Source organism: Vanellus vanellus (genome assembly GCF_965231255.1).
Source record: "Vanellus vanellus genome assembly, chromosome: 2".
NCBI classification, from domain to species: domain Eukaryota; kingdom Metazoa; phylum Chordata; class Aves; order Charadriiformes; family Charadriidae; genus Vanellus; species Vanellus vanellus.
The window spans coordinates 1,591,744-1,713,729 of NC_138906.1; the positions used below are offsets into that span (position 1 = coordinate 1,591,744).

Genomic DNA, 121,986 nt, shown 5'->3' on the forward strand with positions numbered 1-121,986 from the left:
GAAAGTCTTCATGGAATCATTTAGGTTGGAAAAGACCCTTCAGATCATGGAGTCCAATGTTCGTGTTGGGTCTTGGCTGCACTAGACCTCCGTACCGTTCTCACCCCTTGTAAACGCTTTTAACACTCAAAATACGTGACTGTCAACAGCGTTGGTGTTCTGGAAGTCTAAAACTCCACTTTCTGTGATCCTAAAGATGAAACCTCCTTTTAGGCACTAATTTGTGTCAAAGTGCTGTTCTTGGAGGGCTTCTTTGCAGCGGCGCTATGTTGAATTCATGGCTCTCTTAACCCCGTTAAATCACATACGTGCCCTCGTGTACTCCCACAGCTTGCTTAAACTCAACGGCTCCGGTTTCCTCAATGAAAACAAACCCCGTTCTTGCTGCTGTAAGAATAATTTATAGCCTATTAATAAGCTTTTATCAGTTGGATGCAAGCCGTGGTAGAGGCAGTAGTATATTCCCGCTGGTGGTAGGTCTTTCTAGCAGGTTGCTCCTAATTCTCTGTTGTTGATGGTTTGAATGGGGAAATAGGCGGTTAATGCCGCGCCATCACCGCGTCGCGTCCCTGCCTGGGTCACGCAGAAACCGAGAGCTTTGGCTTGCTTTTCCAGAAACTGATACTTCTCGGTTAGCTGACGTTTGAAGTGAAATCTGTGAACCTTTTCTGTGAGAAGTCTTTCGCCGTGTCGCCACGACAGCGCCGAATTATGGTTCGAAGGCTGATAAAGTTTAGTAAAAATTTAGCCAGGGCTGCAGATCCATAGCAGGTCATACAGCAAGAAAGCATTTTTAAGTATCTTCAGTTTCTGGCGATGAGAAAGGCAGATGCTTTCACTGTTTCTGGGCTACTAAGGAAAATACTAAAATCAAAAGAGAACCGAATTCAGCTTCCTACATCTCATTTTCAAAATTCTTATATCTGCGTTACGTCTGCGGCGTCCGTTGAAATAAGGCTCCGGGTGGTTTGCAGACCCTCAGAAGACAACACCGAGACAGCAGTTTGCTCGAAAAAGGTTTGCTCTGTCAAAAGTCCATGCAGAATTTTCAGTGTTGAAATAATTGAGCTTCAAAACTGTGCCGTGCTCCCCTTCAGAGGTAGTTGGCGTGTCTGCTTGACCGTTGGGTGACGTTAGGAGGGACATCTCTTGCAGCAGGATTATTCGTAGGGTTGGTGTTACCCTCGCTCTGTGTCCCCGGGTCCGTCCCCTTTGCAGTGCCAGAGATCGAATGTTACGTTTCTTGTTTCTGCCTGATGTTTACACCTTCTTTTTATGTTTTCTTTTGCATGTTTTCTCGGCTGGATTGCAATAGAGAAGAAGAAAATGAGGTGAGTAAAAACCGATTCCTTTCTCGATGTGGCTCCTGAAACATGCCTTGGCCCAACCTGCTTCGTTTGACCTGTAAATTTCTGGAGTGGTGAGAGGTTTAGGCTCCAGGTAAAGCAAACTGCAAGACTAAACCTCGCTTGCTTGGGCAGTTTTGCCAGGCATCTCCACGTGCGAGTCTGGTGTTATCCCGGGGTGCCTCTCGTTCAGCGGTTAAATCCAGGAAAGAAGGGGACCACGTTCAGTACCACTTCTGCCGTCTACACACAGGGATGCGGTAGCAGAGCGCGACGATACCCTTGAGTCATTCCGCGTAGGTAGATGCCGCGTTCTGCACCGTGAGTGGATGATTATTTAAGGACTTAATCTGTGAAAAAAAAAAAAAAAAATTAGTTTTGCTGTATACAGCTCAATGAATTTAAGGGAAAAGGAGAAAACTTGGAGGGAGTGGAACGGTTTATAATATCCCGACATAGGAACGCCCACTGCGAATCGGTTTTGGTGCTGTAGGACTGTATCTGCCCTGGTTGAGCTGGTGAGTGTACTGTGTGTCCCGCCCGTGTTCCCAGCGAACCGAGAGCTGCAGGAGCACCGCTGCTTCGGTAGTCCTGTATCTCGCTGAATACGCGGAGCGAGCTTCTATCGCCTTTTTCTTTCTGCAAAATACCCACAGCAACGTTTCGGGGAAAGTTCCCTTTCTGTAAAACATTAAAGGGAGGAGAACTCCTACTAGAGAGCTTTTGCCAGTAATTGCTGCCCATTACCTGGGGAGTATGTTTAAAATTCCATAAGTCATGGGGTTTTTTTTTAAACTTATTTAAGAAAAAAAAAATCCCTGGAATGAGGGAATACATGAAGGTGAAACATTTGTTCTGAAATGTATCATCTCTGAAGAACAGACTGAAAAGAGGAGGAATGGAAGCTTAGCAGCTCCTCTTTTGCCTTCAGGTCCTGTGTTTTGTGTAAAGGTGAATGTATCCAAACCCCGTTATTCACGGGTGAACTGGGATTTCAGATCTATTGCGCTTGAAGTTAGAAAGATTTTTATCAAAACATTGGCATGTTTCCGTAACTCTGAATTTTGCACATAAAATAATTTCACAGAAGTTCTAGCAAGAAAGAAAACTCTTGAACCCTGATGCATCGTATTTACTATATTTTTAAATACATATTTAGTTTTTTTATATATGTAATTGATATAATAGGTGAATCCAGTCTCTGGTAAGAATTTGGATTCAGATATGTGGAGACATCCTTCCATTAGACATCAGGGTATGGTTGAAGATAGGAACCTGCTCCTTTACTCTTCCACTGTTCCAAGACACGTACACAGGTTGGGGTAAAAATAGGTGGATTTTTGCTCTTATAGGGATAATAATTGACCCAACAAACCCCCAAACTGTTGTTCCCTTGTTCTTCAGGAGGCTGAGTCCAGCATCCTACGGGAGAGTGGTCTCAGTGGCATTCCGGTGTGTAGAAACTCGTACCGAACGGTCTGGACACTTGATTTTGTCCTTTATTCTCCCATGAATGACTTTATATACATTTCTGTATTAGTCTCTGGGTCACTTCTGATGTGTGGATTCTTTTAAAAATGGGGATAGTATTTTCAGCAGGACTTCCCCCCAACATAAGAAAGACATGGAGGTGGTGGAGCGGGGCCAGAGGAGGCCCCGGAGATGCTGCGAGGGCTGCAGCCCCTCTGCTGGGAAGACAGGCTGGGAGAGGTGGGGGGGTCAGCCTGGAGAAGAGAAGGCTCCGGGGAGACCTGAGAGCCCCTTCCAGTGCCTAAAGGGGCTCCAGGAGAGGTGGGGAGGGAATTTTTACAAGGGCATGGAGTGATAGGACAAGGGGGAATGGCTTCCAACTGGAAGAGGGGAGATTTAGATGAGATCTAAGGAGGAAATTCTTGGTTGTGAGGGTGGTGAGCCCCTGGCGCAGGTTGCCCCGAGAAGCTGTGGCTGCCCCATCCCTGGAGGTGGTCAAGGCCAGGTTGGACGGGGCTTGGAGCAAGCTGGGCTGGTGGGAGGTGTCCCTGCCCAGGGCAGTGGGGGTTGGAACTGGATGATCTTCAAGGTCCCTTCCAACCCAAACCATTCTGTGGTTCTAGAAATGGTTGTGAGGCAGTTGTGGAGAGAGGAACGTGTTTCAGAGCTGGGCGAGCGTGTGGACAAGGGCACTGTTTGGGTGCCCATTTAGCTGTGGCACTTACTTAAAAGCACCCATGAAATGCCACCCGTATAAATAACACCCATTTAAAAGGAGTGCTTTTTAATTTTTGCACCCATTTTTTTTCCCAGAATGCAGCTGATCATCTGCTGGTGAAGATCAAATGTGTGAGTGGTGCTGGGTTGCGTAGCCAAGACCAGTCACGCGGAGACCGTGACACGGTTTTCACAACTGCAATAAAACCCCATGGGTTTCATCAAAAATGAAGATATTTTTGTATATGTGATGTCCAAGGGTGGAAACAGAATGGGATGGGGTTTCCATTCCACCAGCGTCTTATTTAATAATTTACTATGGCGCCTTTAGCCTGAGCAGCCATGCATTGTTTTACAAAAGTTAAAGGATAACAAAGTACGTAATAATTCACAGTGGGTTGTAGGAGACCGCCACTGCTGCCAAAGATGTGTTCATGCAGCAGTTATGGGAGTAAAACCCAGCTCCGTACGGTTTTTATACTGCTCCAACTGTTTCCGTCGGAGTTACGCTTCTCACCCAAAACGTAATTACGCTCATGCAATTTGGATTTTTGGACTATTGAGAATAACACCTTTTTTAGCACGGTGTGGCAATCTTCATCTTTAGGGATTGCGCTCCCGTGACGCAGCTTTTTGCGCAGCTGAGCCCTAAGCTTTAAAATAGTTGGCGAAATGCTAAGATGGGTAAACACGTGGTGCTTTACGCTCCAAAAATTGCTGATCTCGGGCTTGGATAAATGCATCCTGTAAGGTAAGAGGTTCCCAGGTTGAGGAGCTCTCTTGCTCTAGACTTGCTCCGTTTCCAAAGGCAGGGTTCAGTTGCGAGTGCCGTCACAGCAGCTTTCTCGATGGTCATCCTGAGCTCTTGGATGTCCTAGAGAAGATGAGTTTCAGCTCATTAGCGTGGAAAACGAATGGACTTGCTGTAGCACGGTCCTCATGGGAAGGTGGTGAGTGGGATCCTGGGCAGGAGACAGCGGAGGGCTGCTGGTGAGGTGCACGCGGAGTGTATTACAGGCAGTTGGCCTGGAGGTGACAGAGTCATCACACACCACTGAACCCTGATGGGAATTCTTGGACGTTGTTATGTTAATACGGGTCTACGCCTGAGCCTGGAAACTTCTTAGGAATTAAGGAAGTATGGGCTAGATGAGGTGACAGCGAGGTGGATTGAGAGTTGGCTGCGGGACGGAACTCAGAGGGTTGTGATCAGCGGCACAGAGTCTGGTTGGGGGCCTGTAACCAGTGGTGTCCCCCGGGGGTCAATACTCAGTCCAATTTTGTGTAATATATTCATTAATGACCTGGATGAGGGGACAGAGTGTATCCTCAGCAAGTTCGCTGATGATACCAAACTGGGTGGGGTGGCTGACACCCCAGAGGGCCGCGCTGCCATCCAGCATGACCTGGACAGGCTGGAGAGCTGGGCAGAGAAGAACCTAATGAGGTTCAACAAAAGCAAGTGCAAAGTCCTGCACCTGGGGAGGAAGAATGCAAAGCACCAGCACAGGTTAGGGGCGGACCTGCTGGGAAGTAGCTCTGAGGAGAAGGATCTGGGGGTCGTGGTAGACAGTAAATTATCCATGGCCCAGCAATGTGCCCTTGTCGCCAAAAAGGCCAATGGAATCCTGGGTTGCATAGGGAAGAGTGTGGCCAGTAGGTCGAAGGAGGTCATTCTCCCCCTCTACTCTGCACTGGTGAGGCCACAACTGGAATACCGTGTCCAGTTTTGGGCTCCCCAGTTCAAGAGGGACAGGGAACTGCTGGAGCGAGTCCAGCGAAGGGCAACTAAGATGATGAAGGGATTGGAGCATCTCCCGTATGAGGAAAGGCTGAGAGAGCTGGGACTCTTTAGCCTGGAGAAGAGAAGGCTGAGGGGAGACCTTATTATGGCGTACAAGTATCTAAAGGGTGGGTTGGAGGAGGATGGAGCCAGGCTCTTTTCAATGGTTCCCAGTGACAGGACGAGGGGCAATGGGCACAAGTTGGAACATAGGAAGTTCCATTCAAACACACGGAAACACTTCTTTACGATTTGAGTGGCAGAGCACTGGCACAGGCTGCCCAGGGAGGTGGGGGAGTCCCCTTCTCCGGAGATTTTCGAGAAGATCCTGGATGCAGTCCTGAGGGATGTGCTCTGGGTGATCCTGCTTTGGCAGGGGAGTGGGGCTGGATGGTCTCTAGAGGTCCCTTCCAACTCTGAAAACTCCGTGATTCCGTGATTACTAATGACTGAGAGAAGGCGGGAGGCAGGAAAGGACGGGGTTTAAAATTGTGGCTGTAATTCTCGATAGTCTGATTTATGCTGAAACCAAATGCATCCAGGTGGCGCCTCCCGGGATGTGAAAACAAACGCACTTGAAGCTTAAAAATGCGGGATGTTTCGTAGCCTGTGACTGCAGAAACAGCACAAATAAAGCCATACTCTCTCTTCAGTTAACTTTATACGTTGAACTCTTATGTCTTTTTTTAAAAAATAAGAATTAAGTGAAAAAAGAACTTTCAGTTTGGTCATTAATAAGTCAGTTAAAAAGCCGCAGCCCAAACCCCAAAGGAGGTTTTGCTCCAAACTGGAAATCACTGGGTAATTGATTCTGTTCAAGAGACAGCCAGGCGCAGACGGGAGCGCGGCTGTGCTATCCCAGACTCCAGCCCAGGGTATCAATTTCTATTTTATTCTCGTGAAAAGTTCACCGGGTAAAAGAAAATGATTCGGTGTGCCTGTAGAACAGAGTTTAAAAACCCCAAACCTAATTCTTCTAACTGTATCTTCTTGTTTTCTTTCGCAGGGCAAGCCTGAAACCGTGCAGAAAGCTGGCTTTATCAAAGGCCCGGTGTTCAAAGGCGTTGCTTCCAGTCGCTTTTTGCCCAAAGGCACCAAAACAAAGGTTAATCTTGAGGAGCAAGGAAGACAAAAGGTGTCTTTCAGCTTTAGTTTAACCAAGAAAACCTTACCGAATAGATTTCTGACTGGTCTCGGAAACGAGAAACAAAATGAAACTCAGAACTCCCCAGCAGTACCCCTTCAGACTGACTTTAACCCCAAAAGTAAAATGGACCTGGGGGATGCCGCTGGTTCAGCTGAGGAATCTTCACCTCCAAAACCGAAGGTAGAATTAGGCAAGATCCATTTTAAAAAACATTTACTTAGTGTCACGGCAAAACCGCCGCCAGCTACAGCAGCAACGCTACCGCCACCGCTGCCGGCTGTGGCACCGGTGACTGAACTGGTGGCATTGGCCACAGACTTTCCCTCAACGCCACCTCCTCCCCCGCCTCCCCCTCCGCCGACGGTGTCGCCAGCACCATCGATGCCAGTTCCTGCAGCCGCAGCCTTGCCACAACTGCCGGTAACGCTGATGTCGACGCTGTTGCTGTCGCCGCCCGTGGAAGCTGAAGTCCCCGCTTTGAAGGAGCCGTGCCATGCGGTACGTAAGGAGGCTTTGGAGCTGGACGTCAAGCAGGATGCGGTATCCCGTGGTTCTGAAGAACATGTAGCTCAAAACACGCCTGAGCAGACGGAAATAACTCCGCAGAAGGAAGATTCCCATATTGGGAAAGAGGAGGAGGTTTCTGACGGCTCAAAAGGTGCTCCCCTCTGCTCCCGGAGGCAGGGGTCGAAGAGGAAGTTCTCCCAGTCTGATGGCACGCTGCTGGGCTCCGAGTCTGACGAAGATTCGGTGAGGACCTCCTCCAGCCAGCGGTCACACGAGCTGAAGGTATCCAGTACGGAAAAGGAGAGAGATCCCAGAAGAAGCTCCGCATCCCTAAGAGGTGACGACCTGGGGAAGTCCTCCTCGCGCTCCAAGTCGGACAGGGATGAGAAGTACTCGAGCTATTCAAAATCGGAAAGAGATTCGCGGTATGCATCCTCCCGCTCTCGATCAGACAGAGAGAGAAGGAGAAGCCGGTCTCATTCCCGTTCCCGATCCGATCGGGGCTCCCGAACCAGCTCTTCCTACTCGAGGTCAGAGCGTTCGCATTACTACGAATCCGACCGCAGATACCATCGGAGCTCACCGTACAGGGAAAGGTCGAGATATTCCCGTTCGTATGCGGACAGCAGGGCACGAGAGAGCTCGGACTCGGAGGACGAGTACAGGAGGACACATTCCAGATTGAGCGACTCGAGGCGTACGTCGTCCCACTCCTCCTCCTCCTACAGAGACTCGAGGACTTCTTACTCTAAGTCGGACAGGGACAGCAAAGTAGAGTCGTCTCATGCTGACATGGAGAGGAGAGGAAGGTCTTCTTCAAAAGCAGATAGAGATTCAAAAAGGACTTCAGAAAGTGAAGTAACCAAAAGGTGCTCTCCCCTTGATGAGCTAGGCTATCGAAAGGGGACATCCCATTCTAAGCCTGACAGTAATGTGAATTCCTCCCGTTATAAGTCCACCCCTTCAAAGACCCCCGCACCAAAGCCTGATAAATTTAAGAGTTCTTTCTGTTGTACAGAATCGATTGAAGAAATAAAACAGCAGTCTAATTCTCTAGATTTAGAGACCTCTTGTCTAAAAAGCAATGAGATCAGGGTGTCCGTTGCGAAAAAATTTGAAAGGGAAAAGACGCTTTCTCCGTTAAATCAGTTAAACGATTTGCCCGCTTTTAAAAAGGCAGACGAATCGAAAGTGGGTTTTGCTAACTCAAAATCTGAGGAGCTTACAGGAAATGAATGCCACGACAGTGTTAAGGAACAAGAAACTTTATTAAAGATAAAGCACGATCAGTTAAGAACGTGTTTCCCCATGGAGCTGAGTGTAAATGGGTCCCCGGAGGGTAGGGCTGATGGTTTGGCAACTTCCAGTGCCTCCAAAACAGAGGATGTCGCCGCGTCTTCTGACGATAGCCTGTGTCGGTCAGAAGCATCGCCTGTTGTGAAGACGAGTCCGTCATATCCGTTGCCATCTAATGGGTTTGAGAGCGTGTACACGTCTCGAGAGCCGGACGATTCTGGGGTCCAGTCCAGCGAGTGCAACAGTCTGTTTAGGCAGGCGGAGGCTCCGGTCCCACAGCAGCAAGCAGAAGCCATCCCCTTGCCTGTCGTGAATGTAGATCACACTAAAACTGTACTTAAGAACTTGGATGATGAGGTGACTCCGTGCGACAAAACCAAAGAACCAATTTTTTGCTACGTTTCAGACGATGCCACCCCGGCTTTGTATCATTCGGAAGTTGAAATCGAAGCGGAACCAGCAGATTTAAAAGTTACGTCCGAGACTTTCCTGGACATGCAGGTGGAGCCGCAGACTGTTACGTGCGATTATGAGAGCACGGAGGATCACCACTCAAAGTCTGCCTGTGACGATGAGCACGGTCATCCTTCCCATAAAATCAGCCTGGAAGTGGAGAGCTCGAGTAAGGATCCCTCCCAGGATGGCTGTTCCCCGAGGCTCAGGTCGGACCATCCTGTGCCGGAGCAAAGCGTCTCTTCCAAATGGGATGTGCCACCGCCGGATGGATGTCAGGAGCTACTGCAGCATTCGGAAGCCGAAGAGGTGCTCAAGTTGGATACTCAGCGTGTTGATCTTGGTTTGGCAAAAGGCAAAGCATCGTTCCAAGATGAACATTCGTACTATTCGGAAGTGCCACTAGAGCACCGTGACAGAGAGGTTGTGGAAGAAAGTGCTGTTTCCACCGAGGGAGTTGGGCCGGATGATTTGAGAGTTCAGTGTCCCGGTTTATTGGCCGAGAAGGACGAGGGAAACGAGCCCTTGGTGGCTTCCGCTTTTCCAGACGCCTTGTTTCCCTCTTGCGATGTGATTGTCACTACAGAAGAAATGGAGACGGTAACTCAAGCCCCAACGTGTGACAGCAGCGGCAACGCTGCTGAATTTGTTCCTGCTGGTCACGACGATTACTCCGACACGGGGGAGAGTGACAGCGAGAGGGGCAGTGAAGACAGTGACACAGAGGACTCGGATTCCGATGATGGCGCACCACGGAAACGGCTCCAGTCTGTTGTGGTTGTACCAAAGAACTCGACCATAGCGATGGAGGAGAGCAGCCCTGGCTCCTCGCGCAGCAGCCAGGGCAACCGGCGCTTCTCCGACCACTGGGACGATGAGCGACCCGAGTCCAGTAGACCCTGTTATGAAGAGAGGATGGAGAACACGGCGAGTAAAAGTGGTCCACAAGTAGAGAGCAGATGTTCTCCTAGAGGGATGGAGAAGAGTCCGGCAACTTCTACCGAGGTCAGCAGGAAGGAGATGGAGGAGCTGCGGCCGGATCCGTGCCAGCCTCAGAGCGACGGTGTTGACAGTACGAGTCAGGCAGACCTGATGGCGGACTCCCACGGCAAACCTAACCCGGACGAGAGAATGATGTTGAAGGAGCTGATGTCCATCGGTAGACCGATTGGCCGACAAGACGAGCAGCCGTTTTGTCTGCCGGAGAGTTTCGAAAGTGCCGATAAATCCCGACACCAAATGAGCTCTTCCAAGCCAGACAGTAGGCAAGGGAAAGGTGGGCTTAACCAGTCTGGCCTCGGGGACTTCTCCAGGCTGGATGGTTTTCATACAACGGAGGATCTGGGTGGTTTGGGCTGGGACTTTTCCCAGCCGGAGAAGCCAAGTAGCACCTACCAGCAACCGGATAGCAGCTTCGGGGTCTACTCGGGCTACGTTTACCAGCCGGGCTCGGGAGCGTACAGCGGCTCTCAGAGTTACTGGCAAGGCAACGGTTATTGGGATGTGAGGTCCGCTAGCAGACCTTCTGCCGTTAATTACGAACGAATTCAAGGGCAAGTACCAGATTCTCTAACGGAGGATCACGAGGAGTATGAAGAAGATGACCGTTGGGATGATGACTGCAAACCACGTTTTCCCAGCCCCTCGAGTAAATGCCAGGGGCCCGGGCAGAAGGAACAAGGCTCGGTGCAGGCACACGAGATCAGCAGCAATTCCACCAAGGAGCCGGTGCCTGGTGGGGAGAAGAAGGAGGAGGTGAAGGTTTTGGAAAAAAACGACGTGAAAGAGCGAGGTCCGCCAAAAAAAAGACGCCCGGAGTTGGAGAGCGACTCTGAGAGCGACGTGGACTCGAGGGAGAAGAAGAAGGTGAAACTGGAGGGAGAGCAAGTGGAGTCGGCGCCGCAGGACTCCTCCATGGTGGGTCGGTTGTGTATCATGGATGACTTCAGAGACCCCCAGCGCTGGAAGGAGTTCGCCAAGCAAGGAAAGATGCCCTGTTACTTTGACCTTATTGAGGAGAATGTGTACTTGACAGAAAGGTAACTTGTCTTTTTTACCCTTCTTTTTTCCCTTACCTGTAGCAATTTTAGATTTTAACTTCTGTTTGGTTCTGTGATAGCTTTTTTTTTTTTTTTTTTTTTTAATGGCCAAATTGGCATAGTGTGGAGGGAGGAGGAGGGATGTCGCGTTCCCTACATCTGGCAAATCTGCTTGAAGAGGAGACGATGGTGCGCGGGTGTTTAACCACCCCCACACTGGGTCTCTTCTCCGAAACAGAAAACCCCGAATGGGCCCAGACGGGCCCCAGTGATAAGAAGAGATGGAAGAACATAGACTCATAAAATGGTTTAGGTTGGAAGGGACCTTAAAGGTCATCAAGTTCCACTCCCCCTGCCCTGGGCAGGGACACCTCCCACATAGAATCATAGTGGGAAGGTGAATTATTTATACTCTCATCTCAGTCGTCTTGCAGCATTCCCTTTGTTGAGTGTTGATTTGGGTATCAAGGAGGACTTGCACATGTGGGATTACTGGTATCAGCACCACAGAATCCCAGAATCCCAGACTGGTGAGGGTTGGGAGAGCCCTCTGGAGCTCCCCCAGTCCCACCCCCTGCCAGAGCAGGGGCACCTCCAGCAGTGGCACAGGACACCTCCAGGCGGGTTTGGAATGGCTCCAGAGTGGGAGACTCCCCCCCCTCTCTGGGCAGCTGTGCCAGTGCTCTGCCGCCCCCACAGCAAAGAAGTTCCTCCTCAGGTTGAGATGGAACATCCTATGGTCAAGTTTGTGCCCGTTCCCTCTTGTCCTGTCACTGGGCACCACTGGAAAAAGACTGTTCCCATCCCCCTGGCACCCTCCCTTTAAGGAGTTATGAGCGTTGAGAAGATCCCCCCTCGGTCTTCTCTTCTCCAGACTGAACAGCCCCACGTCCCTCAGCCTTTCCTCATCAGAGAGATGCTCCAGTCCCCTCATCATCTCCGTAGCCCTTTGCTGGACCCTCTCCAGCAGTTCCCTGTCCTTCTTGACCCGGGGAGCCCCGAACTGGACACGGTACTCCAGATGTGGCCTCCCAAGGGCAGAGCAGAGGGGGAGGATGACCTCCCTCCACCTGCTGGCCACACTCTGCTTGATGCCCCCCAGGATGTTGTTGGCCTTCTTGGCCACCAGGGCACATTGCTGGCTCATGGGCATCCTGTTGGCCACCAGGACTCCCAGGTCCCTTTCCACAGAGCTGCTCTCCAGCAGGTCAGCCCCCAACCTGTGCTGATGCGTGGGGTTATTCCTCCCCAGATGCAGGACCCTACACCTGCCCTTGAGGTTCCTCTCTGCCCAAGTCTCTGCTCAGCAAGTAAATGCATTACTCTTCTACCCCCGGTAATTTGTATGAGTAATTAAATTTTTCCCAAGCTTTTTCCCTTCTTCTGTATTGTCCACCGTTCATCTGAACTTGGTGCGGCTGCGTTAAAGCCCAGAACCATCACCTCTGGGCTTGCCGGTTCTTGTCTGTTTAGTGTCCCCAAACGCCAGCCCGCTCCCTCTCCGGAGACACAGGGAAATCTGTCTGGGTGTCGGAAAGGTTTTGGACAAATAATATGTGTTTCCCACGGCTTTGGTTACTTGCATGTAATGATTTGTCATCTGAGATGAGTTATTTTAGATCTAACAGACTGTAATTTGAAATATCAGAGCGTAGCCCTTGCCTGCGGATTATCCTTTTCCCTTTTGCATGGGAATGTTGCAGATAGATACGATCCCTGGAAAATAAAATCGTCTGTTTCTGAGCTGTAGGGATGATTAGTAAGCGTATTGCTTTAGGGCTCAACTACCTTTGTCCTTGCCAAAAAAGTCCTCGCCCTGACTTTTAACGCGTAGGTGAGAGCTCCTTGCGAGCTTGGAAGCAATTCTTACTCCTGGCGCAGCCTATGCTAAGGCCGTCTGATCTGTGCCTATTTAAAATCCTGCCATTTCCTTTAACTTCACGGTCCTTTTCCTTCTTGTCGTTCCTCTTCTCGTAGCCTGAGAGAGAAGAAAGGATGGTTGAGTAACTGTATTCACCCCAACATAAGAAGGACATGGACCTGTTGGAGCGGGTCCAGAAGAGGGCCACAAGGGTGCTGGGAGGGCTGGAGCCCCTCTGCTGGGAGGACGGGCTGGGAGAGGTGGGGGGGTTCAGCCTGGAGAAGAGAAGGCTCCGCGGAGACTTCAGAGCCCCTTCCAGTGCCTAAAGGGGCTCCAGGAGAGCTGGGGAGGGACTCTGGATGAGGGACGGGAGCCATGGGATGAGGGGGAATGGCTTCCAACTGGAAGAGGGGAGATTTAGATGAGATATTAGGAGGAAATTTTTCCCTGTGCGGGTGGTGAGCCCCTGGCGCAGGGTGCCCCGAGAAGCTGTGGCTGCCCCATCCCTGGAGGTGGTCAAGGCCAGGTTGGACGGGGCTTGGAGCACCCTGGGCTGGGGGGAGGTGTCCCTGCCCAGGGCAGGGGGTGGGAACTTGATGATCTTCAAGGTCCCTTCCAACCTAAACCATCTGTGATTCTATGAAATGCCTTTTTTATTTAATATGAAGGTGCTTTAAAAGATATTCTTGATTCAGAGTCTGAATACCAGCCACTTATCTGCACATAAAACCTACTATTTATTTGAATCCAAGTTTTTTTTTTTTCTTACGCCTTTTTTTGCCTTGCTGGGTTCCACCCTCCAAAGCATTTCCCTAATCATCTCGTGGCAACTGAAGTATCCGTAGCCGCCTTTGATACCCTGCCTTTTCTGTAACTGCCATTTTCTTGTTTTCTCTTTCATCATCTTATTTGACAGTAAAGCGGAGGTTTGCTTTACCTTTTGCTTCATTATAAGAAAACTGTTTTAAAACGGTACGTGCGCTCAACTAATGGTTCATGTGTTAATATTTTAGGTTATAGGTTTTTTCCTGGCGTTTGGATGAGTGAAACCACATGGATATTCCAGAATAGCTGAGGTTGGAAAGGGATCTCTGGAGATTGTCTCCGTATTTTTATATAGGATTAGAAGAACCTATAGAGAACCTATAGAACTGGTAGTATGTAGTGAGAAAGCCTCTGTCTAGAAAAAAAAGGGACCGAGTTTTCTGTAAATTGGCTTCTTTATTTATATGACAAAGGTAATCAATCAATCCATATGCCCTGTTTCTAGGGAATAAATTAATGTCCTCCAGTAACAAGTGACAAAGACTGAGGAGTAATTTCTCTGCCCAGACACTGTCTAACCCGTATTCTGATGACTTGACTTCGATAGGAAGAAGAACAAATCTCACCGGGATATTAAGCGAATGCTGTGTGAGTGCCCTCCTCTCTCCAAAGAAGAGCGAGCTCAGGGGGAGGTTGCTTGTGGAGAAGACTGTCTCAATCGCCTGCTCATGATAGAGTGGTAAGTGGCTTTTCATGAGTTCTCAGAGTTGGGCGGTGTTGTCCATGAGATGACTTACAGAATCAGAGAATCATAGAACTGTCTGGGTTGGAAGGGACCTTTAAGATCATCAAGTCCAACCATCAACCTAACGCTGCCGAAACCACCACTGAACCATGTCGCTAAAGACTTGAGGGCTCCTAAATGAATTCAGATGTTCCTGGGCAGTGACCATGAGCTGTCTGATCTTCAGAGCATACTTACCACCATCTGACCTTAGATCTTCTGCAGGAGGTTTGGCGTTAGCAACCTCCTCTTAAAACCTGCCACAAATGCCTGGAGTCTTCTGCTCCTCAGCCTAAACTCTAGTCCATTGTAAGCGTGGTTGAAGGGAGTCATAAATGCAAATGTAGCTCTGCCGGAGACCCTTATTTCCTCTCATTTCTCCTTTTGCATCTCTCTCCTCTCCTCAGAGCCTCACCAGGCCACGGCCGTTGTCTCCTTTTTCCCTCCTGGAAGAAGCCAAGAGAAAGGGGAGCTCTGTTGTGAGTGAGAGACAGGGGATATGGCATTTAGTGGGATTGTGACGAGGATTGCCACCAGCTGGGGTGGAAGGAGAGGAATTACCTGGCAGAAGCCCTTTGGTTTTAATTTAATAGCCCAGGCAGTAGGTGTAGGTGAAGGGGTTATCTTGGGGGAAGAACCCATAAAAACATGGGGAGAAGAGACCAGTTCATCCCATTTTGATTGTACGACATGAAAGTACAGCGGTATTTGCATTCCAAATGTTTTTATCTTCCTTCCAGAAATAAATTGTCTGCATTTGCATGTTGACAGTCAGATGGTTAGGCTTTTTATAGCAAAACACGTTTGAAGGTTTTACACTGAATTTATTATGGTTCCTTGGTATCCATTTCCCATCTGAGCCGTTTCTGTTATCGCTGTTGTCTTGCTGGGAATTGATTTGTTCTGTTCCCTTCCCTTAGTTCTTCCAGGTGCCCAAACGGCGACTACTGCTCCAACAGGCGCTTCCAGAAGAAACAGCACGCGGATGTTGAGGTGATCCTCACCGAGAAGAAAGGCTGGGGGCTGAGAGCTGCCAAAGATCTGCCATCGTAAGCCTTTGCTCTTCGAATGACGTCCTCGTGCTATTTTGCTCCCTTGTGAAGGCAAAATAAGTTGCTTGCATTTTCTTAGTTTCCCTGACATGAGTAGATTTGCTGAAGTTCTTTCAGCTTGATATATTGTCCTTGTCCTCTGTCAGGTGTCCCTCGTAGTTGTCAGCACGTGCGTATCCACTTAGTGCATGGGAGATCTCCCACTCTGGTTTTGCTCTCTTCTCGGTAGGGTTTCTGACAGTCTTGCCGTAGCTTCATCTCGTGTGTGATCTGTCTTCCCTCCTGTTCCGTCCCGGCTACTCGGTGTCAGAGGAGCACACGCTCTGTCTGTGTCTCTTCTCTTCCCACCTCTGCAAGACTTACCCTCTTCTTGAGTCCTCCTCCCCTTCAGACTACACGGAGATCCCGTGGGGATGTCTCCTCCCTCGTTAGCCTGTTGTTAGTTAACGGCTGTATTTCTTGGTGCTGGTTTGTCATCAGCCGCGCTTACAGATCCCAGTCTGTGTTTGCCTCGTCTCTGTTTTGCTCACACCAGATGATATTTACCCGTTGTGCCTGGATCACTGCCTTTATCGACACTGTCTGGCACAAAGGAGCTGGTGGGACTGGAACGTCGGTCCCCTCCTAGGTCGGCAGCGGGGATGGATGCCGATATTTTTTGGAATTACGGTCCTGTTTGGAAACCGTTGCACATCAGCAAGTTTGCTGATGATACCAAACTGGGTGGGGTGGCTGACACCCCAGAGGGCCGCGCTGCCATCCAGCGTGACCTGGACAGACTGGAGAGCTGGGCAGAGAAGAACTTAATGAGGTTCAACAAAAGCAAGTGCAAGGTCCTGCTCCTGGGGAGGAAGAATGCAAAGCACCAGTACAGGTTAGGGGCGGACCTGCTGGGAAGTAGCTCTGAGGAGAAGGATCTGGGGGTCGTGGTAGACAGTAAATTATCCATGTGCCAGCAATGTGCCCTTGTCGCCAAAAAGGCCAATGGAATCCTGGGCTGCATAGGGAAGAGTGTGGCCAGTAGGTCGAGGGAGGTCATTCTCCCCCTCTACTCTGCACTGGTGAGGCCACAACTGGAATACTGTGTCCAGTTTTGGGCTCCCCAGTTCAAGAGGGACAGGGAACTGCTGGAGCGAGTCCAGCGAAGGGCAACTAAGATGATGAAGGGATTGGAGCATCTCCCGTATGAGGAAAGGCTGAGGGCACTGGGACTCTTTAGCCTGGAGAAGAGAAGGCTGAGGGGAGACCTTATTATGGCGTACAAGTATCTAAAGGGTGGGCTGAAGGAGGATGGAGCCAGGCTCTTTTCAGTGGTTCCAAGTGACAGGACAAGGGGCAATGGGCACAAGGTAGAACACAGGAAGTTCCGTTCAAATACACGGAAACAGTTCTTTACGGTGAGGGTGACAGAGCACTGGCACAGGCTGCCCAGGGAGGTTGTGGAGTCCCCTTCCCTGGAGATTTTCAAGACCCACCTGGATGCAGTCCTGAGTAATGTGCTCTGGGCAATCCTGCTTTGGCAGGGGAGTGGGGCTGGGTGATCTCTAGAGGTCCCTTCCATCTCTGATGATTCTGTGATTCTGTGAAAAAGTGACCGTGGCTGGGAAGAAGAATAGTGCCGGGGTACATTTTGCTCTACAGGTGTGTGTGCAAGGAGCAGGTCTGAGATGGGAACGCCTTCTCACCAGCCAGGGCAGGTCAAGGGTTTGCCTTCTGCCTCGCCGAGACGGCGCTTTCTCATACTCCCGGTAGTAAAAAAAGCCTTAAGCGAGGCTGTGGGAGAAGAGAGAGGAGCGAGGCCATTCAAAGACCTGCCTGGGGGCTCGTCCCACTCTTCCCCAAGGTGCAGTGGGGAGGAGTGGGACGAACAGGAGGCAAAGACGGGGTTTGCTGGGAGAAGGAAGCAAGGCAGGAGGTGTCTCCAGGTGAACTGCCACGCTCCTACGGCTAGCAAAGACCTGGGTGGATTTTTCTCCCCTATGTTCAGACCTCACCCTTTGTGTGGTCTGTGTGGGTCGTGTGGGTGTGGGGTCTCCTCAGCAGAAGTTGGTTGTGCGGCTCTGCGGATGAACAACAGACTCTGTAGAAGAAATTGCTGGAGCGTCTTGCGGTGGGGAAGCGGTGCTGTGCGCTCAGAGTTTCGCCAGGCTCTGATTTCCATCTCAAAAGGCTGTGGGATGGGCATGGTGAGTCTGTTCGGCCTCAAGCGCTCCAGAGACTCTGCTTCAAGACAATCTGCCTAAAACTTCACTGTGCAAAGATTTTCTGTGACTCTGGATATTTTAGTGAGTTTCCGTGGAAACTCTGATTTCTTCTTTTTTCATCTGTTGAAGACAAAGAGCACTGAGGAATCCAGCAATGATTCTGACACTTAAGCAAGCTATAGGTCTTACAGCAGAATTTTTTACTGCTATATCGAATATCTGAGATGAATTCACAGGAAGATGCGGGGAAGAGTTTTGATTGCTTTAGAGAGGTATGCCAAGTTATCTAAAATGCAGTGAAAACAAATCTGCACTTTCAACCCAATATGTTTAACCGAGAGCGCCTTCACACTGTGTTTATGTAAAAGATAACAGCGTTAAGTGGTTGTTAAAACGAGCGAGTGCTCTCCATCACTGTTCTGTTGCACAGCAACTGTATCGAAGAAGAGTGTGACGATCCTGGCATTTTCTGGTTCCCAATTTTCCAGATTTCATAGAATCACAGAATGATTGGAGTTGAAAGGGACCTTGAAGATCATCCAGTTCCACCCCCTGCCCTGGGCAGGGACACCTCCCCCCAGCCCAGGGTGCTCCCAGCCCCGTCCAACCCGGCCTTGACCACCTCCAGGGATGGGGCAGCCACAGCTTCTCGGGGCAACCTGCACCGGGGGCTCACCGCCCTCAGAGTGAAAAATTTCTTCCTCATATCTCATCTAAATCTCCCCTCTTCCAGTTGGAAGCCATTCCCCCTCCTCCTATCACTCCATGCCCTTGGAAAAAGTCCCTCCCCAGCTCTCCTGGAGCCATTTTAGGCACTGGAAGGGGCTCTGAAGTCTCCCCGGAGCCTTCTCTTCTCCAGGCTGAACCCCCCCACCTCTCCCAGCCTGTCCTCCCAGCAGAGGGGCTCCAGCCCTCCCAGCATCTCCGGGGCCTCCCCTGGCCCCGCTCCACCAGCTCCGTGTCTCTCCTGCGCTGAGGCCCCCGAGCTGGAGGCAGCACTGCGGGGGGGTCTCCCCAGAGCAGAGCAGAGCACAGCAGAGGGGCACAATCCCCCCCCTCGCCCTGCTGGCCACGCTGTGGGGGATGCAGCCCGGGATGCTGGGGGGTTGCTGGGCTGTGATCGCACATTGCTGTCTCACGGACAGCTTTCCCCCCCCGGCACCCCCAAGTCCTTCTCGGCAGGGCTGCTCTCCATCCCTCCATGCCCCGCCTGGATGGACACCAGGGGTTGCCCCAACCCGGGTGCAGGACAGTGCGCTTGGCCTCGTTGAATTTCATGGAGTCCCTAGCGCTGCTGGACCTGACCTTTGCGAGAGCAGCGTCCTGTTGTTTTTGGAATAACGCATGCCCAGGGAAGTGGTGGTGATGGGGAACAAAGCAGTGCTGCTGCCCCACAGAGAAATATCAGGTCCAGTTTTATTTTAAGTTTTAGGAATTGCTCTGGGAAGACGAGATCTGGAGGATGTAGTGAAGATAAGGCTGATAGTGAACAGCTCATCGTAGCAAGCGTCGTGTCAGCTAGGTGAGCTAGGATCAGGAACGTTGAGAAAGATGGGAAGGAGATAACTGTGTGAAGACCGCCTTGGGTAAGAGAGTAAATAAATCAACAAGAGCAGCAAAAGTGTCTACTGCGATTCAGAAGTGTCTACTGTGATTGGCCGGTGTGGGTCAAGAACTTTGGATATGGTTCCTCAATACTTGATCCGGCGACTTAAGCCTGAGGCTGGCTGGAAAATGGCTTTTGTTTCTGTGTGAGCTGTTCTGAAAAGCTGTCGTGTGGAGAGGGATTTGCAGACTGGCAGAACATTGCCGCCGAGCTAAAGCTTGTCTTGGGAGAAGACAACCTTCTCTTGGTAGTCAGCCCACCAGAAGACAGTCTGTGGACTGTCCCAAATCCAGCGAAGGGTGGAGAAGATGTACACCCAGAAGATGACCCATCCTACCTGATGTAGGTTTCTTCGAAGATATTTTGCCTCATCTCTCCTCGCTGTCCTGCCTCTGCGCCCCTGTTGCCTGGGCTTGGAGTTTTGTGGTCGGGACTTTGAGGGGAGCTAACCCAACTGAGCAGCAGGTTGTCAGAAGACCATTGCTGACACCCTCGTGTTGGTATCTGTGGGCTGGGGAGGCATCTAGGAGAAAGATACAGCTGAGTTAGGAGCTGAAGGAGCAGATTAGTGTATCAGAACCCTTTTTTGGGTGGACATGGAACTGGGGGAAGATGGGTATCGTTTGTACACGTGGGTTGGAAGGCCACCACGGTGCTGTGCGAGGGAAGGAAATGGGGGTGAGTGATACCTGCCCAGAACATTGAATGCTCGGTCCAGGCGGAGCTGGGCGGGAGCTTTCGCTTTCCTGGTCCTCTCCTGGTTAAGCACAAGGAAAGCGTTGAATGGTTCAGGGTGATGTTAAGCAAGGGAGAACTTAGGACGGATACCAAGAAAGCTGTTTCACAACGCGTCGTAGTGGACCGGAGGGTTTAAAGCCCGGCTGCGCTGCCGAAGGCAATCTGGGAGGTTTGTGTCTGAGCGTAGGGGTCACCAGTTGTTCTCTTCCATCTCTACTTAATTTCACCTTTCCTATGGCTAAAAAGGATATTTTACTGACCCTTCATTTCACCCAGCAGGCCAGGAAGGTGCAGACAGCCTTTCCCTTTCCATTGAGGAAACCCACCTGCCAGCGCCTTCTCTTAATACTCCTTATTTTCCTCTTCACGTCGCCCACGAGGTCTTGTTCTTTTACAGAATAAACCCCGCTCGAAGAGGAGCTTTATTCTCGCGTCTGGGTTTTTTGCTGTGATATACCTACCCATGTGATAGCGTAAAAAAAAAAATAAATTAATCAGAATTGCCTCAGATTAAGGCGTCTGATAATCGTAACTACGCCACCAGGAGGACCGGGCTGCCGGTGGTGTTCAGAGAGCCCATCTCGGCAGCGGTTATTTTCTGTTCCTCGGTGTTTCTTGCTTGCGGCTGAGCGGAGCGATGGTTTTTTGTTTTTTTTTCTCTCCCTCTTTTGCAGCAACACTTTTGTCTTGGAGTACTGCGGAGAAGTGTTGGATCACAAAGAATTCAAGGCTCGCGTGAAGGAATATGCCCGGAACAAGAACATTCACTATTATTTCATGGCCCTGAAGAACGACGAGGTAAGCGGCGGGATTGCTGGGCTCAGCCCTCGTTGCGTACAGCACCGACTCCCTGTGAACCCTCTAAGCAATGTCCCGAATCTGTTAGAAAAGTTTTCCTAAGGAGAGGAAACTTTGCCCGGCTTTGTGTTGTCATGCTTTACGTTTTGTTTTGTTTTTTTTTAACCCATTGCCCAGTTTCAACCTGGTGTAACGGAAGTCTGGTAGCGTAACTGCATCCCGGTGTCCTTGGAGAGGAGAAATTGTCCTCCCAAGGGAAAGGAGGGAGCGTGGTCTGTCCCCTCCACACGAGAAAACCTCTGTTGAAGAGAAACCACATCTCTGTCCCAACTCCAGGAAATGCTTCAACCCAAACTCAGTGTTCTTGGATGCCCGAGTAAACCAGTCTAGAAAACGGAGCAACAAACCGCGTTTCCTCACTTCGGTGCTCACAGAGCTACGTTAAATTGGGCCCCTTTTAGCTGGTGAAGTCCCTAAACGCAGGATTGCTGCCGTTTGAAATAGTTATATACCAGAAATTCTTAATTATTTCTCTTTGCTTCAGCTCCGTGGGACCGCGCAGCTGCGATGCGGCGCGCAGCCTTGCTCACCTTGGGCGCTGCGCCCTCCCCTGCTGAGAACAAAGTGTATAAATAGAAATCTAATATCGTCTTCTGCTTGTCTCATCTGTCAAGACTTTTTGGGTCTGGAGAGCTTTACAGTAAATGAGCTAAAAATACTCCCAAGTGCTTTTTTTTGTTGTTTTTTTTTCCCCTCTTTTTTTTTTTTTTTTTTCCTCCCTCAAAGTCAGCAATTTTTGTAGCTGCCGTGGGATTGTTACGTGATCACAAGGGGGCACAGGGGAGTGTTCCCAGGACGCAGTGATCCAGGAGACGACCTGTTTATTTGAGTACGCTGCGTGTGGCAGAGACGTTGGGCTTCCCCAGCCCTCGTGGTCATTGTACCGTGTGTCAGAGGGTCAGAAACCGATAGTAAAAATTCAGGATCCCCGCCCAAACTGAAGAACTCTGTATTAACCTGCAATGAAAACTAAGGACCGCGTACCAGTTGCTTAGCGCTCTTCATTTTTGGGGGGCACTTAATATCATTATCAAAGCCGTTCTCCAAATAAAGTTGACAGCTGGGGCAGGAAAGGGTGATGATTTCTGCACGGGTTGCGGTTATACGCGCGGTGTTTGTAGCCGTACTGCTTCGTATTTCTGCCTGGTGCAGAGAGAGGGAGGCCGTTTCCCTCTATTTGGTGCTTTTTTTTTTTTTTTTCTCTTTTTCAGATAATCGATGCTACCCAGAAAGGAAACTGCTCTCGTTTTATGAACCACAGCTGTGAACCAAACTGCGAGACACAAAAGGTAAACTGCTGGATCAAAGCCGCTGGCTTCTCGCTTCCACTGCCTTGCCACTTAGCGAGCTCAGGGTGAAAAGCGTTTTTTCCTTTATCTTTATGACTCTTTATTCTTGGATTGTTTGTTGTGGTTTTGTTTGTTTGTTGTAACTTCGTGAAATGGAACCGGCTACCTTTGAAACCGGCAAGTACCGCCGAGCCCGTTAGCATATTTTCAATTTATCAGTGATGCTGTTTGAAGGATTACTCTTACTAATTTAAAGCAAAAGCAGAGTCAAGCCCGGCTTTTGGTATAACTTGTCATCTTGGTTTTTTTCTTGCTTTAGTGGACTGTGAATGGGCAGCTCAGAGTTGGATTTTTCACCACCAAACTAGTCCCATCGGGCTCGGAGCTGACGTTTGATTACCAGTTCCAGAGATACGGGTACGTTTCGGCTTTTTCAGTTTAAGCTGCTGGAAATGGGGTTTTGTGAGTGTTGGTGCGATGAAAAAATCCTGCTCGGAGACAAACCACTGCAAAGCCTCGTCTGACAGACCGGTTGTAAACGAACTGGAATTTTACAATGTAAAAAGCTACCGGGATAAAGTTTCTTCCATTTCTGACACAAGAGATCGGGAGAGGAATTTCCCGTTGATTTAATGTGTCTTTTCCAATGTCGCTTTTTGTTCCGCTTCATATCGTCCCTCCCCAGTGGAAATTTCCCAGCTAATTATCTTGACTGTTTCTTTCCTCTGTCTAATTATTAATTACCCAAGCTCCAGGCTTCGCAATACTCTCGCGTAATGCCTCTTCTTCCCCACCCACCCCCGGTTTATGACTTTGCAAATACTTGCAGAGCTGTAAAACCCCGGCGGACGGCACGGTCCCTCTTCCTGCCCAAATCCAGAAGTGCAGATGTGCGAGCTCCGGCGTGGGCTCTAAACCTGAGCCTGATAGTTTTATGTTTTTATATTACTGCTTGTCCAGGTCTATGGCAAAATATTTCACTCTCTTTATTATGATGAGCACAAAATGCCGTCCAACAGGCTCGGAGCGATGTGTGTAATTATGAGATTAATTGTAGATCCATTTTATAATCCCTAGGTTTTTTACTGCATACAGTTGTTTAAGGAGCGTCTCTTCTTTTTCCTTTCGGATTCTGCCTTCTGCAACGCTGTGGCTCTTTCTATAAGCAGAAATGAGTTTTTGATCGTGTTATAAAATTGTGCTGAAGTCTCAGATGTTCCTGGTGCAAACTTAACCTCGGCCCGTCTGGTTGCTCTTGCGGAGAGGCCTGTTTGGTTTCTGGGCACGTGGAAATACCTCGAAAGCTGGGGAACGTCACGTAATATGCAGTCTGTACACCCAGAATTTTATTTTTATCTGTATATGGCTCAGTCAAAATTATTAGGGTTTCGTATTATGGCTCTGTTGGGGCCTCTCTGCTGGAGAATCATTTTGCTCTATCGGTTCATTTTGATATCTTGCATATTTGAGCTCAGTGAGTCTAATCTCGTCCCGCTGGAGTTTTCCAGCTCTGATCTCTCGGGCATCATTCCTGGGCTCAGGTTCTGCTTCCCAGAAGATCCTGCAGTTGAACTTCCCTGGTTTTTACTGCTGGTACTGGAGAACCGCATTCCTCCAGTGGATTATGCACATTTCCAAAAAAAAAAAAAAAAAAAAACCCTACCCATTCTCCCAAGCAATTTTGGCATGTCGTTTAAAATTTGTGGTATGTGAAGTGGAAAATACAGAGGCTTTGTAGAAATACTGCCTGAATATAAGAGAATTTATATGTCTTCTGCTCTTCATTGCTGTATATCTGTGCGAAAAACCGTCTTCCACCTGAGTTTTGCTACTTCCGTGAATCCTCAGCCCGTTCTTTATTCTGTTTTGAGCTATAAAGCGCAAGCCTTTTTTCCTAATGGGTATGGAATCCTGATTATGTATTCATTAGGAAAATGAATATATTGATTGCAGTGTGTGGTTAGGAGTTAGCAGATCCGACAGCCGAAACCTTTTCCTTTCTGGTTCTCGATTCTTGAACTTCAAAGAGCCTGGAAGCGAAGCAGGCTTTGGTTTCCAGCTGAGACAACATGGGATCACGGTAGCAATGTAAGAAATAAAGACTTTGAATTTTCAGTGCGGAGAAGTTCCCGTCCTTTTCTTCTGAGGGTGCAGAAGTAGCTTACTTCTTACCCTTACTTAAAAGTAAGGTAAAATAACTCGCTGGAGATGCGGCGGATGTGTTATTAAACTGCTCTGTTGCTTATGTCCACTGACAGCAAAGAGGCTCAGAAATGTTTCTGCGGCTCGGCCAACTGCCGGGGTTACCTGGGCGGAGAGAACCGGGTCAGCATCCGAGCCGCCGGAGGGAAAATGAAAAAGGAGCGCTCCCGTAAGAAGGACTCGGTGAGTCTGATTCTCCCTTGTAGGTGTGTTTTTATTTCTTTCCAAGAGTAGCAGCAACCAAGGGTTGACCCTGGGCTTGATCCTCTCTGTGGGAGTCTTCAGGTCACCTCTGTAGTCATCAATGACTCATAGTGACCTCAAAGTCCAGTCTTTTCCGTGGATCTGTTTATATCATTTTATTTCATATGGGCCCTCCACACTTGTGTTTTCTTAGAATCACAGAATGGTTTAGGTTAGAAGGGACCTTTAAAGGCCATCTAGTCCAACCCCCTGCCATGGGCAGGGACATCTTCAACCAGATCAGGTTACTCAGAGCCCTGTCCAACCTGGCCTGGAATGTTTCCAGGGATGGGGCATCTCCCACCTCTCTGGGCAACCTGGGCCAGGGTTTCGTAAAAAATTCTTTATTTCTAGTCTAAATCTTCCCTCTTTTAGTTTAAAGCCGTTACCCGTTCTTGGAGCTTTATTTAAACGTGTGTTTCCTTTCTCTGGGTAACTTAGCACAACGTCTCACCAGAGAGGGGCTTTCGGCGGTACGGTATCTGGTCATCAGTACTGCGTGCTACTGAAAAGCACGCTAAATTCTACGTGGTTTTAAAAATTTGGTTTGCGTTGCGCGATTTTTAAACGTCGGTGAAAGACGGGCAATACCGGCTTCACCGTTTAGGACGTTACCTGAAATTTGACAGCTGAAAGGGTGCAGATGTTTGCCAGCTCCGGGCTGGGATGTGAAATTTGAATCTCTCAATTGCTTTGGCTTAGAGGCAAGTCAGCTTCCAGCAGGAACTTGCGTGAACATGTGTCGTATTTGTGCCGACTTCGGTTACAGTTGTGTTTGCAGATGGACGTGAACGAAACATGTAACTTAAATCCAGACTTTTTTTTTTAGCCTTTTTATAGCTTTTTGTGCACGTAATCCTCCTCAAGGGGTTCTATGAACCTACTCCCCAAGTTGAGTCGCAGGGCTGGATTCCCGTGGTAGATGTAGGAACCTGCAGAGACGTCTGAGCAAAGCGGTGGGAAGGAGTTTCTCCTGGGTGCAGGCTGCTGCAAGAAACCGCGCGGGCTCTTTTTGTTCCCTACAAGACGTAATTGTTCTGTCCTTGAAGATATCAACCTCTAAGATATAAATCTTAAGATATAAAGATATAAATCTAAGATAGGATTTGTTACCTGCTCTTTTGGGAGAAGCTACCTTTTGAAAACGCCAGTTTCGTTTTTATTTACTGTATGGGAGAGTCAGGAGACCGAGAAATTACTTATAAGTCATTTACAAGCGGTTTTAAAACGCTAATTGGTGGCACTGAGCGGTAGGCTGAATTATGAACGTTGATATTTCGGTGTCCTCATGGAGAGGAATGCGCCTCTGGTAGTAAAGATTATAAATACCGGTGAAGAAGTAAAATCTATCTGCAATTAAAGATAAACACTTAGCGCGCAGCTGTTTTCCTACGTGAAAAGATAAACTTGCGACCGGCAGTATTTTGGTGCGCGCACCTGGCATTCCCTCCAGGCAGCGTTAGATGCGTATGTTTAAATCCTGCCATTCCTCGGGAGAGACGAATGGTGGAGTTGGGGGATTCCTGCCCTTCTCCGTGTGTTCCAGCCAGGAGTGCAACTGGCTGCCCTCTGTCCCCATTATAAACTGGTTGGAACAGCGCGGTCTTCTATGGGACCTGCTGGAGAGCAGCTCTGCGGAGAGGGACCCAGGAGTCCTGGTGGCCAACAGGATGCCCATGAGCCAGCAATGTGCCCTGGTGGCCAAGAAGGCCAACAGCATCCTGGGGGGCATCAAGCAGAGTGTGGCCAGCAGGTGGAGGGAGGTCATCCTCCCCCTCTGCTCTGCCCTGGGGAGGCCACATCTGGAGCACTGTGTCCAGTTCTGGGCTCCCCGGGTCAAGAAGGACAGGGAACTGCTGGAGAGGGTCCAGCAAAGGGCTACAGAGATGATGAGGGGACTGGAGCATCTCTCTGATGAGGAAAGGCTGAGGGACGTGGGGCTGTTCAGTCTGGAGAAGAGAAGACTGAGGGGGGATCTTCTCAACGCTCATAACTCCTTAAAGGGAGGGTGCCGGGGGGATGGGAACAGTCTTTTTCCAGTGGTGCCCAGTGACAGGACAAGAGGGAACGGGCACAAACTTGACCATAGGAAGTTCCATCTCAACCTGAGGAGGGACTTCTCTCCTGTGGGGGCGGCAGAGCACTGGCACAGCTGCCCAGAGAGGGGGGGGAGTCTCCCACTCTGGAGCCATTCCAAACCCACCTGGACGTGTCCTGTGCCACTGCTGGAGGTGCCCCTGCTCTGGCGGGGGGTGGGACTGGGGGAGCTCCAGAGGGCCCCTCCAACCCTCACCAGTCTGGGATTTTGTGATTTAAGGTCTAAACAAACCCCCATAATAGGTCAGATAAAAGAAACCCAACCATGTTGAGTGAAATGAAGGCCAGGCTTCTTATCCTCATGGGCACATTGCTCAGGAGAAGCTTCTGGCTCTCAAAGCCCGGGAACAGATTATCTCTGCCATCACGTCAGGTGGCATGAATTTAGCGTGACCTGAGAGTTGTTTTTCTTTGGCCGTGGTAGGTGGACGGGGAGCTGGAAGCGCTGCTGGAGAACGGAGAGGGTCTCTCTGATAAGAACCAAGTTCTCAGCTTATCCCGACTGATGGTTCGGATCGAAACGCTGGAGCAGAAGCTCACCTGCCTCAAACTCATCCAGGTGAGGAGGACTCAGCTGAAGGGGAGGAACCCGCGGACCCCTTGGAGCTCTCGTTAGAGCAAGAGGAGGAATGGGGGTGGGGTGTCTCGCCCTTGTGCCAGCATCCCAAGCGCCAGCCAGGCGGTTCTGCTTGGGTTCCGGATCCCATGGAATCTCCACCCTTTGCTTGTTTCCTATTTGGGGGAACTCGGCCTGGGGGGTGATGCAAAATGCCTATTTCTAGAAGCAAATAAATTCCTTGTACCTAGGGCTTTAGAGAGTAAACGAGTAGTTTGTCAGCTTAAAATAACTGTCTTATCTCCAAGATTATCCTGCGTTTTCACCTCTCCCTGATTGCAGATGAGTTGCGGTCAGTTTTCTCTGCAATCCATTCTCGTTAAGTTTTCTTCCCGTATCCAAGCTGTCCGCCAGGTAACGGTTATAACGGTTCTGCTGCCCGTGTTACTGCTCCGAACCCGGCAGTTACGGCCACTTAAATTACTCTAAACGTGTGCCGATCTTGGCAGGTGCCTACTTTTGGCTTCTGCGATGGGTTTGACAGGTCACGTAAGCCCAGTCGAGCGGTTCGCCACGTTAGCCTGCGGAAATCAAAGCTTTTTTTCTTTGCCTGTAAGTCTCTGACGGTTCTCGCCGACTCTCTCTAACTTTGGCTCAATCCAGAACACGCACTCGCAGTCCTGTCTGAAGTCCTTCCTGGAGTGTCACGGCTTATCCCTCCTCTGGATTTGGATGACGGAGCTGGGCGATGGGAGAGGGAGCACCGCTAACAACCTGAAGTTGCAGCTGGAGGTCGGTAATTCCCTCGGGTTTGGAGCTTTCCTAGCAGCGTGTGAATTACTCAGAAGTGTGATGATTTTCTTTTTCTTTTTTTTTTTTTTAAATATACATATTATATGCCAAGCGTTCCTGAAAACAAACTGCAGGTATCCTCAAAACTACAGCCTAAATCTTCTGCTTGAAGGGAAATCCTTAATATATGGAAAGAATTTGCTCTTGTGGTTTTTCTCAGATTTCTGAGTTGGTGACATGAGCCAGACTTAAGTAAAGATCGTTGCCGTTGCTGTTTATTCCCTACTGAACCGCACAGGGAATTTGAGGTATTGACGGTCTAAAGTGGAACTTGAGTATTTCTGTTTTCTATATGCACGTCAGCATTGCATGCAAAAAGACATCTGGAAGTTCCTTTATTAAAAGACGCTTCTGCAAGGAGCTGGTCCTGCATCTCGAGTAAGAAAGCAGAAGCCACGTGAGCTGTAGAGCTCAGGGCGCCTCTTCTGCTGCGCACCTCTCCTTTGTTTTTCATAGAATGGTTTACGTTGGAAGGGACCTTGAAGATCATCCGGTTCCACCCCCCTGCCTTGGGCAGGGACACCTCCCACCAGCCCAGGTTGCTCTAAGCCCTGTCCAACCTGGCCTTGAACACCTCCAGGGATGGGGCAGCCACAGCTTCTCAGGGCAACCTGCGCCAGGGGCTGACCACCCTCACAGGGAAAAATTTCTTCCTCATATCTCATCTAAATCTCCCCTCTTCCAGTTTGAAGCCATTCCCCCTCGTCCTATCACTCCATGCCCTTGGAAAAAGTCCCTCCCCAGCTCTCCTGGAGCCCCTTTAGGCACTGGAAGGGGCTCTGAGGTCTCCGCGGAGCCTTCTCTTCTCCAGGCTGAACCCCCTCAACTCTCCCAGCCTGTCCTCCCAGCAGAGGGGCTCCAGCCCTCCCAGCATCTTTGTGGCCCTCCTCTGGACCCGCTCCAATAGGTCCTTGTGTTTCCTATGTCAGGGGCTCCAGAGTGGACGCACTACTCCAGGTGAGGTCTTTTTCAGGAGCAGTGACAAATCCTGCCCAACCCTGCTTCCTTAGCTCAGCAAGGTTTTTTTTTTCCAAGCTGATACTTAGCATTTTGGAATGAGCCGTGTCCTTCTCGTGCCTTTCTCCTCTTTAATGCTGTGGTTCAGGTGTTCCCTCTGAGGAACGGGTGCTGTTGGTATCAGAAGATGAAGAACTGCCTACGTGTGCTATTGTGAGCCATCAGCTCTTGGCGTGGGATGAGATTTTTGGTACCCAGCTCGATATCAGGCCTAGTAAGATGTCTTCTGTGCTTCTCTCAAAGCGGCTCTGCTGCTGGTGGCAAGAGGGACAGCAGATCTGTCCGCTCTGCAGCGTGTCATGGAATCATAGAATGGTTTAGGGTTGGAAAGGACCTTGAAGATCATCGAGTTCCAACCCCCCTGCCATAGGCAGGGACACCTCCCACCAGACCAGGTTGCCCAAGGCCACATCCACCCTGGCCTTGAACACCTCCAGGGGTAGGACCTCAACAACCTCTCTGGGCAACCTGTGCCAGTGCCTCACCACCCTCAAAGTGAAAAACTTCTTCCTAATGTTCAATCTGAACCTGCCCTCTTCCAGTTTAAAGCCATTCCCCCTCGTCCTATCACTCCATGCCCCAGTAAAAAGTCCTTCCCCAGCTCTCCTTTGTCCTACAGGAAGACCACCGTTTCCACCGCCTCGTTCTCATCCGTCCTTACTCAAAAGTTTTGGCTGTAAATACCTGAAAAACTCGAGGGCTGTTGGGTCAGAGCTCTTTGATGTTGCGTTAGAGCTTGCTGACTTGTAGGGTTTGAGTAGACCTACCCATACTTCCTCAGCCTCGTGCTGTGTGGAGCGGGCTGTTGCTGATGAGCGTGCGTGCGTGCGTTGCGTGCAAGGCGTGGATTCGGCGGGTGCCTACAGTTTTCTCTCCTGCTGATGTGATGTGGCTTTTCAGTACTTTTAGCCGAAGCAGAAGTGCTTGACAGGTGCCGAGTCACTCTTCCTCTCGCTGCGCTGCGTCACCCCCGTGTTGCTGTACGGGGAGACGCTGCTCACGAGGCTGCAGAAACATCTTTTGGGACCGAATCTAAAGGGACTGAGTTAATCTGTTGTAGTGACTGCTCTTAGGAGGGAGGTGAGCTATTCCCCTTTGGGACTGCGGTATTTTCTTCTTTGGGGTAGGTAGGATCCATCCCACTTTATACATCTTGAAGCCGGTGCTCCGAGGGAGTCTCAAGTCTGGATTTTTGTACACGCAGCACCTACGCTCCTTGCTCCCACCTGACTTTCAGGTGCTATGGCATGGCAGAGCTGCTAGGTAGCTCACCTCCAACTCATCTTTGACCTCTGGCTTTGGAGAAATCAATAGTCCGGTTAAGATTAGACTCTGTTTTTCCCCTGGAATAGATTCAGCTACTCAGCATCGTTGATCTCAAACTCAGAGCTGCTCCTCCGAGCTTTTAGAGGGAAACCGAATGGATGCTGTAGCAGTGGTTTCGTCTCCACTCTCCGTGCATCTGGTCACAACACACTCAGCTTTGGTGGGGTTTTGTGGATTGGATCTATTCTTTTAAAATCCAGGTAATTCTTTACTGAGTTACAAGTGGGGCTTGAGACAGGGGCCAGAGCATACTTTGCTCTTTTTTGTCCCCCCCCTTTTTTTTAAGAAAACTGTCATTCTTTTAAGAGAAATGGGCTTTTGGCCATCAGATGCCCATGGCCGAAATTAGCGGAATACCATCAACCATCTTCTGTCTTTCACTCCTGGAGGGCTGGTTTTGAAAGTGAACAAGTTGAAAAGTCCTGCAGAAGGGCTGACTCTCTTTTGCTTCAAAAATGAGGATTTGAGGTCTGATCTTGGGAGAGAAGTCGCTGAAGTCTCTTGCTGGATCCTGGAAAGGTTGTGCATTTAACGTCTGGTGCTTCTTTCTCTGCCCGTGATCCCTGTTCCCACTGACAGGTTTTGTTTAAGGATTTTGAAGATCTTCTCGATAACTCGTTTCTCATCTCGGACTTGGGACACGACCCTCTTGAGGCCAAGCTTTTTGGCTGGTCTCCAGGGGGAAAGCATCATAGCATGAGCTGTGCTGTGGTCTCTGGCACCGTGTTGGCTTCATCACCTGGTGCCTCTGGGTGTTTCCCGGTGTCTAAAGGAGGATACCTGTTCCTGGCACCGCCTTGGATGCTGGAAGCGTGTTGTGGGACTGGGAGCGCAGGTGCTAGTGGCGGCCTCGTTTTCCAGTGGGATTAAATGGTTTTATTTTTTTAATTTTATTTTTTTTTGGCTGGAAGTGCCATCAGTGTCAGAGATGCTCACCTTGTCTTGTGGTTTGGAGCTCCCCAGTTGTCCATATCTCTTTGTGCTTCAGGTTTAGCTCCATAAGCAGCGGACTGCTGATGCTGGTAATGCTCCAGCTTCTGCTGCAGCACACGGCGCCTCTGTCAAGCGAGGAAAAAGCTTTCCCAGTATTAGTTTGCAAACTTTTTTGGGTCAGTCTCTTCTGTTGTGACTGCTGATACATCTTGACATTCCTGATCAGGTTTTCTTTCATGTAACATACCTATCTGCTCTGTTGTTGTAATGATTGTCCTAGGAAGGCGTATGGCCAGCCATAAGCATCTGAGCTCTTTGAAATCAGTTAAATTGCAACTAATTGCTCAATTAGTTTAATTGCTAAATACTTATGCTCACTGCGCTCATGCTTTGTTTGCTCTCAGCAGAAGTTCACTGCTGCAGTTCAGCCTTGAGAAGGGACGCCGCTATCCCTCACCCATGACCTGTCACCATCGTCTCGATATTTCAGAGTTACCTCTTGTTGAGAAGAGGAAATTGTTCCAGGTTGGAGATGGCTTTACATTCTGATGGCTCTAACGATGTCATTTTTGTCTTTGTGATTAGATTATGAAGACACTGGAGCTCCTGCCTATACCTACCAAGAACATGCTGGAGGAGAGCAAAGTGCTTCCCATTATTCAGCGCTGGGCTCAGACCAAGACTGCTGTCCCGCAGCTCAGCGAAGGGGACGGCTACTCCAGCGAGAACACCTCGCGGGCTCACACGCCGCTCAACACCCCAGATCTTTCCACCAAGCAGAGCGCAGAAGGTGACACGGACACCCCTAAGAAGCTGGTGTTTCGAAGGCTGAAAATCATAAGTGAAAACAGCATGGACAGTGCCATCTCGGATACGACCAGTGAGCTGGAAGGGAAGGAGGGCAAAGAGGACCTGGACCAGCTGGAGGGTGCCCCGATGGAGGTGTCGGAGGAGCAGCAGCAGCAGCAGCAGGAGATCAAAGCTGCTGTTGATGTGCCGGTGGAGAGCAGCAAACCTCCAGCTGCGGAGCTGGAGGCTGAGCCTGAAGCGGAGGTCAAAGAGAGCAACAGCGCGAAGCTGGAAGAGCCCATTACGATGGAAACGCCATCTCAAGACGAAGAGGAAGGCGTATCCGATGTTGAGAGCGAGAGAAGCCAAGAACAAACGGACAAAATTGTGGACGTGAGCGATTTGGCTACCAGGCTGCTCGACAGCTGGAAGGAGCTGAAGGTAAGAGGCATCTGCAGCTACACCGCCTCTGCTTTTGCTAAGGAAAATGCAGAGTTGTTTATGGTTCAGTACAAACAGGGCCAAGTTATTGTCCTGTTGGTAAATGTTTGACACCTAAGATTGTCTTTTCTATGCAAAAGGCCTTCTCCATGTGCTTTCTATATATCTGCTTTCGTTGCAAACTGCCCTGTACGTGACTTACAGTAGATTTCCAGGCGGTGGTGCGTTGCACACTGAAAACAGCAGATAATTCAGTTTGGGCACCGCAAAGACACCTTAATCATCTGGTTATTTTTTAGGCTGTTCAGGGGGAGGGCAACTCTAAGGGGTTGAGATTCCCTTCTCAGCCGATGAGAGAAGAGAGGCTAGCGACAGCGCCACGGGCATTTTTGCTTGAAGTGGCCCAGTATCCGTCAATGCTGAGACAAATTGATGGACCATCTACTCCTAAATTCAGTTGTCACGTTGTCGGTGTTTCCCATCCTGTTAACATCTGCTTTTCATCTGCAACGTATAGAGCCTCCAGAAACCGGTCTGTTGGCCATATCTCATTCTCTCGATAGTAGTAGTTCTGTGTTAACCTCTGGGTGTTTGCAGTTGGTGTTCAGATCAGGTAAACACTCAGATTTGTGGGTGTTATTTGAGCCTTTAAAGACCGCTAGAGTTTGCAGCTGCTCACGGTTTCGCTCCCATCAAGGTCTTCCTCATTAGATAAGCTCTTTGAGAGAAGGGTTTGGTGGCTGCAGGCTGCCTTCTCTGCCCCAGAGCCAAGCCCCTGTCCCCGCACAGTGTAGGTGGCCAACTTGGCTGCTTGATCTTCAGCCGACGGCTTTTTTTGATGGGACATAGGATGACGTTCCAGTAACTCGCCTCTCAATGCTTCAGGCGTTTCCTGGGCTTTCTTTAGGTCTTTGGAAACTCCTCACTCATCTGCTGCATCTGTGGGATTATATTCCTTGTATTATATTCCTTATATTATATTCGAGAGCGAGAGGGGTGGAAGCCTTTACGTTTAAGCATTCGCTGAGGATCCAGCAAAGGGATCGAAGGCGCTGCTGTTCTTCTGGCATGGTGTGGGCTTGGAGAAGAAGGTCATGGAGGGTCTTCTGCCCTTCTCTTAAGAGTCAGCCAGTTTTAATTATTGGAAGTAGTCTTTAAGCCAATTTATGTTTTATGATGCATCATACAGTAAAAGAGTTGATTTACCCATTGAATTTGATAATGAGTAGTGATTTAGAAGAGGTTAATAAAAATAATGGGTGTTACGCACACTGCAGTGCCACACGCACGTGGAGGAGATGGCAGCAAGCTTTGAGTCCACGAACCTTTGCTCGTACCACCGTTTAGCACCCGTAGCGACAAACATTAACATTTATAAACATATCTAGAGATTATATAAATCTCAAAGAGAAATCTTACCTTAATCTCTGAATTTTTTAGAAGAATCAGATACTCTTGAATATTTGCAGAATTGGAGCGTAATCATTTGTGCCATAATTATTAGTGGGAGAAGAGGTGAGACTTCACCGTACAAACAGCTAAAATACGGTTCTGTAGAGAAGTTAGCTTGTGTTTCTCCCCCTCCCCTCCCCTCTTTACCAAGTGGATCTGTGGTACATCGTTTATTAGATGTTAATTTGCAGACTCTTCAAATCTGCGTGGGTCTCACGATGTTCTTTATTGAAGCGACACTGTCAGGTTGAATTTATGGCTCAATTGAAACAAAGTCCGTTTCCATCCTTTGCTGATACCTGGGATTGTTTTAACTGAAAGTTGTCAGTTCTTAGTCCTACACCGCTTTGGAGATAGACTTGCTTTGGGCTACCCAGACTCCCTTTTCCGGTTGCAACCAGACGTGTTCGCCTCCAGCCTCACGTGCTGCGGTGTTCAAACTTGAAACAGCACAGAAAAAAAAAAAAACCGTTGAAAAACACTTAAAGTGTGAAGTTTCACAAAACGAGTGACTTCTCCGAAACGTTGGGTTTAGACCAAATTTGATCTGACAACGTCGTTTGATCACCAAGGCTTGTGTCTTCTTTGGAGCTTGGAGGAGCTCAGCCTTGGGTATCTAGAGACCTTTGCTGAAGCCCTTGGTCAGGCTGTGGGGTCACGACCCGTCACTGTTGCTTTTTAAGATGTGGATTCACATCCTACCCGTGTTATAGTGTACTTATTAATTAACCTCCTGTCTTTGCAAATATGCTAATGGCCTGATGCAGCGTGCGTTGCTGGTCGTGGGGATGGGGGTGTATCTCACAAGCCTTAGCTTTGTAGTAATCCCAGCAAATCCAACCCCCAAAAAAGTAGAATCGTCCCGTGGGTCTGCGAAAACTCATTTCTCTCCTGTAAAGCATTCGTGGGGAAATGGTGACCTGGGGATTCATTCTGTCCTGGGCTTTATCGTGGCACTAAGAGTTAACTGCTTCTGTCCGACTCTCACCTGTTAAGATGCCACCGTAGTCCAGCCCGGAGGTGGCTGATGTCTAAAAGCAAAGACTAAGCCGGCAGGGAGCTGCTTTAGGTGGAAGGGGGATGAATGGTCACCTTGGAAAACCCGGTCACCCCGGTGGCAGGAGAGCCAGGTGCCTTTTCCAACACGTCCAAGCTTTTTTTAAAAGCTGGTTGTGTTTTGAGTGGTGGAACATCTACGATAACTGGCATTGGATGGGAGGGCGGGAGGGGTCTGAAACCTCGTAACTTAAGCTATGTCCTCTCCAGTCTTGCTGATGACCCCCTTTGTAATTTCAACCATTTCCATCTAGCTTCTCAGGGCAGCAAGGAGCTGACCATGTGTCTCCTTTTCTCAACTCCATTTTCAACTCCGTGCTGAAGAAGGGAGAGGACATAGCGTGCATACGGTGAAGAAACGGGAAGATGGTTGGGAAGCTGGATGATGCATGAGCAATATAATAGGTGAAAAGAGGACAGAGGTGGTTAACTCATTGATGCCGACGTTATTTTGGTGCGTCCATTGCCGGCAATGGACGTCGCTCCGGGAAAATCCCAACTCCTGGCATGAAAGGATTAAGTGAGCTATCTTTTTCTATACCTCTATACACAGGACTTGTAAGTCCTCGGCTTACAGGGCTCGTACACTCCGACTCCTTAACCCGCGAGGAGTGTTGGCCACCGCTACATACCTATCGCAACACACACACTCCCCAGTGGGGTAAGTTTTCAGCCTGGGCTTGTGCACGCCGTTCCCGCTCTCCGAGGAAGCGGTGCATACCTTACCCCATGCTGAAAACTCACTCCGGGTGGCAAAAGGCTGGTTGGTGGACACCCAGCAAGGGCGCACGCAGGTGGTGGTTCAACGTGGTTCTTCCAGGCGCCTTAGCCCGCTCCAGCTGGAGGATTGCGCTCAGGTAAGGCTCCGTGGACTGATCCATACAGCCAAACCCACGATGGAGGTGACTTGCGGCGTGATGGCCAACAACCCTAGTGCTCTACCCTCTTGGCATCTCAGGAACAAGCAATCAGCACCGCCAAGCATTGTGAGCTTTTCTCAACGTCCTTTTGATGGCTTATGTTTCTGTAGCTAAGGCTGAGGGCCAGGAGAGCGCGTTTGGCTTCGTGTAGCATGTGCTTTCATAGTGTTGGTGTTTTAGGATGGTGTGGCCATTGGGGTTTCCTCCCATTTACCCCAGAGCAGGGTCTTGAGGTCTTGCCGCTCCACTAGGCGAGCCGTAGGCTCCTTGTGATAACCTATTACACGTCTAAAATCTGTCCTGTAGCGAACCTGTGTGCTCTGCCGAGTGACTAATGCCACGTGAACACCACCGGCACAGCAACGCTGGCTGCTGCAGAATGTCCTACCATGCTCATATGGTTTGGGCACCGCTCTGCTTGCAGGTGGGACTGAGCTTTTGGCATCTTCCTCCACCCCTGGGTGGGTAGATAATGCTCTCACCTTCTGGGGAGGGGGCAGATAGGAGTTGTAGCTGTGAGGATCTTGCCGTTGTGGGTTGGAGATCTTTTTTTTAAGAAGAACCTCTTGAAAGAGCCAAATGTCTTGGGTTTAAAAGGTTTTAGTTGGACACTTCTAGCTGCACAAGTATTTAGCAGTGGCTTGGACTTCAAGGCTGAGGTGTTACCCAGCTTTGGCCAAGGTGGACTTATTCTTTTGCGATAAAGAAACCCGTTCTGTGAGCTTAATTATCAGCCTGAACAGGGGTAGCGGAGCCAGTGATCCAGGCAAACTGAGCTTTAGTCTTTCCAAATCACATCTGATACGTCTTGATAGGACAGCCCTGTGAAGCTGCTCTTGCCTGTCCTGTTCCCAGACGAGCCGTCCTGGAGCGACTGGCTCTTGTTCCGGCACGCACATCGCATGCTTTCATTAGGAGGCATATAATTTGTTATAACTTAGAGCAAGAAATAGTTTGTGAAAACAATAGGCACTGGTGAACGGCCAGGCTGTTGTTTGTGGTGGTTTTTTTTTTTTTTTTTTGGGCCTTCAGGCAGGGATGTCATGGCATTAGTCCTTTTTCTTGCTCTCCTCCATCCCTTGGCATCGTGCCGGAGCTTCATGCTCGTGCAGAGGGGATGGGGAGCTCTAGAGGGAAGGAGTATTGTAGGAGGAAGGCAAGGAAGAGGAGATCCAGCCCTGGCTGGTGGAGCGTTGGGTATCCAGCCTGGTAGGGGACGGATTCGGTTGCGTGGTGTTTCATCAACAAATCAACGATGCAAGTTCAGAGTATTCCAGAGCAGAGTTAGGTGAGACAACATGGTCTCCAGGTCATCTTGGCTTGGAGCGCGTAAGCCCTGCCAAGCGCTGTGAGCTCTGGAGGGCTGCAGGTGGCTTTCCAGCTCTACGTTCAGGCATGGGATTCATCCCCTCGGCCCCAGGAGAACCCTACCAGACCCCCGGTTGGGTGACAGAGGTTTTGAAGCATGGATGCGCGGCTGGGTTGGCACAGGTTGACGTAGAAGAGCAGTTGCCCCTTTGCCCGCTCTGCTTGCGTCGGCACGAACATGAGACCCGGTTGTGCTGCTGTTTCCCTACGCCCGTCGTTGGTGTCCATCGGTCTTCTCCAGTTTAGCCCCATTAAATCAGAAATAAGCGGCAGCTAAGGGACAGATTCCTGGAGAGAGTCTTTAGGCATAATCTTCCTTTTCTACTGCTGCATCCTTTGAATCTTGAGACCGCTCTGCAGCTCTCTTGCCTCTCCCAAGCCAAGGATGGTTTCTGTCTGCAGCTGGACAGCCTAAATCTTGGTGTTTTTTTTTTTTTTTCATTTCTTTTGTTTGTAACAGCCTTGTATCACTTTTCTTTCTGCGTTTAATTTTCTGTGCAACTCATTAAAAATGGTTCTGGAAGGTAGAGAGCCATTTGGACTCTGTTAGCGGCGGCTGCATTGATTTAGCAGTTATGCACGCTCAGAGCCAGCAGCTTCCGTTTCCAAAAATAAAATAGGCTTTTCTTCGGAGTTTCCCCTGGCTTGCGTCTGCTTTGACCACCATCTGGTTTTCATGGAGCGATTTTGACATACTCCTCCGTTTGTTGCTGGTTCAAAGGCTCGGCTGCCTCTGTCTTCACCAGACCGATGCTGGTGGCTCTGCAGCCGGTTGGGTAGATCTGTAGCCGCTCTCCGGCAAGACGTAGCTCGCTCCCCGGTCCATCGTTATCTTATATTTTGAGCCGCCTGAACCTTCGTTAGGGTGATCTGATTTGATGGGATGGATCCTGATTTGATGAGGATGGCAACAGTCTTTTTCCAGTGGTGCCCAGTGACAGGACAAGAAGGAACGGGCACAAACGTGACCATGGGCAGTTCCATCTAAACCTGAGGAGGAACTTCTCTCCTGTGCGGGTGGCAGAGCACTGGCACAGCTGCCCAGAGAGGGGGGGAGTCTCCCACTCTGGAGCCATTCCAAACCCGCCTGGACGTGTCCTGTGCCACTGCTGGAGGTGCCCCTGCTCTGGCGGGGAGTGGGACTGGGGGAGCTCCAGAGGGCCCTCCCAACCCTCACCAGTCTGGGATTCTGGGATTCTGTGATCCTGCCATGGCTTCACCCCTTTTCCCCCTCCGCTGCCTCCTGTCCCTGTGATCACAGCCGTGTCTTTCGGAGGAAGATGCTTTCCCCTGCTTAGGAAGGGCAGATGTTTTCTTGCCCCTCACAAGTTCAACCATCTTTGACCTCGAAACTTAGACTTAATTATCTCTGTTGAGTTGAAATCTCTGTATTTCTTAGCTTCAGCAGCGGCGCTTTCAATGTCACGGTGAACCTAAAGCACCGCATGGCAGGAGCGGGCAGTGCTGTGTTTGCCAAGTCCTCTTACTGAAGGTGGCCGCCGTCCTTCTTCTATTCCCATTGACTCTTCTTTCCAGTCATTTCCCATTGCACATCCTCCTATTTAGAATCATAGAATTGCTGAGGTTGGAAGGGACTTTTTAGATGATCAAGTCCAACCATTAACCTACCCTGACAAAACCACTTCTAAACCGTGTCCCCGAGTACCACCTCTACCCTTTTTATAAACACCTCCAGGGATGGCGAATCCACCCCCTCCCTGGGCAGCCTCTTCTTATGTTTAATAACCTTTTCAGTGAAAAAATGTTTCCTAATATCCAATCTAAGCCTTCCCTGACATAATTTGAACCCATTTCCTCTTGTCCTGTCACTTGTGACCAGGGAGAAAAGGTTGGCCCCCACCTCTCCACCCCCTCCTTTCAGGTACTTGTAGAGAGCGAGAAGGTCTCCCTTCAGCCTCCTCTTCTCCAGGCTGAACACCCCCAGGGCCCTCAGTCGTTCCGCATAAGATTTGTGCTCCAGACCCCTCACCAGCTTTGTAGCCCTTCTCTGGACACGCTCCAACGCCTCAATGTCCTTCTTGTTGTGAGGGGCCCAAAACTGAACGCAGCGCTCGAGGTGGGGCCTCACCAGTGCCGAGTACAGGGGGATGATCGCTTCCCTAGTCCGGCTCACCACACTGTTCCTGACACAGGCCAGGATGCTGTTGGCCTTCTTGGCCACCTGGGCACACTGCCGGCTCATATTCAGCCGGCCGTCCACCAACACCCCCAGGGCCTTTTCCACCGGGCAGCTTTTGGGCCACTCCGCCCCAATCCTGTAGCGTCCATGGGGTTGGTGTGACCCACGGGCAGGGCCCAGCACTTGGCCTGGTTGACCCTCACACCATTGGCCTCGGCCCATCGGTCCAGCCTGTCCAGATCCCTCTGCAGAGCCATCCTACCCTCCAGCAGATCATAAGCCCGCCCAGCTTAGTGTCATCCGTGAACTTCCTGAGGGTGCGCTCGATCCCCTCATCCAGATCATTGATAAAGATATTAAAGAGAACGGGCCCCAGCACCGAGCCCTGGGGGACACCACTTGTGACCGGACACCAACTGGATTTAACTCCATTCACCACCACTCTCTGGGCACGGCCATCCGGCCAGTTTTTTACCCAGCGAAGAGTACACCCGTCCAGGCCATGAGCAGCCAGTTTCTCCAGGAGAATGCTGTGGGAAACGGTGTCAAAAGCTTTGCAAAAATCCCAAGTAGATAACATCCACAGCTTTTCCCTCATCCATTAAGCGGGTCACCTTATCATAGAAGGGGATCAGGTTTGTCAGGCGTGACCTGCCTTTCACAAACCCATGCTGACTGGGCCTGATCACCCTGTTCTCCTGCATGTGCCGTGTCATGGCACTGAGGATGATCTCTTCCATGACCTTCTTGGGCACCGAGGTCAGACTGACCGCCCTGTAGTTCCCTGGATCCTCCTTCCGGCCCTTCTTGTGGATGGGTGTCATGTTTGCCAACCTCCAGTCAGCTGGGACCTCCCCGCTTATCCAGGACTGCTCGTAAATGATGCAAAGTGGCCTGGTGAGCACTTCTGCCAGCTCCTTCAGTACCCTCGGGTGGATCCCATCCGGCAATTTAATGGGACAAAGCTTTTTAGGAGCTGGGGAGGCTGGTCTACCTTAGCTCGGGCCTCCCCTTGCCTGCTGTGTTGTCCTTAAGCTGTCCTGGCTGGTTCATCCATCATCTCATGGCTTGGTGGCTCCTCATCACACCTTCTCTCCTGCTGATGGGAACACCGCTCAGGCCAGGCGGGGGGGTGATTTTTTTTTTTTTTAATGTGCTGCTCTGCGCTGTGCCTGAGAATGATTTTTTTGGGGGGGAGAAAGAAATTAAATAGAGAAACCCCATCTCTGATGGGTGCTTTTGGGTCCGTAGAAGCTGCCCTCATGGTCCCACATGAGACAGTAAGAGACAAAATCATCCCTGCCACTGGACGGCGAGTAAATAGCGTTATATGGGCTTTATTATCCCAGCCGGCTCCTTCCGCATCCCTCCCCGCCCCAAATGATGAGCTGCCGCCTTGTTTCTTTGCATTTAGTTAAAAACCACGCTGGATTTGGGGTCTTTTCATCCATAGCAAACACGTAAATAAATAAGAACGATTTTAAAAGGGCGTATTTACAGACTCTTAAAGCCTCTCACCACGGCATACGTGTTTGCAGACCCTTCAAACTGCACGTTTGCTGCGTTGTGTTCAGGCTTCACAGAAAAGCAAAATAGGTATTTAAAAAAATCCAATTTTTGGTTTTTTTTTGAACCTTCAGCAGCACTTTTGAAGTGGTTTTGTCTTGTGAACAGACCACAACAGGGTTTCTTTCATTTATTTCACCAAAGGAAAATGTATTTTCTTAGCCCGTGGGGCACATGTTTTTTGGTTGTTGGTTTGGTTTGTTTTTTTTTTTTTTGAAAACAATAAAAGTGGGACTTTCAAACCTGGGCGCTCTCGTTAAATCCCGGGCTGGAGGTGGGCACGTTGCTAACGGGTGATGCAATCCGGTGCAATCGGGCAGCCCAGCGGAAACGGCGGTCCATTAGTTTCCAACCAGCTTTAAAAAAAAAAATCAAGTGGGGTTTTTAGTTAGAAAATGAACTTTTTATTTAGAAAATGAACATTACATAAGGTTGAGAGCCCAGTCGAGCCAAAGCTTTGTATTTCTGAGCGTAGGGAAGCTCTAAATACCCAACTAGAAGCAGCCTTCACTCCCCCAGTAACGGTTTTATGCATCTTTTCCTCCCCACTGCCTCATCCATGCCCTAAATTAGAGGATATTTTAGTGCTGTGGGGAAAGTTCCCGGTATTTCTGCCCCGAGGCATCAGGGTACGATCGGTGCATGTGGCATCACCATCGACTATGAAGAATTAACGCCGTGCGGAGGCTCTGACGGTCACGGAGGTGGGGAGGTGGCTTCGCCCAGGTTTTGGCTTTGCTCCATCTCTAGTCCTAGGAAAGCACAAATCCTGCCCTGGCAAAGCCCGAATCTCAGCACGCTGCACCAGAACAGCTTCTTTGCATAGCGCTGAGTCTATCTTTTAAGAATTAATTGTCTTTTTGGGGATGGGGCTGCAGCTTCCGTCAGGGGTGCCCCGGATTTTCTCTCTCTGATTTTTTCATAGTTGATTTCTTTGGTCTTATTTCATTTCTCCTGACCATACCTCTCGTACTCAGCCAGAAAATAGCTGGTTCATCACATTCTCCTTCAAAGAACTGGGTGTTCTTCTGAACTACTGTATTACTTTGGGAAGGGAAGAGAGCAAGGGCTTGCTACAAGCTAGAATTTAAAGCAAATGAGCTTTTTTTTCCCAAGCTGCCAGATCTTGGACGGTCATTAATGCTGTAAAAAGTCTCTACACATTTTACGTGCCGTAGGATCATTAGCATCACTAATGAAATAGTTTCGTTTACGCTTTGAGTGTTAGAATATTGCAATTAAAAACGCAATGGAAAACACAGCGGCGCTTGTAAAACGCGTTCCGTAATCTGGAGTGATACGCAGGCGCTTAACGTGACATCGAAATAATCGCTGCTGCGTAATCCGGTGGTAACAGGGACGTCTGCGCTAAGCGGTGGCAGTCCCCGTCCCGGCATTTGTGATACCAGGACCCTAGGGAAGTTTTAATCTTCATTCCCAAGTCCTGTCCCGTTTTATTAAGTTAATGGGACGGTATTGATGAGTTCCTCCTGCTCACGTGGGTTTTGGGGTTCAGCAACATGTAGTGTGCCATCCGCAGATGTATATGAGAAATGGTTTCTGGCTCAAATAACCCGAAGTTGCGAAGGATTATCTGTCGCCTTAGCAAAAGGCATTAGCAAAATACGCTCTTCTGCGCTTACTTCCTTGGAGGCTCCTCTTCCCCCCTTTCTCCCTGCGGTGCCATCTCTGCCTGGAGTGGGAAACGGGGCACGGAGCGAGAGGTTTAAACCCAGGGTTGCCAGCGGGTCAGGCAATAAAAAATTGAAAGTGCTATAACATCTCTCGTCGTTTCCCATTGCAAAACAGCACTGATTCTTCAGCAGTGACTGCAACCCCGGGTTGTCCTGGGCTGAGATCCTGCTTTTAGAGTCATACAGTGGTTTAGGTTGGGAGGGACCTTGAAGATCATCTCGTTCCACCCCCCTGCTCTGGGCAGGGACATCTCCCACCAGCCCAGGTTGCTCCAAGCCCCGTCCAACCTGGCCTTGAACACCTCCAGGGAAGGGGCAGCCACAGCTTCTCGGGGCAACCTGCGCCAGGGGCTCACTGCCCGCACAGCCAAGAATTTCTTCTTAATATCTCTTCTAAATCTCCCCTCTTTCAGTGTAAAACCGTTCCCCCTCATCCCATCGCTCCCCTCCCTGATCCAGAGTCCCTCCCCACCTCTCCTGGAGCCGCTTTAGGCACTGGAAGGGGCTCTGAGGTCTCTGCAGAGCCTTCTCTTCTCCAGGCTGAACCCCCCCAACTCTCCCAGCCTGTCCTCCCAGCAGAGGGGCTCCAGCCCTCCCAGCAGCTCCGTGGCCTCCTCTGGCCCCACTCCACCAGGTCCATATCCTTCTTACGTTGTGGGCTCCAGAGCTGGAGGCAGCACTGCAGGGGGGTCTCCCCAGAGCAGAGTAGAGGGGCACAATCCCCTCCCTCGCCCTGCTGGCCACACTTGTGATGCAACCCAGGATATGGTTGGCCTTCTGGGCCACGATCGCACACTGCTGGCTCCTGTTGAGCTTCTCATCAATCAGCAGCCCCAGGTCCTTCTCCTCAGGGCTGCTTTCCATCCAGAGAGATCCTTTTGTCCAGGAGGCCATTGCAGGTGACGAGTCGGGGGCACCTGGGGATGAACCTGGTGTGGGCAGAAATCTCGGGGGACAGTGGTGCGGGCAAGGGGCTGTGGGTGCAGCTGTGAGGTCGTTAGTGCAAATAATAATGATGGAAAGTAAACACAGCGTGGAGGCTTAATGCAATAAACTTAAAGATCAGACGGGATAATTAACGGAGGAGGTCAGATGATGTCCTGAAGACCCTTGCAAGGCAGACAAAACCTCGTTAAAAAGATTGCTTCATAACATAAGCCCCGCAGGTCAGCAGAAAACGGCTCCAGTTTCCTCTGCCTGCAGGACAAGCTTCTTAGCGGGTCCTGGTGCTGTAGGACAAGTGGTGATGGCTTTACACTGAAAGAGGGGAGATTCAGACTAGATAGAAAGAAGAAATTCTTGACTGTGAGGGTGGCGAGACACTGTCCCAGGTTGCCCAGAGAGGTGGGAGATACCCCATCCCTGGAGGTGTTCAAGGCCAGGTTGGACGGGGCTTGGAGCAAGCTGGTCTAGGGGAAGATGTCCCTGCTCATGGCAGGGGGTTGGACTTGATGGTCTTTAAAGGTTTGTTCCAACCCAAACCATTCTGTGGTTCTGTGGACTTGGCAGTGTTAGGTTAATGGTTGGACTCAATGATCTTAAAGGTCTTTTCCAACCTGAAAAATTCTGTGATTCGAAGCTGGGTGCTGCTCAGGCTTCTGAACCGTGACCTGCCTTGAAATAAGGACAGAAGCAGCACAGGTTTGTTTGAAATAAATGATTTAGCACCTGGAGTTGTGCTAGCTTTCGTAAAGTAGAAGGTCAAAAATGCTAAAAGTGATGAGTAACGGGCTGAGTGTGTTTAACGGGCAATTCCCTCGGTGCCACGGGTGGGCTGGGGCATGAAAGGGACCAAATCCCGGCTGAAGCTTGGGTGGCGCAGCAGCGGCTGGGCTTGGGGGTCTTGAAGATGGAGAATTGCGTTGGGTGTGCATCATAACCTGCTTTGCTTCAGGCCTTCAGTGCCCCACCCGGTATTAAGAGCATGTGGTGCCGTGGTGTGGTCTCAACAGGTCCTTGTTCCTGTCCCTGTGGGTTTGCTGCCCCGTGGTTGGGGGGGGGTGGTGTCCCCAGTTTGTCACAGGCTTGGGTTGAGCTGGATGGGCACGGGCAGCACGCCTGGCCTCCAGAATCCCAGACTGGTGAGGGCTGGAAGGGCCCTCTGGAGCTCCCCCAGTCCCACCCCCCGCCAGAGCAGGGGCACCTCCAGCAGTGGCACAGGACACGTCCAGGCGGGTTTGGAATGGCTCCAGAGTGGGAGACTCCCCCCCTCTCTGCAAAGAAGTCCCTCCTCAGGTTTAGATGGAACTTCCTATGGTCAAGTTTGTGCCCGTTCCCTCTTGTCCTGTCACTGGGCACCACTGGAAAAAGACTGTTCCCATCCCCCCGGTACTCTCCCTTTAAGGAGTTATGAGCGTTGATAAGATCCCCCCTCAGTCTTCTCTTCTCCAGACTAAAAAGCCCCGAGTCCCAAGAAGAAGAAGGTTTGCCGGAAAGTGGGGGCACTTGCAATGCTTCTGCGTCCTGCCTCTCTGCTCTGGGTTCTCCTGATCTGGTTTTCCTGCTCCTGCCTCCTTTGATCCGTAGCAAATGCGTAAATAAAGAAGAACAATTAAAACGGGGTGTATTTACAGATTCCCAGTGCCACCCCTCACTGGAAGAGGTCGTAGCACGGGTGATGGGGCATTTGCAGACGCTTCAAACTGCATGTGTTTGCTGCATTGCATTCAAGCTCCACAGAAAAGCAAAAATACTTCTTAAAAAATCCTTAAAATCTTGGAAAAAAAATCACATTTTTTAACCCTTCAGTAGTACTTTTGAAGTGCTTGCATCACACGAACAATCCACAATTGCATTTCTTATACTTCCATTTATTTCACCAAAGGAAAATACATTTTCTTAGCCCCAAACTATTGTTTTTCTTGGCTGAAACGTGGATATCAAAAGCCGCTGGGTGCAGGGGGAGCTGCTTAATGGGTGGGAAAAAGGAGTTTCTGTGGTAGTTGCAGATTATCTGAGACATGATGCTTCTTCCAGGGGCTGTCCCTGTGCCTGATGCCGATGTAAAAAAACAATCACAGAATCATAGAATGGTTTGGGTTGAAAGGGACCTTGAAGACGTCTAGTTCCACTCCCTGCCCTGGGCAGGGACACCTCCCACCAGCCCAGGTTGCTCCAAGCCCCGTCCAACCTGGCCTTGACCACCTCCAGGGATGGGGCAGCCACAGCTTCTCGGGGCAACCTGTGCCAGGGGCTCACCACCCTCACAGCCAAGAATTTCTTCCTGATATCTCTTCTAAATCTCCCCTCTTCCAGTTGCAAGCCATTCCGCCTCGTCCTATCACTCCATGCCCTTGGTAAAAGTCTCTCCCCAGCTCTCCTGGAGCCATTTTAGGCACTGGAAGGGGCTCTGAGGTCTCCGTGGAGCCTCCTCTTCTCCAGGCTGAACCCCCCCACCTCTCCCAGCCTGTCCTCCCAGCAGAGGGGCTCCAGCCCTCTCCTACGGCACACCAGGACTGACAAAATAAGAAGTAGAAAAGCACAATTTTGCACTTGGAGGGTCTCTTGTTTATTTGCAATAATCTGCTTTTATTCCTGTTGTAGCAGAGCTGCAAGTTCAGGTGCTCGCGGCACGCGGGTGGGATGGCCACCTGTCCTGGTTTGAGGTAAAACACGTTTTGAGGCCTAGGTTTGAGGCCTAACCCATGACGCCATCTTAGATCCTGCAGCGCTGCTTTTAGCCTTTTAGTCCCCAAAAGCCACCTAAGCTCGTCAAACGTGAAATGCTGATCAGAGGCAATATATAGAAAGCACCACAACAATGTGCCTAAAATCAGAACTTTGCTTCAAGAGATACATTTTTTTTTGCTTTGTTTCAAAGTCGTGGTTGAATTGTCAAATTCTTAGCGTCGTGTTACGATCCTTGAACCCCCCAAATATTGGGGTTGTTCTTGTGAGTAGCTGAAACTCTGACCCTCCTCGTGCTTTGCTTTGCAGGAGGTGTACCGGATCCCGAAGAAGAGTCAAGCAGAAAAGGAGAACAGTGGTATGTACTTGCTTTTTCCCCGTGTATCGCTCCGCTCCTATGAAACCACTTAATTTTCTCAGTCTGGGATGTCAAGAGATGTTCTGCCTTCATAGCTCGGTGTTCCTACTCCTTGAAAACAGCTCCGGTAAATAGGGAGAATAATCTAAGCAGTGGGAAGTGTGCCCTGAGGATGATACGGGACAATCTATGGCTTCTTTGAATGAAGACTCTGTTAACTAACAGAAGCTACTGAAACTGCAGGAGGAGAGAGCTGGAAATACTCTGAATTATAAACATTTTCTCCCTTTTACCTGTTTTTCCCCAACAGCTGACCGTGGGAGAGAGACAGCCGGCCACAAGGACCAGACTCCCACTCCGAAGAACCCCATCCTGAGCAGAGAGCGGGATCCCGAGAGGCAGAGCCAGAGTAAAGAGAAGAAGAGACGGAGAGACTCGTTGTCCCCTCCGTCCTCGGCATACGAGCGAGGAACGAAAAGGCCGGAGGACAGGCAAGTGGTGGCAGGGCTGAGGGACCTGACCGCAGGGCTGGGAGCGTCGGATCTGCGGTAGTCCTGGGTGAAAACGCTGGGAAAAATGGTCCTGGTAGTCTTTGAAAATACCCAGGAAAGGGAAAACACTCAGGGAAGGAAATTTCCTCTTGGAGGAATCCCACGTGCGTGGTGAGCTGCATTCCCTGGCCAGAGGTGGGTAACCTACACCTTTGTCTTCAGATAACCTACGCCTTCATCTTCAGGCGCTTTGTAGGAATTAAATGGCCGATGAGGGAAACGATATCCATCTCTGGCACGGAAATTAGGGATGTAGCCCTCCTAATGCAAAGAGGTCTTCTGAGTCCTTCAAAACCCATTACCTTCTTCTGCTCCATCTCTCCCCAGTGCACTTGGGGACTATCCTAAACTCAGACTTTGCGCAAGCCCGTGCCTGTACAAGAGCTAGCGGTGTTGCGTTAAGGGGCAAAGTAGTTTTGGCAGAAAATACCCCCCCTTGCGTTCTAACACTCCTCCCCGAGGTGGGAGGCTGGGAGCGGCTGGGGTTAAATTCTGAGTGATGCCCAGTTCACCACTCTCAGCCCAGTGGTGCTCAATATATATTAAACTGTTACGGTTCTGGATACAATAATAGTGAACTGCACCTTCAGCCCAGTCGTGCTCATGAACTAACGCGGCCACGCTTCGGTCGCGTTCAGTGAGAAACCCAAACGACGAGCTGCCCACACAGCGCAGTTTATTGAAGCCACAGATACACGAATTCTTTTGGATTGTGGGTGATAGTGACTGTCTGCAAAGCACATGCAAATAGAATCATAGAATTGCTGAGGTTGGAAGGGACCTTTAAGATCATCAAGTCCAACCATTAACCTACCCTGACAAAAAACACTTCTAAACCACGTCCCCGAGTTCCACCTCTACCCTTTTTTGAAACACCACCAGGGATGGCGAATCCGCCCCCTCCCTGGGAAGCCTCTTCCAATGTTTAATAACCCTTCCAGTGAAAAATTTTTTCCTAATATCCAATCTAAACCTTCCAGGTCCTTTCCAACCTAAACCATTCTATGATTCCCTTGCCCGATGGATTCTCACCTACCTCGTGTGTGTTTTGGATATGTGAAGGATACAAGGGAGAGCAGAGACATCAAATTTACTTACATCTTATTAAAAAAAAGGATTTTTAAGCACGGGTTGTCTAGGGAAACAAGGCACAAAGTTCATAAGGTCCTGTGAAAGTATAAAATACTTTAAATTACAGTGTGTACAGGTGCTGAAGGTAAAGTAGAAAATAAAAGCAACCAGTTTGTGTTGCAGTAGTGTGAGCTGTGCCCTTCCGCGTGAAATACTTCTGCTCGCTGGGTCTGGTGCGATGGGTGTTTAGAAGAGTAAAGATGAGGGCTACACAACTGAAACGTAGACATCATTTGTCTTGATGAGTTGGCCAGCTCAAGAACCAGGCAGAAAGAGACAATATTAATTTTTAGCTGTTCTCCCAGATTTTTAAGCGAGAATTTGACCAGTGCAACGACCCCGGCAGCCACCCAAAGCTGCCTTTTCCTTTCCCTATAGACTCAGACCGTCGCTTTTAGAGCGCCCGAGCCTGCGCCGGCTCCCAGGATCATTCCCAAGCGCCCTGCGAGCGTGCGGCCGGGCACAGCCGAACCCTGCCGTGGCTGGAGGGGCGATAGCGGCGATGGTGGTGGCAGGGCTGGTCCGAGGCGACATGTCAGTCAGCGGCTGCTTGTTACCACATACCCATCTTCCTCCCTCGAAAGCTGCTTCTTAATTAAGAGAAGGAAAATATTATACGCCTTGCATTTCAGGGAGACTTCAGTTCATGCTAAAGGCAGTAAAAATACCAAGGAATTTCCTTTAAAGAAGTCAGTTTTCTGTTGTCCCTCTTAAATAGGATCTAAAGCCGCTTAGTAATTAGGGAACAATTACTGGTGAGTCAGCCAGACGAGGAAACTTTTGTCCTCGTATCGAGCTGTGCTGAGAAACTTTAAAACATCTGGATAAAAAAAAAAGACGTAAATCTAGAATACCATAATGTAAATCTATACTCTTGTAATTAGCCGTTTGGAGGATGGAAACATCTCCGAGGCCTGGGGGTGGAAGTGGAGCTGAGTTAACGGCGGTCTGTCAAGAGATATGAAGAAGGATGGAATAAATAGTGGGTTTTTTTTGTGTTATTTTAAGTAGAACAAACTCTTTTGGGGGGGAGGAGTCGCCTGCTTGGGCTCTTCTCTCCTGCAGCTGTGTCCATGTTCCACGAGCCATCAATGTGCACTGGTGGCCAAGGCGGCCAGTGGCATCCTGGGGGGCATCAAGAAGAGTGTGGCCAGCAGGTGGAGGGAGGTCATCTTCCCCCTCTGCTCTGCCCTGGGGAGGCCACATCTGGAGCAATGTGTCCAGTTCGGGGCTCCCCGGGTCAAGAAGGACAGGGAACTGCTGGAGAGGGTCCAGCAAAGGGCTACGGAGATGATGAGGGGACTGGAGCATCTCTCTGATGAGAAAAGGCTGAGGGACGTGGGGCTTTTTAGTCTGGAGAATCATAGAATCACAGAATGGTTTAGGTTGGAAAGGACCTTGAAGATCATCGAGTTCCAACCCCCCTGCCATAGGCAGGGACACCTCCCACCAGCCCAGGTTGCCCAAGGCCATGTCCAGCCTGGCCTTGAACACCTCCAGGGATGGGGCCTCAACAACCTCTCTGGGCAACCTGTGCCAGTGCCTCACCACCCTCACAGTGAAAAACTTCTTCCTAATGTTCAATCTGAACCTGCCCTCTTCCAGTTTAAAGCCATTCCCCCTCGTCCTATCACTCCATGCCCTTGTAAAAAGTCCCTCCCCGGCTCTCCTGTAGGCCCCCTTTAGGCACTGGAAGGCCGCAATAAGATCTCCCCGGAGCCTTCTCCTCTCCAGGCTGAACAGCCCCAACTCTCTCCGCCTCTCCTCATAGGAGAGGTGCTCCAGCCCTCGGATCATCCTCGTGGCTCTCCTCTGGATGTGCTCCATCAGGTCCATGTCCTTCTTATGTTGGGGACTCCAGAGCTGGATGCAGTACTCCAGGTGGGGTCTCACAACCAGAAGAAGAAGAAGAGAAGACTGAGGGGGGATCTTCTCAACGCCTGTAACTCCTTAAAGGGAGGGTGCCAGGGGGATGGGAAGAGTCTTTTTCCAGTGGTGCCCAGTGACAGGACAAGAGGGAACGGGCACAAACTTGACCATAGGAAGTTCCGTCTAAACCTGAGGAGGAACTTCTTTGCTGTGCGGGTGGCAGAGCACTGGCACAGCTGCCCAGAGAGGTGGGGGAGTCTCCCACTCTGGAGCCATTCCAAACCCGCCTGGACGTGTCCTGTGCCACTGCTGGAGGTGCCCCTGCTCTGGCGGGGGGTGGGACTGGGGGAGCTCCAGAGGGCCCTTCCAACCCTCACCAGTCTGGGATTCTGGGATTCTGTGTCCTCGTTGGTGAGTGGTGCTCACCAGGAGGACTGAGTTGCCGGCGTCCTTTTGTGGGGATGCTCTCCCCGCTCCGACTGTCCCCCTTTGTTATACGAAGGATTTAACAAGACAAAATAATAAAAATAAGCAGGGAGAGGAGCTGAGCAAAGCGAAGAGCATCTCTGGCTTCCTCTGCGCTAAGCCTTCGGTTTTCTCCCGCCCGTCCCTTCACGCCGGCTGCCTCTCGTGTAAACTCTCCAGGCGGTGCCAGGAAAGCCTTTAATTATTGCAATGGAACTCTTCATGTCAATAAGGTTTGCATTAACAGATCCTCGCAGCTACTCTGGGAATGTGAGGGAACGTCTTAAGCGTATCTGTTGGTAGCAATGTGCTTTTGATATGTAAATGGAACGCATGAACATGAAGTGAGTATATAGAGGATATACTGGATGCTTTGTAGAATCCATTATATTAGGGCTGCAAAGCATTTTTGCTTGTGATCCCTGTTTTACCACACTCATAACTTCTCAAAATATCCACCTTTGATCTGAAATTTTCCATGGCTGAGGTCTGATCAAAGTCCTTAGGCTTTTTATTTTTTCTGCTTTAACTCCTTGGAAAAATCCCTCCAGCTGCTCTGCGTCTCGGGATGAAAATTCTTATTCGTAAAAAAAAAAAAAAAAGAATTAAAAAAATCCATCCACACTTCTATTATTTTTTAAGCTGAATCTGTGGTCTAGTAAATAGCATAACTCTAAACAGAAACGTGCTGTTTGTAATTCGCTTGGTCTTCGTCGTGTCTGCAGACGCGCAGTGTCTGCAGCTCCAGCGCTGGGGGGGGGGTCCTTAGAGAAGAAAGATGGGGCGCTTTCCCCATCGCTGAGCTGCCCTGGTCTTCGGGGGTGAAGATGCTGTGGTGTGAGCTGCGCCTTCTGTTTGGAGGGCCTCTTCCAAAACCTTTCTTCGTTGGTCCTGCTTTGGGAAACCTGTTCTGGGGGGCACCATGCTTATTCTGCCCTCTCCTTGGGTTCCCTGTTGGCCCTGGAGTTGCTGCCTCCCCTTTCCAGATATTGCGGTGCTGCCTGGAAGGTCCTGTGGAGTATTTCTGCTGCATCTTTGCATCTCCATTAGCTCCAGCGTTGAACCAAAGTTGGTAAATTCCATGGGACTGCGTAGCTCATCCTCTGCCCTGTCTCCTTGCTCGTGGATGAGCAGGACCAGTGGGGGTTTCTCCTCTCTAGGAGTTGCCACAGTTGGTCACTTGAATGTTTTTAGGAACTGATGCTGCTGTTGGGCTTTTGGGCCACTGCATGCTGTTGGTGGTGGTCCTTTTGCTGCTGGAATCCTGGACCTAAAGGTTTCTGAGGTCTCACAAAGCCTTTTCTTTTCTTTCTCTCTCAGGTATGACACGCCAGCGTCTTCGAAGAAGAAAGTCCGGCTTAAGGATCGCAACAAGCTGTCTACGGAGGAGCGCAGGAAGCTGTTCGAGCAGGAGGTCGCCCAGCGGGAAGCCCAAAAGCAACAACAGCAACTGCAAAACCTGGGGATGACATCCCCCCTGCCCTACGACTCCATGGGCTACGGCACGCCCCACCACAGCTTTATCGGCTACCCGCCTGGCTACCCCATGCAAGCCTACGTAGACCCCAGCAACCCCAACGCTGGCAAGGTGCTGCTGCCCACGCCCACCATGGATTCCATGTGCTCGCCGGCGGCGTACGAGCACCCGCAGACTTTGGTTGGGCACACGGTGGAACCAACTCTAACGACTCCTCAGCCGGTACCAGTAGTCCAACATGTAGCAACGACGATGGAGGTCACAACTCCGCAGTATGTAGCACAAAGCGACACCGTGGTCCATCAAGAACCCAACGTGGCCGTCCTGCCCGTGGCTACGCCGGGACCGGTGCAGAGCCAGAGCTACGGGGTTTGGGATTCCAGCCAGCAGACTGTAGCTGTACAACAGCAGTACTCGCCAGCCCAGTCCCAACCAGCCATATATTACCAAGGACAGACCTGTCAGACCGTTTATGGTGTGACATCCCCCTACTCGCAGACGACCCCACCGATTGTACAGGTAATTACCATTTCAGACGAGGCGTGACGTGAAAAACGTGCAAAATGAAGGGTACTAGCCTGCAAAAATGCTTTATTTGCTCATTCTTTGCTAGTGCTCTTCGTATTAGAGCATCCTATCTTGCATCCAAGAATCTGAGAAAAGCGCATTTAGGCGCGGTATTTTCCATGTACGAACGCCATATACTGTAGTCGTTGGGGCCAAGCAGGAGGTTACAGCTTGCAGAGATCTTTTTTAACCCGTTTATAAAAGTTACGTTGGTTTTTTTGATCGTTGATTCTGGTGAAGGGATATTTCTGGGTAAGAGCTTCACCGTCACTGGCCAAGTAAGCAGTTAAATGTGGAGGCGCGAGCTCTCCTTCCGTTGACTTTTGGAAGCAGAGTCTGGAGCTACCAGCTCTTGCATGACTTAAACCAAACAAAAAACCCAACAGATCAACCTTCTTGATCTGTTTCCTCTGAATTACATGTCCCCCTTCCATCAGGTTCAGCCTGGAGCTCCAAATGACTCTGCTAAAGCGCTTTCTCCTTGTGCGTTGTCTTCACTAACGTGGGTATCGGCGCTCAGCACCATGCTGATGCCTGGTTCTTCCTAAAAGCAAGACGTAGGCAATTGTGCGACTCCTGGGATAGCAAATAGGCCAATTGTATATGAAGTTCATTTGCTGGAACCCCGCCTCGATCACTGGTTATTGCTTTTTGGTTTGGACGTCATGTTCAACTAATCCTCGAGGACTATTATCCTCTTCTTGCCTCCGCTACTCTATTCCCAGTAAGGGAAGCTGTACTGTGTCCTCCAGTGAAGGGTTTTTTTGCTAAAGCAAGCTGATTTGTGATTCCCTGTGCTCCGTTGCAGAGTTACGCCCAGCCAGGTCTCCAGTACATCCAGGGCCAGCAGATTTACACGGCTCATCCGCAGGGAGTCATAGTGCAGCCACCTACAGCGGTAACCACCATCGTCGCAGCCGGACAGCCTCAACCCATCCAGCAGGTAAGGCTTGGTGGGGCAGAAGGATTGGGGAGTGTTTGTCTACATCTGCTTTGGGTTTTGCGGGATTCCCGTGGCTTCTGGATGCTGTGAAAGCGGTGGTGGTACCAGCCGGAGAAGTTCCCCGTGCTGCAGCACGCTGGCACCCTTCGGGATGTGGCTGTCCAGCTTGGATGTGCTCATCAGACACATATTTGGGGGTTTTGAGCCCAGATCCTGTCATGTTCGGGCTTTCTACCAGCACATCTGAGAAGGCTGTGTGTGGGTGGGCACATGGAAGCTCCATGAGCTGCTTTGACCGCTGAAGCCCCTCCATGAGAAACGACAGTTTTGGCGGCCACCACGGAGGGTTTAAGAGCACAGGTGGCAAAGTGGCTGTATTACAAGCTCAGGACATGGTTGAGTGGGTGCTTGAGATATTTCATGATGAACTAGGGAAAGATACTATCCTCTCTACTTATTGGGCCAACACTAATGTCTTTTTTTTTAAGTTTGACCTTCAACAAAGTCTTTGTTGTGGGGGAAAGAGCTGTCAGGGCTGCTCTGACCACCCTCACAGCCACTCAACGTCTTTTCTCTTCACCCCTTTTGTGCTGTTTTCAGCCAGAGCTTGTGGTGACCAACAACCTCCTGGACTTGCCTCCACCATCCCCTCCAAAACCCAAAACGATTGTCCTCCCACCCAACTGGAAAACAGCCCGAGATCCAGAGGGGAAGATCTACTACTACCATGTGGTAACAAGGTGAGCGTGATAATGAGGTGAGCGTGATAATGAGGTGAGCGTGATAACGAGGTGGGCGTGATAACGAGGTGAACGTGATGGCTCCTTTGGGGCTGGAGTTTGATGGCTCAAGCGAAGGAATTGGGTGGAAAAGAAATGGATGTTCAGCCCTTGGTGTCTCGTTAGGCACCGCAAAGCCCCATACTCAGCAGAGCGCTGCTCGTTAGCCGGGTGGGTGGGAGGCTGAGATTGCTCAAAACCTTTCCTTCACTCCCATATATGTGGCCTGGGAATGGAGCCCCATTTTCTGCGAGCAGCAACGTGATGATGGCAAATGATTTCTTCTCAAACGACGACTTCAGCCGTGCATGGAGTTGTAACCCGGTGTGATAACGTGGTGATGAGGAGCTCCACTTCTGACATCTCATTGCAAGAAAAAAGTCCCATCAAAGCAACATCTTTCTCCCCAGTGTCTCGGTTGAGTTCAATTTAGTTCTTTTGACATCATCTTTGGTTCCCATCACTCTGCCGGAACACGCCGTGCCCCACGTGGTGCTGAAACGGCACCAGGATTACCGGGCAGAGAGAGACCTTGTCCGCTCCTCGTGCTCTGAAACACCCGTGCGGCTCTGGCAGAGGTTCCAGGCGAATAACCCCGGTCTCTGGAGGCTTTGACACGTGTGCGAGTGTTGTGGTGGGTATGCCACATGAACAGGAGGTCTTTGGTGGCTCAGGGATCAGCTGTGACCCGTGGCATGTGGCATCAAAGGGTTTGTTTCCTCACCCTCATTTTTTCCATCTTCATGCCTCCGCTCTGTTCTGGAGCGAGAAATAGTTTCCCAGTGTTTTCCCCAAGGCGATCAGTTTTGGAAGGTACCAGGTGTTTGGATCAATACCTATGAACTTAACTAAAATGAGTATCAGGAATTTTAGACTTCTGGAAAGTTGTTTTTTTTTTTTTGAATTTCAAACTCCACATGAGGTCTGTATGGAGATCCACCTCTGTAAGGAGTTAATCCTGAGTATGGATTGTTGTCCTGACTGTCTTTGTGTCAGTTATTGTTACTTGCACACGTTTCCGTGCATCAATTGAGCTTTTCGATCTCCTGTTTGGACTCCTTCCTGCTACCTTGCATATCGAGAGGTGCACCGACAGTGGAGCAGGAGACCTTCAAACCCCAGGAAGAAAAAGCAAACAGTCGAGCAGCAATTTGTGATTTGGGCCGTTGCATGGAAGCCTTGTGACGAGATGAGGAGACCCAACTGAGCCGTCCTCCCTTGGCGAGGAGTGCCTCCTCCGTGCATCTTCTGCAGCTCCACGAGAATCCGCTAATTGGATATAATTAATCTTGAACTTTTTCAGGGAACGCGTGCTGGAAGATTTCTTTCAGTCCTTCTTTTAACTGTACATCTACGGACAAGGCCAGTAGAGGAAAGGAAATCTTCCTTGTTGATATGCTTTCTTATTTTAATATTTCATTCTGATTACCAATTAAATTAATAGTGGTCCAAGGTCAGGGATATTCAGCAGCATCTGGAGAATTAAGTAGCGTGATGAAGCACGTCGGGGCTCGTTGATATAAGACTCTCAAGCTTCCCCCCAGCATGTGCTGAAAAGAAAAAGCCCTGAAGTGGGTCAGAAACCTCGAGAAACTCGAACCAGTGTCCTTTTTGGACCAGTGTCCGAACCTTCTTTTTGGAGGCTTTTGGGATTTCTTTGTATTGGGCTGAGGAGCGCCCATCCTGGCTTCACGTGGTCTAGGGATGGAAGATAGTTGCTGCGTTAGCTCACCTCCAAACCTAACGAGGTCTGGAGATCTGTCCTTTGCACCCCCTTGTTTATGTGAGTGAGTCCTCTCACCTGATGGAGAATCCCATACTCACCCGAGTCCTGCAAAGACAGAGGTCCGTCCTGCTGGCCCCCGTTTCTCCTGGTTGTCTTCTTCCCCTGGTCTGTGGTTTTCCACTGTCCTGCGTTTGCCCTCGGATGCCACCGGCTGCCTGTTCCCCTCTTCCCACCTTGAGGAACTCCAGACCCCATCCTTCCCTGGTTTGAGCATGGTGGGACTCATCCCCACTCGTTGGCCTGACGAGCCCAAGCAGGCTCTGATGGCATCTTCCATCTCAGCCGAGATGTTTCTGCCAAAATGGTGCTTCCCGTGTGCAGTGAGCGAAGGAGAGCTCTTAGCCCTGTGTTCAGCCTCTTCCAGCGTATGGATGAACTTCGTGGCATCCGCCCATCAGGAGCTTTCAAAGCTCCTGCTCATTCCCGTGGCCTTTCTCAAGACCTTTGGTCTGGGTCCTTTCACAGAATCACAGAATGCTCTCTGGAGCTCCCCCAGTCCCACCCCCCGCCAGAGCAGGGGCACCTCCAGCAGTGGCACAGGACACGTCCAGGCGGGTTTGGAATGGCTCCAGAGTGGGAGACTCCCCCACCTCTCTGGGCAGCTCCCAGTCCCTCCTCAGGTTGAGATGGAACTTCCTATGGTCAAGTTTGTGCCTGTTCCCTCTTGTCCTGTCACTGGGCACCACTGGAAAAAGACTGTTCCCATCCCCCGGCACCCTCCCTTTAAGGAGTTATGAGCATTGATAAGATCCCCCCTCAGTCTTCTCTTCTCCAGACTAAAAAGCCCCACGTCCCTCAGCCTTTCCTCATCAGAAAGATGCTCCAGTCCCCCCATCATCTCCGTAGCCCTTTGCTGGACCCTCTCCAGCAGAACCCTGTCTTTCTTGAACTGGGGAGCCCAGAACTGGACACAGTGCTCCAGATGTGGCCTCCCCAGGGCAGAGCAGAGGGGGAGGTTGACCTCCCTCCACCTGCTGGCCACACTCTGCTTGATGCCCCCCAGGATGTTGTTGGCCTTCTTGGCCACCAGGGCACGTTACTGGCTCACGGGCATCCTGCTGTGCTGAACACTTGGCTTGCCAGGGGCTGACCCTTGCTCTGCGGGAAGCATTGCTTTCCCCTCGGTCTGTCTCCCATCTTTCCACGCCAGAATCACCGACCTTCTTTATTTCATGCCTGTGACGAACTTCCTTTGATCCCATGTTGAGTGTCACCAGTGATAAAAAATCATGGAAATTCTCTTTTTTAAATTCTTCTTCCTTGACTTTATCCTTCTCCAACTTAGCAGCGTACTTGGAACTCATCATTAAGAGCAAGACAAGGCCATGTCTTGCACCCGTGTTAAGAGTTTCGATGACTGATGGAGACAAGATGTCCCAGTTGATGGGACAAACAATAAGCAGGTACCAATTACTTTTAAGAGGGTGACGGTGGTCGGTCTGTCTTGTCTGTCTTCCTCCAGGCAAACCCAGTGGGACCCTCCTACCTGGGACAGCCCAGGGGACGACGCCAGCCTTGAACACGAAGCTGAAATGGACCTCGGGACCCCAACGTACGATGAAAACCCCATGAAGGTAAGCGCGGGGGTCAGCGAGGGAAACTCGGCATTAACGTCTCTTTGACAGTCGGCGGAGATAATCCTGTCCTGTGGAGCAGGAGCAGCGAACGCTGGGGCTGGTGTTGAGGTCGGTACGGACTTGCGGGGATGACAGAGGGACAGAAGTGGCCCGAGATACGCCGTAGTGGCTCGTTTGACCATGGGGCCACTGGTTTTTTGTGCTTTAAAATAGGGGTAGAGGATTAACGGAGTTAAGTTGTTTTGAAATACGTGATGAAACATGCCGCGCTGCCCGGTAGCCGCTGAAGAGCAGCTTCCCCTGGTTGCTGCGGGGTTTTGCCCTGGTGACAAAGAGTCGAGCAGAGATTTTTGGGGTGCTCTGACCTCCTCGTCCTTCTGGGTGCTGGTTTGGTAAAGACCCCGGTGCTCACCTCTTGGGCTGTGCTGACCGCAGCTCTGGTGAACGCAGGACTTCCCTGGGGGGGGCGGCTGATGTCTTGCCCTGGTTGCCAAGCGTCCCTACAACCTCGTGTGCGGAGATGACCTTATAACCGGCCAAAAAAAGGGGCATTGCGGAGGGGATAACGTTAATATGGGAAAAACTAATGGTGCAGCAGCAGAAACAGAGGAGGTGGGAGCTCTGTTGCTTCCACCACCGTCTTTGTGCTTTCCTGGTGGGTGCTGCAGCATCTCCATCCCTCCTGCTGGCAAAGGTAACACCTGAGAGGATGGAGCTGCTCTCCAAATGGGGCTTGATTTCCAGTTAGGTCCCTCTGTGGCCACATCTACCCCAGCGCTTGGTAGTGTGGCCTCCTTGGAGGACGCGTCTGCCATCGGTGCGTGTTTCCAGCCCTCGCGAAGCAGCGAGGGCAGAGTCTGAGCAGCGCTTCCTGAGCCCCTGTAGATAAATCAGCCTAAATACCTTTCTGATTCCCTAAAAAGAAGAGAGAAGAGCCGTGGAAAGAAAGGTTTGTTGCATTATAACTCTCGGGGTGATACCTGCAGACCTGGGGCTGATTTTGCTGTAGGTACTGAAGGCGCCGTCCGTCCTACAGCTCCCAGGAACATCTCCTGCTCCGCTGCCATCGCCTTTCCCATGTGCTGCCAGGATCCTAAGGGTTAATCCCTGTAAGGCCTCGGAGTACTTCAGTTGGAATTCCTGGAGGGTTCACTTAAACTACATTATTTGCAAATATTTATCTCCCTGTAAAAAAGTTAATTAGAAAATGAGGCTGAGGAGCCTTTTACTTCAGCAGAGGAATCCAGAAAAGCCTTTAAGATGATTTTTGTCCCTGGGTCGGCATCGCACGTTACCCTGTCGGCATCCCTTGTGCTTCGGGGGACCTCAGCGGGCAAAGGAACAAATAGTCACGGCACTGGGAGGATGCATAAACACGGGAATGTCCCGGGATCGCTGCAAATTGCTGGATACCATCGGTGAGCTTTGGGTTCGGTAGCGTGCGGTGACCTTGCGCTGCGCTGCTCTGACCGATTCCTCACTTTGTTGTGCTCAGCGAAAGCGTTAAAAACAGCTCATGCAGCTTTATGAACTCTCCGGATGACTCAGGCTGGAAGAACAACAGATATTCTGCTCCTCTACTCTGCTCTGGGGAGACCCCACCTGGAGTACTGCCTCCAGCTCTGGAACCCCCAACATAGGAAAGACATGGACCTGGTGGAGTGGGGCCAGAAGAGGCCACGGAGCTGCTGGGAAGGCTGGAGCCCCTCTGCTGGGAGGACAGGCTGGGAGAGTTGGGGGGGGGGGGTCAGCCTGGAGAAGAGAAAGCTCCGGGGAGACCTAAGAGCCCCTTCCAGTGCCTAAAGGGGCTCCAGGAGAGCTGGGGGGGGACTCTGGATCATGGAGGGGAGCCATGGGATGAGGTGGAATGGTTTTACACTGAAGGAGGGGAGATTGAGATGAGTTATTAGGAAGAAATTTTTCCCTGTGCGGGTGGTGAGCCCCTGGCGCAGGGTGCCCCAAGAAGATGTGGCTGCCCCATCCCTGGAGGTGTTCAAGGCCGGGTTGGACGGGGCTTGGAGCAACCTGGGCTGGTGGGAGGTGTCCCTGCCCAGGGCAGGGGGGTTGGAATGAGATGATCTTCAAGGTCCCTCCCAACCTAAACCAGTCTATGATTCTATGATTCCTAATTCACCTGTTTTCAACAGCGCTTTTCCCTTCCATGGGAAGGATTTTCCCTGTGCTTGCTTCGGGTCCCTCCCAGTTTATCTGCACTTGCCCGTTGTTCCTGGGTTCGGTTGCAAATTGCTGTTGAAGGACATGGGCGTGCAGAGCGAGCCACGAGAACCTATTTATCAAACAGACCTTCATTTTTGGCTTTAAGGCGAGGTTTTATTAATCTGGAATAGCCCTAAATTGCATCCCCATGGAGGGATTTGCCTCTCCAGCTGTACGAGCGAAAGTTGAACGCTGTGGAACCAGCCTGGAGGTACTGGGGAACATCCCTGTGGCGAGATCAAGGCGCTGAGAAGAAGATTGGGGCTCTTCTGAGAGAGAAAATTGAATTGTGCCGGAGCTTTGCAGCTTGGGAGTCATTTTCCTACGGACTTCCGAAGGGTTTTGGGCAGTGCCTGCCACTGCAGAGGGAGCGGCGAGGAAAGATGCTTCTGTAAATACGGGCGGGCGTTTACCCGCCAGATTCCAAACCGGTGGGATAAAAACAGTGCTGAGGACTGGGACGATGCTCGAAGGGCTTTTCCTCGGGGCAGATGTGAGCTGGCTGCTTCTGCCCGGAGTTTTCGCTGCTCGCTCAACCCCCCAAATCCCTATTTTCAGGTGCAAAACTTCTCTGAAGCCGTCGATACCTCGTTCCTAAATTACCACGGGCCGCGCGGCGTTGGCTGACCTCACGGCGATGTGCTTCTTACTCACTTCAGAGCTTTAAATCTTTCCCTTCTCGGCCCGGATCGCCCGAAGGTCGGGTTTTTCCCGCTCGTGGAAATAACATTGAATTCCCACGTGGTCGCAGCTCGCTCGCCGCCTCCGTAAAAGGATGCTTTCCACCCTCAAATTGCAACCGCATTCCTTGGATTTTTTTTTTTTTGCCCTCCTCCTCCCCGCCCCGTACCTTTTCCAAGAGGGATTAAGCCCACCGGCATCGCGCCTCCGGCCGTCCCGACAGCTGCCGCTGCTATTCCTGCTGTTCCCTGGCCGCGGGGCACCGCTCGCCCCGGCCAGACGCTTGCGACGGCAGCCACCGGCGTATTTTATTTCCTCCGGAGCGTGTCCAACACGCTTCTGAGCATCATCTGTTCCCTTCTTGATACCCTCAAAGCTCCGGCGTGGCCGGCGTCGCCGTGGCTGATGTCAGCCGGGGTTGGGGGGGGGGGGGGAGGGTGAGCTTGCCGGGAGCTCACAGCACGGTATAGTGATTTTGATGGAAAGGCGCAAGAGGCGCGCGGAGTCGCGCTCGCTATTTCCCTTTAAAGAACATATTAAAACCTGCTTTTTCCCTTGGAAAAGCTGCCGGAGCAGAGAGCATCCCGCTCCGGATTTCCCAGCTCGCTCAGCTCCCACCGTCGCCCCATCCCAGGCTGGTTTTTCCCCTAAGAGCGTCTTTGCCCACTTCTCCCTCCCCACCTCTCCTCCGGAGGGTTTGTGCATAAAACATTGAGGCTGAGAAATATAAATCGCACCATTTTGGGGGGGAGAGGGGGGCTTTTCCTGCGTTAAGGGTTTTCCTGGCGAGCGGCATGGCTTTGGATCGCCGGAGGGGCTATGGAGGAAGCGCCGTGGTCACGTCAAGGCAGGTTAAAGCCCTTCAAGGAGGTTTTCATGTTAAAATAAAGATTAATTTTAGCAGAAGGAGAAATGAACGCCTTTCCGCAAGTAGTAGCTTAGAAATACAGTTTCTATTTCTCCTCCTCCTAAAATTTTTGGCACTGATTTTTCCCCCCCCCCCCCCCCCGCCCATCCCATGTCCTCCGGCCATGGGGGAGCGGGATTTGGCATCGGCTCCGTGGGCTCACGGCTCTCCCACCCGTTGCGTTCAGCGCTCAGCCGGAGGGGTTTGGCATCTCCTCCCTCCTCCGCTCCCCAAAAAAGTGCCGCTTTCCCCTTCCACCCCCCTCCCGCCGTCGTGATGGGAGACGACGGAATTCCAAATCCCGGGAGCATTTAACCTCAGGTTTAACCCAGCCAGGCCAGGCTGATTTTTTTTTTTTGCATTTATATTCTTTACTCATTTATTTACGCTCATCTTTATTTGGCGTTTGCAGCGTGAGCTCCTCCAAACCCATCCTCCGGCTCCACCTCAGCTAATTACCGCCGATAATTTATAACATCCTTTGAGGGCTAAATGAAAACCCCGTTTTTACCAAACTGCTCCGTGGGGAAAATAACTCCTTCCGCGCATTGACTCGGGGAATTAAGAGAAATTGGGGGCGAACCGGGGGCTCGGCGATGGAGAAGGGGTCGGTGACGGGAGGTGGCGGAGCTTTGGTGCCGCCGCCGCGCCGGGAACCGGCAGGGAGCCGTCTTCTCCCCATTCCCGACCTTTTGATGTGGGAAAAAGCGGCGAGCTTTGATGTGGGACCAGCCCAGGGACGTGCCACCGCTCGCTCGGGGACAGCCCTGGGTGATAAAAACTGCCCCATCCGGGCTTGATTTAAGTCCCGTGTCGGTTCGCTCACGCCGTTTCGCAGCTCTGCCCTTCCCCTTCAGCCGGAGTTTCGAAAAGGATGGGGGTGGCTCCTGCTTTTTTCGGCGAGAAATACTTGAAAAATTCATTTTTTTTTTTGGAAAAATTAAAATAAATAGCAGGACACCTTCAAAGAGCAGAAGGAGAAGGTAAATCTCCCCCGGCTTCGCAAGCCTTTAACGAAGCCTTTTGCTCTTGCCGTCTTTAAAATCCGAGTGGGGATAACCCGCGGGATAACCCAAACCTCTCCCAAAAACCAGCGCCGGAGGAGAGATGTTGGTCCATGGGGAGGCGGGTGTTGAGCCGGCGGCGAGGGGATGCTCGCCGGGAGGCAGCGGGGGCAGTTCCCACTCCCTTAACACGGAGAGGGATTAGTGGGATCCCACAATAGAGCACTGCGGGATTAAATTGGAGGAACAGCCAGAAATTCCCATAAAATTCACTTTATCCTTCTGCCATCGGCTGTAGCTAAAGATAACGGGCTGTAAATGCAGCGATTTCGGCGCGTGGGCCGGCGCCGTGCCGGCACACCGGGCAACGCCTCTCCGGTGGGGTCGGTTCTGCCGCCGCCGAGCGCCTGGCTTTGATTAACGGGCTGAATTAACGAGCGTCGCTCCAACAGCCCCCGGAGCGGCGTTAGGCCAGTGTGTCCCTCCCACCCCCCAACCGGGGTGCGCAGCCGTGCCGGATCCATCCCTGCGAATCATCCTTGTGTCAGTAATTAGGCTTTAACGTGCCTGAAATAATTGGGGAGGGGGAAAACCTCTGCTTTCCTCCCCCCTCGCCTCTGGCTAAAGACCCCCAGTGTGGGGCTCGGCCCCCCCAACCCCCCCCCCCGACTCCCCCCAGGACCACTTGGCGCCCTTTTTCCAGCTTTTTTTCCCCCAAGAAAACAAGAGCGAGGAGCGGTCCCCGCATCTCCCCGGGCGCTGTGCTCCCAGCCCAGCAGCGTGGCTGGAATGCACTGGGAAGCGTGCCGGGACTGGGCTCGGGAGTGTTCGGGGACCAGGCTGAGAAGTGGACTGGGATTGGGTTGGGAAGGGGGCTGGGACCATTCTCGGAAGCGTGCTGGCACTGGGCTGGGGGGTGTGCTGGGACCAGGCTGGGAATTGTGCTGGGATTGGGCTGGGAAGGGTGCTGGGACCAGACTGGGAAGCGTGCCTGGATCAGCCTGGGGAGCGTACCAGTGGTGGGCTGGGAAGCTCATTAGGACCAGACTGGGAAGCATGCCTGGGTTGGGTTGGGAAGTGCACTGGGACTGGGCTAGGAAGCTTACCAGGACTGGGCTGGGAAGCGTGCCGGGAATGGGCTGGGAAGCTCACTGGGACCAGACTGGGAAGTGTGCCTGGATTGGAGTGAGGAGCATGTTGGTATTGGGCTGGGAAGCGTGCTGGCACTGGGCTGGGAAGCCCACCAGGACCAGGTTGGGACATGCACTGGGACTGAGCTGGAAGCTCACCAGGACTGCCAGGATTGGACTGGGGAGAGCACCAGCACTGGGATGGGAAGCTTACTGGGACGAGGCTGGGAAGCGTGCCTGAATTGGGCATGCTGGCATTGGGCTGGGAAGCTCACTGGGAGCAGGCTGGGACCGGGCTGGGAATCTCACTGGGACTGGACTGGGAAGCTCACTGGGAGCAGGCTGGGAAGCTCACTGGGAGCAGGCTGGGAAGCTCACTGGGACTGGGCTGGGAATTTCACTGGGACGGGACTGAGAATCTCACTGGACTGGGAATTTCACCGCGACTGGGCTGGGAAGCTCACTGGGACCGGACTGGGAATCTCACTGGGACTGGACTGGGCATCTCACCGGGAGCGGGCTGGGAAGCGTGCGCCGTGCTCCCGGCTGTGGGGCAGGGGCGGGTGGCCGGAGCGCTGTCCCCAGGGTGGGGACGGGGACGGGCAGTGTCTATTATCCCGTCGTTTCCCCTCTCCAGTCTTCCAAGAAGCCCAAGACGGCGGAAGCGGACACGTCGAGCGAGCTGGCCAAGAAGAGCAAGGAGGTGTTCCGGAAAGAGGTGAGTTTTCCCGGTCGGATTGTCACCATCCCGCACCACCGGTGACATGACCCAGGAGGTGACACCGGAGGGGGGTGTCGGAGTTCACCGCCCCACGCAGGCGCCGCCGGTGTCCCCCGGGGTGGGGTGCGCATCCTTCGGAGCCGCGGTGGGTTTGGGGACCGCCGGGATTGGGGTTTGGGAGGGGGTTGTCGGATCCCTCTCGGGACGGCGTCGCCTCGGGGACGGGGGACGATGGACACGGGTGGCCTCTCCCCGCAGATGTCGCAGTTCATCGTGCAGTGCCTGAACCCCTATCGCAAACCCGACTGCAAGGTGGGGCGCATCACCACCACCGAGGACTTCAAACATCTGGCGCGCAAGGTGACGGCGGCGGCGGCGGCGGCGGTGGCACGCGGGGACCTCCCGGAGATGTCCCCTCTCTCTCCTCCCTCCCCAGGGAGGGATTTGAGGGGGGGGGGGGGGTTGTCCTGTGGGCTGAGGGATGGGAAATAGCGCTATCGGGGGAATAATAGCCAATATTGGGGGGCTGTTTGGGAATAATAGGGAAGATTGGGGGAATGATAGCCAATGTTTGGGGAATATTTGTGCATAATAGGGAATATTTGGGGATAATAGGGAATATTTGGGGAATATTTGGGGATAATAGGGAGTATTTGGGGAATAATAGGGAATATTGGGGGAATATTGGGGATAATAGGGAGTATTTGGGAATAATAGCCACTATTTGGGGAATATTTGGGGATAATAGGGAATATTTGGGGAATAATAGGGAATATTTGGGGAATATTTGGGGATAATAGGGAGTATTTGGGGAATAATAGGGAATAATAGGGAATATTGGGGGAATATTGGGGATAATAGGGAGTATTTGGGAATAATAGCCACTATTTGGGGAATATTTGGGGATAATAGGGAATATTTGGGGAATATTTGGGAACATTTGGGGAATAATAGCCAATATTTTGGGAAAAATTGGGAGTAATAGGGAATATTTGGGGATAATAGGGAGTATTTGGGGAATAATAGGGAGTATTTGGGGAATATTTGGGAATAATAGGGAATATTGGGGGATTATTGGGGATAATAGGGAGTATTTGGGAATAATAGCCACTATTTGGGGAATATTTGGGGATAATAGGGAATATTTGGGGAATATTTGGGAACATTTGGGGAATAATAGCCAATATTTTGGGAAAAATTGGGAGTAATAGGGAATATTTGGGGATAATAGGGAATATTTGGGGAATAATAGGGAGTATTTGGGGAATATTTGGGAATGATAGGGAATATTGGGGGAATATTGGGGATAATAGGGAGTATTTGGGAATAATAGCCACTATTTGGGGAATATTTGGGGATAATAGGGAATATTTGGGGAATATTTGGGAACATTTGGGGAATAATAGCCAATATTTTGGGAAAAATTGGGAGTAATAGGGAATATTTGGGGATAATAGGGAGTATTTGGGGAATAATAGGGAGTATTTGGGGAATATTTGGGAATAATAGGGAATATTGGGGGATTATTGGGGATAATAGGGAGTATTTGGGAATAATAGCCACTATTTGGGGAATATTTGGGGATAATAGGGAATATTTGGGGAATATTTGGGAACATTTGGGGAATAATAGCCAATATTTTGGGAACATTTGGGAATAATAGGGAATATTTGGGGATAATAGGGAGTATTTGGGGAATAATAGCCAATACTGGGGGAATATTAGGGAATAATAGGGAATGTTTGGGGAATATTTGGGGATAATAGGGAGTATTTGGGGAATAATAGGGAATGTTTGGGGAATATTTAGGAATAATAGCCAATATTGGGGGAATAATAGCCAATATTGGGGGAATATTTGGAATAATAGGGAATATTTGGGGAACACTTGGGGATAATAAGGAGTATTTGGGGAATAATAGGGAATATTTGGGGAATATTTGGGGATAATAGGGAATATTAGGGCAATAATAGGGTCTATTTGGGGAATAATAGGGAATATTTGGGGAATATTTGGGAATAATAGGGAATATTTGGGGAATATTTGGGAAAATTTGGGAATAATAGGGAATATTTGGAGAATATTTGGGGATAATAGGGAGTATTTGAATAATAGCCAATATTTGGGGAATATTTGGGAATAATAGGGAATATCAGGGGAATATTGGGGATAATAGGGAGTATTTGGGAATAATAGCCACTATTTGGGGAATACTTGGGGATAATAGGGAATATTTGGGGAATATTTGGGAACATTTGGGGAATAATAGCCAATATTTGGGGAAAAAATTGGGAATAATAGGGAATATTTGGGGAATATTTGGGGATAATAGGGAGTATTTGGGGAATAATAGAGAATATTTGGGGAATATTTGGGGATAATAGGGAATATTAGGGCAATAATAGGGTCTATTCGGGGAATAATAGGGAATATTTGGGGAATATTTGGGAATAATAGGGAATATTTGGGGAATATTTGGGAAAATTTGGGAATAATAGGGAATATTTGGGGAATATTTGGGGATAATAGGGAGTATTTGGGGAATAATAGCCAATATTGGGGGAATATTAGGGAATAATAGGGAATGTTTGGGGAATATTTGGGGATAATAGGGAGTATTTGGGGAATAATAGGGAATATTTCGGGAATATTTGGGGATAATAGCTGATATTGGGGGAATAATAGGGAATATTTGGGGAATATTGGGAGATAATAGGGAATGTTTGGGGAATAAAGGCCAATATTTGGGGAATATTTGGGAATAATAACCAGTATTGGGGGAGTATTTGGGGATAATAGGGAATATCGGGGGACTATTTGGGGATAATAGGGAATATTTGGGGAATAATAGCAAATATTAGAGGAATATTTGGGGAATAGTATCAAATATTAGAGGAATATTTGGGGAATAGTAGCCAATATTGGGGGAATATTGGGAATTATAGGAAATATTTGGGGAATAACAGCCGATATTTGGGGAACAATAGCAAATATTTGGGGAATAGTAGCCAATATTTGGGGAATAATAGCAAATATTTGGGAATAGTAGCCAATATTTTGGGAATAATAGCAATTATTAGGGGAATATTTGGGGAATAGTAGCCAATACTGGGGGAATATTGGGAATTACAGGAAATATTTGGGGAATAAGATCCAATATTGGGAATTACAGCAGATACTTGGGGAATAACAGCCAATACTTGGGGAACAATAGCAATTATTAGGGGAATATTTGGGGAATAACAGCAAAACAGCTCGGGGCTACCTCCCGAGCATCGGATTACCGGGAATAACGGTGGATATTCCCACCTCTTCGCCGGCAGCTGACTCACGGCGTGATGAACAAAGAGCTGAAATACTGCAAGAACCCGGAGGATCTGGAGTGCAACGAGAACGTGAAGCACAAGACGAAGGAATACATCAAGAAATACATGCAGAAATTCGGGGCCATCTACAAACCCAAAGAGGACACGGACCTGGAATAACCCCCACCGTCCCCCCCCCCACCCCCGGACGCCGCCAAACCTCGGAATAACCCCCTCCCCCCCCCAATTCCGTCGGGATTCGCGCTTTTAAACCACCAACCTGTGAATTTATTATTCTGAATTTTTTAAATTTTATTTTATTTTAAATTTTTTTTTTTTTTTTTAATTAAAAAAAAAACAAACAAACCCCAAGATGATGAGAAACTGCCTTCCCTCCGGCGGGAAAGCGGTTACGCGCTGTCGGCGCGACGCGGAGGACTTTGCCGGTTCCCCCGGGGGCTTTGCCGGCGGTGCTGTCGGACGCGCGCGCGCTCCCCCCTCCCCCCCCCCCCCCCCGCGTGTCACCGCGCTCTGTATTATATTTTAACGTATATGTGAATATATTGATAATTTCCCCTTCGTTTTTTTGTTTTGTTTTGTTTTGATTTTGTTTTCGTTTTGCTTTTAGCCCAAGACATGCCGACACCACGGGAACACTTTGTAAGGATAGTTTCGGGGTTCTTTTTCTTTTTTTTTTTTTTTTTCCCCTTTTTTTTTGTTTTGTTGGGGTTTTTTTTGGGTTGGTTGTTTTTTTTTTTTTTTTGGGTTGTTTCCTTGGTTTTATTTTCGGTTCTGCGAGGTTTAATCTGTTTTCCTGTAAATATTGCGGAGCGGGAACCGCCGTCCGGGTTTCTGGCGGGTCCCGCGCTATGTTGATAAGATTGATTTTACTGCTTAAATCATTTTACTTTATCCAATTTTTACGGAACTTTTTATGTAAAAAAAAAAAAAAAAAAAAAAAAGATTAAAAAAAAATAAAAAAAATAAAAAGAAAAAATGACAAAAAAATCGTCATCGCATTCGGCTCCGAAAAGAGGTTTGGCACTGATGGAGGGGGTGGGGACGTGGTGGTGGCAGCGGTGGGGACACGCTGGCCTGGCTCGGTGGGCTGTCCCCTCTCGCTTGGGGACACCCCTGTCACCTTCAGCATCCCCGTGAGTGGGAACGTGACTGGGGTTAAAACAGCTCTTTTCTGTCACGCAGTGTCCCCTGGTGCCACCTGCCTTGGGGTCTTTGGGGGTGTCCTCTCCCCCAGGGCCACCCACCCCCTCCACCCCACTGTCCTTATAGGGACAGGGGTGGGACGCGCGCTTGGGGACACACATCCCAGTGAGATGCGCTTGGGGACGCACAGACACCTGGGGACACCCAGGCCAGGGACACACGGACACCTGAGGACACACATCCTGGTGACGCACGGACGCTTGAAGACACATCTCGGTGACGTGTGCTTGGGGACACAGACAGCCGAGGACACACAGACACCTGAGGACACACATCTTGGTGACACGCGCTTGGGGGCACTCGCATGCTGGTGATGTGTGCTTGGGGACACGTGGACACCCAAGGACACGCATCCTGAGGACACACAGATGCTTGAGGGACACACAGCCCAGGGTTGAGTGCGTGGGGACACACGGACACCGCAGGACACACATCCCAGTGACACGCGCTTGCAGGGACACACACACGCAAGGACATGCACTTGGGACACGTGCTGGTGACACACACTTGGGGACACGCGGACAACCAAGGCCATGCATCTTGGGGGGACACACCCCCCTGAGGACACACATTCTGGTGACACGTACTTTGGGGGGGACACACGGACACTGAAGAACACACACATCCTGGTGACATGCACTTGTGGGGACACATGGACACCTGAGGACACGCATCCCGGTGAGATGCACTTGTGGGGACACATGTCCCAGTGACACACTTTTGGGGACACTTGGACACCTGAGGGGGACACATCCTGGGGACACATGGACACTGAAGGACACACATCCCGGTGACACACACTTATGGGGACATATGTCCCAGTGACATGCACTGGGGGACACGCGGACACCTGAGGGGACGCATCCTGAGGACACACCATCCTGGTGACACGCACTTGTGGGGACATATGTCCCAGTGACACACGCTTGGGGACACACGGACACCTGAAGGGACACACATACTGGTGACACACACTTGTGGGGACACACGTCCCAGTGACATGTGCCGGGGGACACACAGACGCCTGAGGACACACAGATCCCGGTGACACACAAGTGACACGTTTAATGCCCCCACCCCGGGACCAGCCGTGTCCCCAAGTCCCCCGCCCTCTGTCACCGCCCCCACACCGGGGCCACCACATCACCCCGGCCCCATCCCACCCCTTGAACCCCCTAAAAAAAGTACAAAACCCACTTAAAAAACCCCGACCGCGGGGTAGGCCCGAGCGGGGCCTCCTGGTCCCGGCGTCCCTCGGGGACGCTCACACGGCGGAGGTGGCATCCCCGGCTCCCGCCAAGCGCCGGGCGACGTCATGGCGGCCGATGGCGACCAGGGCCTGGCAGAGGGTCTCCAGCGTGGCCCCCTCGGCGCCGGCCCAGGCGCTGAGCAGGCTGCGGGCGGGCGCCCGGCCTCGGCCGAAGGTGACGATGGCATCGGGGCCGAAGCCCAGGCGGGTGGCCAAGCTGCGCCAGTCCCCCCCTGGTCCCCCGCTCTCCAGCAGCCGCTCCAACTCCTCCTGCCGCTGCGGTGGCACCGCGCTCAAGGGGTGGCCCTCGGGGCGGGGGGCTGCGGGTGGGGACGGGGGTGGGGAGTCAGTGTCAGCACCCAAAGTCAACCCCCGACGCCATTTCTGCGCCGGGGTCGTCACCGGCTCCCGGGAGAGAGGTTGGGGTGCTCCCCAACCCCCTTTGGGTAGGCCCTGACCCTCATCTGGACGCTCCCCAGGGCATTTGGGTGGTCCCCAGCCCCATCCAGGTGTTTCCTCAACCCCATTTGGGTGCTCCCTGACAACCAGTTGGGTGATCCCCAGGGTATGAGCGCTCCCCAACCCCGTCCAGGTGCTCCACAACCCTGTTTGGGTGCTCCCTGACCTCCATTTGGGTGCTCCCCAGGGCATGGGTGCTCTCCAACCCCATCCAAGTGCTTCCTCAACCCCATTTGGGTGCTCCCTGACCACCAGTTGGGTGATCCCCAGGGCATTTGGGTGGTCCCCAACCCCATCCAGGTGCTCCACAACCCTGTTTGGGTGCTCCTTGACCTCCATTTGGGTGCTCCCCAGGGCATGGGTGCTCTCCAACTCCATCCAGGTGCTTCCTCAACCTCCATTTCGGTGCTTCCTGACAACCAGTTGGGTGCCACCCAACCCCAGCCAGGTGCTACCTGGGGTACAGGTGCTCCCCAACCCTGTTTGGGTGCTCCCTGACCTCCATTTGGGCGCTCAATGATCCCCATTTGGGTGGCCCCTGGGGCATGGGTGCTCCCCAACCCCATCCAGGTGCTTCCTCAACCTCATTTCGGTGCTCCCTGACCACCACCATTTGGGTGCCACCCAACCCCAGCCAGGTGCTACCTTAAGTACAGTTCTCCCCAACCACATTTGGGTGCTCCCCAGGGCATGGGTGCTCCCCAACCCCACCCAGGTGCTCCCCAATCCCATTTGGGCACTCCCTGATGCCTATTTGGGTGCTCCTCAACCCCATCTAGGTGCTCCACAACCCCGTTTGGGTGCTCCCTTACCCCCATTTGGGTGCTTCCTGGGGTATGGGTGCTCCCTGACCCCGTTTGGGTGCTCCCTTACCCCCATTTGGGTGCTTCCTGGGGTATGGGTGCTCCCTGACCCCGTTTGGGTGGTCCCTGACCACCATTTGGGTGCTCCCCAACCCCAGCCAGGTGCTATCTTGGGTATGGTTCTCCCCAACCCCATCCAGGTGCTCCTCAACCCATTTGGGTGCTCCCAAGGGCATGGGTGCTCCACAACCACACCCAGGTGAACCCCAAGGTTCCCCAATGCTCCCCAACCCATCTGGATGCTCCCTGGGGTTGTAGGTGCCCCCAGTCCCATATAGGTGCTCTACAGGTCATGGTGGGACCCCAAACCCATGTGGGTGCTCCCTGGGCCATGGTAGCACCCCAACCCATGTGGGTGCTCCCTGGGGTGGAGGTGCCCCCCAAACCCATGTGGGTGCTCTACAGGTCATGGTGGGACTCCAAACCCATGTGGGTGCTCCCTGGGCCATGGTAGCACCCCAACCCATGTGGGTGGCTCGCTAGAGTACCTCAACCCCACCCAGATGCTCCCCAAGGGGACAGAGCCACCCAACCATGGACATGGGTGCTGCCCAACCCCACCTCGATGACATCGGGGGACAAAATCCCCCGGACCCCACCCCACAATGGGTGCCCCCTCTTTCCGAAACCCCTCGCTGGGTGGTGGGTGCTCACCCTTGCTGGGCTGGTGGGGCTCCTGCAGGCTGTGGGTGTCGAGGAAGACCCCGCTGTCACTCTGCAGCTTCTCGCCTTCGGCTGATGTCCCCAAGTCCCCTGCCCGCGCCTTGGCCAGCTGCTGCTTCTGCCTGCACGTGTGCCAGCTGCCCATGGCGGGGGGGAAATTGTCACCTAGGGACCCCACAACCCACCCCATGTCCCCCCTGGTCCCCCTCCCCCAAACCTACCACTTGAAGGCCACGTAAGCGAGGAGTCCCACCACCACGGCAGCCAGGAGGGAGCAGTAGACGGGGATGATGTCCTTGCCGGTGGCTTCGGGCGGTGGTGGCATGAACTTGGGGGTGGCGGGTGAGGGGACCCCTGTCACCGGCTCCCTGGGAGGGTCCCCCTCCGTGTGCTCCATCTCCTCTTCTATGGGAATGGTGGAGGATGACGACACCCCCCCGTGCCTCAGTTTCCCCTTTGCAGGGGAACAGGTCCCCACGGGTGGGGGCTACTCACCGTGGGCGCAGGGCTGGCAGTGGGTGTCCGGGTGGCCACAGGGCTCGGTGACATCCAAGGTGGGGGGACAGGGGGGGCAGCACCCCCCGGCCGCCGTCGTCCTTCCATTCCCGCCCCCCCCCGGCACCTGCGGGAATGGGGAAGGGGGGGCTGCCTCAGTTTCCCCTTGACACTGTTCCCAAGGGGGGGACACACACACCAGGACCCCCCAACCCCACTGTGTCCTCACCCCACCCCATGGCGGGGGCTGGTTTGGGGGTCCCGGAGCACCCCGGGGACCGGCTGGGGGGGGAGAGGGGGACACATGGGGGGGACATTGGGGGGTGCTCGGCCCCGGCTGGGTGGCTTGTGACCGCGGGGGGAGGGATAGGATAGAATAGGGTGGGGTGGGAGAGTAATGAATAAAAAAAAAAAAAAAAAAAAAAAAAAAGAAAGGATAAAGTACAATAAATGAAATTGAAAAAATCAAATCATCATCATAATAAAAGTAAATAATCACATGGAAAATAAAAATAAGCATGAAATAAACGGCGCTGAAGTGAAATCAAAAAGGAAAAGAAACAAACCGAAGCGAAACGGCGTTAAATAAAGTGGACTAAAAAGTGGGAAAATACGCAATGATGTAAAATGAAATGTAAGGAGAGGGAAGCGAAGTAGAAGAGAGTGAAGTAAAATGAAACGAAATAAACCAAAGTGGAATAAAGCAAAACGAAATAGAAATAGTAAAGTAAAATAAAGCGAAAGACAATAAAGTGAAATAAAATAAAGGGGAATAAAGTAAAATAAAGGGAAAGGAAAGAGAGTGAAATAAAATAAAGGGGAATAAAGTAAAATAAAGGGAAAGGAAAGAGAGTGAAATAAAATAAAGCAGAATGAGTGAAATAAAATAAAGTGGAATAAAGTAAAATAAAGTGAAAGGAAAGAGTGAAATAAAATAAAGGGGAATAAAGTAAAATAAAGTGAAAGAAAAGAGTGAAATAAAATAAAATAGAATAAAGTAAAACGAAGTGAAGTGAAATAAAATAAAATGGAATAAAGGAAAATGAAGTGAAATAACAGAAAATAAAATAAAATAATGAAAGAAAAGGAAAAAAAATAAAAGAAAATACAGTAAAATAAAAAAAAAAAAAACAAAACCACAACCAACCAACCAAAAACCCAAAACGAACTTCACCAAAAAGACACGCCGGGAAGTCAAACGGAGGCCCCCGGGGGGCCCCGTCCCGTTCCGCTCCCACCCCGCTCCCGCTCCCGCCCCGCTCCCATCCCCACCCCGGTCCCGGTCCCGCTCCCGCTCCCGCTCCCGCTCCCACCCCGCTCCCGTCGCGCCCCGCCCGCACCGCGCACAGCAGCGGCAGCAGCAGCAGCACCGGCGGCACCGCGCGGCCCCTCCGCATCGCCGAGACCCGGCCCGGCCCCGCCGCCCGCTCCGAACAGTTCCGAACCGCTCCGAACAGAGCCGAATCGCTCCGAACAGAGCCGAACCGAACCGCTCCGAACCGCTCCGGTCCCGTTCGGCTCCGCTCGGCTCCGCTCGGCTGGGCCGGGCCGGGCGCGGCCCCGCGGCTGGGGCGGGGGCGGGGCGGGCAGGGCGGGGCGCTTTGCTATTGGCTGCGAGCTGCGGGGCCACGCCTCTCTCGGCTCGGTTGGGCTCGGGCCCGCCTCGGGCGGGGCTCGGCTTCCGGAGGTCGCAGGTTCGCGTCCCGCTGCGGGTGGGAACCGGCTCCGTGGAGATGGCACTCGTCCATACTGGGAACACGGGGGACGGTGTCCCCCATCGCCGTCTCCCCACGGCAAGTCCCCTCCCTGCCCCGAAGCCAAAATGTCTGGAAATGGGAGAAGCAGCTTTATTGACCCGGTACTGTGCGGGTGGGTGCAGGACCCCAGGGTGGGTGCAGGATCTCAGCATGGGTGCAAGGTCTCCAGCTGCAATGTGGGACCTCGGCATGGGTGCATGGCCTTGGTGGGGGTGCGGGATGCTGGCATGGGCATGGGACCCTGGTATGGGTATGGGACCCCAGTATGGGTCTGGGAACCCAATACAAGTGTGGGAACGCAGCATAGGTGTGGGACCTCAGCATGGGTGCAGGGTTCTGGTGTGGGTGCAGCAGCAGCCAGGGATGGGTGCCTGGCCTTGGTGTGGGTGCAGGATGCTGGCATGGGTGTGGGATCCCAGTATGGGTGCAGGATCCCAGCATGGGTGTGGCACTTCAGTATAGGTGTGGGGTCCCAGTATGGGTGTGGGACCCCAATATAAGTGTGGGACTCCAATATAGGTACGGGACCCCAGTATGGATGCGGGACTCCAGTATAGGTGTGTGACCCCAGTGTGGGTGTGGGACCCCAATATAGGTGTGATACCCCAATATGGGTGTGGGACTTCAGCACGGGTGTGAGACCCCAGCTTGGCTGTGGGATCTCAGTATGGGTATGGGCGTGGGACACCAGCATGGGAGTGTGACCCCCGTAGGGGTGTGGGACCCCAGCATGGGTATGGGTGTGGGACACCAGCACAGGTGTGGGACCCCAATATGGGTGTGATACCCCAGTATAGGTGTGGAACCCCAGTAGATGTGCAGGACCCCAGCATGGGTGTGGGACCCCAATGTAAGTGGGGTCCCCAGTATGGCTGTGGGATCTCAGCACGGGTGTGGGACCCCAGTATAGGTGTGGGACCCCAGTACAGGTACGGGACCCCAGCATGGATGCGGGACCCCAGCATGGATGCGGGACCCCCATATGGGTGTGGGACTCCAGTAGATGTGCAGGACCCCTGGATGGGTGTGGGACCCCAATGTAAGTGTGGTACTCCAGTATGGGTGTGGGACCTCAGCATGGGTGTGGGACACCGGTATAGGTGTGAGACCCCAGCTTGGCTGTGGGACCCCAGCATGGGTGTGAGAACTCAGCATGGATGTGGTTGCCCCATGGAGCCCCACGGGTGTGTGACCCCAATAGGGGTGTGGCACCCCAGTATAGGTGTGGGACTCCAGTAGATGTGCGGGACCTCAGCATGGGTGTGTGACTCCAGTATAGGTGTGGGACTCCAGTAGATGTGCGGGACCTCTGGATGGGTGTGGGACCTCAACGTAAGTGTGGGACCTCAACGTAAGTGTGGGACTCCAGTATGGGTGTGAGACCTCAGCATGGGTGTGGGACACCAGTATAGGTGTGGGACCCCAGCTTGGCTGTGGGACCCCAGCATGGGTGTGGGACCCCAATGTAAGTGTGGGACCCCAGTGTGGGTGTGGGGCTCCAATGTAAGCGTGGGACTCCAGTATGGGTGTGGGACCCCAATGTAGTTGTGGGACCCCAATGTAGTTGTGGGACCCCAGCATGGGTGTGGGACCCCAGTATGGGTGTGAGACCTCAGTATAGGTGTGGGACCTCATCTTGGGTGTGGGACCTCAGCATGGGTGCAGGGTCTCGGTGTGGGCGTGGGGTCTTGGTGTGGGCGCGGGGTCTCGGCAGGTCCCCTCTCTGCTCTCCTCCCTACCAGCCGCGGACGGGGTGCCAGAGCTCCACCACCTTCCCCTCGGCGTGGACGTAGTAGACGGGGTGCATGGCGGCGGTGGCGCAGGCCTGCGGGGTGGGTAGGGATGCTGAGCCGGGGGTGGCCGGGCGTGGCAGGGCGTGGTGGGGCAGATACTCACATGGAAGGGGATGAGAACCAGGATGCTGCCCAACGGGAAGCGTTGGAAATCCAACCGGCCATCGATGGCTTCCACCTGCCCGTGCTCCTGCGTCAGTCCCACCAGCCTGCGGGGACACATCGTCACGTCCCCACCCGTGTCCCCACCACCACCCACGTCGTCCCCGCCGCGGTGGTCACCTCAGCTGGGGGTGGCCTTCGATGGCGGCGCAGCCCAGGGGCGCTTGGTCACGGCCATGGAGGCTGAGGGCGGCCCACCCGCAGTCCACCAGCAGCTGGTTGCGGTGGGGGTAGTGACCGATGACCCTGGTGAGGACACGGATGGCCACCTCCTCCGGTTGACAGGAACCCAGCAGGGTCTGCTGAAGGTCTGGGAGAAGATGGTGCCCAGCCCAGGTTGGGGTGCGTCCCACCTCGAGGGAGGTCCCACCAGGGGAAGGTGATGGGGGTTTCCAATCCACTCACCGTAGAAGAGGTAGTTGCCCGGGTGGAGCTCGGTGAGTTGGGCCATCTCCGGCACCGGGTGGCTGCAGGACGGCGTGGAGCCGATGCTGGCCTGGGGACACGGCACGCCCGCCCGCCGCAGCCTGCCGGCACATGAGACCTTCTGAGTGGCTGGGATGTCGCTGGGGGGGACATCGCTCCCAGGCACCGTGGGAGTGGGACCAGAGGTGAGTCCATCACTCCTGGATGCCCCAGGAGCAGGACCGGTGATGGGTCCATCACCCCAGGCACAATGGGGACTGGGATGAGAGATGGGTCCATCACCCCTGGGTGCCACAGGAGCAGAACCAGAGGTGGGTCCATCACTCCTGGATGCCACAGGAGCATGACCAGTGATGGGTCCATCACCCCAGACAGCATGGGAGTGGAAGTAGAGGTGGATCCATCACCCCTGGGTACTATAGGAGCAGGACTGGAGGTGGGTCCATCACCCCAGGCACCATGGGGACTGGGACCAGAGGTGAGTCCATCACTCCTGGATGCCACAGGAGCAGGACCAGTGATGGGTCCATCACTCCAGGCACCAAGGGGCCTGGGAGTAGAGGTGGGTCCATCACCCCCGGGTGCCACAGGAGCAGGATTGGAGATGATGATGCCTCAGGGAGTCCCAGATGTGCCAGGGACCCTCCTCAAAATGTTCAAAGGAGCCATCCAACTGTGGCAGAGAGCCACCCCAGATGTGCCAGGAAGACCACAAGATGTGCTAGGGAGCCAGCCAGCTGTGCCAGATGTGATAGAGAACCCCCGAATACTCAAGGCAGGGTGTTCCCCCGCCACCCCGATTTGCCAGAGCACTTCTCCCAACGGACCTGGGACCACACCCAGATGTGTCCAGGCATCCCCAGGTGTGACCAAGAGCCCCCAGATGTGCCAGAGATCCACCTGTATGAGCTGGAGATCCCCTCCCCCGATGCATTAAAACATTCCCAGATGTGCCTGGGAGCCCCCAGATGTTCCACAGCACCCCTAAATGTGCTGGAGCCACCCCTCCCACGTGTGCCAGGGCCCACCCAGATGTTTCTGGGAGCCCTCAGACGTGCTGGAGACTCCCCAGCTGTGCTGGAGACCTCCCCAGATGTGCCAGGGTACCCCAGCTGTGCCTGGGAAGAGCCGGATGTACCAGAGATGCATCCAGATGTGCTAGAGGACTCGCCCCCTCCCAATGCGCCAGGGCACGCCCAGATGTTTCTGAGAGCTCCCAGATGTGCCAGACTCCCTCCAGATGTGCTGGACCCCCCTCGATGTACTGGAGACACCCCAAGATGTGTAAACCAACCCCCAGATGTTCCTGGGGACACACTTCTCCCCCCGGGACATTCTCTCCCCCCCCCCGATGTGTCAGCACACCCCCAGATGTGGCCAGGAACCCCCCAGATGTGGAAGAGCACCCCCAAGTTGTACCCGGGACCACCCGCAGATGCGCCAGAGCACCCCCTCGATGTGCCTAGCGCCCCCCCCACCCCATGTACCAGGGGCCACCCCCCCCAGATGTGCCAGGAACACCCCCCCCCAGATGTGCCAGGAACACCCCCCCCCAGATGTGCCTGAGCATCCCAGATGTGCCACAAGCATGTCCCCATGCGCAAGGGGGGATGGGGGTCCCAGACCCCCCCCTCCTTCCCAGCGAGAACCATCCGGCAGCAATTCCCTCTGGGATGCAAAACCCCGCTGGGACAAAAGGGTGACAAGAAGAAGGGGGGGGACGGGGACCCACACACAATGACACAGGTCACAACCCGCCACCACCAAAGCCACATCAAAGGTGACCGGAGCCACCAGCATCCTGCTCCAGCTCCCCGGGGGGGCTTTGTCGGGCCCCTTTTTATGGGGGGTGATTTGCATTTACAACCACCCAGCGGGGTTTTATGGGGTGGGAAGGTGGGGGACATCCCATGGTGGCCACCTTGACACCCTCCGCCCCTTCCACCCCCTCCCGCCCCCCAAATAATCCCCTTAACCCTGCCCAGCCCAGATTGGGGTCACTCACGCGGTGACAAAATCGAGCACGGCGGCGGTGGTGGCCCGGGCGATGGCTTGGACGGCCGGGACATCGCGGCAGCCGTAGGTGTCCCCACAATGAGCGTAGACCCCCACCAGCGTCACCTCCTCCGGTGCCTCCTCGGCGATGGCCCGAGCCAGGGACATGGCACCAGGGTCCGTGGGCCGCACGCCGGCTACCGGTGGGGAGGAGGGTCCAGGGATGACTCCGGGGGGGGTGTGGTGGTGGGTGCTGGTTGGGGTGGGGGACTTGGGAGGAGGATGTCCCATGTTGGGTGAAACGGTGGGGATGGGAGCTTGGGGGGACATGGGGCACCCTTCCCTATGGAGCATCCCTGTGGTGGGGGGGTGCAAATGGGGTTTAGGGAGTGGGGAGGGCTTAAATGTCCCATCATGGGGGCTTTAGGCCATCTCTGCTCCATGGCACTTCCTTGAAGAATGACTTTTTTGGGGGAGGAGAGTCTTAAATGCCCCATCCTGGTTGAGCTGAGGGTCTGGGGGGGAAAAGGGGCATACCCCCCCCATGGAGCATCCCTGTGGTAGGTGGGTCAAGATAGGGTTTGGGGAGTATGGGGTGTGGGAGGGCTTAAATCCCCCATCCTGGTTGAGATGGTGGTTCTGGGGGGCTTGAGGTTGGTGGGGCATGAAGCATCTGTCCCCAGTGGAGCATCCTTGAAAGATGATTTGGGGAGGGCTCTTAAATACCCCATCTTAGTTGAGATGATGGTTTTGGGGGCTTGAGGTTGGTGGGGTATGAAGTGTCTGTCCCCAGTGAAGCATCCTTGAATTATGACTTTTTTGGAGGGGGTTGAAATGCCCCATCCCGGTTGAGATGTTGGGGTTGGAGGGTTGGGGGCACAGGGGGCATCCAGCCCCATGGAGGATTCCTGTGGTGGGTGGGTGAAGATGGGATTTAAATGCCCCATCACAGGGGCTTTGTGTCTGGGGGCGCATGGGGCACCTCTACCCCATGGAGCATCCTTGAAGAATGACTTTGGGGAGGGTGGGGGTGTCTCAAACAGCCCATCCTGGTTGAGATGGTGGTGCTGGAGACCTGAGCTTGGTGGGGCATGGAGCATCCATCCCCAACGGTGTATCCTTGAATAATGACTTGGGGGGTTGGGGGTGGGTTTAAATGCCCCATCCTGGTTGAGATGGTGGTTATGGCAGCCTGAGCTTGGTGGGGCATGGACCATCCATCCCCAGTGGTGTATCCTTGAATAACGACTTTCTTGGAGGGCTTAAGTGCCCCATCCTGGTTGAGATGGTGGTTCTGGAGACCTGAGGTTGGTGGGGCATGGACCATCCATCCCCAATGATGTATCCTTGAATAATGACTTTCTTGGAGGGCTTAAGTGCCCCATCCTGGTTGAGATGGTGGGGCTGGAGACCTGAGGTTGGTGGGGCTGGAGACTTGAGGTTGGGGGGACACGGACCATCCATCCCCAATGATGTATACTGGAATAAGGACTTTTTGGGGGGCCTAAACACCCCATCCTGGTTGAGATGGTGGGGCTGGGTGGAACATGAAACATCTCACCCCATGGTGAGCAACCTGAGGGGCTGCTGAGGCTCCTTTGGGAAGACACGTGGTGCCCCATCTCTCCATCCCCCCTTACCCTGCAACACCCCAGGCACTGGTGGGATCTGGGGGAGGGGGACACACACACACTACTTTGGGGGCGTCACCTACCTCTGCCATTCCCGCAGTCGAGCTTGAGCCAGACGAGCCAGCGCTTGCCGGGGGGCAGCGGGTGGCGGCGCAGGAGGTCCAAGGCCTGGGGGCTGTCGAGGAGGAGCTGGAAGGCCTGAAGGCGCTGGGCCAGGGCTGCGCACTCCTCCAGCCGCCCCCCCGGCAGCGGGTAGGCGTAGAGGATGTCATCGAAGCCCCCGGCCGCGAAGAACCGGGCTTCGGCCAAGGTGGAGACCACGATGCCCCGGCGGGTGCCACCGGTGGCCAGCGCGGCACCTTCCCTGGGGGCGGTGGGGGTGAGAAGGGGGTAGTGGGAGGGGAAGGTAGGGGGATGCTGGGGAGTGCTGGGGGGATACTGGGGAGGAAAGTGGGAGGATGCTGGGTGGGAAGGTGGGGGGACGCTGGGAGGATACTGGGGGGATGCTGGGAAGGAAGGTGAGGGATACTGGGGAGGAAGGTGGGGAAAAAACGGGGGGATACTGGGGAGGAAGGTGGGAGGATGCTGGGTAGGAAGGTGGGGGGACGCTGGGAGGATACTGGGGGGATGCTGGGAAGGAAGGTGAGGGATACTGGGGAGGAAGGTGGAGAAATACTGGGGGGATACTGGGGAGAAGGTGAGGAAAAAACGGGAGGATACTAGGGAGGAAGGTGGGAGGATGCTAGGTGGGAAGGTGGGGGGACGCTGGGAGGATACTGGGGGGATGCTGGGAAGGAAGGTGAGGGATACTGGGGAGGAAGGTGGGGAAATACTGAGGGGATACTGGGGAGGGAGGTGGAAGGATGCTAGGTGGGAAGGTGGGGGATGCTGTGAGGATACTGGGGTATGCTGGGGGGATGCTGGGGAGGAAGGTGAGGGTATAGGGTATACTAGAGTGGAAGGTGGGGGGATACCGGGGAGGATACTGGGGGGGATGTTGGGGAGGAACGTGGGGGGATACTGGGGGGATGCTGGGGACGGAAGGTGAGGGGTGCTGAGGGGAGGATGGGGCAATACTGGGACGGATACTGGGAGGACGCTGGAGGGATGATGGGGGGATACTGGGGGGAAGATGGGAGGATGCTCAGGGGTGGATGGGAGGGATGCTTGGGGGGATGCTGGTGGGGGAAGGTGGGGGATGCTGGGAGGGATACTGGGAGTTTGCTGGAGGGATGCTGGGGAAGATGCTGGGGGGGGAAATGGGGTGGTGCTGGTGGAGGGAGGGGGGGGGGAATTTTGGGGGACACACTCACAAGGTCTTGTGGGTTTTGACGTGGGGGCGCAGGCGGAGGCCGAGGGCCCGGCAGCGTTCCCGCATGCGCTCGGCGTTGCGCCGCACCGTCGCCTGGTCCAGGGTCAGCGCCGGGGTGGGCAACTGCTCCAGGGGGGCTCCCAGCCACCTGCTGCTGCGGGGGGGGGGAGTGGGGGGGCACAGAGAGCGGGGGAGGGGGGGAACCTGCCCTGCACCCACCCTGCATCCCACCCAAAAAAACCTGCGCCCCCCCTGGACTCATCCTGCACCCACCCCCTTGGGAGCGGAGGTGGCTGCTGTGGGTCCTGGGTGGGAACTGGGGGCCGGTGGGCTGAGCCCCCCCCCCCCCCCCGGGACCCGGCACCGAGGGGTGGTTTGGGTGGGCGCACAAACCCCGGGGGTTCCCTCTCTCTCAGCCAGGCGCTGGGACTGGGACACGTGGGACTGGGACACTGGGAACGGGGAAAAGTGGGACTGGGACATGTGGGACTGGGAAACCTGGGTGACCTGGGAGAGGGACACTGGGAACAGGGACACTGGGAACAGGGACACCTAGGTCACTTTGGACTGGGACATCTGGGACTGGGACACCAAGATCACCTGAGGCAGGGAAATGTGGGACTGGGAAACCTGGGACAGGGACAGCTGGGTCACTTGGGACTGGGACACCTGGGACTGGGACACCAGGATCACCTGAGACAGGGACACTGGGAACAGGGACAAGTGGGACTGGGAAACTTGGGACAGGGGCAGCTGGGTCACTTGGGACTGGGATGTTTGGGACAGGGACACTGGGAACAGAGATACCCGGCACTGGGAAACCTGGGACTTGGGACACCTGGGAAAGGGACAGGTGGGACTGGAACACCTGAGTAATTTGGGCTGGGGACACTGGAAGCAGACATATGGTACTGGGACAGCTGGGACTGGGACATTTGGTACTGGGACAGCTGGGACTGGGACACCAGGATCACCTGAGACAGGGACACTGGGACCAGGGACATTTGGTACTGGGAAACCTGGGACAGGGACAGCTGGGTCACTTGGGACTGGGACACCTGGGACTGGGATGTTTGGGACAGGGACACTGGGAACAGGGATACCTGGAACTGGGACACCTGGGAAAGGGACAGGTGGGACTGGAACACCTGAGTAATTTGGGATGGGGACACTGGAAGCAGACATATGGTACTGGGACAGCTGGGACTGGGACATTTGGTACTGGGACAGCTGGGACTGGGACACCAGGATCACCTGAGACAGGGACAAGTGGGACTGGGAAACCTGGGACAGGGGCAGCTGGGTCACTTGGGACTGGGACACTGGGAATAGGGACACCTGGAGCTGGGACACCAGGGATAGGGACAGGTGGGACTGGGACACCTGGGTCACTTGGAACTGGGACATCTGGGACTGGGAAACCTGGGAGAGGGACATATGGGACTGGGACACCTAGGTCACCTGGAACTGGGACATCTGGGACTGGGAAACCCAGGACTGGGTCACCTGGGAGAGTGACATATGGGAATGGGATATATGGGACAGGGACAGCTGATCCCCCATGGGACTGGGACACCTGGGATAGGGACACATGGGACCGGGACACCTGAGTCACTTGGGATGGGGATACAGGAAGCAGGGACACCTGGGTCTGGAACATATGGGACAGGGACATGTGGGACTGGGCCATCTGGGACTGGGCCACCTGGGACTGGGCCACCTGGGTCCAAGATGTGGCAACAGGGAAAACCATCCAGGCACAGGTGGGATGGTGACACCCGGACCCTCTGGTGGGGTGACCTCGGTGTCCCCACCAAGACCCAGGGCACCCACCACGAGGCTGTCCGGGGTGAAGGTCCCGGTGGCACCCCAAGCACCCATCCCTCCCCCTGCCCACCTGTCCGTCCGTCCATCCATCCCTCCGTCTGGCGTTGCGGCTGCTCCCGGCTCGGCTCCGGTGGCTCTGGTGGCCCCGCTGGTGCCCGCTCCACGTGACGCCATGGGCACCCGCAGCCAGCCTTGGCCGGGGACAGAGGTCACTGCCGGCCGTGGGGCCCCCCCGAGGGGTGGCAGGGCCAGGAGAGGACACGGGCGCCGCAGCCGGGGACGCTCAGCCTCGCCGGGACAGCACAGGGACAGCCTGCCAGCTCCCTGGGGACAGTGGCCGGCTACAGAGCCCCGTGCTCTCAGGACGGATGGCTGAGGCCTCGCACACTCGTGCTACATGAGCACGGGGCTGCTGAGACACCCCCCCCCCCCCCCTCCCCGTGCTCATGACACGTGGGTGCGCGGCTGCTGAGGCCTGGCACGCTCGTGACACGTGGGCACAAGGTTGCTGAGGGCTGAGGCCGCACGTGCTCGTGACACGTGCGCCCATGGCTGCTGAGAGCCCAGCCGCCCCAAGCTCGTGACACGGGGGTGCACAACTGCTGGGACCCCCCCACGGTCGTGACACATGGGTACATGGCTGCTGAGAACCCTCACGCTCATGGCACATGGATACATGACTGCTGAGAACCCCCCACAGTCGTGACACACAGGTATATGGCTGCTGAGAACCCCCACACTCGTGACACATGGGTGCACGGCTGCCGAGGCCCCACACACTCATGACACATGGGTACATGGCTGCTGAGACCACACACATTCGTGACACGTGTGCAGAGCTGCTGAGACACCCCCCCCAACTCGGGACACATGTGTAGATGGCTGCTGAGACTCCCCCCACTCGTGACACACGGGTGCATGGCTGCTGAGATCCCTCCCCCCCTACTCATGACACGAGCATGCTGCTGAGACCCCCCCTAACTCGTGACACACGGGTGCACAGCTGCTGAGACCCCCCACTTGTGACACGTGTCCATGGCTGCTGAGACCCCCCCACTCGTGACACGTGTCCATGGCTGCTGAGACCCACCCACCTCGTGACACATGGGTGCACGGCTGCTGAGACCCCCCCCACACACACTTGAGACACACGGGTGCACGGCTGCTGAGACCCTCCCACTCGTGACACACGGGTGCACGGCTGCTGAGACCCCCCCCCACTCATGACACGTGCACGGCTGCTGAGACCCCCCCCCCACTCTTGACACATGTTGCACGGTGGCTGAGACCCCCCACACTCATGACACATGTGTCCCTGGCTGATGACACCCTCCCACTCGTGACACGTGCACGGATGCCGAGACCCCACACACTCGTCACACATGGGGGCACAGCTGCTGAGACCACCCCCACTCGTGACACATGTGCAGAGCTGCTGAGACCCCCCCACTCATGACACACGTGTCCATGGCTGCTGAGACCCCCCCACTCGTGACACGTGCACGGCTGCTGAGACCCCCCCCCCACTCTTGACACATGTTGCACGGTGGCTGAGACCCCCCACACTCATGACACATGTGTCCCTGGCTGATGACACCCTCCCACTCGTGACACGTGCACGGATGCCGAGACCCCACACACTCGTCACACATGGGGGCACAGCTGCTGAGACCACCCCCACTCGTGACACATGTGCAGAGCTGCTGAGACCCCCCCACTCATGACACACGTGTCCATGGCTGCTGAGACCCCCCCACTCGTGACACGTGCACGGCTGCTGAGACCACCCCCACTCGTCACACATGTGCAGAGCTGCTGAGACCCCCCCCCACTCATGACACACGTGTCCATGGCTGCTGACACCCCCCCCTGCCCCGTGACACGTGCACGGCTGCCGAGACCCCACACACTCGTCACACACGGGGGCACGGCTGCTGAGACCACCCCCACTCGTGACACATGTGCACAGCTGCTGAGACCACCCGCACTCGTGACACGTGTGCCCCCGTGTCCCAGGCTGCCGTGGGGGGGGGTGGGGGGGTTGTCCCCCAGCCCGGAGCAGAGCCTGTGCTGGGATGGCCCCGCTATGTCGGGCAGGCGGAGAGCACCCCAAAAACACTGCGGGGGGGGGGAAGGGACACACAGAGGACACCAGAGGGGGGGTGACATCGGAGGGGGGGACACCGGGACACACACACACACACACACCGGGGACACGCGGGGCAGACGAGGGTCTTGCAGACGCTTATTTCCCATAGATATATTATTATTATTTTTTTTTTTTTCTGTAAAAGTCCTAAAAATGGATAGAAAAAAAAAAAAAAAAAAAGGACACACACACACACACACACACACACACACACACGACCCCGGCTGGCTCCTGGCCAGCGGGCACAGCGCGGGGCGGGACACACACACACACACACACACACACACACACACACACACACACGACAACGTGGCACACCCCCCCCCCCCCTTCCCAGCGAGGGGTCCCCCCCGCCCCCATCCCTCCGTGGGAAAAGGGAGGGGGGGGAGGGGACACACACGAATGACGACGCGTCCCCCTAAAATTGGGGGGTGTGTGGGGGGGTTCTGTACCCCCCCCCCCCCAACCCCGGCGGGGGCTGCATAAGGCCACGGGCGATGGGCTGCGCTGGCAGCCTGCGGGCAGCACGGGGGGCTCCCCCCCCCGCCCCCCCCCCCGGCTTTTTTTGGGGGGCGCAGGGGTGTCCCCCCCCTCCCCATCGCTCCATGCCCAGGGGGTGCGGGGCACCCTGCGGGGGGGGTGGGGGGGGTATGGGGGGTGCCAGCCTAGGACTTGCCCTCGGCGGGGTTGTACTCCGTCTCGCCGGCCGAAACCTGGGAGATGCGCCGCGTGGAGCGCCACAGCCGCCGGTGGAATTGGCCCGGCCGCACCTGGGTGAAGGAGGAGGGGTGGTGGTGGTGGTGGTGGTGAGGACCTACCCGATGTCACTGTCCCCATCCCGCTCCACATCCCTTTCTGAATCCTCATCCCCTTCCTGATGTCCATCGTCTTACCCATCTCATCCCCATCCCCTTCTCCATCCCCATCCCCTTCTCCATCCCCATCCCCTTCTCCATCCCCATCCCCTTCTCCATCCCCATCCCCTTCTCCATCCCCATCCCCTTCCAAATTGCCATGTTCCTCTGCATCCCCATCCTCATCCCACTCTTCCCCATCTCCTTCCAGATCCTCACCCCCTTCTCCATCTTCACCCCCTTCTCCATCTTCACCCCCTTCTCCATCTTCACCCCCTTCTCCATCCCCATCCCCATCCCCTTCCAAATTTGCCATCTGCCTCTGCATCCACATTCTCATCCCACTCTTCATCCCCATCCCCTTCTCCATCCCCACCCCCTTCTCCATCTTCACCCCCTTCTCCATCTTCACCCCCTTCTCCATCCCCATCCCTATCCCCTTCCAAATTTGCCATCTGCCTCTGCATCCACATTCTCATCCCACTCTTCATCCCCATCCCCTTCTCCATCTCCATCCCCTTCCAAATTGCCATCTTCCTCTGCATCCTCATCCCACTCTTCATCCCCATCCCCTTCCAGATCCTCATCCTTTTCTCCATCCTCATCCTCTTCTCCATCCCCATCCCCTTCCAAATTTGCCATCTGCCTCTGCATTCCCACCTTCATCCCACTCTTCATCCCCATCCCCTTCCAGATCCTCATCTCCTTCCCCATCCCCATTCCTTATTACCTTCTCCATCCCCATTCCTTATCCTCTTCCAGATCCTCATCTTCTTCCCAGATCCCCATCTCCTTCCAACCGTTCACTTGCTTCCCCATTCCCTTCCAAATCCCTGTCCTCATTCCCTTCTCCATCCCTGTCCTCTTCCAAACATCCATCACCCTCAGCCCCTTCTCCATCATCATCCACATCACCTTCGAATCCCCATCCTTTTCTCCACCCACACTCATCCCCTTCCCCCTCCCCATCCCCTTCCCCATCCACACCATCATCCCTTTCCCAACCTCTTCCTCATCACCATCCACCCACCATCCTCTTCCCCATTTCCATCCCCTTTCCCTTCCCCATCTCCGCCTCCACCCTCTTCCCCATCTCCACCTCCACCCTTTTCCCCATCTCCAACTCCACCTCCGCCTCCATCCCCATCCCCTTCCCCATCTCCATCTCCACCCCCTTCCCCATCTCCATCTCCACCCCCTTCCCCATCTCCGTCTCCACCTCCACCCCCTTCCCCGTCTCCATGTCCACCCCCATTCCCATCTCCGTCTCCACCTCCACCCCCTTCCCCATTTCCGTCTCCATCCCTTTCCCTTTCCCTTTCCCCTTCCCCATCTCCACCTCCACCTCCACCTCCACCTCCACCTCCACCTCCACCTCCACCTCCACCTCCACCTCCACCTCCACCTCCATCCCTTTCCCTTTCCCCTTCCCCATCTCCATCTCCATCCCTTTCCCTTTCCCCTTCCCCTTCCCCATCTCCATCTCCATCCCTTTCCCTTTCCCCTTCCCCATCTCCATGTCCATGTCCATCTCCATGTCCATGTCCATCTCCATGTCCATGTCCATGTCCATGTCCATCTCCATCCCTTTCCCTTTCCCCTTCCCCATCTCCATGTCCATGTCCATCTCCATGTCCATCTCCATGTCCATGTCCATCTCCATGTCCATCTCCATGTCCATCTCCATCTCCATGTCCATGTCCATCTCCATCTCCATCTCCATGCCCATCTCCATGCCCATCTCCATCTCCATCTCCATGCCCATCTCCATCTCCATCTCCATGCCCATCTCCATCTCCATCCCTTTCCCTTTCCCCTTCCCCATCTCCATCTCCATCTCCATCTCCATCTCCATCTCCATCTCCATCTCCATCTCCATCTCCATCTCCATTCCCTTTCCCCAACTCCAACCCCATCCCTTCCCCTTCTCTATCTCCACCCCCTTCCCCTTCTCCACCTCCACCTCCATTCTTCATCCCCATCTCCATTTCCACCTCCATTCTTCACCCCCATCCCCTCCCTTTGCCATACCTCCCCTATCCCACCCCACCCCACCCCACCTCTGTCCCCTTCTGCTCTGGAGAGAGCAAGGAGGACAAGCAGAGGTCCTTAGTGCACCAGCACCCAGTGGACACTGAGGCACGATGCCACCCCAGCCCTACCACCACCTGGGGTTGGGGGTCCACGCTCACCTCAGCGGGCTGCCCAGCCCCCACCACGATGAGCTTGCCGTCCTCCAACCCCACCAAGATGTGACTCTTCTCCTTGGTGACGGACACGCTGTGGACGGGCACCCGCATGGGCACGGGGGGCATGGCCGCCCTGAGGCTGCGAGAAGATGAGTGGTGGGATGAAACCCCTCGAGCTCCTCCCAGGAACTCCAAGGGGGTTGTTGGGGTGGGACAAGGTGGGTGGTAGCCATCACCTCTGGAGGTCACGGATCTCCAGCCCGCACTGCATGGTCCCCAACACCACGAACTCCTCCGTCAGGCACATGGCCGTCACCTCCTCGTCCAGCGGGATGGAGGAGAGGTGCTTCCCGTTCACCGAGTAGAGGTGCAGCGCAAACCTGTCCTGAAAGACAGAGCAAAGAGGGGGGGTGACGCACACGCTGACGGTGACGAGGGGACGACGACATGGGGACACCTGGCCATACCTTCAAGCAGGCTCGTTGACCCACTGCAGTCTGGGCGACCACCTGCCCCTCCGGCCCCACGGCGAGGTGGGAGAGGACGGCGGGCGGTGAGCTCTCGCCAGGCGGCCGCAGGGATCGGATGAAGAGACCCCGGCGGATGGTGTGGATGATGATGGTGCCATCCTACAGGAGGAAGGGGACGTGGAGCAATGATGGTGGCACTGCCCATCCCACTGCCCACCCCACCACCCCAGCTCACCTTGGAGCCCGACACCGCCATGTCCAGCTCGGTGCTGATGGCCACGCACGTCACCTCGGCGTCATGGCCGTAGAGGACCTGGACAGGTTTGGGAGCCAAGCCGCTGGAAAACCCACCCTACCATTGGGGACATGGGGACCTCAGTGACCTGGTGGCAGCGCCCACCACGAGCTCCCCTTGACTGGAGCACGAGGTAAGGGTCAAGCCCTTACCTGTTGTAGGACCTGCCACACCATGCAGGTGGTGTCCCGGGACCCAGAAATGAGGTAGATGCCGCAGAGGTCAAGCGCCAGGCAGGTGACAACATCTGTGACACCCAGAGGGACACCATGAGGTGCTGGTCCCATCCCACCGCGCGCGGGGCCCTGACTCCGCACGATGGCACCAAGGTATTTTTTGGGGTGTGGAGATGCTGCTAACCCCAACCCCAGCCCAGCTCTGCGATGGAGCCTGGACCATGCCCAGAAGACAGGGGACACTGGGAGATGTCCCCTGCCCACTCCTATGTCTCCTGCCTCCCACCATGGTCCTACAAACCCATCAAGGCTTCATCAGACCTTCATCACCAGACGAAGACGTACCTATGTGCCGGGTGATGTGCCCGACAACCTTCCCTTTGGCCAAAGAGGTGACACGGAGGCTGTTGTCCCAATGTCCCCCGCTGAAGAGCAGCTTTCCGTCAGGGGACACGGCCAGCGTGCGGGAGCAGAGGTCCACGCCAGGGGCAAAGGGGCCCTGCAGGAAGCGCTGGGTCCTGGTGTGTGGGGGGACATAGGAAGGTGGCAGAGCCAAGGGTGGGCTGGTGGCACCTTTGGGGACCATCCCGGGGGGACCACGCGTCAGTCAACTCACTTTGCATTGGAGACAGTGGGGTCTTTGGTGAAGCTGAAGTAGTTGGAGATGTTCTTGTCGTAGGGTAACCAGTTATGGGTCCCCAACAAGCCGTTGGCACTCACGGTGACCTGGGCATAATGGAGATGGAGGTGACGCACCCAGTCACCGTCCCCCTGGGCTAGCAGCGTGCACCCGTGCCTCAGTTTCCCTGGACTCACCAGGACGTCGGGTGATCCCTGAGTGATGAAGGAGTGTGCCTGGTTCTTGGGGACCACGGCTTGCACCAGGGCCACCCCATCGCTGATGCCCTGCGGGGAGACACCAACCGGTGGGCACCCACCTGGCCACCCCAACTCTAGTCCTGGACAAGGACACCACACCTCACACCCCCCAGAGTTGTCCTCACCTCCACAAAGAAGGACTTGAGCTGGTCCAGGTTCTCGAAGACGTTGGGTGAGCGGGTGTCGAGGCGGGCCAACCTCTGGGCAGCGCTCTCTGCTGACAGCCGGGCGGGATGGGGTTCCTGGGAGGGGGGCTGTGGGGTGAGGGAACCCACGAGAAAGGGGGTGACCCCCCGAAAGGGGCTATTTTTTGGGGGTGGGGGGTATGAGCTACCTTGAGCAGCTGGCAGGGCGTCTGCCCAAAGTTGCTGATGATGCCTTCCAGAGCTTTCCTCTGCGTCTCGTCGGCGATGGCGTCCAGGTCCACGGCCCCTGGGGATGGAGATGGTCATGGGGGGTCACCTGGCAGGTGCTTCCCCCCCCCCCCCCCATCTCCCTGCCCCACAGCTCACCCTCGTAGGTGCAGTAGTAGAAGACGTTGAGGGCCTCCACGGCAGCTGGACCTCGTTGCTTGTACCCAAAAATAAGGTCAATCCACTCGTGGAGGTGGGCTGAGACATACTCTGACTCCTGTCCAAGGATGGGACATCAGGGTGGGCGTCCACCGCACCCCCCCGTAACCACCTCCCCAAGGCTGGGAGCAGAGGAGAGGTTGGGATGGGAACATCTCACCAGGGCTTTGCGGTGCTGGTAGATGAAGTCCTCGCGGGAGCGCGCCCACTGGGGCAGCACCACATCGCCCACCTTCTCGTTGGAGAGCTGCAGGCAGCCCAGGTCGAAGCCTGCAGGCAGAGCAGGCAGGGGGTGAAGGACACCAACCCCTGCCATGCTCCCATGGGTGCTGTCCCCACGGTGGGGATGATGGGTGCCCATTACCGTTCTGGTTCTCCAGGAACTCAGGGAAGTAGAAGAACTCAGGGATAAGCTCCTTGACGTCCACGGGGTTCTCCATGCGGGCTTGCCACGCTGCCGGCACCGAGTGGAACTGCCGATCCGAGCAGTCAAACCTGGTGGCATAGGACACCCGGTTGGAGCCCACGTGTCCCCCTTCGATGTCCCCTCCCTGGGGTCTACCCACTGGGTGCCCACCTGCCGCTCTGCAGCTGGATGTGGAGGGTGGTGAAGGGCTCGGTGCGGATCAGGTAGTGCATGACGCCCGCTGCATTGGAGTAGTGCGTGCCGTAGTGGAACTTGTCCACGGTGCCTGTGGGGTCCTCGAAGCTCTCGTACCTGGGGGTGAGATGGTGGCGGTGGTGGTGGTGTGTCCACCAGGAGCCAGCCAGGAGCTTCCCGCGTCCCCCCGTTCCTCATTTTTGGGGATACTCACTTCTCCTTCACGTCCCGGGCGTGCCGTTCGTTGGCCACCCCGATGGGCTTGGCCAGGTCCCGAAACACGGCTGGGTTGGTGAGGTCGAGGGTGTCTGAGACGTAATCCCGCAGGATCCAGGGGAACTGGGTGGGGGCGGGAGGTGAGTGAGGCTCAGGGTGGGGGTGGGGCTCGCTGGGGAGACGGTGGGGGGGACATGGGGCTCACCACGGGGTACTGGGAGAGGTCGTTGTAGGTGCGTCCCGCGATTGTGTTCAGCTGCATGAGGTACTCGAAGTTGGAGATCTCCCGCAGGACCCATTTCTGGAGCAAAGGGAGAGGGGCTGATATGGACTGGGGGAGGGGGCAGGAGAGAGGGAAGACACCTCCACCCCATGGCTGTGCCTGTCCCACAGCCATCCCTGGTCCCAGACCATCCCTGGTCCCACCGCCGTCCACCCCTGGTCCCATAGCTGTTCCTGGTCCCATGGCCATCCCCATCCCACAAGCATCTCTGGTCCCACAGCCATCCCCATTCCATGGCGATCCCTGGTCCTATAGTCATCCCTGGTTCCACGGCCATCCCTGGTCCCACAGCTGTCGCTAGTCCCATGGCCAATCACACCCCATGGCCATCCCTGGTTCCACGGCCATTCCCTCCCACGAGAATCTCTGGTCCCGCAGCCATCTCCACTCTGTGGCCATCTCTGGTCCTACAGCCATCCTTGGTCCCATGACCATCCCTGGTCCCACAGCTGTCCCTGGTCCCACAGCTGCCCCTGGTCCCATGGTCAATCACACCCCATGGCCATCCCTGGTTCCACAGCCATCCCCATCCCATGACCATCTCTGGTCCCACAGCCATCCCCATTCTGTTGCCATTCCTGGTCCTACAGCCATCTTTGGTCCCATGACCATCCCTGGTACCACAGCCATCCCTGGTCCCACAGCTGTCCCTGGTCCCATGGTCAATCACACCCCATATGGCCATCCCTGGTTCCATGGCCACCCCCTTCCCACGAGCATCTCTGGTCCCACAGCCATTCCCATTCTGTTGTCATTCCTGGTCCTACAGCCATCCTCGGTCCCATAGCCATCTCTGGTCCCATAGCCATCCCCCATCTCACAGCCATCCCCGGTCCCACAGCCATCCTTGTTCCCACGGCCATCCTCATCCCATAGCCATCCCCAGTCCCACAGCCATCCCTGCTCCCATGGTCATCTCCAACCCATGGCCATTCCCATCCCACGCTGGCACCCTCCCCTTTGTCATCTGGGAAGGGGAGATATGGGGTGGGGGTGGGCAGGGGTGGGCTGGTACCTGGGTGAGCCCTGAGGCTTTCAGCAGCTCCTGGGGTGACCGGCTGCCAAAGTAGATCTGGTTGGGGGGACGCAGGCCAAGGATGCAGGAGTACACCTTGTTCCTCACCTAGGGGGACGGGGGGGAAGGACGTGGAGTGGCCAGAACCTGGGCAGTGCCGCGGCCCCTGGGGGGTTCTGGGTGGAGGGGGGAAAGGGTGCCACCACCTTCTTCTTGAAGTTGAGGAAGTAGTTGGCCTGGTCGATGAAGAAGAGCTCGAGCGCGGAGCGGCGCAGGTTGTAGCGGCGCAGGTGGACCTCACGCAGGTGGGACAAGGGGCGCTTGAAGTCATAGCCGATCCCTGCCGATACGCGGGGGCAAAAAGCCCCGTGGACATCACTGTCCACCCAGACTCCCAATTCCTGAGGAACCCACCCCCAAAACAACCAGCACCCCACATGATGGGCTTCTGGAGGAGATGGGATGGGGGGGGGGGGTTCCTCACCCCACCTTGCTGCAGAGACCCTCCAAGGAGCACGTGCAATTAATTACCTCCCTCTGTCTCCTCCTTCTCGCTGCTGCCGTCGTAGAAGTAGACATGTTGGGTTGTCACCTCCAGGCGGCCGGGGATGACGGCCACTGTCGTGATGAGCTCGCAGTCCTCTGAGACCACCAGTTTCTCCCGCTGGTTCTGCTCCTTGGGCTCAGCCCTGAGTGACACCAGGGTTAGAGGAGACCCTGGTGACACCCCCAGCCTGGGTGAGCCAGCACCATGGGAGGGGATGGGGACACTCACTGGTTGTCCAGGACGGGGAGGTCCTCCTCGGCCAGTTGGTCATCCTCCAGCTCGCTCACCTTGGCCTCCTTGGCCATGGCAAGCGGGAGGGACTCGGCCGGGTTCTGGAGGTGGTCGGCTCCTAAAATTAGGAGGGGGTCAGCAGCCCCTCCGGCCCCCCACAGCTGGGGGACAAATCCTGTGAAGGGCCCCAATCCCACCCCCAACCTCAATGGGGTCCGTGACAGCTCTCAGCTCAGCCCCACCACGTGCATCCAATGGGTGGCACCCCCTTGCCCATGGCATGGGGGCACCCCTGGGTGCCCCACTCCCATCAGCCTCACCCAAGTTGTCCCGTAGGGCGCTGGCCTCCAAGTGTTGGTCAAAATTCAGGTTGGGCACCAGCTTCAGCCTCATCCGGGAGTAGGTCTCAGCGCTCGACAGCTTCCAGTGAACCTCTGGTGGGTTCCTGGGGGGCAGGCGGTGGTGAGGCACCTCGGGGACCCCCAGCCGTGCCACCCCTCTCTGGGGACTGAGGTGGGGGTCTCACCGGTCAGCCCAGGCCGAGCGGGGTGAGGTGAGGAGGCGGCACAGGGACCGCCACTGCTTCAGCACGGTGCTATGGTGGTTGTTGGCCTGCTTGAGCACGTTGGCGTGCCGGGCGTTCTCTGCCTTGGAGCGCTTTGCCGCTGGCTCCAGCACCAGCTCCTGCCAAGGGAGCAGGAGAATGAAGTGACAGCAGGGCTGGGGCCTGGGGACATCCCCGAGGTGAGGAGCATTGTCCGTGGGATGACATCCCCAGGGCAAGGAGAATGTCCCCAGGATGATGTACTTGGGGTGAGGAGCACATCCCCGGGATGATGTTCCTGGGATGAGGAACGTGTCCCCAGAACAATGTCCCCAGGATAAGGAGCACTTCCCGTGGGCAATGTCCCCAGAGTAAGGAGATGACAACCCTGGGATGAAGAGCACATCCCAAGGATTAATGTTTCCAGGGTGAGGAATATGTGCCTAGGGCAAGGAGCAGATCCCCAGGATGATATCCTAGGGGTGAGGAGCACATCCCCAGGATGATGTCCCCAGAGTGAAGAGGATCTCCCCAGAATGATACCCCTGACATGAAGAACATGTCACCAGGATTAGTGTCCCCAGGGTGAGGAGCCCATCCCTGGGACGTCATCGCCAGAGCCAGGAGCATGTCTCTGGGATGACATCCTAGGGGTGAGGAGCACAGTCCCAGGATGATGTCCCCAAGATGATGAGGACATCCCCAAGATGAGAAGCCCTTCCCCAGAATGACATCTCTGGGATGGTGAGTACATCCTTGGAATGATATCCCCAGTATGAGGAGCACATCCCGAGGGCAATGCCCCCATGGAGGGGAGGATGTCCCCAGGATGACATCCTCAGGATGAAGAACAAATCCCTAGGATAAACGTTCCCAAAGTGAGGAGCATGTCCCCAGGGTGAGGAGCACATCCCTAGGATGACATCCTTGGGGTGAGGAGCACATCTCCAGGATGATGTCCCTGGGGTGAAGAGCATGTACCCAGGGCGAGGAGGACATCTCCAGGATGAGGAGCACGTCCCCAGAATGATGTCCCCAGGATGAGGAGCACATCTTGAGGATGATGTCCCCAGGGTGAGGAGGATGCCCCCAGGATGACATCCTCAGGATGAGCGGCACATCCCCAAGATTAATGTTCCCAGGGAGAGGAGCATGTCCCTAGGATGGCATCCCCAGAGGGAGGAGCACATCCTCCAGGTGAGAAGCATGTCCTCAGGATGAGGAGCATATCCCCAGGGTGACATCCCCAAGGGCTAGGAGCAGGCAGTACCTGGAACATCTTGCGGCTGGCCGCCTTCTCCTGCTCCCGCCGCTGAGAGCTGCTCATCATGGCATCGTAGCAGGCGTTCCAGAAATTGGACATGTGGTCGTGGCTCTTGGCGAAGGTGTCCATCTCAAACTGGGCCATGGTGGGCTGTACCTACCGAGAGAACCATGACGAGAGGAGAGGCGTTTGCAGGGCTTGGCACCCACCAACCATCATCCAGGCTATGAGCATCCCTGCTCTGGAGGTCATCCCTGCAGGTTGTCCCAACCTGGTGGTGACATGAAGTCCCCACTGCGGCATGGCCCCATCTCTAAGCCTGGGAAGGTGTTCCCCCCAACAGCGATGCCACCCCAGGTCCCATGGCACCCACATGCTTCTCGATGAAGCCCCTCCACTCCGGGGTGGTGCAGAAGAGCTGGAAGTCCTCGTAGAAAGTGGGGCTGCCGTTGGTGGGGGGCAGCGAGGGCAGGAAGAGCTGCAGCTGCAGGGTCTCATAGCACTGGTCCATGAGCGTCCGGACGATGGGCACCAACCAGGAGAAGGTCTCCAATTTGGCTTCCAGCGAGCGTCGCAGTGGGGTCTCCAGCTTGCCCAGCAGGTAGCAAGCCTCGTCCTTTTTGGGGGCCGAGGCGGTCTGCAGTAGGCTGTGCAGCTTCACGTACGCCAAGGAGTGCAGCTGGGGGGGGACACGGGACGTCAGATGGAGCCACCTGCCCTGCCCCAAGGCCTGGGGTCTCCCCCCGAGCCCCAGGAAAGGCTGACCCACCTGGGGGTCCTGCAGCATGATGTAGCCCACAAGGATGCGTAGACCCGTCTGGGCCATCTCCTTGAGGTCGGAGGTGCCATTGGCCAGGTGGTACCAGACGCCCAGCTTGTCCAGCAGACTGCTCACCCCCTCGTAGATCTGGGGAGGGGGCCGGGGGGGCAGAGTGAGCCACCCCACCCGGCCACGCACCCTCCCAACTCTCCAGCTGGGCGGGCGCAAAGCCACCAGGTCTGTCCCCATCACCCAACCACAGAATCAGAGAATGCGGAGTGTTGGGAGGGCCCTCTGGAGCTCCCCCAGTCCCACCCCCCGCCAGAGCAGGGGCACCTCCAGCGACACGTCCAGGCGGGTTTGGAATGGCTCCAGAGTGGAAGACTCCCCCCCTCTCTGGGCAGCCTCTGCCAGTGCTTTGCCGCCCACGCAGGAGAGAAGTCCCTCCTCATGTTAAGATGGAACTTCCTACGGTCAAGTTTGTGCCTGTTCCCTCTTGTCCTGTCACTGGGCACCACTGGAACAAGACTGTTCCCATCCCCCCGGCACCCTCCCTTGAAGGAGTTATGAGCGTTGATAAGATCCCCCCTCAGTCTTCTCTTCTCCAGACTGAACAGCCCCACGTCCCTCAGCCTTTCCTCATCAGAGAGATGCTCCAGTCCCCTCATCATCTCTGTAGCCCTTTGCTGGACCCTCTCCAGCAGTTCCCTGTCCTGCCTTGGCTTTGCTTGACGTGGGTTTGGGTTACGGGTAGGGGTGGGGATGGGGGTTTGGGGGTAGGGTAGAGCCCCAACTGGTAACACTAATGACGAACTAGTGAGGGTTTGGCATGAGGGTTGTGGGTTGGGGCTTAGGGTATGGCTTTATGGGAGGGGTGTAGAGTTAGGGTCAGGGTTGGGGGATAGGGTTGAGGTTTACAGCAAGGATGGAGGGTTAAGGTTTAGGATTAGGATTTAGGATGTATGGTTCAATTCATAAACATGAGTTAAGGTCGGGGTTTAGGGTATAGCATTAGGATTTGGGTTTCCAGTAAGGGTGTAGGATTAAGGTTAAGGGTTGGGACCTTGGTTAGGGTTAGGGTATAGGCTTGGGGTTAGGGTTGAGGCTTATGGCAAGGATGTAGGGTTAAAGTTTAGGATTTGGATTTAGGATGTATGGTTCGATTTATAAATATGAGTTAAGGTTGGGGTTTAGGGTATAGGATTAGGATTTTGGTTTACAGTGAGGGTGTAGGGTTACGGCTGGGCTTAGGGTATAGCATTGGCATTAGGGCTGAAGTTTATGGCAAGGATGTAGGGTTAAGTTTTAGGATTAGGATTTAGGATGTATGGTTCAATTTATAAATATAAGTTAAGGTCGGGGTTTAGGGTATAGGATTAGGATTTCAGTTTCCAGCAAGGGTGTAGGGTTAGAGTTAAGGGTTAAGGTATAGGATTGGGGTTACAGCTGAAGTTTATGGCAAGGATGTAGGGTTAAGGTTTAGGATTTGGATTTAGGAGGTATGGTTTAATTTATAAATATGAGTTAAGGTTGGGGTTTAGGGTACAGGATTAGGATTTTGGTTTCCAGTAAGGGTGTAGGGTTAGGGCTAAGGTATAGGATTCAGGTTAGGGCTGAAGTTTATGGCAAAGATGTAGGGTTAAGGTTTAGGATTTGGATTTAGGAGATACGGTTCAACTTATAAATGAGTTAAGGTCGGGGTTTAGGGTACAGGATTAGGATTTGGGTTTCCAGTAAGGGTGTAGGGTTAGGGTTAAGGGTTGGGATTGGGGTTGGGGCTAGGGTATAGGCTTGGGGTTGGGGTTGAGGTTTATGGTAAGGATGTAGGGTTAAGGTTTAGGATTAGGATTTAGGAGGTACGGTTATAAATTGGGGTTATGGTTTAGGGTTAGAGCTTAGGGAGTAGGGCTAGGGCTTTGGGTTTCCAGTAAGGGTGCGGGGTTAAGGTTAAAGTTTAGGTTTAGGGGTTAGGATTTAGGATCAGGGTTAGGGTTTACATCAAGAGTGTAGGGTTAGGGTTAACAGCAAGGGTTCGGGTTAGATTTACAGGTTATGAGTTAGGGGTAGGGTTTAGGGTCAGATCTTAGCATATAGGGTTAGAGTGTAGGATTGCGTTTATGGTAACAGTGTAGGGCTAAGGGTTAGGGTTGGGCTTAGGGTATAGGATTGGGTTTCACAGCGAGGGGGCAGGGTTAGGGTTAAGGCCGAGGGTCGGAGCTGGGGTTTACGGCGAGGGTGTAGGGCTAAGGTTTAGGGTTAGGGTTGAATGTACCAGTTACAGGTTAGGGTTACGGTTTCGGATTAAGGCCCGGGTTGTTTTCGAAGGTTCGGTTCAAGGGCTGCAGGTAGGGGCAGGGTTTAGGGTTAGGGCTAACATCGGGGGCTAGGGGCTAGTATTAGGGCTCAGAGCTTGGGTTTGGGATCATAGACCCATAGAATGGTTGAGGTTGGAAGGGACCTTGAAGATCATCTCATTCCAACCCCCCTGCCCCGGGCAGGGACACCTCCCACCAGCCCAGGTTGCTCCAAGCCCCATCCAACCTGGCCTTGAACACCTCCAGGGATGGAGCATCTCCCACCTCTCGGGGCAACCTGCGCCAGGGGCTCACCACCCTCAGAGTGAAACATTTCTTCCTAATTTCTCATCTCAATTTCCCCTCTGTCAGTGTCAAACCATTCCCCCTCGTCCCATCGCTCCCCTCCCTGATCCAGAGTCCCTCCCCAGCTCTCTTGGAGCCCCTTTAGGCACTGGAAGGGGCTCTGAGGTCTCCCCGGAGCCTTCTCTTCTCCAGGCTGAATCCCCCCCAACTCTCCCAGCCTGCCCTGATCAGGACCACCAGCTCGTGCCCATCCACCTTCTCGCTCCACAGGGCCTGGTTGTTGTGTCCCTCGGAGAACAAGAAGTCCTGGAGCAGCCGCAGGAGCTTGAGGGCGTTGTGGGTGAGACCGGGCAAGGTGGCTGGTCCCGACTCCTTCAGGTCCGTCAGCGCCGACTCCAGCATCATCTCCAGCAGGCTGTGGGAGAGCAGGTGGCTCCGTAGGGCGGTCCTCCCTTGGGCTGCACCCCACCAAACCCCACCCCAGACCTGAGCAGGACTCACCTCCGCTTGATCTCGTCGGGGGGCCGCACCAGCTCGCACGCTGTCCCCAGCTTGGTGAGGACGGAGAAGACCTGCCCGCGTTCCCTCCACGCCACGTCGTCCCAGCCCTCCACTCCGCGCCAGGTCACCGAAAAGACGATGTTGGTCAAGAGGTTGCACAGCTCCTCCTCGGGCGTTTGCTGCCAACAGGGAGGAAGGGTGAGAGGTCCATTGTCCAGCATAGCCCAGGGGGGTGGGCATGATGGTTTGGGGCTCACCTGGGGGTTGCTGGTGTTGGAAACGTTGTCGCTGGGCAGCGCGTCCTGGTAGCTGCTCTCATCCAGGACATTTGAGAGGCTGGAGCTCTTGCGTGCTCGCATTCCCGGGAAGGGTTTGAAGCTCTCCAGGGGTGAGGGGGTGTCGGGGCCGCTGGCGGGGGTCTGCGTGCCGCTCTCGGCTGTGGCCATGGAGCTGGTGCTGGCCAGGTCGAGCCCCAGGTCAAAGGGTGAGGTGGAGAAGGGTGAGAGTGGGTGGTAGACACCATCAAAGGGAGGACCATCACCAGGGTTGGAGGATGAGCGGCTGGCTCGGTCAGAGGAGTCGAAAGACTTGAAGTTGTAGGAGTGGAAGGACTTGGTGCGGCCGCTTGGGGAGATGGAGTGGTCAGAGAAGCTCTCAGAGAGCTCCTGGTCCGAGGCCTCATAGCCCAGCGGCAGGAAGACATCCAGCTCCTGCAGCTCGGATGGCGGTGGGCTCATCCCTTCTTTGCCGGGGGGGTCTGAGAGGTTGAGGAGCTCCAGGCAGCCCCCGTTGCCTGCAGTGCTCAAGCTGCGCTGGCGGGACTCGTAGGACTCTTTGACGTAGAGCTTGGTGAGCGTGTCTTGCCAGCCGGCCAACCTCGCCAGTTGCTTCACCATGTCCTGCTGCGCGTAGATCAAGTGGAAGAGCTGCAAGAGAAAGCGAGAGAGAAGACCTGATGATGTTGCCCCACCCCCTGGTAGCCTCTTGGGAGCTTGGCCCCTCCAGGGGGCAGGATGCCCTGTTCTGAGCACCCCAGATCCTCCATAACCATCATGTGGTGCTGAGGCTGCACCACCTCCATGCTGGCACGTCCACGTGCTGGCACCCCACGCGCATGGGGTGTTGCAACCGTCTCCATGGCCCCTGTGTTTGGGCATGGCTGGGTGCCCAGGGAGCTCAGCCCCAGGGTGACAACTCGGTCACAGCCCCTTGTGCTCATGGCCCTGCTCACCTTGCGGCAGATATCAAGCCGGACAGTCAGCTCAGCCCGGTGGGACAGGTAAACCACGGCCACCAGGTCCTTGTAGTTGGGAGGGTCTATGGACAAGGAGAGAGCATTGTGGTGGGACAGGTCCTTCTGCCCCCAAAAGCCACCAAAGACCCCCAGCCCCAAGACCAGCTGAGCCTCATGGGAAGCTACCAGTGATGACCCCATGGCACGTGTTTGGGATGGGTGGCTAGGACCAGCCTGGTGGTACCTGCCCCGAGGACCTGCTCCGAGAGGCAGCGGAAGAGCAGCATGGAGCCGGGGACGTCACTGAGGCAGGCGATGAGCCCCTGGTACCCGATGTCCTTCAGCTTCAAGCGGTTCTTGCTGCGCTCAGGGACCTTCTCGTACTTTAGCATCTTGTAGAGGACCTGGTGAGACAGAGAGGCGGCCAACCTGCTGCTGCAAAGCTCCTGGCCGCTGGGGATGGCAAGAGGTTAACGCTGACGACCCGCCTTACCTTGAAGACCCTCTCCCGCACTTCATCCGAGAACTTCTTCTGCACCAGCAGCGAGAAGAGGACCTCCACGTGGCCTGGCTCAAAGAGGAAGGCAAAGAGCTGCTCCTGGGCAGGTGAGCCCTTCAGCAGGCTGTGGATCACCTCCAGCGCCCCGCAGACCTGCAGGACACAGGGCCGGTTGTCCGCTGCCCTCCACGTGCCCCACCAGGACCTTGGTGGCTTCTCCCCACCCACTGTTGGGCTGGCTCATGGCACACCGAGGTGTTTAGGAACCCGGGTGGCTTGGTGTCGTACCTGCTGCTCATCCTGTGCCCCGGCCACGTAGCTCAACAAGCTCTGCATCTCCTCCCCGGAGAAACTTCTGCAGAAGAAATCCTTCACCAGACTGAAGAGGGATGTCTGCACTGTCTTGATGTCATCGGTGGCCGTTGTCTTCTCCCTGGAGGTGCTGATGGCCAGACAAGCGTGGGCATTTCTTCTGGGGATGTGCAGAGCCACCCTCCTGCCCCTGCCCCTTGTCACCCATCGACAGCATGATCCCAAATCCCACCATGGAGCCTGAGGAGCTCCTGGGCAGCCCAGTGTGGATATTCCTTCTGGCCAACCCTGCCCAGTGGGAAATGTCCACCCCGTGCATTTGGGTATCTGCAGGGTGCAAGCACCCCCAGGCGCTACAGGCGTGCAGAAATGCATCGGGTCAGGGAAGAAGAGGGCATCAGCTCGCTGCAGAAACCACCATGCTCTCGGTTGCTGCTGCTGGAGAGATCGCTGGGGGTGGATTTAGGGGCTGACCAGTTGTGGGTCTGGATGGAGGCTTGGGGATGGGTCATGGCCATGGGGACTGGAAGGTCATGCACCCACCACCATGGTCCCACATCGGGAGATTATCCCATGAGGTACTTGCAGGAGGGATATTGCCCCAAGCAAAGAGTGTCTACCCCAAACCGCAGCTCTGAGGGGTGAGGCCCACCACGACATCAGCGTTGGGGGGTCCAGGCTACAAGCAGCAGCTCACCCGTAGAACATCCGGATGGAGTCGAGGATGTACTGCACCCCGTACTTCTTACGGATGCGCTGCTTGTGGTCCTTGATGACATTGGCCAGATACTGGATGTGACCTGCGAGGAGAAGGTGTGAGTAGCCATGGAGGCTGGTTGGGACGGAGAATACCCCCAAGCACCCCTAGTTCCCACCTAAGCGGACGGCAAAGTCGCTGTTGCTCCAGATGCGGAAATCGAAGAGGAGATGCTGGTAGAGAAGGTGCAGCAGGAGCCCACTGCCCTCAGAGGCCATCTGCTCCATGAGGATCTGCGAGGCCATCAACGTGCTCATGTCCAGCAGTGGACCGGAGACCTGCCATGGGCGAGAGGGAAGGCTTGCAGCCCCGGCATCCCCCTTGGGCAATGGACCTGGGGACCATGGGACAGAACCTTTGGTACTCCCCGCACACCTTCTGCAGCAGTGCCCCGATGATGGCCGGCCCGTGGCACTGCACCAGGCTCTCCTGGTTCACTGGGTGGTTCTGGATGAAGTTCTTCACCAGCAGCAGGAAGGCGGCTGCGCTGTTCCTCTCCAGCCTGCTCTCTGCAAGACACAGGGCAGAGCCCCACCGGTAGCTGTGAGCCCTGGGCCCGCCCAAACACCTTCCTACAGAGCTGCCTGTGTCTGCCTGCAAAGGGCATCCTGGAGATCCCACCACAAAAGTTCTCTGCAAATTTTTCAGCCCGTTCCCCTATTTCCCCCAAGTCTAAGTGAGTGGAAACTTCTGTCGCTCTGAGCTTCTTGGAAATAAGTAGCCGGGTATCAGGAGAAAGCCTGTTTCACCTATGTAGGAGAAGTCTCCTGCATGAACCCAGCCCTACTATAAGACACCAGAGACTCCACGCAAAGGCAAGCCAGAGGTAAGCAGGCTGGAGCCACCCTCAGCTTCCCAGAACTGCTTGTTTATGACTAATTGGGTCATAACAACATTACAAGACGTCACCAGTTTCTCCATTACCCCACAACTCTTGGTGCCCCAGGCAAGACCTCTCATGCCCGTGGTAGCCACCAGCCCGCTGCAGGCAGCACCCACATGGCAGCGGGGTTACCTCCAGCCACCCGAGCAGGATGGCTGCCACTCCATGTCCCCTGAGGTCCTCACCTGAGGACTTGCCCAGTGGGATGAGCATGCCCTGGGCGTTCCTGGAGGACGTCAGCTCTGGCCCCACCAGGTCATTGGTCTCCTGCTCATCCTCAGGCTCTTCCTTCTTGGACACCACTTGCTCGAGCAGGGGCAGCAGCACGCCCATCCCACCCACGCAGTTGACCACGTCCTGCGGAGGGAGGCGAGAGGCTTTGCTGGGTGCCGCGTGGTGACAGCAGCGTAGAGGAGGAGGTTGCACGTGCACCCTGGGTTTGTTCTGTCCGCTCATGGGCTCAGCCCAAGCTGGGGAGAGCCCGGCCCCGTGGCTAGCAAAGATCGGGCTGTGCCCTGACCCATCCTACAGCACAAACCTAAAACAGGTCCCCAGAAAGCATCTGCACCACCCATGGTGTCCACCCTGGATGCTGAGGACCTATGGGGCAGACAGGTCTCTAGGGGACCCTTGGGGCATGCAGGTCCTTGGTGGACCCATGGGTTATGCAAATCCTTGGTGGACCCAATACCATGCAGCAGACTCCCTATAGGGTGCAGGGGAACCACCATGGCCATCCAACACTACTTGGGGGTCCTGCCCCTGCCCCATACCCCAGGAGGGTCCCAGCTGCCTCCATGCCATGGGGTGGATGGACCAGGACAGGCCACCCTGTGCTTGGCATACCTTGATGTCCCAGTTGACCACCTTGTGCCCTGTCAGCCTCCCGTCCAAGCCATGGCTGGGAGAGAGGTCCAGGCAGATGTTGTTCCTGCAGGCCTAGAAGAGAGCACCATGGGAGCATCCTCATGCTCCTGGAGATGTCACCTATGGCAGAGGGACTACCAGTGCTGTCCCCATCCCCGGGGCGGGCGGCTCTCCTCACCTGTGGGGTATAGTACAGCAAGAGCTTGCTGCTGAGCTCCACCAAGTCACCTTCCAGTGTAAACGGTGATGTGACGTTTGGTCCTGGGGGAAGAAGATTGGGGTGAGCTGGGGCATGGTTGAGGAGACCCCGCTTGCCACCAGCACTCCTGTGGATGCCCCCCGTGTCCCACCCCGACGTACCCGCGCAGAAGAGCGCCTTGACCTGGGCTTGCTGCAGAGCCTCGCAGAAGATGGCCACGGAGCCCAGGTGACCTTCCAGGGAGGTGGGACTGCCCCACTCGGTGTCCTGGCTGCCAGCTGACGTGGTGGCCACCACCCCCTCGGTGGGAGGCTGAGTGGGGGTCCAGGCATGAGGGCCCAGAGCAGCGGGGACGGACTGGGAGCGGCCAAGTGCGGGGCGTGGGGGGAAGACCAGCTCCGGCCCGCGGGATGCTGGCGGGTGGCCGGCGGTGGTGGCAGTGGTGGTGGTGGTCCGGTGGCCCGCAGAACCAATGCAGCAGGAGGTGAAGGACTGGAAGGGAGAAGGAGTTGTGCTCAGCCCCCGGCCTCGTGCCGTGGGGAGGGGTCGGGCTGGAGGTCGGAGGGGTCCCCCACCTCGTGGAGGGAGGGGAAGCGGAGCTGCGCGGTCTTCCGCAGGTGCCCATCGGCGTAGATGCTGACGATGTTTTGGCCAAAGGGCCGGCGGCCAGCGACGTGGACGATGTCAACGCAGTGCTGGGGGGAGAGAAAGGGGGTGTTAGGCCTCCTGGTGTCCTCATTGCCCTCCCGATGTGGATGGGGATGGGGACGATGCTCACCCAAGCCGAGTCGTTGAAGGCAAACTCCGGCAATGCCACCGTCATGTAGTCCTTCTTGGTGCAGACGGCCACCACCAAGACCCCACCGGCAGTGAAGAACGCCTCGAAGCCTGTCCCACCGGCCGTGAAGAAGCTGGTGGAGGAGAAACATGGTGGGGATGGTGGGCCCCTTCTCATCCACACCGCAGTGCTCCCCCCAGGTCCCTCCATTGAGCATCACCTATAGAGCTGCCTCCTCTTCGGCCTCACCAGTGGCTCGGGCTCCTCCTCGCTCAGGCACAACCAGGCGTGGAAGGCGAAGGCACCACCGGGCCACTTCTGGACAGTGGGCACCATGATCCCCGCCATGCCGGGCGTCAAGTCAAAGCACTGCAGCGCCCGGGGAGGTCCCTCGACCCGCGCCATCCCTGAGAGCGCCCGGATGACGGGCGCCGCGTAGGGATGCGGTCCCCGACCTCGCTCATGCCGCAGCAGCCTCAGGAGCTGCCGCAGCTCCCCGGGGCGGATGGAGAGGCTGCCCAACGCCCGCAGCAGCTCCAATAAATTTTCCGAGCAGGCAGCCGGCAGTGCCGGCTCAGTGGCCAAGGCACCCAGCAGGCAGCCCACCATGCCCGCCTTGACGCAGGTGAGGCGGCTGGGCAGGGAGGCTTCGCAGAGCCGCCGCAACTGGCCCGAGAGGAAGACCTGCAGCTCCCGGCACGCCAGCGCCGGCAGCCAGGCCAGCAGAATGAGCAGGGGCTGCTCGTTGCGGATGGGACGCACCGGGAAGGAGGTGTGGTCGCCTTCCACTGCCTGCCGAAACACAAGAGCTGGTCAGTACAGCCCTGACCCCGTGGAGATGAACGCATCCTCCCACTGGTCACCCCGGGCTGGTGGTAGAGACCCTGTGCATCAAGCGCTTTGGAGACTCCCATGGATCAAGCCTATCAGAGACCCTTGTGAATCAAAAGTCTTGGAGACTCCCATGTATCAAACATCCTGGAGAACCCCATGCATCAAGGGTCTCAGGGATCCCCATGCATCAAGGGTTTTGGAGATCCCCATTCATCAAGGGTCTCGGGGATCCCCGTGCATCAAGGGTCTTGGAGATCCCCGTGCATCAAGGGTCTTGGAGATCCCCGTGCATCAAGGGTCTCGGGGATCCCCATGCATCAAGGGTCTTGGAGACCCCTGTACATCGAGGGTTTTGGAGATCCCCATTCATCAAGGGTCTCAGGGATCCCCATGCATCAAGGGTCTTGGAGATCCCCGTGCATCAAGGGTCTCGGGGATCCCCGTGCATCAAGGGTCTCGGGGATCCCCGTACATCGAGGGTTTTGGAGATCCCCGTACATCGAGGGTCTCGGGGATCCCCGTGCATCGAGGGTCTCGGGGATCCCCGTGCATCGAGGGTCTCGGGGATCCCTGTGCATCGAGGGTTTTGGAGATCCCCATTCATCAAGGGTCTTGGGGATCCCCATGCAGCAAGGGTCTCGGGAATCCCCGTGCATCGAGGGTCTCGGGGATCCCCGTGCATCGAGGGTCTCGGGGATCCCTGTGCATCGAGGGTTTTGGAGATCCCCATTCATCAAGGGTCTTGGGGATCCCCATGCAGCAAGGGTCTCGGGGATCCCCATGCATCGAGGGTCTCGGGGATTCCCATGCATCGAGGGTCTCGGGGATTCCCATGCATCGAGGGTCTCAGGGATCCCCGTGCATCGAGGGTCTCAGGGATCCCCGTGCATCGAGGGTCTCGGAGGCCCTCGTGCATCAAGCATCTCAGAGATGGCTGTGCACCAAGCGCCCTGGAGAGCCCCACGCATCAAGCGTTTTGGAAACCCCCATGCATCAAGCATGTCGGAGACACCCATGTATCAAGCACCTCAGACACCCTGTGCATGAAGCACACTGGAGATGTTGACACAACCAGCAGCACCAGAGCAAGCAGTACCACATCAGAAAGGGTTCAAATCTCCCCAAAGCTGAGCATGACTCCAAGCCAACGATGGCCCCAGGACCCCTCGGGAGGAAGCTGATGGGAAATTAGCAGGGTGGAGAGGACTTTTGGGTGAGGAAGGGGGCTGCTAGGGGCTGAGTTCCACCACGAACCACCAGCACCTAGGGCTTTGCTGGGCATGGAGGAGAAGTGGGCACGCTCACCATGTTGAGGAGCTCCTGGAGCAGGCGTTGGGTGGGCTGGCCCTGGCTCCTCAAGACCTCATAGAGGTGGGCATAGCCGATGCGCTCCTTGAACACCTCCTGCAAGCACGCCGGCACATGGGACCCCGCACCGAGCCCCACCACGTGCTGTTTTCACCCCAGCCCACCCCGCAGCATGAAAACCCCCAAACCCAGCCATTTTTGGGGTGTCCTCTCCCACCCCAGTCCGCTGCCCACCTTGGCTGAGGGCGAGTTGCTCATGATGGCGGTGAGAACCCCGATGGCGTGGACTGCGATGGCGTCGGAGCTGCTGTCGAACACCTACGGAGACATGGAAGTGGTGGGTCTGCTGAGCCATGGGGTTGGGGGGGTCATGGCCCACCACGCCTGGTAGTTTGGTTATGGGGTGGCCTCACACTATACCTGCTGGAGCCCGTCACCATCTGGTGGCTTCGTGGGGACCTCGTCCCGGGCTTCACCCGCCTCCCGTGAGCTGCCGAGGTAGAGCTGTGGGACACGGGGTGGGCGTCAGCCCCGGGGAATGACACGTGGAAGAGGGAAGGGGGTTACGGAGGGTCCCCACCCCACGGATGCCGCTGCAGCGCAGCCACCCTCTCCCGGTGTCATTTAGAGCCAGGAAGGGCGAGGATGGAGATGAAGGTGCCCAACCCCAGTGTCACCAAGGTGGGACACCAACGTGGCCACCCCGGTACCTTGCTGTTTTGGAGGAGCCGGATGATGTGCTCGAAGCAGTTGTTGCTGAGAAAGACGGCTTGTAGGACCGGCCGGTCCTCACAGCTCAGCATGGCCGGGATGGCGTCTACAGCGAGGTGGAGACGGCTCAGCGCCCATCCCCCGTCCCCGTCCCCATCCCCGTCCCCAACCACCTACCCAGCATGAGGACACGGAGAGCGATGAGGCCACCGGCCGCCTCCGGCGCCAAGGAAGCGACGGGCAGGTCCGAATTGAGCACCCTGAAGTAACCGTCCAGGAGGACGCGTAACGGCACGGGACCGGCGCCGGGACTGCCGCCGTGCAGCACGTGGACCACGGCCACCACGCCGCGTAACGCCAGTTCCAGCAAGCCGGGGACCGGAGGGGTCCCCCCACCTCCTCGTCGCAGCACCCCCAGCAGCACCTCCACCGCCGCCGGGGTGACGGCCCGCAGCGCGTTGGGCTGTGGGGATGATGGAGGGTGGGGGAGACGGGCTTTTATGTCGCCTATCGCGATATAAAAATCTTTTCTTTAAGCTATTAACGGCGGCTGCGGCGCTGCGGGTTTTACCCGTCCCCCCCTGCTCCTGGGTGCGCGCGAATTAATTTCAAGCGAATCTCGCAGCTATTAATTAAAGCCTGATTATTTTTTTTAATTTTTTTTTTTTTTTTTTTTTTTGGAAGCGTTGGGTTAATTAAAACCTATTTCTGGCTCAAATTTATTCAGCCAAGAAGTTCTCATCTTCTGCCATCCCGGAGCCGAACCGGTGATGAACGAGGCAGCGTCAGCACAACCCGCTCTTTAATTTAATTATTTTATTTATTTATTTTTTTTTTTTTAAGGGAAAACCCACCGAATTTAGGGCTGGAATTTTACATGTGATTTTTAAAGGCTTTTGGGAAAAAATAAAGGCTTTAATTTCAGTGTTTCTCTCGCTTGGAATAAATAAAACTTTGGGGTTTAGCACTTGGGGGGGGGGATGACGATCCCAAGTCCTCTCCCATCCCCATCCCGACACTACCTTGGATCCGGAGAGGATGGCCCCAAAAAGATGGATAAGGCGGAGCTGGAGCGTTTCGGGGAGTTCCCCTCCGGTTTGGAAACTCTCTGCGAGGATGAGGAGGGAAAAGATTTAGTTTGGGGGAGGAAGCAGCACCAAAAAAACCCCAAAAAAATAAACAAACCCCAAACCAAAAAATAGGGAAAAAATCCCTTTTCTACCCCAATCCACCCCCAAAATCCAGCCCACGAGGGCGCTGGACCCCGTTGATGATGGAGGGGATGAGGATGCTCAAATTTTTTTGCAGCTCCGGTTGCGCTGGGGGAAGGGTGTGTGTTTTTTTTTTTTATTTTTGTTTGTTTGGTTTTTTTTTTGTTTTTTCCCCCCAAAAAATTAAAATGAGGGTTTGTTCAAAAATAGGGTTCAGCTGGGGGATTTCCGGCCCGTTTGGGTACGTTGGGAGTTTTAGGTGATTTTTTGGCTGAGAGGGTTTTTTTTTTTTTTTGGGGGGGGGTGGGGGGGTTGGGGCTTCCCCGGAAAAAAAAAAATTTAAAAAAATCCCCTTTGCAGTGATTTGCAGTGATTTTTGCAGGTTCCCCAGATCATGAGGGAATTTAAGCTCTGCTTCAGGATCCTATACCTGCCCCCGGGACCCCGTACGTGCCCGTACGGGCACGTACGGGGTCCCGGGGGCAGGTATAGGATCCTATATTTGCCCTCGAATCATATAGTGGTCCTGGGAAAGGTATAGGATCCTATATTCGCCATCCCACCACATATAGGGTTCTGGGGCAGGTATAGGATCCTTTTTCGCAGGGATGGGTATAGGATAACCAGGGGCAGATATGGGATCCTATATTTGCCCTTGAATCGAGGAACAACCCTGGGTCAAGTATAGGATCCTATATTTACACGGGGAGGTATAGGCTCCGGGGGTTGCAAGATCACGTATAGGATAACCGGGGCCAGGGATAAGATCCTATATTTACAGGGGCAGGTAGAGGATACCCTGGGGCAGGTATAGGATCCTATATTTACCCCGCCGTGGATGCTCTACGCACCTATGGATCCCATACTGACACCCTACTCCCTGTGGATACTCTACGCACCTATGGATCCCATACTGACACCCTACTCCCTGTGGATGCTCTTACGCACCTATGGATCCCATACCGACCCCCTACTCCCCGTGGATGCTCTACGCACCTATGGATCCCATACTGACCCTCTACTTCCCCGTGGATGCTCTACGCACCTATGGATCCCATACTGACCCCCTACTCCCCGTGGATGCTCTACGAACCTATGGATCCCATACCGACCCTCTACTCCCCATGGATGCTCTACGCACCTATGGATCCCATACTGACCCCCTACCTGCCCCTGCATGCTCTACGCACCTATGGATCCCATACTGACCCCCTACTCCCCGTGGATGCTCTACGCACCTATGGATCCCATACTGACCCCCTACTCCCCGTGGATGCTCTACGCACCTATGGATCCCATACCGACCCCCTACTCCCCGTGGATGCTCTACGCACCTATGGATCCCATACCGACCCCCTACTCCCCGTGGATACTCTACACACCTATGGATCCCATACTGACCCCCTACCTGCCCCTGCATGCTCTACGCACCTATGGATCCCATACTGACCCCCTACTCCCCATGGATGCTCTACGCACCTATGGATCCCATACTGACCCCCTACTCCCCGTGGATGCTCTACGAACCTATGGATCCCATACCGACCCTCTACTCCCCATGGATGCTCTACGCACCTATGGATCCCATACTGACCCCCTACCTGCCCCTGCATGCTCTACGCACCTATGGATCCCATACTGACCCCCTACTCCCCGTGGATGCTCTACGCACCTATGGATCCCATACTGACCCCCTACTCCCCGTGGATGCTCTACGCACCTATGGATCCCATACCGACCCCCTACTCCCCGTGGATGCTCTACGCACCTATGGATCCCATACCGACCCCCTACTCCCCGTGGATACTCTACACACCTATGGATCCCATACTGACCCCCTACCTGCCCCTGCATGCTCTACGCACCTATGGATCCCATACTGACCCCCTACTCCCCATGGATGCTCTACGCACCTATGGATCCCATACCGACCCTCTACTCCCCGTGGATGCTCTACGCACCTATGGATCCCATACCGACCCCCTACCTGCCCCTGGAGCCCCAGCCCAGCCGCAGGAGGCGATACGGGGTGGGGGCGGCCCCCCCCCCCCCTTTACCTTGGAAGAAGGCGCCGAATTCGGGGGGCAACGGGGCCGGGGCGAACTTGTATTTGCTCTTCTCCTTCGCGCTGACGATTTCCCTGGAAAAAGAGAGGTGACGGTGCCGCGGGGGAGGGGGTGGCGGCGGTGGTGGTGGTGGGCGAGGGGGGGTTGGGGGTGGGGGGGGGGTATTGGGGGGTTTTGGGGTCCCCCCGCTCACCCGCTGAGCTGCCGCCGCCAGGTCTGGTAGGGGTCGAAGAGGCACTCGCAGAGGTGTAGGGCGTAGAGCATCCCGCTCTCCACCTGCATCCCGCTCCCCTCAGCCTCCCGCCGCGCCTTCAGCTTGGCCGGAAAAGCGCAGCGGGATTAATATCCGATCCCCCCCCCCCAAAAAGAAAAAATCCCCCCAAATCCTCCCCATGCTGACCCCCACCCCAAAATCAGGGCAGGGGGGCCTCACCTTGTTCCCGCAGACCCGCAGCAGCTTCAGCACCTCCGGGATGAAGCCGGGGGTTTTGTCCGCTTGGATGTTTTCTGGGTTCCTGCGGGGGGGTGGGTGTATAATATATGGGGGGGGGGGGGCAATGCATCGTCGAGGGTTAATGCATCGGGGGGGGAGGTGTCGATGCACTGTTGTGGGGGGTTTAATGTGTCGGGGGGGGTATTAATGCATCGTGGCGGGGGGGGTATTGCATTGTGTGTGGGGGTTTAATGCATCATGGGGGGGGTTAATGCATTGTGGGGGGGATATTGCATCGGGGGGGGGGGGGGGTAATGCATCCTGGGGGGGGGTAATGCATCGTTGGGGGGGGGGTAATGCATTGTCAGGGGGGTTTAGTGCATCATGGGGGGGGTAACCGCATCCTGGCGGGGGGCTAATGCATCGTTGGGGGGGGGGGGGAAATTGCATTGTCGCGGGGGTTTAATGCATCCTGGGGGGGCGTAACTGCATCCTGGCGGGGGGGTTAATGCATCGAGGGGGGGTATTGCATTGTCGGGGGGGTTTAATGCACCATAGGGGGGGTAAAGCATCGTGGGGGGGTGGTATTGCATCGTGGAGGGGGGTAATGCATCGTGGGGGGGGGTAATGCATCGTGAGGGGGGGTAATGCATCGTGGGGGGGGGGGGCTAATGCATCGGGGGGGGGTATTGCATCGGGGGGGGGGGGGTTAATGCATCGTGGGGGGGGGGTAATGCATCCGGAGGGGGTATTGCATTGTCAGGGGGGTTTAGTGCATCATGGGGGGGGGGGTAATGCATCCGGGGGGGGGGGGTAACCGCATCCTGGCGGGGGGCTAATGCATCGGGGGGGGGGGGAATTGCATTGTCGGGGGGGTTTAATGCACCACAGGGGGGGTAAAGCATCGTGGGGGGGGTGGTATTGCATCGGCGGGGTGATATTAATGCATCGTGGAGGGGGGTATTGCGTCGGGGGGGGGGGGGTGTCATGCATCGTGGAGGGGGGGGTATTACATTGTGGGGGGGGCTAATGCATCGTGGAGGGGGGTATTGCATTGCCGGGGGGGTTTAATGCATCATGGGGGGGGGGGGGGTAACGCATCCTGGGGACGGGGTATTGCATCGTGGGGGGGTGGTATTAATGCATCGTGGGGGGGGGAATTGTGTCGTGGGGGGGGCGGTTCATGCATTGTGGGGGGGGTAATGCATCGGTGGGGGGGGGTAATGCATCCGGGGGGGGCATTGCGTCGGGGGGGGGGGGGGGGTGTGGGTTAAAGTATCACGGGGGGGTTAAAGAGCGTGGGGGGGTGAAAGCATCATAAAGGGGTTCATGCATTGGGGGGGTTAATGCAATGGGGGGGCGGGGTACAAGTGGATGGGGGGGGTGTGTCGTTCCCCCCCCCTCGCCCCCCCAAAAAAAGGACATGGATGTGGTGGCTTCGTGGGGACGCTGCTGCCAGGGACCACCTTATGTTGGCCAGTGGGGGGGGGGGGGCAACGATGCACTTTGGGGTGGTAAAGACCATGTTTTGGGGTGATGTGATGCCCTTCGCGGGGGGTGATGTGCTTTTGGGGGGGGTGATGATGCACTTTTTGGGGGGAGTGCTAAACTTCGGGGGGGGGGGATGCACTTTGGGAGGGGACGCTGTGTTTCGGGGGGGGGACGGGACACTGTGCTTTGGGAGGGGGGTGATGTGCTGCAGGGGGGGGGACGCCGGGCTCCGGGGGGGAGGGATGCTCTGCTGTTGCGGGGGGGGGAATGCACGGTGGTGATTTGGGACCACCACCAGTTTGATCCCTTCAGTGAAGGCTTTGGGGGGGGGGGGGAGCACAGGATGTGGAGGGGGGGAAGGTCCCCTCTGTGTCATCATCGACCCCCCCAGCACATGGGTGCAGAGCTGCATCGTGGGGCTGATCCTACAGCGCTGGGAGGAACCCCCATGGGTGGTGGTGGTGGGACACACGGAGGGAAGCCAGGACCCCCCCCCGGGATGGTGGTGGTGGTGGTGATGGTGGTGGGACACACAGAGGGAAGTCAGGACCCCCCCAGGGGTGGTGGTGGTGATGGTGGTGGTGATGGTGGTGGGACCCACGGAGGGAAGCCAGGACCCCCCCCAAGGGTGGTGGTGGTGATGGTGGTGGTGATGGTGGTGGGACCCACGGAGGGAAGCCAGGACCCCCCCCCAAGGGTGGTGGTGGTGGTGATGGTGGTGGGACACACGGAGGGAAGCCAGGACCCCCCCAAGGGTGGTGGTGGTGATGGTAATGGGACCCATGGAGGGAAGCCAGGACCCCCCCCAAGGGTGGTGATGGTGGTGGGACCCACGGAGGGAAGTCAGGACCCCCCCAGGGGTGGTGGTGGTGATGGTGATGGGACCCACGGAGGTAAGACAGGACCCCCCAGGGGTGGTGGTGGTGGTGATGGTGGTGGTGGTGGGACACATGGAGGGAAGCCAGGACCCCCCCCAAGGGTGGTGGTGGTGATGGTGATGGTGGTGGGACACACGGAGGGAAGCCAGGACCCCCCCAGGGGTGGTGGTGGTGATGGTGGTGGGACCCATGGAGGGAAGCCAGGACTCCCCCCAGGGGTGGTGGTGGTGGTGGGACACACGGAGGGAAGCCAGGACTCCCCCCAGGGGTGGTGGTGGTGGTGGGACACACGGGGGGAAGCCAGAACTCCCCCCCCCCAGGAGTGGTGTTGGTGATGGTGGGGTGTCACCCACCTGCAGATGATGATGAAGAACTTGAGGAGGAGCAGTGCCTGCCCCAGGCTGGTCCCCCCGCCATCCTCCCGCGGGATCTGGACCACGCACTGCCCCAACCGTTGGCTCAGCACCTGCAGCACCTCCCGCGGCAACACCGGGATCTCCGACGCTGACTCCTCCGCTCTGACACGGGGAAAACAGGGTGGGGGTGGGAGTGGGGGGGGTGGGTGGGCAGGATGAGACCCCCCTCCCCACCACCACCATCATCATCATCAAACCTCCCTTTGAGCTTCAGACCGGATGGTTTCAAACCACCACCAGCGGATGAGCCGCGGCGGCAACCCCTAAATTTAGCTGTGGGTGTCACCTCCCTGCCTCCCCCCCCCACCATGGGGTGTCACTCTTGCAGCACCCAAGGGTGCTCCTCACCTCCTGGGCTCCAGCGAGGGCAGGGCGATGATCTTCTCGAAGTTCATGACAAAGGCTTCCAGCCACTGCTGGAGGTAGGAGAGGTCCTTCTGCAAGGGGGAGGGGGGGATTTGGGAGGGGGGAGCTGGAGCTTCTGGCCAATCAGATCCCACACTGACCACCGCCAGGGAGGTATCAGCCAATCAGCAGCCAGAGCGGTCAAGTTTCCCGCCCCTCTCAGGAGCCACCGGTCAATTGGCACCAGGGGTGTGAGAATGGCCCTGGGAGCCACCAATGGGCAACCAGAGCTGAACAACCTGTGGAGCTGCTGACCAATCAGCAACCAGAGCAAAACGACTTGTGGAGCCACTGGCCAATGAGCAACCAGAGCAGAACAACCTGTGGAGACGCTGGCCAATCAGCAACCAGAGCAAGACCACCTGTGGAGACGCTAACCAATGAGCAACCAGAGCAGAACGACCTCTGGAGCCACTGGCCAATCAGCAACCAGGGCAGAACAACCTCTGGAGATGCTGACCAATCAGCAACCAGAGCAGCACAACCTGTGGAGCTGCTGACCAATCAGCAATCAGAGCAGCACAACCTGTGGAGCCACTGGCCAATGAGCAACCAGAGCAGAACAACCTGTGGAGACGCTGACCAATCAGCACATAGGGCACCTGTCCCTGCAGGCAGCTGCCAGCCAATCAGTGGGCAGAGCCGGTAGAGGGCACCCACCACCCCCTGGCACGACTCAACCCCGCGGTTATGACACGGCGTCATTCACCCCGGGGCCACCGTGCCCGGCGTGACACCCCCACCCACCGCCCCGTGGGGACACCCACGTCCCCGAGCACCCACCACGGCCCCTTGGGGACACCCGTGTCCCCAAACACACCAGTGTGGCATCCCGGGGACACCCGTGTCCCTGAGTACCCCAATATGGCACCTTGGGGACACCCACATCCCTGAGCATCCCAATGTCACACCTTGGGGACCCCATGTCCCCAAACACCCCAGTGTGGCACCCTGGGGACACGCGTGTCCCTGAGCACCCCACTGCAGCACCTTGGGGTGACCCATGTCCCCAAGCACCCCAGAGCACCACCTTGGGGACCCCATGTCCCCAAACACCCCAGAGCACCACCTTGGGGACACCCATGTCCCCAAGCATCCAATGTGGCACCTTGGTGTCACCCATGTCCCCACCACCCCAGTGCAGCCCTCTGGGGACACCCACATCCCCGAGCACCCTAATGGAGTACTGTGGGGTCACCCATGTCCCTGAGCACCACAATGTCACACCTGGGGGTGACCCATGTCCTCAAACACCCCAGTGCAGCCCCTTGGTGTCACCCACGTCCCTGAGCACCCCAGTGCAGCACTGTGGGGTCACCACATCCCTGAGCACCCCAATGTCACACCTTGGGGTGACCCGTGTTCCCCAAGCATCCAATGTGGCACCTTGGTGTCACCCATGTCCCCAAGCACCCCAACGCAGCCCCTTGGGCACAGCCATGTCCCTGAGCACCCAATGTGGCACCTTGGTGTCACCCATGTCCCCACCACCCCAATGCAGCCCCTTGGAGACACCTGTGTCCCCAAGCACCCCCAATGCAGCCTCTTGGGGACACCCACATCCCTGAGCACTCCTTTGTCACACCTTGGGGTGATCCATGTCCCCAAGCACCCAGTGTAGCACCTTGGTGTCACCCATGTCCCCAAGCACCTCACTGCAGCCCCCTGGGGACACCCACGTCCCTGAGAACCCCACCGCAGCTTCTTGGTGTCACCCATGTCCCCAAGCACCTCACTGCAGCCCCCTGGGGACACCCACGTCCCTGAGAACCCCACCGCAGCTTCTTGGTGTCACCCATGTCCCCAAGCACCTCACTGCAGCCCCCTGGGGACACCCACGTCCCTGAGAACCCCACCGCAGCTTCTTGGTGTCACCCATGTCCCCAAGCACCCCAGTGCAGCACCTTGGGGACACCCACGTCCCTGAGAACCCCACCGCAGCTTCTTGGTGTCACCCATGTCCCCAAGCACCCCCGATGCACCCCCTCGGTGTCACCCACGTCCCCTCACACCCCCATGCGGCACCCTGCGGTGTCCCCAGCCCAGGCAGTGACTGTCCCCCCCTTACGGACACCCCTCCAGCCCTCCCCGGGGACACGGGGGGTGGGGTGGGGTGGGGTGGTGGCCCTAAACCCCCCCTCCAGTCCCCCCCAACTCCACTGCGCCATCCCTCACCAAAAATGTGTCACCCCCCGGAACACCCCCCAAGCCACCACCTCCCCGGTGTCACCCACCCACCGCCGGGTACCGCGTGCCCCACCATCCCCGTCCCCCCCCACGTCCCCATCCCTGTCCCCTCGTCTGTCCCCCCCCCCCCCCCAGCACCCCGTTACCTGGCTGGTGGGGTGACCGCGGCCACCCATGACCCCGGCGCACGCCGAGCCACGCCGGCACAGTTGGGGACGGTGACAAGAAGAGGAGGGGGGGGGGGGGGATGGCGGTGGCGGCGGTGGCGGTGGGGGGGGTTGGTTGTTGTTATTTTCTGTCCCCCCCCCTTCCCCCCCCCCCCCCCCCCCCACTTTGTCCCCGCCTTGTTTCGCTCTTGTGCAAAGCCACCAAAGGGGAAAAAAAATAAAAAAAAAAAAAAAAAAAAAAAAAAAAAAAGCCACCCCAAGAAACCAACCCCCGAAGATCAGGAAATGCCAAGTCACCCGTGTCACCCGTGTGTCACCCGCCGCCCCAACGGCGCTTCCTCCCACCGCCCCCCGTTGTCGTTTCGGGGTACCGGGGGCGCCCGCCGCTTGTCCCCAACCCCCGGCGCCCACCCCGCAGCTTGGGGACACTCCGGTGGAGGTCAGCGGCGGTGACGATGGGGGACGATGGGTGTCACTGACACCCAAACTCCGGTCCGGTTGGTTACAACCGCCACGGATAACCGGGGGATCGTGCCGAAAACATCCCGCCGTCACCTTCGCCCACCGGCACCCGCCGGCATCGGTGCAACCGGAGCTGGGGGTGTGTTGAGTTTGGCAGTTCTCAGCACTGCCCCCACCCAAAAATCTTCCCCCCCCCCCGCCACCACCACCACCTCTGCACCCTCCCGCCGCCGGTGTCCCATCCCGGCACCGCCGCCCCCGGCGGTGCCCGTCCCAGCCGGTTGGCGGCTGGCAGAGCCTGTTGGGTGGCTTCTGGGCTCGGGTGGCGCGGTGCCACCTGGGAACGTTGCGCCGACACCTCCATCCCTCACCGGCGCCGCCGAGAGCTCCGGGTGCACCACCCCTCCACCTCCCCCCCCCAAAAAAGCGACGGTGGCAAAGCCACCGGGTTGTCACCTCCCCGCCATTGGTCCTGGTGGTGGGACCCCACTGGCGTCCCTTGTCCCTTCACCCCGGCTGGTGTGGGACAACATGGCCGGCACCATCCCCGCCACGGCACGGCCACCCCGTGGGACACCCCTGGGGACACCCCTGTCCCCTGCCAGCGCCGGTGGTGCGGTGACGTGAGCTCTGCCCTATTTTAAAGCCACGAGAGATAACGCATCCGCTCCCGGCGCGCGGCCCTCATCCGATGTCACCACCCGGGAAGGGGGACAATGATGGGGGACGCTGCCATCAAGGTGACACTCAGACCGGTGGCATCACCCCCTGTCCCGGGTTGAAGCCACCAAACGGCAAAAGGTTGACACAAGCCAGGGACGCGTCCCGGCAGCTTTGTCCTCGCCGGCTGCTCGGGGACATCACCGTGGTGAAGGCCAGGACCGTTTTGCAGGTGGCCCGGCTGGGGAAGTGACACCGAGCTCCTGTCTCGGCCCTGGTGGCATGGCCACCCCCGTGGTGTGACACGGCGAGTGGGCACACCTCGACAGCGTGGCACGTGTCCCCAAGCGGGAGCGCGCAGCCCGGTGGTGGAGCATGTGTCACCAAGGGAGCGCGCACACCCCGATGGCACGGGACGTGTCCCCGGGTGAGTGTCCACCCCCCCATGGTGACGCAGGCAGCCCCGTGCACGCTTGTGCACCCGACGGCCTGGCACGTGTCCCCATATGTCCCCCCCCACCCTGAGGGCATGGCACGTATGACCATGCACACCCTGATGGCATGGAACGTGTCCCCATATGTCCATGCTCACCCCAATGGAGTGGCACATGTCCCCATATGTCCCTGCACACCCCGATGGCATGACATGTGTCCCTATGTGACCACGCACACTGGCACGTGTCCCCATATGACCACGCACACCCTGATGGTGTGACACGTGTCCCCATATGACCATGCACATCACAACGGCGTGACATGTGTTCCCATATGACCATGCACACCTGGTGACACGTCATGTATGACCATGCTCACCCCCGATGGCGTGGCACATGTCCCCATACCATCATGCACAACCTGACAGTGTGACGTGTCCCCCTATGACCACGCACACCTGATGGCATGTCATGTACGACCATGGTCACCCTGATGGTGTGGAACATGTCCCCATATGTCCATGCACAACCTGACAGCGTGACATGTGTCCCCATATGACCATGCACACCCTGATGGTGTGGCACATGTCCCTTGCATGAGCTTGTACCCCTTGATGGCATGGCATGGGTCCCTGTATGACTGTGCACACCTGATGGCACATCACGCGTGACCGCGCACACCCAACGGCGTGGCATGTGTCCCCCGTAGCAGCACGCAGACCCTGACAGATGACACGTGTCCCCTGCAGGAGCACGCAGACCCTGATGGCGTGGCACATGTCCCCATATGACCATGGACATCCATGTCCTCTGTATGAGCATGCACACCCGCTGGCGTGGCACACTTCCCTGTGTGACCATGCACACCCTGGTGGCATGGCATGTCTCCCTGTTGAGCATCCACACCCTGACGACGTGGTACATGTCCCCATGCCACCACACACATCCTGGTGGTGCAGCACCTGTCCCCGTGCGAGTGTGAACACCCCAACGGGGTGGCATGTGTCCTCTGCATGAGCCCGCACACCCGATGGCACGGCACGAGTCACCTGTGTGAGCATGTACACCCCAACGGCGTGTCCCATGTCCCCGTACAACTGGGCACACCCCAACAGCACGGCGCGTGTCCCCTTATAACCATGGTCACCTCAATGGCATGGCACATGTCCCCATACAACCACAGTCACCTCCATGGCATGGTGTGTCCCCCCATACGACCATGGACACCTCCATGGCGTGGCACATGTCCCCAAATGACTGTGGACACCTGATGGCACTGCACCTGTCCCCGTGAGAGTGTGAAAACCCCAATGTCACGGCACCTGTCCCCATGCCACCATGCCTGCCTGATGTCATGGCACGTGTCCCCATGCCACCATGCCTACCCGATGCCATGGCACACGTCCCTGTACCACCATGCCCACCTGATGTCACAGCACACGACCCCATGCCACCATACCCACCCGATGTCATGGCGCACGTCCCCGTACCACCATGCCCACCCAATGTCACAGCACGTGTCCCCGTGTCACCACGTCCACTTGATGTCACGGCACAGGTCCCTGTACCACCATGCTCACCCGGTGTCACGGCAGGTGTCCCCATACCACCATGCTCACCTGATGGCACGGTATGTGTCCCCATACCACCATACCCACCCGATGTCACGGCACATGTCCCCATACCACCCTGCCCACCTGATGTCACGGCACATGTCCCCATACCACCATGCCCACCTGGTGTCACGGCACATGTCCCCTGTACGAGCCCCCCAGGACCTGTCCCACCAAAGCCATTTCCCCCAGTTGGTGGGTCCCAGGAGACGTCGCGGGGTGGGAGGAGGTGACAGCCACAACGCTGTCCCCATCCCCATCCCCATCCCCATCCCCATCCCCATCCGGGACCGGGGTCCCCGTGGTGTCCCCAGCCACGTGCCGGGGACAGAGCAGGGTTTTTGGGGGGGTGGGGGGGTGGAAATAACCCCTTTTCACCCCCAAAATGCCATCTGGTCACCCCAACCCATGAGCGTGGGAGCTGGAGGTGACACCGGGGGGGGGGGGCGGGGGGGATTCCTCGTCTCCTCCAGGATCTGACCCCCCCCCCCCCCCTCCGGGAGTGGGGATAATTAAGGAGCAAACGAAGCGCCGGTGACTCTCGGGGGGGTGGGACGGGGACAGGGGGGGCCCCACACGCTGCCGGTGACACCCCCCCCCCCCCCCCGCCCTGAAGACCCCCACCCATGGCACGCAGTGGGGGGGGGGGCGGCGATGCCGAGGGGGGGGGGACTTGAGCAGGACACCCCCCCCCCCCAGAGGTAGGACACCACCCCCGTGTCGTGTCGTGTCCCCCCCCCCCCCACTTGTCACTCCCGACGCTCCAATGTCACCGCGGCCGCACCTGCTGCCGGGATCCGGGAAAGGGGGGGGGGGGGCACAGACACCCCACGCCCCCCCAAAAACCCTCCCACTGGGGGTAAGGGGAGTGCGGACCCCCCGACATCCCCCCCCCCCCCTCCCCGGGGGGGTGCGGGATGCGGCGCGGTGGGGGGGGGGGTCCAGGGGGGACATGGTGGCACTTGGGTGGGGGATGTCGCGGACGTCGGGGTGCGGTGACACCCGGGGGGGGGGGGGGGGGGGGCGAGGGGACGCGGGGGGGGTCTCCGGAGGGGACGCGGTGCCCCTCCAAGGTGGGAATATTGGGGGTGGGCGGGGGGGTGTCGCGGATCTCGGGGTGCGGTGACCCACCCGGGGGGGTCGTGGACCCCCGGGATATATCAGGGGGGTCCCGGGGGGGGTGTGTGGTGTGTGGGGGTGTCGCACCGCGGGGGGGGGGGGGGGGGGCGTGTTGAGGGGATGCAGTGAGGTGCAGTGGGGATGCTGTGTCCCCCCAAAATGGGGAACACGGGGGGGGGTGGTGGTGGGGGGGACGGGATGGGGGGGGGGGGCAACGCTGTGCCCCCCCCCCCCAAATAAAAAAAGCCCAGGGTAGTGCTCCCCCCCCCCCCCCCCCCGTCGAGAGGGAGGTGCGGACAGGGCACCCCCATGGAGGGAAAAGGGGAGGGGGGGGGGGGGAATACAGGTTAAAGGGGTGATGCCCCCCCTCCCCGGGGGGGGGGTGGGGGGGTCTTGCC

The 121,986-nt window shown here is 55.1% G+C and overlaps 4 protein-coding genes and 1 long non-coding RNA gene across 5 annotated transcripts; 2 read left to right on the forward strand and 3 right to left on the reverse strand.

Annotated features, from left to right (window-relative positions):
* Positions 1-1,256: 1,256 nt before the first annotated feature.
* Positions 1,257-68,641, forward strand: SETD2 (SET domain containing 2, histone lysine methyltransferase; the record flags this gene model as incomplete). Its single annotated transcript, XM_082499646.1, has 20 exons — positions 1,257-1,331; positions 6,323-10,758; positions 13,992-14,123; positions 15,089-15,217; positions 20,443-20,566; positions 21,838-21,915; positions 22,235-22,332; positions 24,174-24,300; positions 26,882-27,016; positions 27,677-27,805; positions 31,727-32,371; positions 46,504-46,552; positions 46,863-47,043; positions 51,889-52,564; positions 53,421-53,555; positions 54,156-54,295; positions 57,583-57,694; positions 64,274-64,354; positions 64,616-64,717; positions 67,681-68,641. The coding sequence occupies 20 exons, from the start codon at positions 1,257-1,259 to the stop codon at positions 67,840-67,842; spliced, it is 7,746 nt and encodes a 2,581-aa protein (XP_082355772.1). The 3' UTR covers positions 67,843-68,641.
* LOC309686860 lies at positions 1,348-3,753 on the forward strand. Its single transcript, XR_014270591.1, has 3 exons — positions 1,348-1,642; positions 2,751-2,798; positions 3,630-3,753. It is a non-coding gene; the product is annotated as an uncharacterized lncRNA (long non-coding RNA).
* A 1,509-nt stretch (positions 68,642-70,150) lies between the features above and the next one.
* On the reverse strand, positions 70,151-74,012 carry LOC309669148 (death domain-containing membrane protein NRADD-like; the record flags this gene model as incomplete). Its single annotated transcript, XM_082479751.1, has 5 exons — positions 70,151-70,455; positions 72,112-72,257; positions 72,342-72,525; positions 72,616-72,787; positions 73,929-74,012. 5 exons carry the CDS (start codon positions 74,010-74,012, stop codon positions 70,151-70,153), a joined length of 891 nt encoding a protein of 296 aa, XP_082335877.1.
* Positions 74,013-76,107: 2,095 nt separating this feature from the next.
* LOC309686651 (D-serine dehydratase-like) lies at positions 76,108-83,608 on the reverse strand (the record flags this gene model as incomplete). Its single annotated transcript, XM_082499390.1, has 8 exons — positions 76,108-76,197; positions 76,269-76,374; positions 76,448-76,637; positions 76,733-76,854; positions 78,759-78,945; positions 80,463-80,743; positions 81,693-81,842; positions 83,589-83,608. The coding sequence occupies 8 exons, from the start codon at positions 83,606-83,608 to the stop codon at positions 76,108-76,110; spliced, it is 1,146 nt and encodes a 381-aa protein (XP_082355516.1).
* A 2,246-nt stretch (positions 83,609-85,854) lies between these two features.
* On the reverse strand, positions 85,855-117,309 carry NBEAL2 (neurobeachin like 2; the record flags this gene model as incomplete). The annotated part of the gene is made up of 55 exons (XM_082479752.1): positions 85,855-86,437; positions 88,714-88,849; positions 88,947-89,095; positions 89,178-89,339; positions 89,416-89,532; positions 89,628-89,722; positions 89,997-90,169; positions 90,268-90,377; positions 90,468-90,557; positions 90,656-90,772; positions 90,865-90,962; positions 91,043-91,160; positions 91,263-91,372; positions 91,467-91,597; positions 91,680-91,820; positions 91,918-92,042; positions 92,125-92,220; positions 93,218-93,325; positions 93,424-93,557; positions 93,749-93,906; positions 93,993-94,113; positions 94,316-94,440; positions 94,522-94,679; positions 95,810-95,959; positions 96,177-96,482; positions 96,573-96,710; positions 99,419-99,578; positions 99,665-99,843; positions 99,922-100,590; positions 100,896-100,981; positions 101,143-101,302; positions 101,392-101,550; positions 101,686-101,839; positions 102,407-102,509; positions 102,585-102,744; positions 102,842-102,975; positions 103,535-103,706; positions 104,196-104,288; positions 104,395-104,477; positions 104,577-104,907; positions 104,991-105,110; positions 105,194-105,326; positions 105,414-105,985; positions 107,333-107,431; positions 107,570-107,653; positions 107,756-107,839; positions 108,046-108,152; positions 108,224-108,509; positions 109,069-109,154; positions 111,315-111,397; positions 111,517-111,638; positions 111,757-111,838; positions 114,479-114,643; positions 114,890-114,978; positions 117,280-117,309. 55 exons carry the CDS (start codon positions 117,307-117,309, stop codon positions 86,333-86,335), a joined length of 8,256 nt encoding a protein of 2,751 aa, XP_082335878.1. The 3' UTR covers positions 85,855-86,332.
* Between the last annotated feature and the right edge of the window lie 4,677 nt (positions 117,310-121,986).